Genomic DNA, 107,605 nt, shown 5'->3' on the forward strand with positions numbered 1-107,605 from the left:
GCATGATCAGATTAAAACATGACTTTTAACGATAACATTTAAAATGAAAAAAATCATAGTGATAAAATGTGAGGAGTGTGGGGGGATCAGGACACCTGTCTACGCGTTTTGAGCTCAAGGCTCTTAGTCCTGACAACAAGTGTCCAGGCTAGATGTATACATACAAAAAAGAACCAATCAAAAAAGATATTGGTAGAATCCTAGAAACAACCAAAAAACAACAAGGATCCCTAAAATATAACTTTTAATATTTATAAAAGCTAAAAACAGTTTGCTCCAATATGAGAGACAATAATATTCAGAAAATGTATCAAAGAATAAATCTAATTCGCCCTGTCAGGTATCCTATTACTACTCCCTACCTGACTGCGGAGGTTGACACCCTAAGTTTCTGCGGTAGGCGCCCCCGCTCCTCGACGACTGGCCCTAATAGCCCTAATTACACCCTATATTCCCTAAATGAGACCTACTAATTACCAAAAAAATGAAACAAATATAAAAAATCAAAAAAATGCAAAAATTAGAATAGAAAAAAGCAAAAAAATAAACTCGGCAAAAAAACACTATTATTTAGTACCAGACAAAAAGGGTCCCTAATAGGGTGCAACTAATCACACCTATTGGGTGAAAATATCAGTGTCTCGTTTATCCAAAAAATAAATCAACAGGCCACTCCATCCCACATTCCTATATATAGTCATGTGTATCCAAAATTTACAAGTGGTCAGATGACACCCACATATGTAGTGTCCTTAATAGGACTGCAGCCCACAAAAACACAAAGACATCCCCACAAGGGACCACCAGAGCAGTTTAAACAACCAATAGGACAACAGCCCATATTATAGTACTATGATATACGCTTCTACTCATCTGCATCCCAGAGGCGTTGTGGGTGATAATACAGTCATACTGCTCCGCTAGTCTCCTGCCGTAATATCCTCCCTACACTGCCCGACGCGTTTCCCCCCCGTGGGAATCCTGGGGGTTCATCAGGGGACATGGAGCAATGCCACAGAAAGATAAAGATGCAGGAAGGTTTGCTGTGTCTGTCAGCGTAGTGTCCAGAGGCTGGAGGCGCTATCAGGAGACAGGCCAGTACACCAAGAGATGTGGAGGTGTACCATAGAGCAACAACCCAGCAGCAGGACCGCTACCTCAGCCTATGTGCAAGGAGGAACAGGAGGAGCACTGACAGAGCCCTGCAAATTGACCTCCAGCAGGCCACAAAAGTGCATGTTTCTGCACAAACGGTTATAAATTGACTCCATGAGGTTGGTCTAAGTGCCCAACGTCCACAGATGGGGTTGTGCTCACAGCCCAACACCATGCAGGACGCTTGGCATTTGCCACAGAACACCGGGATTGGCAAATTCACCACTGGCGCCCTGTCCTCTAAACAGATAAAACCAGGTTCACACTGAGCACATGTGACTGACGTGACAGAGTCTGGACACACCGTGGAGAATGATCTGCTGCCTGCAACATCCTTCAGCATGACCGGTTTGGCAGTGGGTCAGTAATGGTGTGGGGTGGCATTTCTTTGGATGGCCACGCAGCCCTCCATGTGCTCGCCAGAGGTAGCCTGACTGCCATTAGGTACCGAGATGAGATCCTCAGACCCCTTGTGAGACCATATGCTGGTGCGGTTGGCCCTGGGTTCCTCCTAATGCAGGACCTCATGTGGCTGGAGTGTGTCAGCAGTTCCTGCAAGATGAAGGCATTGAAGCTATGGACTGGCCCGCCCGTTCCCCAGACCTGAATCTGATTGAACACATCTGGCACATCATGTCTCGCACCATCCACCAACATCACGTTGCACCACAGACTGTCCAGGAGTTAGTGGATGCTTTAGTCCAGGTCTGGGAGGAGATCCGTCAAGAGACCATCTGCCGCCTCATCAGGAGCATGCCCAGGTGTTGTAGGGCAGTCATACAGGCATGTGGAGGCCACACACACTACTGAGCATCATTTCCTTGTCTTCAGGTATTTCCACTGAAGTTGGATCAGCCTGTAACTTCATTTTTCACTTTGATTTTGAGCATCATTCCAACTCCAGACCTCCATGGGATATTAGTTGTGATTTACATTGATCATTTTTAGGTTTTATTGTTCTCAACACATTCCACTATGCAATGAATAAAGATTTACAACTGGAATATTTCCTGATATCTAGGATGTGGGATTTCAGTGTTCCCTTTATTTTTTTGAGCAGTGTATATACAGTATATATATATTTTTTATAGTGTTCTTCCTGTAGACGTTGTTATTTACTGTTTTCGCTTGTATGTAACTTAATGTTCTATATGTGGCTGATAATTTTTGCTCGTGCGCGAGACTCTGTACAACAAACTGTGGGTTTATTTATACTTCTAATGTTTTTACTTTATATTATTGACCCCACTTCGTTGTCATTATTCCAATATTCGTCCATCACTGCATAGTACTTGTGATTGGGCTACCTTCATTTTTTAATCCCTACTTTTAATCTGTTTTTTTCAGACACATTTTCAATCCTATATGACATACGTTGCTATTTACGAGTCAGTGGAGCCGTGTTCAGACCCGGCCTCCATACCAGTGTGTTGCCGTCATTTGTCCGTGCACATAGCGTAGAGACTTTATAGGATTTCACAGTCACAATCAGCTTTCATATTTGAAATTTGGTACAAATAACCTTATTACAACTATTTATATTATGCCCACATTTTTATACCGCTGTCATTGTCTGGCTTATAGTATATCGTATATTTTTTATTTTGTTCTATGTAGTTTTTCTGCTGAAGGTTTTTGTCTGCACAGATTCATTTATATGCAACCAACAGTCCGTTCAGGTCTCATTACACCATTTACTTCAGGTGTGTTTTTTGTTTCTTTTTTTTTCTTTTCCTGTTGGATATATATACATCTAGCCTGGACACTCATTGTCAGGACTAAGAGTCTTGAGCTCGAAACACGTAGACACATGTCCTAATCCCTCCACATTCCTCACATTTTATCATGATCTCAACATCGCGGATGGTGGAATCCCCTTTTTGAGAGATTTGTCTTGTACTGATGCCGCAATACGAAATCTGTATTTTATCTTTTTATTATTATTGTTATTATTATTATTATGTCTTTAACTGGGGTAATTCAAATTTTTATTTTTTTTTTTATATTTCTAAAAACGTTTCTTTATATCTTATGTTATTGTTTTCATAGGGACACTTGAATCTGCGTTAGCTTGTACTGTTGCGCCCAACGGTGGCGCACGTGGATTTGTGGACTCACTGTCTCACAGGACCGGGCCTGCCCAGGAACAGGTGCAGATAAGCAGCTACCAGGTGTTCACTGGAGCTCCTGATGGTGGAGACAGACGAGGCAGCAGTGTTGTGAATTCTGCTCTTGGGCTCCCTCCGGTGGTTGTTGATAGTAATGCAGTTGTCCCTGGGTTGCAATCCTGGGCAGGTGTCCCTGCTGATTGCAGCTCTGACTGGGATATTTAGGTGTGCAGGATTCATTAGCCCTTGCCAGTTGTCCATTGTTCTTGGAGGTTTTGCATCTCTGCCTGGTTCCTCCTGCCCTGCTGCCAAATCAGCAAAGATAAGTGTCTGGTTTTTGTTTCTGCAGCACACATGCTGTGTGCTTTACAATTCAGTGCTATTCATGTTTTTTTCTTGTCCAGCTTAGACTGTGTTTGGATATTTCAGTCATGTTGGATTCTCAGGAGATGCAGATATACATTCCATGTCTTTAGTTTGATGGTGGAATTTTTGTATTATCTGCTGTGGACATTTTTAGGGTTTTAATACTGACCGCTTAGTATTCTGTCCTATCCTTTCCTATTTAGCTAGCGTGGCCTCTTTTGCTAAATCCTGATTTCTGCCTGCGTGTGTCTTTTCCTCTAATACTCACAGTCAGTATTTGTGGGGGGCTGCCTATCCTTTGGGGTTCTGCTCTGAGGCAAGATAGAATTCCCATTTCCATCTATAGGGGTATTTAGTCCTCCGGCTGTGTCGAGGTGTCTAGAATGTGTTAGGTACACCCCACGGCTACTTCTAGTTGCGGTGACAGTTTAGGGTTTGCGGTCAGTACAGGTTCCACCTACTCCTGAGAAAGTCCCATGCGGCTCCAAGGTCACCGGATCATAACAGTACAACTGGCCAACTATGAGTTAAATGCATCTCAGAAGAAGGGAAGAAAGGTGTTGAGCCATTTTTTTTTCTGTAGCCTGTTTTGTCTTTCCTTCCCTCTTTTTTTCTGGGTGGCTGAGGAGTCTTGTGCTAGCATGGATGTTCAGGGATTAGCTTCTCGTGTAGACCAGCTTGCTGCTAGGGTACAGAGTATTTCTGATTATATTGTTCAGACTCCGGTTTTAGAGCCTAAGATTCCTACTCCTGATTTGTTTTTTGGTGACAGGTCCAAATTTTTGAGTTTTAAAAACAACTGTAAACTGTTTTTTGCTCTGAGACCTCGATCCTCTGGTGATTCCATTCAGCAGGTTAAAATTGTCATCTCCCTGCTGCGTGGCGATCCTCAGGATTGGGCATTTTCCCTGGAATCTGGCCTTGCTTAATGTAGATGCCTTTTTTCAGGCTTTAGGATTATTATATGATGAACCAAATTCTGTGGATCAAGCGGAGAAGACCTTGTTGGTCCTGTCTCAGGGTCAAGAAGCGGCAGAATTGTATTGTCAGAAATTTAGAAAATGGTCTGTGTTGACCAAATGGATGATGATGCTTTGGCGGCAATTTTCAGAAAGGGTCTTTCTGAATCCGTTAAAGATGTTATGGTGGGGTTTCCCACGCCTTTCGGTCTGAGTGATTCTATGTCTCTGGCCATTCAGATTGATCGGCGCTTGCGGGAGCGCAGAACTGTGCGCGCTGTGGCGTTGTCCTCAGAGCAGATGCCTGAGCCTATGCAGTGTGATAGGATTCTGTCTAGAACGGAACAACAGGGATTCAGACGTCAGAATAGGTTGTGTTTTTATTGTGGCGATGCTTCTCATGTCATTTCAGTCTGCCCTAAGCGTACCAAGAGGATCGCTAGTTCATTTACCATCAGTACTGTACAACCTAAATTTTTATTATCTGTGTCCTTGATTTGCTCATTGTCATCATTTTCTGTCATGGCGTTTGTGGATTCAGGCGCCACCTTGAACTTAATGGACTTTGAGTTTGCCAGGCGTTGTGGTTTTCCCTTACAGCCTTTGCAGAACCCTATTCCTTTAAGGGGGATTGATGCTACACCTTTGGCTAAAGATAAGCCCTAGTTTTGGACACAGGTGACCATGTGCATGGCGCCAGCCCATCAGGAAGATTGTCGATTTCTGGTGTTGCATAATTTACATGATGCTATCGTGCTGGGTTTTCCGCGGTTGCAGGCACATAATCCTGTGTTGCATTGGAAGTCTATGTCTGTGACTAGTTGGGGATGTCAGGGAGTTCATAATGACGTTCCTTTGATGTCAATCTCTTCTTCTTCCTCTTCTGAAATTCCAGAGTTTTTGTCTGATTTTCAGGATGTATTTGATGAGCCCAAGTCCAGTTCCCTTCCACCGCATAGGGACTGTGATTGTGCGATTGACTTGATTCCAGGCTGTAAGTTTCCTAAGGGCCGACTTTTCAACCTGTCTGTGCCTGAACATACCGCCATGAGGAGTTATGTTAAGGAGTCTTTGGAGAAAGGGCATATTCGGCCATCTTCTTCACCGTTGGGAGCAGGATTTGTTTTTGTTGCTAAGAAGGATGGTTCCTTGAGACCCTGTATTGATTATCGCCTCTTGAATAAGATCACGGTCAAGTTTCAATACCCTTTACCTCTGCTTTCCGATTTGTTTGCTAGGATTAAGGGGGCTAGTTGGTTTACGAAGATTGACCTTCGGGGGGTATATAATCTTGTTCGTATTAAGCAGGGTGATGAATGGAAAATTGCGTGTAATACGCCCGAAGGCCATTTTGAATACCTTGTGATGCCATTCGGGCTCTCTAATGCTCCATCTGTTTTTCAGTCCTTCATGCACGATATCTTCCGGACTTACCTTGATAAATTCATGATTGTATATTTGGATGACATTTTAATTTTTTCCGATGATTGGGAGTCTCATGTGAAACAGGTCAAGATGGTATTTCAAATCCTTCGTGATAATGCCTTGTTTGTGAAGGGGTCTAAGTGCCTCTTTGGGGTGCAGAAGGTTTCTTTTTTGGGGTTTATTTTTTCTCCCTCATCTATAGAAATGGATCCGGTTAAGGTTCAGGCCATTCATGATTGGATTCAACCCACATCCGTGAAGAGCCTTCAGAAATCTTTGGGCTTTGCTAATTTTTATCGCCGTTTCATTGCTAACTTCTCCAGTGTGGTTAAACCCTTGACCGATTTGACGAAGAAAGGCGCTGATGTGACGAATTGGTCCTCTGCGGCTGTCTCTGCCTTTCAGGAGCTTAAACGCCAATTTACTTCTGCCCCAGTGTTGCGTCAACCAGATGTTTCTCTCCGTTTCAGGTTGAGGTTGACGCTTCTGAGATTGGGGCAGGGGCCGTTTTGTCTCAGAGGAATTCTGATGGTTCCTTGATGAAACCGTGTGCCTTCTTTTCCCGTAAGTTGTCGCCTGCTGAACGCAATTATGATGTCGGCAATCGGGAGTTGTTGGCTATGAAGTGGGCGTTTGAGGAGTGACGACATTGGCTTGAGGGAGCTAAGCACCATATTGTGGTCTTGACCGATCATAAAAATCTGATTTACCTCGAGTCTGCAATCCTAGACAGGCTCGATGGTCCTTGTTTTTTTTCCCGTTTTGATTTCGTGGTCTCGTATCTTTCGGGTTCTAAGAATATTAAGGCTGATGCCCTCTCTAGGAGTTTTTTGCCTGATTCTCCTGAGGTCCTTGAACTGGTCGGCATTTTGAAAGAAGGGGTGGTCCTTTCTGCTATTGCCCCTGATTTACGGCGGGTTCTTCAGGAATTTTAGGCTGACAAACCTGACCGCTCTCCAGTGGGAAAACTGTTTGTTCCTGATAGATGGACTAGTAGAGTGATTTCTGAGGTTCATTGTTCTGTGTTGGCTGGCCATCCTGGTATTTTTGGTACCAGAGAAATGGTTGGTGTGTCCTTTTGGTGGCCTTCTTTGTCACGTGATGTGTGTTCTTTTGTGCAGTCCTGTGGGACTTGTGCGCGGGCCAAGCCTTGTTGTTCCCGTGCTAGTGGGTTGCTTTTGCCCTTGCCGGTCCCTGAGAGGCCCTGGACGCATATTTCTATGGATTTTATTTTGGATCTTCCGGTTTCCCAGAGGATGTCAGTTATCTGGGTGGTTTGTGACTAGTTTTCTAAGATGGTTAATTTGGTGCCTTTGCCTAAATTGCCTTCCTCTTCTGATTTGGTTCCGTTGTTTTTTCAGCATGTGGTTCGTTTGCATGGCATTCCGGAGAATATTGTGTCTGACAGAGGTTCCCAGTTTGTTTCTAGGTTTTGGCGGGCCTTTTGTGCTAGGCTGGGCATTGATTTGTCTTTTTCTTCCGCATTTCATCCTCAGACAAATGGCCAGACCGAGCGAACTAATCAGACTTTAGAAACTTATCTGAGATGCTTTGTGTCTGCTGATCAGGATGATTGGGTGGCTTTCTTGCCATTGGCCGAGTTTGCCCTTAATAATCGGGCTAGTTTGGCTACCTTGGTTTCGCCCTTCTTTTTGTAATTTTGGTTTTCATCCTCGTTTTTCTTCGGGGAAGGTTGAGCTTTCTGACTGTCCTGGTGTGGATTCTGTGGTTGACAGGTTGCAGCAAATTTGGGCTCGTGTGGTGGACAATTTGGTGTTGTCTCAGGAGGAGGCTCAACGTTTTGTTAACCGTCGTCGGTGTGTTGGTTCCCGGCTTCGGGTTGGGGATCTGGTCTGGTTGTCTTCCCGTCATGTTCCTATGAAGGTTTCTTCCCCTAAGTTTAAGCCTCGGTTTATTGGTCCTTATAGGATTTCTGAGATTATTAATCCGGTGTCTTTTCGATTGGCCCTTCCGGCTTCTTTTGCTATCCATAATGTCTTCCATAGATCTTTATTGCGGAAATATGTGGTGCCCGTTGTTCCCTCTGTTGATCCTCCGGCCCCTGTGTTGGTTGATGGGGAGTTGAAGTATGTGGTTGAGAAGATTTTGGATTCTCGCTTTTCGAGGCGGAGGCTTCAGTACCTTGTCAAATGGAAGGGTTATGGCCAGGAGGATAATTCTTGGGTTTTTGCCTCTGATGTCCATGCTGCTGATTTGGTCCGTGCCTTTCATCTGGCTCGTCCTGATCGGCCTGGGGGCTCTGGTGAGGGTTCGGTGACCCCTCCTCAAGAGGGGGGGTATTGTTGTGAATTCTGCTCTTGGGTTCCCTCTGGTGGTTGTTGATTGTAATGCAGTTGTCCCTGGGTTGCAATCCTGGGCAGGTGTCCCTGCTGATTGCAGCTCTGACTGGGATATTTAGGTGTGCAGGATTCATTAGCCCTTTCCAGTTGTCCATTGTTCTTGGAGGTTTTGCATCTCTGTCTGGTTCCTCCTGCCCTGCTGCCAAATCAGCAAAGATAAGTGTCTGTTTTTTGTTTCTACAGCACACATGCTGTGTGCTTTACAATTCAGTGCTATTCATGTTTTTTTCTTGTCCAGCTTAGACTGTGTTTGGATATTTTCAGTCAAGTTGGGTTCTCAGGAGAAGCAGATATACATTCCATGTCTTTTGTTAGATGTGGAATTTTTGTATTATCTGCTGTGGATATTTTTAGGGTTTTAATACTGACCGCTTAGTATTCTGTCCTATCCTTTCCTATTTAGCTAGCGTGGCCTCTTTTGCTAAATCCTGATTTCTGCCTGCGTGTGTCTTTTCCTCTAATACTCACAGTCAATATTTGTGGGGGGCTGCCTATCCTTTGGGGTTCTGCTCTGAGGCAAGATAGAATTCCCATTTCCATCTATAGGGGTATTTAGTCCTCCGGTTGTGTCGAGGTGTCTAGGATGTGTTAGGTACACCCCACAGCTACTTCTAGTTGCTGTGTCAGTTTAGGGTTTGCGGTCAGTACAGGTTCCACCTACTCCTGAGAAAGTCCCATGCGGCTCCAAGGTCACCAGATCATAACACAGCAGGTAGCCACCAGGTAGCTCTTCTGAGCAGAGTCGGTAGTGCAGGTTCGCTGACACTGACTAGGGTATGTTCAGACACACCAGTCTAGATTACTTTTATAATTATTATTATTGATTTATATAGCACCATTAATTCCATGGTGCTGTACATGAGAAGGGGTTACATCAAAATACAAAGATAACTTACAGTAAACAAAACTAACAATGACAGACTGGTACAGAGGGAAGAGGTCCCTGCCCTTGCGGGCTTACATTCTACAGGATTATGGGGAAGGAGACAGTAAGGATAAGGAAACTGGCCGAACACCGACCGGAGGACAATGTTCACATACTGGCTGCACTGAGACCAGGGGATATCGGGAACAGGACTGCTGCACTAGGATCAGGGAACTTCGGGAACTGGTCTGGCCGCATCGAGACCAAGGGACTTCGGGAACAGGACTGGCTGCATCGAGACCAGGAGACTTCGGGACAGGACTGGCTGCATCTAGACCAAGGGACTTCGGGAACAGGACTGGCTCCATCGAGACCAGGGGACTTCAGGAACGACTGGCTGCATCAAGACCAGGGGACTTCGGGAACAGGACTGGCTGCATCGAGACCAGGGGACTTCGGGAACAGGACTGGCTGCATCGAGACCAGAAGACTTCGGGAACAGGACTGGCTGCATTGAGACCAGGAGACTTCGGGACAGGACTGGCTGCATCGAGACCAAGGGACTTACGGAACAGGACTGGCTCCATCGAGACCAGGGGACTTCAGGAACGACTGGCTGCAATGAGACCAGGAGACTTCAGGAACAGGACTGGCTGCATCGAGACCAGGAGACTTCGGGAACAGGACTGGATGCATCGAGACCAGGAGACTTCGGGAACAGGACTGGCTGCATCGAGACCAGGAGGCTTTGGGAACAGGACTGGCTGGATCGAGACCAGGGGACTTCAGGAACAGGACTGGCTGCATCGGGACCAGGGGGAAGGGGAACCGATAGTACATGCACTACATATAGCAATGCTCCAGTACAGCTGTGTATGGTAAGAATAGCTACACATCACAATAGAGAATTGATGAACAAAAGTACCTACTGTTCATAGATTATTTATGCCAGTACAAAAGTAGTTTAACCCTTTTCTGACCTCGTACGGAATGGTACATCCGAAGTCAGATCCCCTGCTTTGATGTAGGCTCCGGCGGTGAGCCCGCATCAAAGCCGGGACACGTCAGCTGTTTTGTACAGCTGACGTGTGCCCGCAATAGCAGCGGGTGGAATCGCGATCCACCCGCCGCTATCAGCTACAGGTCCTTCTCAAAAAATTAGCATATAGTGTTAAATTTCATTATTTACCATAATGTAATGATTACAATTAAACTTTCATATATTATAGATTCATTATCCACCAACTGAAATTTGTCAGGTCTTTTATTGTTTTAATACTGATGATTTTGGCATACAACGCCTGATAACCCAAAAAACCTGTCTCAATAAATTAGCATATTTCACCCGTCCAATCAAATAAAAGTGTTTTTTAATAACAAACAAAAAAACCATCAAATAATAATGTTCAGTTATGCACTCAATACTTGGTCGGGAATCCTTTGGCAGAAATGACTGCTTCAATGCGGCGTGGCATGGAGGCAATCAGCCTGTGACACTGCTGAGATGTTATGGAGGCCCAGGATGCTTCAATAGCGGCCTTAAGCTCATCCAGAGTGTTGGGTCTTGCGTCTCTCAACTTTCTCTTCACAATATCCCACAGATTCTCTATGGGGTTCAGGTCAGGAGAGTTGGCAGGCCAATTGAGCACAGTAATACCATGGTCAGTAAACCATTTACCAGTGGTTTTGGCACTGTGAGCAGGTGCCAGGTCGTGCTGAAAAATGAAATCTTCATCTCCATAAAGCATTTCAGCCGATGGAAGCATGAAGTGCTCCAAAATCTCCTGATAGCTAGCTGCATTGACCCTGCCCTTGATGAAACACAGTGGACCAACACCAGCAGCTGACATGGCACCCCACACCATCACTGACTGTGGGTACTTGACACTGGACTTCAGGCATTTTGGCATTTCCTTCTCCCCAGTCTTCCTCCAGACTCTGGCACCTTGATTTCCGAATGACATGCAAACACTTAGCAACAGTCCAGTGCTGCTTCTCTGTAGCCCAGGTCAGGCGCTTCTGCCGCTGTTTACCTGGGGAATGCGGCACCTGTAGCCCATTTCCTGCACACGCCTGTGCACGGTGGCTCTGGATGTTTCCACACCAGACTCAGTCCACTGCTTCCTCAGGTTCCCCAAGGTCTGGAATCGGTCCTTCTCCACAATCTTCCTCAGGGTCCGGTCACCTCTTCTCGTTGTACAGCGTTTTCTGCCACATTGTTTCCTTCCAACAGACTTACCATTGAGGTGCCTTGATACAGCACTCTGGGAACAGCCTATTTGTTGAGAAATTTCTTTCCGGGTCTTACCCTCTTGCTTGAGGGTGTCAATGATGGCCTTCTTGACATCTGTCAGGTCGCTAGTCTTACCCATGATGGGGGTTTTGAGTAATGAACCAGGCAGGGAGTTTTTAAAAGCCTCAGGTATCTTTTGCATGTGTTTAGAGTTAATTAGTTGATTCAGAAGATTAGGGTAATAGGTCATTTAGAGAACCTTTTCTTGATATGCTAATTTATTGAGACAGGTTTTTTGGGTTATCAGGAGTTGTATGCCAAAATCATCAGTATTAAAACAATAAAAGACCTGACAAATTTCAGTTGGTGGATAATGAATCTATAATATATGAAAGTTTAATTGTAATCATTACATTATGGTAAATAATGAAATTTAACACTATATGCTAATTTTTTGAGAAGGACCTGTAGTTAAATGCCGCTGTCAAATGCTGACAGCGGCATGAATTGGTCTTGGAATTTGACTGTAAGGTAACGGAATATCAAACCACTACAATGTTTTGGTCTCTTTTCTCCTTCACACCTATACTACTTTATTTCTTCCTACAATCTCCTGTAATCCCCCCACCCAGTAAGGAACTAGTCATTTCTTCCTCCATCCTCCCCAGCCATCTCGCCTCCTCACAACTGTTCCTCCGCATACAATCCTCTTTCTCAGGACACACACGGCCACATCATGTCCTATCCTGCTCCCACCTTCTAATGCTCTGTCTGCTACTCCTCATCGCTGGTGACGTATCCCCAAATCTTGGCCCTCCTCAACACATCCCCACACTCATTTGGAACCCCCTACCTCGATCCTCCACACGTTTTCCCAACCATGACAACCTCATACCCATTCATCCAGCCCCCACTGCCCCGGTCCCCCTACCTGGAGCACTATGGAACGCACGCTCCATCAGCAACAAACTGCCATTTATCCATGACCTCTTCATCACCAACAAACTTTCCTTCCTCTGCATCACTGAAACCTGGCTCACCCCCTCTGACTCAGCCTCTCCAGCTGCACTTTCCTATGGCGGATTCCATCTCTCTCACACCCCTCGCTCCACCAACAAACGTGGTGGAGGGGTTGGCTCGCTCCTGTCCGACACCTGCTCCTTCACTCCTATCCCGCTATCACCCTTCGCTACTCTTCCTTCATTTGAGGTGCACTCCGTCCGCATCTATTCCCCCCTCCAACCGGCTGTCATCTACCGCCCCCCAGATCTAGCCATCTCCACCTTTCTTGACCACTTCACCGCCTGGCTACTTCATTTCCTCTCTGCTGACATCCCCACTATCATCATGGGCGACTTCAATATCCCCATTGACACTTCCACCTCAGCTGCCTCTAAATCTTTATCATTTACTGCCTCCTTCATCCTCACTCAATGGTCTTCTGCGGCCACTCACAAAGATGGTCACACACTAGACCTCATCTTTACCCAATTCTGTTCCCTTACTAATCTCACTAACTCACCCCTCCCCCTGACTGACCACATCCTACTGACATTCTCTTCTCTCCTAGTGTGCAACCCCCACTCCACAAACTCACTCTCGCAGAAATCTCAAACACCTCAATTTACAATCTGAGTCCCTTCTCCCTCTTACAGACATAGCTTCCCTTCATGACACAGATGCTGCTGCCACTTTTTATAACACCATAATAACAGCAACACTCGATTCGGCCGCCCCGCTCATGCATAGCAAAGCTTGTACAATCAACAGGCAGCCCTGGCTGACCAGCCTGACCAAAGAACTGAGACAGGCTTCCAGGGTCGCTGAGCGGAGATGGAAGAGATCCCACTCTGCTGAGCACTTCATCGCATACAAGCAGTCCCTCACCAGCTTCAAGTCTACGCTCACTGCCTGTCTCACTACCCTAAACAGCTTTTCAACACTTTCAATTCTCTACTCCGTCCCCCAGCACCTCCTCCCTCCCCTCTCATTTCTGCTGAAGACTTTGTATCGATCTTCTGTTCAAAGAAAGAGGCAATCAGACAAAGGTTTGGCCCTCAGCGCCCAATGCCCCTCTTAGCTGCTCAACCCTGTTCCTCCAAAACCAGATTCTCCACCATGACAGAAGATCAGCTCTCCACCCTCCTGTCTAGATCACATCTCACCACTTGCACGCTTGATCCGCTCCTGTCCCACCTCATCCCTAACCTCGCCACGGTTTTCCTCCCAACCCTAAAACACCTCTTCAATTTCTCACTCATATCTGGTGTCTTTCCCTCATCCTTCAAACATGCCAAGATCACGCCCATCCTCAAAAAGCCCTCCCTTGACCCATCCTCTGTGTCTAGCTATCGACCGATATCTCTTCTCCCTTATGCCTCAAAACTACTGGAACAGCATGTCCATCTTGAACTGTCCTCCCACCTCTCCTCCTGCTCCCTCTTTGACCGGTTAAAATCTGGCTTTCGAACCCATCACTCAACTGAAACTGCCCTAACTAAAGTCACCAATGACCTACTAACTGCCAAGAGCAAGTGACACTACTCTGTCCTCCTAATCCTGGACCTGCCTTCTGCCTTTGACACTGGACCACTACCTCCTGCTACAGATTCTATCCTCTCTTGGCATCACAGACTTGGCCCGATCCTGGATCTCGTCATATCTAACAGACCAAACTTTCAGTGTCTCCCTCCCCCACACCACCTCCTCACTCCGCCCCTTGTCAGTTCTAGGGCCCCTGCTCTTCTCCATCTACACCTTCGGCGTGGGACAGCTCATAGAATCCCACGGTATGCAGTACCATCTCTATGCTGACGACACGCAGATCTACCTATCCGGACCTGACCTCACCTCCTTACTCACCAAAATCCCGCACTTTCTGTCTGCTATCTCGGCCTTTTCTGCTCGCTTTCTCAAACTGAACATGGACAAAACAGAATTCATCATCTTTCTCCCATCTCACTCTACCCCTCCTCCAGACCTATGGCTCACCTTCCCCATTCCCGCATGCTCGGTGCCTCGGGGTGATACTCGACTCTGCCCTCTCTTTAAAGCCACATATCCAAGCCCTTGTCTCCTGCCATCTCAAACTCAAAAATATTTCCCGGATCCACGCAGTCCTCGACAACAAAACCACAAAAACACTAGTGCACGCCCTTATCATCTCCCGCCTTGACTACTGCAACCTCCTACTCTCTGGCCTTCCCTCTAGCACCCTGGCACCACTCCAATCCATCCTACACTCTGCTGGCTGAATAATCTACCTGTCTCCCCGCTACACTCCAGCCTCTTCCCTATGACAAGCCCAGGGCCGGACTGGCCATCGGGCAATTCTGGCAAATGCCAGAAGGGCCGGTGGCAGTAGCGGGCCGCTCGAGTGTGCCGCTGTCGGCACACTCCGGCCCCGCATTCAACTTCAAGGTACAGTTGAATGCAATGATGGAGGAGAGAGGGTCTGCTGACGCCCCCTCTCCCATCATTCCCCGCACTGCCTGGCGCTGACACTGCATGTGCACGATGATGTCATATCATTGCGCACCTGCTGTGTGACCGGGCGGGCAGACTGCAGCTGCTGAGACCGGAGCCAGGAGCAGCGCGGGGCACGAGGAAAGGTGAATAGAGTGTTTTGGTTTTTTTTAATTATTATTATACAGGTCCTTCTCAAAAAATTAGCATATAGTGTTAAATTTCATTATTTACCATAATGTAATGATTACAATTAAACTTTCATATACTATAGATTCATTATCCACCAACTGAAATTTGTCAGGTCTTTTATTGTTTTAATACTGATGATTTTGGCATACAACTCCTGATGACCCAAAAAACCTGTCTCAATAAATTAGCATATTTCACCCGTCCAATCAAATAAAAGTGTTTTTTAATACCAAACAAAAAAACCATCAAATAATAATGTTCAGTTATGCACTCAATACTTGGTCGGGAATCCTTTGGCAGAAATGACTGCTTCAATGCGGCGTGGCATGGAGGCAATCAGCCTGTGACACTGCTGAGATGTTACGGAGGCCCAGGATGCTTCAATAGCGGCCTTAAGCTCATCCAGAGTGTTGGGTCTGGCGTCTCTCAACTTTCTCTTCACAATATCCCACAGATTCTCTATGGGGTTCAGGTCAGGAGAGTTGGCAGGCCAATTGAGCACAGTAATACCATGGTCAGTAAACCATTTACCAGTGGTTTTGGCACTGTGAGCAGGTGCCTGGTCGTGCTGAAAAATGAAATCTTCATCTCCATAAAGCATTTCAGCCGATGGAAGCATGAAGTGCTCCAAAATCTCCTGATAGCTAGCTGCATTGACCCTGCCCTTGATGAAACACAGTGGACCAACACCAGCAGCTGACATGGCACCCCACACCATCACTGACTGTGGGTACTTGACACTGGACTTCAGGCATTTTGGCATTTCCTTCTCCCCAGTCTTCCTCCAGACTCTGGCACCTTGATTTCCGAATGACATGCAAAATTTGCTTTCATCAGAAAAAAGTACTTGGGACCACTTAGCAACAGTCCAGTGCTGCTTCTCTGTAGCCCAGGTCAGGCGCTTCTGCCGCTGTTTATGGTTCAAAAGTGGCTTGACCTGGGGAATGCGGCACCTGTAGCCCATTTCCTGCACACGCCTGTGCACGGTGGCTCTGGATGTTTCCACACCAGACTCAGTCCACTGCTTCCTCAGGTTCCCCAAGGTCTGGAATCGGTCCTTCTCCACAATCTTCCTCAGGGTCCGGTCACCTCTTCTCGTTGTACAGCGTTTTCTGCCACATTGTTTCCTTCCAACAGACTTACCATTGAGGTGCCTTGATACAGCACTCTGGGAACAGCCTATTTGTTGAGAAATTTCTTTCTGGGTCTTACCCTCTTGCTTGAGGGTGTCAATGATGGCCTTCTTGACATCTGTCAGGTCGCTAGTCTTACCCATGATGGGGGTTTTGAGTAATGAACCAGGCAGGGAGTTTTTAAAAGCCTCAGGTATCTTTTGCATGTGTTTAGAGTTAATTAGTTGATTCAGAAGAGTAGGGTAATAGGTCATTTAGAGAACCTTTTCTTGATATGCTAATTTATTGAGACAGGTTTTTTGGGTTATCAGGAGTTGTATGCCAAAATCATCAGTATTAAAACAATAAAAGACCTGACAAATTTCAGTTGGTGGATAATGAATCTATAATATATGAAAGTTTAATGGTAATCATTACATTATGGTAAATAATGAAATTTAACACTATATGCTAATTTTTTGAGAAGGACCTGTATATCAATGACTGACAAACTGGATTGTGGGGCTATGGGGGGGGGGGGCTGCATTACATTCTATGGGGCTGGGCTGCATTATATTGTATGGGGGCTGTGCTGCATTATATTGTATGGGGGCTGGCTGCATTACATTATATGGGGGCTGTGCTGCATTACATTCTATGGGGGCTTTGCTGCATTACATTCTATGGGGGCTGTGCTGCATTACAGTCTACGGGGACTGAGCTGCATTACATTCTATGGGGGCTGTGCTGCATTACATTCTATGGGGGCTTTGCTGCGTTACATTCTATGGGGGCTGTGCTGCGTTACATTCTACGGGGGCTGGCTGTGTTACATTCTACGGGGGCGGGCTGCGTTACATTCTACGGGGGCTGTGCTGCGTTACATTCTACGGGTCTGTGCTGCGTTACATTCTATGGGGGCTGTGCTGCATTAAATTCTACGGGGGCTGTGCTGCATTACATTATATGGGGGCTGTGCTGCGTTACATTCTATGGGATCAGGCTGTATTACATTCTACGGGGGCTGTGCTGCGTTACATTCTACGGGGGCTGTGCTGCGTTACATTCTACGGGGGCTGTGCTGCATTACATTCTATGGGGGCTGTGCTGCATTACATTCTATGGGGGGCTGTGCTGTATTACATTCTATGGGATCAGGCTGCATTACATTCTACGGGGGCTGTGCTGCGTTACATTCTATGGGATCAGGCTGTATTACATTCTATGGGGGCTGCGCTGCATTACATTCTATGGGGGCTGCGCTGTATTATATTCTATGGGGCTGTGCTGTATTACATTCTATGGGGGCTGTGCTGCTTTATTTTCTATGGGGGCTGTGCTGTATTACATTCTATGGGAGCTGTGCTGCATTACATTCTATGGGGGGCTGTGCTGTATTACATTCTATGGGGGCTGTGCTGCGTTACATTCTATGGGGGCTGTGCTGCGTTACATTCTATGGGGGCTGTGCTGCGTTACATTCTATGGAGGTTGCGTTGTGTTACATTTTATGGGGGCTGTGCTGCATTACATTCTATGGGGGTTGCGTTGTGTTACATTCTATGGGGGCTGTGCTGCATTACATTCTATGGGGGTTGTGTTGTATTATATTCTATGGGGGCTGTGCTCCATTAAATTCTATGGGGGCTGTGCTGTGTTACATTCTACGGGGGCTGTGCTGCATTACATTCTATGGGGGTTGTGTTGTATTATATTCTATGGGGGCTGTGCTCCATTAAATTCTATGGGGGCTGTGCTGCATTACATTCTATGGGGGTTGTGTTGTATTATATTCTATGGGGGCTGTGCTCCATTAAATTCTATGGGGGCTGTGCTGTGTTACATTCTATGGGGGCTGTGCTGCGTTACATTCTATGGAGGTTGCGTTGTGTTACATTCTACGGGGGCTGTGCTGCATTATATTGTATGGGGGCGGGCTGCATTACATTCTATGGTGGCTGCGCTGTATTACATTCTATGGGGGCTGCGCTGTGTTACATTCTATGGGGGCTGGCTGCATTACATTCTATGGGGGCTGTGCTGTATTACATTCTATGGGGGCTGGCTGCATTACATTCTATGGGGGCTGGCTGCATTACATTCTATGGGGGCTGCGCTGTTACATTCTATGGGGGCTGCGCTGTGTTACATTCTATGGGGGCTGCGCTGTGTTACATTCTATGGGGGCTGGCTGCATTACATTCTATGGGGGCTGTGCTGTATTACATTCTATGGGGGCTGTGCTGCATTACATTCTATGAGGGCTGTGCTGTATTACATTCTGTGGGGGCTGTGCTGTATTACATTCTATGGGGGCTGTGCTGCATTACATTCTATGGGGGCTGTGCTGCATTACATTCTATGGGGGCTGTGCTGTAATGCTGGATACAGCTGTAATTATATGTTATATAGTCGTGTTACACTCCCCTCACTTCTTGTAGCCTACAAGTGTACACAGATATTATACAAGTCACCATGTGACAGGTGGGCTGAAGTTTAATCCCAGTCCGGCCCTGGTGTGGGGGAGATCAGCGCCAGCCATCCCCACGTGTTTCATCAGGTAAGTAAAAAGTGAGAATGAAAATCACTGGGATATGTAGAAGCAGCAGAGCAAAGTGACACGTGCACTACAAGGCCCAGCATGTCCACCCTGTGAGATGGGATACGAGGACATTACAGGGAGGTTGCAGCACTACAACTCCCAGCATTCTCCGACACTACCACGCTCCATCACTTCTCCAGTCCTCACAGCACAAGCTCCTCCCCCTCAGGTCACATGGTCACCACAAAGGTCCTTCATCCACCGCTTACACTGTGCTCCGGGGAGCTCCGCCCCCTCACGTGACTGATCACATGGTGAAGACGTCATCACAGGTCCTTCATCCACATATAGATTCCCAGCCGGCGACAGGAGGAGACGGAGGAGGACGGAGGTGATTATCGCTGTGTATTACTCCTGTCAGGAGGAGGAGGACGGAGGTGATTATCGCTGTGTATTACTCCTGTCAGGAGGAGGACGGAGGTGATTATCGCTGTGTATTACTCCTGTCAGGAGGAGGAGGACGGAGGTGATTATCGCTGTGTATTACTCCTGTCAGGAGGAGGAGGATGGAGGTGATTATCGCTGTGTATTACTCCTGTCAGGAGGAGGACGGAGGTGATTATCACTGTGTATTACTCCTGTCAGGAGGAGGACGGAGGTGATTATCGCTGTGTATTACTCCTGTCAGGAGGAGGAGACGGAGGTGATTATCGCTGTGTATTACTCCTGTCAGGAGGAGACAGAGGTGATTATCGCTGTGTATTACTCCTGTCAGGAGGAGGACGGAGGTGATTATCACTGTGTATTACTCCTGTCAGGAGGAGGACGGAGGTGATTATCGCTGTGTATTACTCCTGTCAGGAGGAGGAGACGGAGGTGATTATCGCTGTGTATTACTCCTGTCAGGAGGAGGAGGACGGAGGTGATTATCGCTGTGTATTACTCCTGTCAGGAGGAGACGGAGGTGATTATCGCTGTGTATTACTCCTGTCAGGAGGAGGACGGAGGTGATTATCGCTGTGTATTACTCCTGTCAGGAGGAGGAGACGGAGGTGATTATCGCTGTGTATTACTCCTGTCAGGAGGAGACGGAGGTGATTATCGCTGTGTATTACTCCTGTCAGGAGGAGGACGGAGGTGATTATCGCTGTGTATTACTCCTGTCAGGAGGAGACGGAGGTGATTATCGCTGTGTATTACTCCTGTCAGGAGAAGGACGGAGGTGATTATCACTGCGTATTACTCCTGTCAGGAGGAGGACGGAGGTGATTATCGCTGTGTATTACTCCTGTCAGGAGGAGGACGGAGGTGATTATCGCTGTGTATTACTCCTGTCAGGAGGAGACGGAGGTGATTATCGCTGTGTATTACTCCTGTCAGGAGAAGGACGGAGGTGATTATCACTGCGTATTACTCCTGTCAGGAGGAGGACGGAGGTGATTATCGCTGTGTATTACTCCTGTCAGGAGGAGGACGGAGGTGATTATCGCTGTGTATTACTCCTGTCAGGAGGAGGACGGAGGTGATTATCGCTGTGTATTACTCCTGTCAGGAGGAGGAGACGGAGGTGATTATCGCTGTGTATTACTCCTGTCAGGAGGAGACGGAGGTGATTATCGCTGTGTATTACTCCTGTCAGGAGGAGACGGAGGTGATTATCGCTGTGTATTACTCCTGTCAGGAGAAGGACGGAGGTGATTATCACTGCGTATTACTCCTGTCAGGAGGAGGACGGAGGTGATTATCGCTGTGTATTACTCCTGTCAGGAGGAGGACGGAGGTGATTATCGCTGTGTATTACTCCTGTCAGGAGGAGACGGAGGTGATTATCGCTGTGTATTACTCCTGTCAGGAGGAGGAGGACGGAGGTGATTATCGCTGTGTATTACTCCTGTCAGGAGGAGGACGGAGGTGATTATCGCTGTGTATTACTCCTGTCAGGAGGAGGACGGAGGTGATTATCGCTGTGTATTACTCCTGTCAGGAGGAGACGGAGGTGATTATCGCTGTGTATTACTCCTGTCAGGAGGAGACGGAGGTGATTATCGCTGTGTATTACTCCTGTCAGGAGGAGGAGGACGGAGGTGATTATCGCTGTGTATTACTCCTGTCAGGAGGAGGAGGACGGAGGTGATTATCGCTGTGTATTACTCCTGTCAGGAGGAGGAGGACGGAGGTGATTATCGCTGTGTATTACTCCTGTCAGGAGGAGGACGGAGGTGATTATCGCTGTGTATTACTCCTGTCAGGAGGAGGAGGACGGAGGTGATTATCGCTGTGTATTACTCCTGTCAGGAGGAGGACGGAGGTGATTATCGCTGTGTATTACTCCTGTCAGGAGGAGGAGGACGGAGGTGATTATCGCTGTGTATTACTCCTGTCAGGAGGAGACGGAGGTGATTATCGCTGTGTATTACTCCTGTCAGGAGGAGGAGGACGGAGGTGATTATCGCTGTGTATTACTCCTGTCAGGAGGAGGAGGACGGAGGTGATTATCGCTGTGTATTACTCCTGTCAGGAGGAGGAGGACGGAGGTGATTATCGCTGTGTATTACTCCTGTCAGGAGGAGGAGACGGAGGTGATTATCGCTGTGTATTACTCCTGTCAGGATGAGGACGGAGGTGATTATCGCTGTGTATTACTCCTGTCAGGAGGAGGACGGAGGTGATTATCGCTGTGTATTACTCCTGTCAGGAGGAGACGGAGGTGATTATCGCTGTGTATTACTCCTGTCAGGAGGAGGACGGAGGTGATTATCGCTGTGTATTACTCCTGTCAGGAGGAGGACGGAGGTGATTATCGCTGTGTATTACTCCTGTCAGGAGGAGGAGGACGGAGGTGATTATCGCTGTGTATTACTCCTGTCAGGAGGAGACGGAGGTGATTATCGCTGTGTATTACTCCTGTCAGGAGGAGACGGAGGTGATTATCACTGTGTATTACTCCTGTCAGGAGGAGACGGAGGTGATTATCGCTGTGTATTACTCCTGTCAGGAGGAGACGGAGGTGATTATCGCTGTGTATTACTCCTGTCAGGAGGAGGAGGACGGAGGTGATTATCGCTGTGTATTACTCCTGTCAGGAGGAGGAGACGGAGGTGATTATCGCTGTGTATTACTCCTGTCAGGATGAGGACGGAGGTGATTATCGCTGTGTATTACTCCTGTCAGGAGGAGGACGGAGGTGATTATCGCTGTGTATTACTCCTGTCAGGAGGAGACGGAGGTGATTATCGCTGTGTATTACTCCTGTCAGGAGGAGGAGGACGGAGGTGATTATCGCTGTGTATTACTCCTGTCAGGAGGAGGACGGAGGTGATTATCGCTGTGTATTACTCCTGTCAGGAGGAGGACGGAGGTGATTATCGCTGTGTATTACTCCTGTCAGGAGGAGGAGGACGGAGGTGATTATCGCTGTGTATTACTCCTGTCAGGAGGAGGACGGAGGTGATTATCGCTGTGTATTACTCCTGTCAGGAGGAGGAGGACGGAGGTGATTATCGCTGTGTATTACTCCTGTCAGGAGGAGGAGGTCGGAGGTGATTATCGCTGTGTATTACTCCTGTCAGGAGGAGGACGGAGGTGATTATCGCTGTGTATTACTCCTGTCAGGAGGAGGAGACGGAGGTGATTATCGCTGTGTATTACTCCTGTCAGGAGGAGGACGGAGGTGATTATCGCTGTGTATTACTCCTGTCAGGAGGAGGAGGACGGAGGTGATTATCGCTGTGTATTACTCCTGTCAGGAGGAGGAGACGGAGGTGATTATCGCTGTGTATTACTCCTGTCAGGATGAGGACGGAAGTGATTATCGCTGTGTATTACTCCTGTCAGGAGGAGGACGGAGGTGATTATCGCTGTGTATTACTCCTGTCAGGAGGAGGAGGACGGAGGTGATTATCGCTGTGTATTACTCCTGTCAGGAGGAGGACGGAGGTGATTATCGCTGTGTATTACTCCTGTCAGGAGGAGACGGAGGTGATTATCGCTGTGTATTACTCCTGTCAGGAGGAGGAGGACGGAGGTGATTATCGCTGTGTATTACTCCTGTCAGGAGGAGGACGGAGGTGATTATCGCTGTGTATTACTCCTGTCAGGAGGAGGACGGAGGTGATTATCGCTGTGTATTACTCCTGTCAGGAGGAGGAGGACGGAGGTGATTATCGCTGTGTATTACTCCTGTCAGGAGGAGGACGGAGGTGATTATCGCTGTGTATTACTCCTGTCAGGAGGAGGAGGACGGAGGTGATTATCGCTGTGTATTACTCCTGTCAGGAGGAGGAGGTCGGAGGTGATTATCGCTGTGTATTACTCCTGTCAGGAGGAGGACGGAGGTGATTATCGCTGTGTATTACTCCTGTCAGGAGGAGGAGACGGAGGTGATTATCGCTGTGTATTACTCCTGTCAGGAGGAGGACGGAGGTGATTATCGCTGTGTATTACTCCTGTCAGGAGGAGGAGGACGGAGGTGATTATCGCTGTGTATTACTCCTGTCAGGAGGAGGAGACGGAGGTGATTATCGCTGTGTATTACTCCTGTCAGGATGAGGACGGAAGTGATTATCGCTGTGTATTACTCCTGTCAGGAGGAGGACGGAGGTGATTATCGCTGTGTATTACTCCTGTCAGGAGGAGACGGAGGTGATTATCGCTGTGTATTACTCCTGTCAGGAGGAGGAGGACGGAGGTGATTATCGCTGTGTATTACTCCTGTCAGGAGGAGGACGGAGGTGATTATCGCTGTGTATTACTCCTGTCAGGAGGAGACGGAGGTGATTATCGCTGTGTATTACTCCTGTCAGGAGGAGGAGGACGGAGGTGATTATCGCTGTGTATTACTCCTGTCAGGAGGAGGACGGAGGTGATTATCGCTGTGTATTACTCCTGTCAGGAGGAGGAGGACGGAGGTGATTATCGCTGTGTATTACTCCTGTCAGGAGGAGGAGGACGGAGGTGATTATCGCTGTGTATTACTCCTGTCAGGAGGAGGACGGAGGTGATTATCGCTGTGTATTACTCCTGTCAGGAGGAGGACGGAGGAGATTATCGCTGTGTATTACTCCTGTCAGGAGGAGACGGAGGTGATTATCGCTGTTTATTACTCCTGTCAGGAGGAGGACGGAGGTGATTATCGCTGTGTATTACTCCTGTCAGGAGGAGGAGGACGGAGGTGATTATCGCTGTGTATTACTCCTGTCAGGAGGAGGAGGACGGAGGTGATTATCGCTGTGTATTACTCCTGTCAGGAGGAGGAGGAGGAGGACGGAGGTGATTATCGCTGTGTATTACTCCTGTCAGGAGGAGGAGGACGGAGGTGATTATCGCTGTGTATTACTCCTGTCAGGAGGAGGACGGAGGTGATTATTGCTGTGTATTGCTCCTGTCAGGAGGAGGACGGAGGTGATTACCGCTGTGTATTACTCCTGTCAGGAGGAGGACGGAGGTGATTACCGCTGTGTATTACTCCTGTCAGGAGGAGGACGGAGGTGATTATCGCTGTGTATTACTCCTGTCAGGAGGAGACGGAGGTGATTATCGCTGTGTATTACTCCTGTCAGGAGGAGGAGGACGGAGGTGATTATCGCTGTGTATTACTCCTGTCAGGAGGAGGAGGACGGAGGTGATTATCGCTGTGTATTACTCCTGTCAGGAGGAGGAGGACGGAGGTGATTATCGCTGTGTATTACTCCTGTCAGGAGGAGGAGGACGGAGGTGATTATCACTGTGTATTACTCCTGTCAGGAGGAGGAGGACGGAGGTGATTATCGCTGTGTATTACTCCTGTCAGGAGGAGGAGGACGGAGGTGATTATCGCTGTGTATTACTCCTGTCAGGAGAAGGACGGAGGTGATTATCACTGTGTATTACTCCTGTCAGGAGGAGGACGGAGGTGATTATCGCTGTGTATTACTCCTGTCAGGAGGAGGACGGAGGTGATTATCGCTGTGTATTACTCCTGTCAGGAGGAGGACGGAGGTGATTATCGCTGTGTATTACTCCTGTCAGGAGGAGGACGGAGGTGATTATCGCTGTGTATTACTCCTGTCAGGAGGAGGACGGAGGTGATTATCACTGTGTATTACTCCTGTCAGGAGGAGGACGGAGGTGATTATCGCTGTGTATTACTCCTGTCAGGAGGAGGAGGACGGAGGTGATTATCGCTGTGTATTACTCCTGTCAGGAGGAGGACGGAGGTGATTATCGCTGTGTATTACTCCTGTCAGGAGGAGGAGGACGGAGGTGATTATCGCTGTGTATTACTCCTGTCAGGAGGAGGACGGAGGTGATTATCACTGTGTATTACTCCTGTCAGGAGGAGGAGGACGGAGGTGATTATCGCTGTGTATTACTCCTGTAAGGAGGAGGAGGACGGAGGTGATTATCGCTGTGTATTACTCCTGTCAGGAGGAGGACGGAGGTGATTATCGCTGTGTATTACTCCTGTCAGGAGGAGGACGGAGGTGATTATCGCTGTGTATTACTCCTGTCAGGAGGAGGACGGAGGTGATTATCGCTGTGTATTACTCCTGTCAGGAGGAGGAGGACGGAGGTGATTATCGCTGTGTATTACTCCTGTCAGGAGGAGGACGGAGGTGATTATCACTGTGTATTACTCCTGTCAGGAGGAGGACGGAGGTGATTATCGCTGTGTATTACTCCTGTCAGGAGGAGGAGACGGAGGTGATTATCGCTGTGTATTGCTCCTGTCAGGAGGAGGACGGAGGTGATTATCGCTGTGTATTCCTCCTGTCAGGAGGAGGAGGACGGAGCTGATTATCGCTGTGTATTACTCCTGTCAGGAGGAGGAGGACGGAGGTGATTATCACTGTGTATTACTCCTGTCAGGAGGAGGAGGACGGAGGTGATTATCGCTGTGTATTAATCCTGTCAGGAGGAGGACGGAGGTGATTATCGCTGTGTATTACTCCTGTCAGGAGGAGACGGAGGTGATTATCGCTGTGTATTACTCCTGTCAGGAGGAGGAGGACGGAGGTGATTATCGCTGTGTATTACTCCTGTCAGGAGGAGGAGGACGGAGGTGATTATCACTGTGTATTACTCCTGTCAGGAGGAGGAGGACGGAGGTGATTATCGCTGTGTATTACTCCTGTCAGGAGGAGGAGGACGGAGGTGATTATCGCTGTGTATTACTCCTGTCAGGAGGAGACGGAGGTGATTATCGCTGTGTATTACTCCTGTCAGGAGGAGGACGGAGGTGATTATCGCTGTGTATTACTCCTGTCAGGAGGAGGACGGAGGTGATTATCGCTGTGTATTACTCCTGTCAGGAGGAGGACGGAGGTGATTATCGCTGTGTATTACTCCTGTCAGGAGGAGGACGGAGGTGATTATTGCTGTGTATTACTCCTGTCAGGAGGAGGACGGAGGTGATTATCGCTGTGTATTACTCCTGTCAGGAGGAGGAGGACGGAGGTGATTATCGCTGTGTATTACTCCTGTCAGGAGGAGGACGGAGGTGATTATCGCTGTGTATTACTCCTGTCAGGAGAAGGACGGAGGTGATTATCGCTGTGTATTACTCCTGTTAGGAGGAGACGGAGGTGATTATCGCTGTGTATTACTCCTGTCAGGAGAAGGAGGACGGAGGTGGTTATCACTGTGTATTACTCCTGTCAGGAGAAGGACGGAGGTGATTATCACTGTGTATTACTCCTGTCAGGAGGAGACGGAGGTGGTTATCGCTGTGTATTACTCCTGTCAGGAGGAGACGGAGGTGATTATCGCTGTGTATTACTCCTGTCAGGAGGAGGAGGACGGAGGTGATTATCGCTGTGTATTACTCCTGTCAGGAGGACGGAGGTGATTATCGCTGTGTATTACTCCTGTCAGGAGGAGGACGGAGGTGATTATCGCTGTGTATTACTCCTGTCAGGAGAAGGACGGAGGTGATTATCGCTGTGTATTACTCCTGTCAGGAGGACGGAGGTGATTATCTCTGTGTATTACTCCTGTCAGGAGGAGACGGAGGTGATTATCGCTGTGTATTACTCCTGTCAGGAGAAGGAGGAAGGAGGTGATTATCTCTGTGTATTACTCCTGTCAGGAGGAGGAGGACGGAGGTGATTATCTCTGTGTATTACTCCTGTCAGGAGGACGGAGGTGATTATTGCTGTGTATTACTCCTGTCAGGAGGAGGACGGAGGTGATTATCGCTGTGTATTACTCCTGTCAGGAGAAGGACGGAGGTGATTATCGCTGTGTATTACTCCTGTCAGGAGAAGGACGGAGGTGATTATCACTGTGTATTACTCCTGTCAGGAGGAGACGGAGGTGATTATCGCTGTGTATTACTCCTGTCAGGAGGAGACGGAGGTGATTATCGCTGTGTATTACTCCTGTCAGGAGGAGGACGGAGGTGATTATCGCTGTGTATTACTCCTGTCAGGAGGAGACGGAGGTGGTTATCGCTGTGTATTACTCCAGTCAGGAGGAGACGGAGGTGATTATCGCTGTGTATTACTCCTGTCAGGAGGAGGAGGACGGAGGTGATTATCGCTGTGTATTACTCCTGTCAGGAGGAGGAGGACGGAGGTGATTATCGCTGTGTATTACTCCTGTCAGGAGGAGACGGAGGTGATTATCGCTGTGTATTACTCCTGTCAGGAGGAGGAGGACGGAGGTGATTATCGCTGTGTATTGCTCCTGTCAGGAGGAGGAGGACGGAGGTGATTATCGCTGTGTATTACTCCTGTCAGGAGGAGGACGGAGGTGATTATCTCTGTGTATTACTCCTGTCAGGAGGAGGACGGAGGTGATTATCGCTGTGTATTACTCCTGTCAGGAGGAGGACGGAGGTGATTATCGCTGTGTATTACTCCTGTCAGGAGGAGACGGAGGTGATTATCGCTGTGTATTGCTCCTGTCAGGAGGAGGACGGAGGTGATTATCGCTGTGTATTACTCCTGTCAGGAGGAGACAGAGGTGATTATCGCTGTGTATTACTCCTGTCAGGAGGAGGACGGAGGTGATTATCGCTGTGTATTACTCCTGTCAGGAGGAGGACGGAGGTGATTATCGCTGTGTATTCCTCCTGTCAGGAGGAGACGGAGGTGATTATCGCTGTGTATTACTCCTGTCAGGAGGAGACGGAGGTGATTATCGCTGTGTATTACTCCTGTCAGGAGGAGACGGAGGTGATTATCACTGCGTATTACTCCTGTCAGGAGAAGGAGGACGGAGGTGATTATCGCTGTGTATTACTCCTGTCAGGAGAAGGAGGACGGAGGTGATTATCGCTGTGTATTACTCCTGTCAGGAGGAGACGGAGGTGATTATCGCTGTGTATTACTCCTGTCAGGAGAAGGATGGAGTTGATTATCGCTGTGTATTACTCCTGTCAGGAGGAGACGGAGGTGATTATCGCTGTGTATTACTCCTGTCAGCAGGAGGACGGAGGTGATTATCGCTGTGTATTACTCCTGTCAGGAGGAGGACGGAGGTGATTATCGCTGTGTATTACTCCTGTCAGGAGGAGGACGGAGGTGATTATCGCTGTGTATTACTCCTGTCAGGAGGAGGACGGAGGTGATTATCGCTGTGTATTACTCCTGTCAGGAGGAGGAGGACGGAGGTGATTATCGCTGTGTATTACTCCTGTCATGAGGAGGACGGAGGTGATTATCACTGTGTATTACTACTGTCAGGAGGAGGACGGAGGTGATTATTGCTGTGTATTACTCCTGTCAGGAGGAGGACGGAGGTGATTATCGCTGTGTATTACTCCTGTCAGGAGGAGGATGGAGGTGATTATCGCTGTGTATTACTCCTGTCAGGAGGAGGAGGAGGACGGAGGTGATTATCGCTGTGTATTACTCCTGTCAGGAGGAGGACGGAGGTGATTATTGCTGTGTATTACTCCTGTCAGGTGGAGGAGGACGGACGTGATTATCACTGTGTATTACTCCTGTCAGGAGGAGGACGGAGGTGATTATCGCTGTGTATTACTCCTGTCAGGAGGACGGAGGTGATTATTGCTGTGTATTACTCCTGTCAGGAGGAGGAGGATGGAGGTGATTATCGCTGTGTATTACTCCTGTCAGGAGGAGGAGGACGGAGGTGATTATCGCTGTGTATTACTCCTGTCAGGAGGAGACGGAGGTGATTATCGCTGTGTATTACTCCTGTCAGGAGGAGGACGGAGGTGATTATCTCTGTGTATTACTCCTGTCAGGAGGAGGAGTACGGAGGTGATTATCGCTGTGTATTACTCTTGTCAGGAGGAGACGGAGGTGATTATCGCTGTGTATTACCTTTGTCAGGAGGACGGAGGTGATTATCGCTGTGTATTACTCCTGTCAGGAGGAGGACGGAGGTGATTATCGCTGTGTATTACTCCTGTCAGGAGAAGGACGGAGGTGATTATCGCTGTGTATTACTCCTGTCAGGAGGAGGAGGACGGAGGTGATTATTGCTGTGTATTGCTCCTGTCAGGAGGAGGACGGAGGTGATTATCGCTGTGTATTACTCCTGTCAGGAGGAGGAGGACGGAGGTGATTATCGCTGTGTATTACTCCTGTCAGGAGGAGACGGAGGTGATTATCGCTGTGTATTACTCCTGTCAGGAGGAGGACGGAGGTGATTATCGCTGTGTATTACTCCTGTCAGGAGGAGGAGGACGGAGGTGATTATTGCTGTGTATTACTCCTGTCAGGAGGAGACGGAGGTGATTATCGCTGTGTATTACTCCTGTCAGGAGGAGGACGGAGGAGATTATCGCTGTGTATTACTTCTGTCAGGAGGAGACGGAGGTGATTATCGCTGTGTATTACTCTTGTCAGGAGGAGGACGGAGGTGATTATCGCTGTGTATTACTCCTGTCAGGAGGAGGACGGAGGTGATTATCGCTGTGTATTACTCCTGTCAGGAGGAGGAGGAGACGGAGGTGATTATCGCTGTGTATTACTCCTGTCAGGAGGAGGAGGACGGAGGTGATTATCGCTGTGTATTACTCCTGTCAGGAGAAGGACGGAGGTGATTATCGCTGTATATTACTCCTGTCATGAGGAGACGGAGGTGATTATCGCTGTGTATTACTCCTGTCAGGAGAAGGACGGAGGTGATTATCGCTGTGTATTACTCCTGTCATGAGGAGACGGAGGTGATTATCGCTGTGTATTGCTCCTGTCAGGAGGAGGACGGAGGTGATTATCGCTGTGTATTACTCCTGTCAGGAGGAGGACGGAGGTGATTATCGCTGTGTATTACTCCTGTCAGGAGGAGGACGGAGGTGATTATCGCTGTGTATTACTCCTGTCAGGAGGAGGACGGAGGTGATTATCGCTGTGTATTACTCCTGTCAGGAGGAGGACGGAGGTGATTATCGCTGTGTATTACTCCTGTCAGGAGGAGACGGAGGTGATTATCGCTGTGTATTACTCCTGTCAGGAGGAGACGGAGATGATTATCGCTGTGTATTACTCCTGTCAGGAGAAGGACGGAGGTGATTATCGCTGTGTATTACTCCTGTCAGGAGGAGGACGGAGGTGATTATCGCTGTGTATTACTCCTGTCAGGAGGAGGAGACGGAGTTGATTATCGCTGTGTATTACTCCTGTCAGGAGGAGACGGAGGTGATTATCTCTGTGTATTACTCCTGTCAGGAGAAGGACGGAGGTGATTATCGCTGTGTATTACTCCTGTCAGGAGGAGGAGGACGGAGGTGATTATCGCTGTGTATTACTCCTGTCAGGAGGAGGACGGAGGTGATTATCGCTGTGTATTACTCCTGTCAGGAGGAGGACGGAGGTGATTATCTCTGTGTATTACTCCTGTCAGGAGGAGACGGAGGTGATTATCGCTGTGTATTACTCCTGTCAGGAGGAGACGGAGGTGATTATCGCTGTGTATTACTCCTGTCAGGAGGAGGACGGAGGTGATTATCACTGTGTATTACTCCTGTCAGGAGGAGGACGGAGGTGATTATCGCTGTGTATTACTCCTGTCAGGAGGAGGACGGAGGTGATTATCACTGTGTATTACTCCTGTCAGGAGGAGGACGGAGGTGATTATCGCTGTGTATTACTCATAGTAACATAGTAAGGCCGAAAAAAGCCATTTGTCCATCCAGTTCAGCCTATATTCCTATATTCCATCATAATAAATCCCCAGATCTACGTCCTTCTACAGAACCTAATAATTGTATGATACAATATTGTTCTGCTCCAGGAAGACATCCAGGCCTCTCTTGAACCCCTTGACTGAGTTCGCCATCACCACCTCCTCAGGCAAGCAATTCCAGATTCTCACTGCCCTAACAGTAAAGAATCCTCTTCTATGTTGGTGGTAAAACCTTCTCTCCTCCAGACGCAAAGAATGCCCCCTTGTGCCCGTCACCTTCCTTGGTATAAACAGATCCTCAGCGAGATATTTGTATTGTCCCCTTATATACTTATACATGGTTATTAGATCGCCCCTCAGTCGTCTTTTTTCTAGACTAAATAATCCTAATTTCGCTTATCTATCTGGGTATTGTAGTTCTCCCATCCCCTTTATTTATTTTGTTGCCCTCCTTTGTACTCTCTCTAGTTCCATTATATCCTTCCTGAGTACCGGTGCCCAAAACTGGACACAGTACTCCATGTGCGGTCTAACTAGGGATTTGTACAGAGGCAGTATAATGCTCTCATCATGTGTATCCAGACCTCTTTTAATGCACCCCATGATCCTGTTTGCCTTGGCAGCTGCTGCCTGGCACTGGCTGCTCCAGGTAAGTTTATCATTAACTAGGATCTCCAAGTCCTTCTCCCTGTCAGATTTACCCAGTGGTTTCCCGTTCAGTGTGTAATGGTGATATTGATTCCTTCTTCCCATGTGTATGACTCCTGACTCCTGTCAGGAGGAGGACGGAGGTGATTATCGCTGTGTATTACTCCTGTCAGGAGGAGGACGGAGGTGATTATCGCTGTGTATTACTCCTGTCAGGAGGAGGACGGAGGTGATTATCGCTGTGTATTACTCCTGTCAGGAGGAGGACGGAGGTGATTATCGCTGTGTATTACTCCTGTCAGGAGGACGGAGGTGATTATTGCTGTGTATTACTCCTGTCAGGAGGAGGACGGAGGTGATTATCGCTGTGTATTACTCCTGTCAGGAGGAGGACGGAGGTGATTATCGCTGTGTATTGCTCCTGTCAGGAGGAGGAGGACGGAGGTGATTATTGCTGTGTATTACTCCTGTCAGGAGGAGGACGGAGGTGATTATCGCTGTGTATTACTCCTGTCAGGAGGAGGAGGACGGAGGTGATTATCGCTGTGTATTACTCCTGTCAGGAGGAGGACGGAGGTGATTATCGCTGTGTATTACTCCTGTCAGGAGGAGGACGGAGGTGATTATCGCTGTGTATTACTCCTGTCAGGAGGAGGACGGAGGTGATTATCGCTGTGTATTACTCCTGTCAGGAGGACGGAGGTGATTATCGCTGTGTATTACTCCTGTCAGGAGGAGGACAGAGGTGATTATCGCTGTGTATTACTCCTGTCAGGAGGAGGAGACGGAGGTGATTATCGCTGTGTATTACTCCTGTAAGGAGGAGGACGGAGGTGATTATCTCTGTGTATTACTCCTGTCAGGAGGAGGACGGAGGTGATTATCGCTGTGTATTACTCCTGTCAGGAGGAGGACGGAGGTGATTATCGCTGTGTATTACTCCTGTCAGGAGGAGGACGGAGGTGATTATCGCTGTGTATTACTCCTGTCAGGAGGAGGACGGAGGTGATTATCGCTGTGTATTACTCCTGTCAGGAGGACGGAGGTGATTATCGCTGTGTATTACTCCTGTCAGGAGGACGGAGGTGATTATCGCTGTGTATTACTCCTGTCAGGAGGAGGACGGAGGTGATTATCGCTGTGTATTACTCCTGTCAGGAGGAGGACGGAGGTGATTATCGCTGTGTATTACTCCTGTCAGGAGGAGGACTGAGGTGATTATCGCTGTGTATTACTCCTGTCAGGAGGAGGAGACGGAGGTGATTATCGCTGTGTATTACTCCTGTAAGGAGGAGGACGGAGGTGATTATCTCTGTGTATTACTCCTGTCAGGAGGAGGACGGAGGTGATTATCGCTGTGTATTACTCCTGTCAGGAGGAGGACGGAGGTGATTATCGCTGTGTATTACTCCTGTCAGGAGGAGGACGGAGGTGATTATCGCTGTGTATTACTCCTGTCAGGAGGAGGACGGAGGTGATTATCGCTGTGTATTACTCCTGTCAGGAGGAGGACGGAGGTGATTATCGCTGTGTATTGCTCCTGTCAGGAGGAGGAGGACGGAGGTGATTATTGCTGTGTATTACTCCTGTCAGGAGGAGGACGGAGGTGATTATCGCTGTGTATTACTCCTGTCAGGAGGAGGAGGACGGAGGTGATTATCGCTGTGTATTACTCCTGTCAGGAGGAGGACGGAGGTGATTATCGCTGTGTATTACTCCTGTCAGGAGGAGGACGGAGGTGATTATCGCTGTGTATTACTCCTGTCAGGAGGAGGACGGAGGTGATTATCGCTGTGTATTACTCCTGTCAGGAGGACGGAGGTGATTATCGCTGTGTATTACTCCTGTCAGGAGGAGGAGGACGGAGGTGATTATCGCTGTGTATTACTCCTGTCAGGAGGAGACGGAGGTGATTATCGCTGTGTATTACTCCTGTCAGGAGGAGACGGAGGTGATTATCGCTGTGTATTACTCCTGTCAGGAGGAGGACGGAGGTGATTATCGCTGTGTATTACTCCTGTCAGGAGGAGACGGAGGTGATTATCGCTGTGTATTACTCCTGTCAGGAGGAGGACGGAGGTGATTATCGCTGTGTATTACTCCTGTCAGGAGGAGACGGAGGTGATTATCGCTGTGTATTACTCCTGTCAGGAGGAGGACGGAGGTGATTATCGCTGTGTATTACTCCTGTCAGGAGGAGGACGGAGGTGATTATCGCTGTGTATTACTCCTGTCAGGAGGAGGAGGACGGAGGTGATTATCGCTGTGTATTACTCCTGTCAGGAGGAGGACGGAGGTGATTATCGCTGTGTATTACTCCTGTCAGGAGGAGGACGGAGGTGATTATCGCTGTGTATTACTCCTGTCAGGAGGAGGACGGAGGTGATTATCGCTGTGTATTACTCCTGTCAGGAGGACGGAGGTGATTATCGCTGTGTATTATTCCTGTCAGGAGGAGGACGGAGGTGATTATCTACAGTATTGTCATTAAGAGCTGCCCGGTATTTAAAGTTCCTGATAAATATAGATCTAGTTGGGATGGTGGAGAGGTTTGCTTCGTATTGTAGGCAATCACACAGCGTTCTGCTGTTAACATATGTAAAAGCAGTCTAATGGATCTCTTGGATATGGATTCGGGGAAAATATTTGATAGAAAGCGCTAAGGACTTAATGGGAGATCAACTCCAAAAACTTGCATGGTGAGGAGTTGGACTTGGTCTATCACCCAGAATGGCTGAATCAGTGGGCAGTCCCAAATAATGTGAAATATAGAACCTCTAGACAGGATGCAGCGCCAGCAAAAGCAAGGAATAGATGTGTCCACTGTATGTAAAAATTCAGGCACATGGTACTAGAGATGGAGGATTTTGTACTGATTTTCTTTGTATGAAATGCAGTCTTTGCTGCTCTGGTCCAAACATTTCTCCATTTTTCCACAGTCTGGTCCTCCTAACTTTAATATTCAGCAAATGCAAAGGAGACAGCTGGGGACTGATTTTAGTAGACTGATGGTCAAGGATATTGGCCCCTTCCCAGCATAATAAGACCAGCTCATGACTGTCTGCTTTCCCTTGGCTGCTTATGAAAATAGGGGGACCGCATGACATTTTTAAAAATGTATTTATTAACAAGTACAGTAAACACACACAAGGCACTGCGCCACTCCTTCCCTTGGACCTCCGCCTCTTGGTTCAAGATTATTATTTTTATTCTGTGTTTTATGTATTTTAAGTCACGTTTGTTTGCATGGCAATTGTCCTCCTCTTACCCCATTTTGCTTCCTCTTGCAGTCCACTAGCTTTTACCATGACCATTTTAGTTTGGGTCTCCATTGACCTATATGGAGTTTGGGGTCAATTTCTGGTGCAAAAAAACAAAACTTTTGTCCATCTGTGTGGGTGGTGGAGGACCAATGCGTGAGACCAAAGGATGAAGCAAGTGCCAAGAGTTTGGAGGCTGCCGACTGGTGGGTGTCAATGGAGATGTTGAAATCGGCCATGATGATGGTGGGCAGCACAGTGGCTCAGTGGGTAGCAGTGCAGCACTGGAGTCCTGGGTTTAAGTTCCACCATGGACAACATTGCAAGGAGTTTGTATGTTCTTCCTCTGTTTGCGTGGGGACAGTGCCAATAATGTCTGTAAAGCGAGGTAGAGTTATTGGCACTATATAAGTGAGTAAAATAAATTAATAAACTGAAGTAGCCAGGTGGGGAAGTTGTCAATAAAGGGGGTGGCAGGGCCTGGGACAGGAGGTGGTAGAAGGAGGAGAGGTGGCAGAATGGAGAGTACCAGCATGTGACTCAAATATGAGTGTCTGAGCAAAGGGTCTGAATACTTATGACCAGGTGATATTTCAGTTTTTCTTTTTTAATAAATTTGCAAAAATTTCTATATTTCTGTTTTTTTTTTCAGTCAAGATGGGGTGCAGAGTGTACATTAATGAGGAAAAATGAACTTTTTGGAATTTACCAAATGGCTGCAATGAAACACTGTATCTCTGGAATAGGTGATCACTTGCCGATCGTTCTGTTTTCCACTGCTGGAACCGATACCGAGCTGCATGCTCTACCACCGCCCCATTGATAATGTATTGGGCTGTCAGTCATTGTGCTCTGCTTCTTTGGGCATCACCGTAGTGAATGAGTGAAGCGGCAGACAGGTGTTTGACTTGTAACCGGGATAAAGGTTCCCTGATCTGCCAAGTGGTGCGAGTCCCAGCGATCAGCAAGTCAACAGAACTCCTGCTGGTAGATGTAAACTTGTCTATGAGTAAAATACAAGTTTTGTGGCTAGAAATTAAGTAGAGACAATATGACCTGCTTTCTGGGAATTTTCCTCTAACCTTGTGGTAAAGGCTGAGAACCTGTTTCTCTCAATGCTCAGTGATGGCAGGTCTCCATCTCACTCATGACCTGGTCCGCTGAGTGATCAGGAGCCTCTTTTTTTTTAGCACTTTTGTGTCTGCAGGACTAGATCCCTCTTACTACCTGTAGTTTTTTCATGCTTTTCAAATAGGATGGACGAGGACGGGAGTGGAATTAGCAAAAGATTATTAAGCTTCACCCTGGAGATCATATACCTGCTGACCGGAGAGGTAAACAATCCTAAATTTCTATCATCTTTATTGCATTGTTAAAATATAATCATCACTCAGAAAGCCTTTCAGAATAATTGAAAAACCTACTTCTAGCTATTATATGAATTTTATTTTACAGTTATCACTGGTTTTCTCCTCTCTGGGCTCTATTGCTAACTGGTAATTGTCCTGAGGCCCAGCTCCAAAGATGGTGGAGATGATCCACTATCGTGTCCTGTACTGAGCACAGACAGAAAAGATCTCGCTTGATTCCTCTCTCTCGACCACTGTCCCTTAACCTCGCCTTCTCGTCCCCTCGCCTTCTCGTCCCCTCGCCCCGAGGACAGAGGCAATGTCTTATTGCTAAACATTTGAGTAGTTTGTTATCGCTATTAGACTGTGACTATAACAGACACGTCCTTCACATTTAGAGTAAAAAGGATTTATACACCGACATAGAAGGGGATTCTTCACTGTAAGATCCGTGAGCTCTCAACCGGAGTAAGCGGTCATGATGAATTTAGTTCAGTAGGGTCCTGGATGTCTTTGCTGGGTGCAGTAATATTACAAGTTCCGGTTCCTAGATTACTGCAGACCTGTTATAGATTTACAGTGTGGAAAAAAGTGTGTAGTCAGCCACCAATTGTGCAAGTCTCCCACTTACAAAGATGAGAGAGACCTGCAATTGACATCATGGGTAGAACACAACTATGATCGTCAAAATGAGAAAACAAATCCAGAAAATCACCTGGTCTGATTTGGAAGATTTATTTTGCAAATTGTGGAAAATAAGTATTTGGTCTGTTGTGAAATTGGATTCTGGGCTCCCCCGGTGGCCACTTGTGGAATTTAACTTGTGTGCATCATCCCCTCTGTTCACCTGCTCCTTTCAGGATGTGGGAGTCGCTATATAACCTTGCTCCTCTGTCAGTTTCTTGCCGGTCAACAATGTAATCAGAAGCCTTTCTTTGCATGTTCCTGCTACTAGACAACTCCCAGCTAAGTTGGACTTTTGTCCTTGTGTGTTTTTGCATTTTGTTCCTGTTCACAGCTGCTGTTTCGTTACTGTGTCTGGAAAGCTCTTGTGAGCGGAAATTGCCACTCTGGTGTTATGAGTTAATGCTAGAGTCTTAAAGTAATTTCTGGATGGTGTTTTGATAGGGTTTTCTGCTGACCATGAAAGTGCCCTTTCTGTCTTCATGCTATCTAGTAAGCGGACCTCGATTTTGCTAAACCTATTTTCATACTACGTTTGTCATTTCATCTTAAATCACCGCCAATATATGTGGGGGCCTCTGTCTGCCTTTTGGGAAAATTTCTCTAGAGGTGAGCCAGGACTGTCTTTTCCTCTGCAAGGATTAGGTAGTTCTCCGGCTGGCGCTGGGCATCTAGGGATAAAAAAACGTAGGCATGCTACCCGGCCACTTCTAGTTGTGCGGCAGGTTTAGTTCATGGTCAGTATAGTTTCCATCTTCCAAGAGCTAGTTCTCATATATGCTGGGCTATGTTCTCTCGCCATTGAGAATCATGACAGTTTGACCGGCCAAAAAAAGGGTTAAATTACTGGCTGAGAAAGGAGAGAAAAAAGAAGTCTGCTACAATTTTTATTTTTTTTTTTCCCTCTAGTTCTGAGTGTGCTCTTAATTGAATCACTTGCTAGTCTGCCTATACTGCAGCCTTCCTCTCTTCCTCTCCTTCTAATCCTTGAATGGCTCTGTGTTCACCTGTTTCAAATGGATCTTCAGAGTGTAGCTACAGGTTTGAATAATCTCGCCACAAAGGTACAAAATTTGCAAGATTTTGTTGTTCATGCACCTATGTCTGAGCCTAGAATTCCTTTGCCTGAATTCTTCTCGGGGAATAGATCTCACTTTCAAAATTTTAAAAATAATTGCAAATTGTTTTTGTCCCTGAAGTCTCGCTCTGCCGGAGACCCTGCACAGCAGGTCAGGATTGTAATTTCCTTGCTCCGGGGCGACCCTCAAGACTGGGCTTTTGCATTGGCACCAGGGGATCCTGCGTTGCTCAATGTGGATGCGTTTTTTCTGGCCTTGGGGTTGCTTTATGAGGAACCTCATTTAGAGCTTCAGGCGGAAAAGGCCTTGATGTCCTTGTCTCAGGGGCAAGATGAAGCTGAAATATACTGCCAAAAATTCCGCAAATGGTCTGTGCTTACTCAGTGGAATGAGTGCGCCCTGGCGGCGATTTTCAGAGAAGGTCTCTCTGATGCCATTAAGGATGTTATGGTGGGGTTCCCTGTGCCTGCGAGTCTGAATGAGTCCATGACGATGGCTATTCAGATCGATAGGCGTCTGCGGGAGCGCAAACCTGTGCACCATTTGGCGGTGTCTACTGAGAAAACGCCAGAAAATATGCAATGTGATAGAATTCTGTCCAGAAGCGAGCGGCAGAATTTTAGACGAAAAAATGGGTTGTGCTTCTATTGTGGTGATTCAACTCATGTTATATCAGCATGCTTTAAGCGTACTAAGAAGCCTGACAAGTCTGTTTCAATTAGCACTTTACAGTCTAAGTTTATTCTATCTGTGACCCTGATTTGTTCTTTGTCATCTATTACCGCGGACGCCTATGTCGACTGGCGCTGCTTTGAGTCTTATGGATTGGTCCTTTGCCAAACGCTGTGGGTATGATTTGGAGCCATTGGAGGCTCCGATACCTCTGAAAGGGATTGACTCCACCCCATTGGCTAGTAATAAACCACAATACTGGACACAAGTGACTATGCGTGTTAATCCGGATCAACAGGAGGTTATTCGCTTTCTGGTGCTGTATAATCTACATGATGTTTTGGTGCTGGGATTGCCATGGCTGCAATCTCATAACCCAGTCCTCGACTGGAGAGCTATGTCTGTGTTAAGCTGGGGATGTAAAGGAACTCATGGGGACGTACCTTTGGTTTCCATTTCATCATCTATTCCCTCTGAGATTCCTGAATTCTTGTCTGACTTTCGTGACGTTTTTGAAGAACCCAAGGTTGGTTCACTACCTCCGCACCGGGAGTGCGATTGTGCCATAGACTTGATCCCGGGTAGTAAATACCCTAAGGGTCGTTTATTTAATCTGTCTGTGCCTGAACACGCTGCTATGCGAGAATATATAAAGGAGTCCTTGGAAAAGGGACATATTCGTCCTTCGTCATCTCCCTTAGGAGCCGGTTTTTTCTTTGTGTCTAAGAAAGACGGCTCTTTGAGGCCGTGTATTGATTATCGACTTTTGAATAAAATCACGGTTAAATATCAATATCCGTTACCACTGCTTACTGATTTGTTTGCTCGTATAAAGGGGGCCAAGTGGTTCTCTAAGATTGATCTCCGTGGGGCGTATAATTTGGTGCGAATCAAGCAGGGGGATGAGTGGAAAACCGCATTTAATACGCCCGAGGGCCATTTTGAGTATTTGGTGATGCCTTTTGGTCTTTCAAATGCCCCTTCAGTCTTCCAGTCCTTTATGCATGACATTTTCCGCGATTATTTGGATAAATTTATGATTGTGTATCTGGATGATATTCTGATTTTTTCGGATGACTGGGACTCTCATGTCCAGCAGGTCAGGAGGGTTTTTCAGGTTTTGCGGTCTAATTCCTTGTGTGTGAAGGGTTCTAAGTGTGTTTTTGGGGTTCAGAAGATTTCCTTCTTGGGATACATTTTTTCCCCCTCTTCCATCGAGATGGATCCTGTCAAGGTTCAGGCTATTTGTGATTGGACGCAACCCTCTTCTCTTAAGAGTCTTCAGAAATTTTTGGGCTTTGCTAACTTTTATCGTCGATTTATTGCTGGTTTTTCTGATGTTGTAAAACCATTGACTGATTTGACTAAGAAGGGTGCTGATGTTGCTGATTGGTCCCCTGATGCTGTGGAGGCCTTTCGGGAGCTCAAGCGCCGCTTTTCTTCCGCCCCAGTGTTGCGTCAGCCTGATGTTGCTCTTCCTTTTCAGGTTGAGGTCGACGCTTCTGAAATCGGAGCTGGGGCGGTGTTGTCGCAGAGAAGTTCCGACTGCTCCGTGATGAGACCTTGTGCTTTTTTTTCCCGTAAATTTTCGCCCGCCGAGCGGAATTATGATATTGGGAATCGGGAGCTTTTGGCCATGAAGTGGGCTTTTGAGGAGTGGCGTCACTGGCTTGAGGGGGCCAGACATCAGGTGGTGGTATTGACTGACCACAAAAATTTAATTTACCTTGAGTCTGCCAGGCGCCTGAATCCTAGACAAGCGCGCTGGTCGTTGTTTTTCTCTCGGTTTAATTTTGTGGTGTCTTACCTACCGGGTTCTAAGAATGTTAAGGCGGATGCCCTTTCTAGGAGTTTTGAGCCTGACTCCCCTGGTGATTCTGAGCCCACAGGTATCCTTAAAGATGGAGTGATATTGTCTGCCGTTTCTCCAGACCTGCGGCGGGCCTTGCAGGAGTTTCAGGCGGATAGACCTGATCGTTGCCCACCTGGTAGACTGTTTGTTCCTGATGATTGGACCAGTAGAGTCATCTCTGAGGTTCATTCTTCTGCATTGGCAGGTCATCCTGGAATCTTTGGTACCAGGGATTTGGTGGCAAGGTCCTTCTGGTGGCCTTCCCTGTCACGAGATGTGCGAGGCTTTGTGCAGTCTTGTGACGTTTGTGCTCGGGCCAAGCCTTGTTGTTCTCGGGCTAGTGGATTGTTGTTACCCTTGCCTATCCCGAAGAGGCCTTGGACGCACATCTCGATGGATTTTATTTCGGATCTGCCTGTTTCTCAGAAGATGTCTGTCATCTGGGTGGTGTGTGACCGTTTCTCTAAGATGGTCCATCTGGTTCCCTTGCCTAAGTTGCCTTCTTCTTCCGAGTTGGTTCCTCTGTTTTTTCAAAATGTTGTTCGTTTGCATGGTATTCCGGAGAATATCGTTTCTGACAGAGGGACCCAATTCGTGTCTAGATTTTGGCGGGCATTCTGTGCTAGGATGGGCATAGATTTGTCTTTTTCGTCTGCTTTCCATCCTCAGACTAATGGCCAGACCGAGCGGACTAATCAGACCTTGGAGACATATTTGAGGTGTTTTGTGTCTGCGGATCAGGATGATTGGGTTGCTTTTTTGCCTTTGGCGGAGTTCGCCCTCAATAATCGGGCCAGCTCTGCCACCTTGGTGTCCCCGTTTTTCTGTAATTCGGGGTTTCATCCTCGATTTTCCTCCGGTCAAGTGGAATCTTCGGATTGTCCTGGAGTGGATGCTGTGGTGGAGAGGTTGCATCAGATTTGGGGGCAGGTGGTGGACAATTTGAAGTTGTCCCAGGAGAAGACTCAGCTTTTTGCCAACCGCCGTCGTCGTGTTGGTCCTCGGCTTTGTGTTGGGGACTTGGTGTGGTTGTCTTCTCGTTTTGTCCCTATGAGGGTTTCTTCTCCTAAGTTTAAGCCTCGGTTCATCGGCCCGTACAAGATATTGGAGATTCTTAACCCTGTGTCCTTCCGTTTGGACCTCCCTGCATCCTTTTCGATTCATAATGTTTTTCATCGGTCATTGTTGCGCAGGTATGAGGTACCAGCTGTGCCTTCCGTTGAGCCTCCTGCTCCGGTGTTGGTTGAGGGTGAGTTGGAATACGTTGTGGAAAAGATCTTGGACTCTCATGTTTCCAGACGGAAACTCCAGTATCTGGTCAAATGGAAGGGATACGGTCAGGAGGATAATTCTTGGGTCACTGCCTCTGATGTTCATGCCTCCGATCTTGTCCGTGCCTTTCATAGGGCTCATCCTGATCGCCCTGGTGGTTCTGGTGAGGGTTCGGTGCCCCCTCCTTGAGGGGGGGGGTACTGTTGTGAAATTGGATTCTGGGCTCCCCCGGTGGCCACTTGTGGAATTTAACTTGTGTGCATCATCCCCTCTGTTCACCTGCTCCTATCAGGATGTGGGAGTCGCTATATAACCTTGCTCCTCTGTCAGTTTCTTGCCGGTCAACAATGTAATCAGTAGCCTTTCTGTGCATGTTCCTGCTACTAGACAACTCCCAGCTAAGTTGGACTTTTGTCCTTGTGTGTTTTTGCATTTTGTTCCTGTTCACAGCTGCTGTTTCGTTACTGTGTCTGGAAAGCTCTTGTGAGCGGAAATTGCCACTCTGGTGTTATGAGTTAATGCTAGAGTCTTAAAGTAATTTCTGGATGGTGTTTTGATAGGGTTTTCTGCTGACCATGAAAGTGCCCTTTCTGTCTTCATGCTATCTAGTAAGCGGACCTCGATTTTGCTAAACCTATTTTCATACTACGTTTGTCATTTCATCTTAAATCACCGCCAATATATGTGGGGGCCTCTGTCTGCCTTTTGGGAAAATTTCTCTAGAGGTGAGCCAGGACTGTCTTTTCCTCTGCAAGGATTAGGTAGTTCTCCGGCTGGCGCTGGGCATCTAGGGATAAAAAAACGTAGGCATGCTACCCGGCCACTTCTAGTTGTGCGGCAGGTTTAGTTCATGGTCAGTATAGTTTCCATCTTCCAAGAGCTAGTTCTCATATATGCTGGGCTATGTTCTCTCGCCATTGAGAATCATGACATTGGTCTTTAACAAAAGTTCATCTCAATATTTTGTTATATATCCTTTGTTGGCAGTGACAGAGGTGAAACGTTTTCTGCAAGTCTTCACAAGGTTGCCACACACTGTTGTTGGTATGTTGGCCCATTCCTCCATGCAGATCTCCTCTAGAGCAGTGATGTTTTGGGCCTGTCGCTGGGCAACACGGACTTTCAACTCCCTCCAAAGGTTTTCTCTGGGGTTGAGATCTGGAGACTGGCTAGGCCACTCCAGGACCTTCATATGCTTCTTATGAAGCCACTCCTTCATTGCCCTGGTGCTGTGCTTGGGATCATTATCATGCTGAAAGACCCATCCACATTTCATCTTCAATGCCCTTGCTGATGGAAGGATGTTTGCACTCAAAATCTCATGATACATGGCCCCATTCATTCTTTCATGTACACAGATCAGTCGTTCTGGTCCCTTTGCAGAGAAACAGCCCCAAAGCATAATGTTGCCACCCCCATGCTTCACAGTAGGTATGGTGTTCTTTGGATTCAACTGAGCATTCTGTCTCCTCCCAAACACGACTAGTTTTGTTTCTACCAAACAGGTCTACTTTGGTTTCATCAGACCATAGGACATTCTCCAATACCCTTCTGGATAATCCAAATGCTCTCTAGCAAACTTCAGACGGGCCCGGACATGTATTGGCTTAAGCAGGGGGACACGTCTGGCACTGCAGGATCTGAGTCCCTGGTGGCGTAGTGTGTTACTGATGGTAGCCTTTGTTACAGTGGTCCCAGCTCTATGCAGGTCATTCACTAGATCCCCCCCGTGTGGTTCTGGGATTTTTGCTCACCGTTCTTGTGATCATTTTGACCCCACGGGTGAGATCTTGCGTTGAGCCCCAGATCAAGGGAGATTATCAGTGGTCTTGTATGTCTTCCATTTTCTAATTATTGCTCCCACTGTTGATTTCTTCACTCCAAGCTGGTTGGCTATTGCAGATTCAGTCTTCCCAGCCTGGTGCAGGGCTACAATTTTGTTTCTGGTGTCCTTTGTCAGCTCTTTGGTCTTCACCATAGTGGAGTTTGGAGTCAGACTGTTTGAGGGTGTGCACAGGTGTCTTTTTATACTGATAACAAGTTTAAACAGGTGCCATTACTACAGGTAATGAGTGGAGGAAAGAGGAGACTCTTAAAGAAGAAGTTACAGGTCTGTGAGAGCCAGAAATCTTGCATGTTTTAGGTGACCAAATACTTATTTTCCCACTATATTTTGCTAAATAAATCTTGACAAATCAGACAAGGTGATTTTCTGGATTTGTTTTCTCATTGTGACTCTCATAGTTGTGGTCTACCTATGATGTCGCTTACAGGCCTCTCTCATCTTTATAAGTGGGAGAACTTGCACAATTGGTCACTGACGATATACTTTTTTTCACCCACTGTAGATTTTTAATGCGAGTTGTTTTACCCAATGAAGATCAGATGATTGGGGGAAATATGACTAACGAGATTGGTCTGTAGGAGGGTCCGGACCATTTCACGATGCCAGTAAGGATAGTGGAGGAATCTCCAGACCTAGGTTGACAATTAATGTGGGAAATTTGGGTGAAAGGAGGAAGAATATAATCCTCTAGAAGTTTCATGTGATATTATATAGTGCAGATAATGATATTTATTAGCGTCTCTCCATACACAGGACTACACAATAGTGAAGAAGACGACAAGTGACTGTGTGACTCCCGGCAGCCATGAGTCAGGAGGGCGGGGCAGGAGGCGGAGCCTCATCACAGATCCTCCCCCACACTTCCCGATACGTGTGAGGAGCAAGAAGAAGATCCTAGAACTGACCAATAAGATCATTGAGCTGCTGACCAGAGAGGTGACTGCTGGGATATTATACGGGACCGACACTGGAGGATTCTGGGTAATGACGATATCATTGTCTGTCAGGTTCCTGTAAGGTGTCAGGACGTCACCCTCTATTTCTCCTTGGAGGAGTGGGAGTATCTAGAAGGACACAAGGATCTGTACGAGGACGTCATGATGGAGGACGCCCAGCCCCGCACATCAGCTGAGAGGAGACATAAACACGGTGAAAAGCCTTTGAGACCAGGTAAGGTGGTCTTCATGGACTGTGCACATTATATGCTGTGTTATGATCCTAGTGGCTGAGGATCACAAAACGGACTAGCTAAGTTTATGAACATAGACACGAGCTCTAGGGAGGTGGAAACTGGACTGACCGCAAACCTGATCCTAACCAAAACACTAAAGGTAGCCGGTGAACGTGCCTAAAATCCTGGACGTCTCGACGCAGCCTGAGAAACTATCTACTCCTGGAGGGAAAGTAAGACCTCACTTGCCTCAAGAGAAATCATCCCAAAGATATAGGAAGCCCCCAACAAATAATAACGGTGAGGTAAGGGGAAAACACAAACGTAGGAGTGAAAACAGATTCAGCAAATGAGGCCCGCTAATACTAGATAGCAGAAGACAGATAGGGAACTGTGCGGTCAGTAAAAAACCCTATGCAAAATATCCACGCTGAGAATACAAGAACCCCCACACCAACTAACGGTGTGAGGGGAGAAACTCAGCCCCCTAGAGCTACCAGCAAGCAAGGAAATCACATATTAGCAAGCTGGGCAAGAAACAAAAAATAAACCAAGAAACATATGACCACTGATGGTCAAAAAATGAACCAAGCAAAACTTAGCTTCTCTTGAAGAGACTGATAACGAAGGACTGCAGGAGAGCTCCAAAATAGCACTGAAGACATTGACAGCAGGCAACAACTGAGAGTCCAGGTGAACTAAATAGGAAACCAGCTAACAGATAACGAGACAGCTGATCAGCCTCAGACCTGCAGAATGACACAAAGAACCACCAGAGGGAGCCCAAAGACAGCACTCGCACAGTACCAGTTGTGACCACAAGAGGGAGCCCAAAAACAGAGTTCACAACAGTACCCCCCCTTGAGGAGGGGTCACCGAACCCTCATCAAAACCCCCAGGGCGATCAGGATGAGCCACATGGAAGGCATGAACCAAATCGGCCGCATGAACATCAGAGGCGACAACCCAGGAATTATCCTCCTGACCATAGCCCTTCCACTTAACCAAATACTGAAGCCTCCGTCTAGAAATACGAGAATCCAAGATCTTCTCCACCACGTACTCCAATTCGCCCTCAACCAGCACCGGAGCAGGGGGTTCAACAGAAGGAACCACAGGCACCACATACCTCCGCAACAAAGACCTATGGAACACATTATGAATGGCAAACGACGCTGGGAGATCCAAACGAAATGACACTGGGTTAAGGATTTCCAAAATCTTATAAGGACCGATGAAGCGAGGCTTGAATTTAGGAGAGGAAACCTTCATAGGAACATACCGAGAAGACAGCCATACCAAATCCCCAACAAGAAGTCGGGGACCCACACCGCGACGGCGGTTGGCAAAGCGCTGAGCCTTCTCCTGTGACAACTTCAAATTGTCCACCACATAGTTCCAAATCTGTTGCAACCTATCCACCACAGACAGGACAGGACAGTCAGAAGGCTCAACCTGACCCGAGGAAAAACGAGGATGAAAACCAGAATTGCAGAAAAAAGGCGAAACCAAAGTAGCAGAACTAGCCCGATTATTAAGGGCAAACTCGGCCAATGGCAAAAACGTCACCCAATCATCCTGATCAGCAGAAACAAAACATCTTAAATAAGTTTCCAAGGTCTGATTAGTTCGCTCGGTTTGGCCATTCGTCTGAGGATGGAAGGCCGACGAAAAAGACAAATCAATGCCCATCTTAGCACAAAAGATCCGCCAAAATCTGGACACAAACTGGGATCCTCTGTCAGACACAATATTTTCAGGGATGCCGTGCAAGAGAACCACATTCTGAAAAAATAGAGGAACCAAATCGGAGGAGGAAGGCAACTTAGGCAAGGGCACCAAATGGACCATTTTGGAAAAACGATCACACACCACCCAGATGACCGACATTCTCTGAGAGACTGGAAGATCCGAAATAAAATCCATGGAAATGTGCGTCCAAGGCCTTTTCGGGACAGGCAAAGGCAAAAGCAAACCGCTGGCACGAGAACAGCAAGGCTTAGCCCGAGCACAAATCCCACAGGACTGCACAAAGGAACGCACATCCCGCGACAAGGAAGGCCACCAGAAGGACCTAGCCACCAAATCTCTTGTACCAAAAATCCCAGGATGGCCTGCCAACACCGAAGAATGAACCTCGGAAATAACTCTGCTGGTCCATCTATCCGGGACAAACAGTCTCTCTGGTGGGCAACGGTCAGGTCTATCCGCCTGAAATTTCTGCAGCACTCGTCGCAAATCTGGGGAAATGGCAGACAAAATCACTCCCTCTCTGAGGATACCAGCCGGCTCTGAAACTCCCAGAGAGTCAGGCACAAAACTCCTAGAAAGAGCATCAGCTTTCACGTTCTTCGAACCAGGCAGGTACGAGACCACGAAATCGAAACGGGAGAAAAACAACGACCAACGAGCCTGTCTAGGATTCAGCCGCTTGGCAGACTCGAGATAAATCACATTTTTGTGATCAGTTAAGACCACTACACGATGCTTAGCTCCCTCGAGCCAATGTCGCCACTCCTCAAATGCCCACTTCATAGCCAACAACTCCCGATTACCAACATCATAATTCCGCTTGGCAGGTGAAAACTTTCTTGAAAAGAAAGCACAAGGCTTCATCACAGAGCAATCAGAGCCTCTCTGCGACAAAACAGCCCCTGCTCCAATCTCAGAAGCATCAACCTCGACCTGAAAAGGAAGAGAGACATCAGGCTGACACAAAACTGGAGCCGAAGAAAACCGGCGCTTCAGCTCCCGAAAGGCTTCCACGGCCGCAGGAGACCAATTAGTCACATCAGAACCCTTCTTGGTCAAATCCGTCAAGGGTTTAACCACGCCAGAAAAATTAGCAATGAAGCGACGGTAAAAATTAGCAAAACCCAAGAACTTCTGAAGACTCTTAACAGATGTAGGCTGAGTCCAGTCATGAATAGCCTGGACCTTGACTGGGTCCATCTCAATAGTAGAAGGAGAAAAAATAAAACCCAAAAAGGAGACCTTCTGTACTCCGAAGAGACATTTTGAGCCCTTCACAAATAAGGCATTAGCACGCAGGACCTGAAATACCATCCTGACCTGCTTCACATGGGACTCCCAGTCCTCAGAAAAGACCAAAATGTCATCCAGATACACAATCATAAATTTATCCAGATATTCTCGGAAGATGTCATGCATGAAGGACTGGAACACAGAAGGAGCATTAGAGAGTCCAAAAGGCATCACCAAGTACTCAAAATGGCCTTCGGGCGTATTAAATGCTGTTTTCCATTCATCCCCCTGCTTAATGCGCACAAGGTTATACGCACCACGAAGATCTTTCTTGGTGAACCAACTGGACCCCTTAATCCGAGCAAACAGATCAGACAACAATGGCAAAGGATACTGAAATTTGACCGTGATTTTATTTAGAAGACGATAATCTATACAAGGTCTCAGAGAACCATCCTTCTTGGCCACAAAAAAGAATCCTGCACCAAGAGGGGAGGAGGACGGGCGAATATGTCCCTTCTCTAAAGACTCCTTTATATAGCTCCGCATTGCGGCATGTTCTGGTACAGACAAATTAAAAAGTCGTCCCTTAGGGAACTTACTACCAGGAATCAAATTTATAGCACAATCACAATCCCTGGGAGGAGGCAGGGCACCGGATCTGGGCTCATCAAATACATCCTGGTAGTCCGACAAAAACTCAGGGACCTCAGAAGGAGTGGAAGAAGCAATTGATACCAAAGGAGCATCGCCATGAATCCCCTGGCAACCCCAACTTGACACAGACATAGCTTTCCAATCCAGAACTGGATTATGGGCCTGCAGCCATGGCAGACCCAACACGACAACATCATGCAAATTATGCAGCACAAGAAAGCGAATCACCTCCTGATGCACAGGAGTCATGCACATGGTCACTTGAGTCCAATATTGAGGCTTATTCTCAGCCAATGGTGTAGCATCAATTCCCCTCAGTGGAATAGGGAATTCCAAAGGCTCCAGGACAAAACCACAGCGCCTGGCAAACGACAAATCCATCAGATTCAGGGCAGCACCTGAATCCACAAAAGTCATAACCGAGTAGGATGACAAAGAACAAATTAAAGTAACAGACAAAATGAATTTAGGCTGTATAGTACCAATGGTGACAGGTTTAGCGATTTTTTTTTTTAACGCGCTTAGAGCATGCGGAGATAACATGAGTTGAATAACCACAGTAAAAGCACAACCCATTTTGACGTCTATGATTTTGCCGCTCAATTCTGGTCAGAACTCGGTCACATTGCATAGACTCAGGTCTCTGTTCAGAAAACACCGCCAGATGGTGCGCAGATTTGCACTCCCGCAAACGCCGATCAATCTGAATGGCCAAAGCCATTGAGTCATTCAGACTTGCAGGCGTGGGGAACCCCACCATAACATTCTTAATGGCTTCAGAAAGACCTTCTCTGAAATTTGCAGCCAGGGCACACTCATTCCATTGAGTAAGCACCGACCATTTCCGAAATTTTTGACAATACACCTCAGCTTCATCCTGGCCCTGAGAGAGAGCCAGCAAGGCCTTTTCTGCCTGGTTCTCAAGATTAGGTTCCTCATAAAGCAGTCCAAGCACCAGAAAAAACGCATCTACATTCAGCAATGCAGGATCTCCTGGCACCAGAGAGAAGGCCCAATCTTGAGGGTCGCCACGTAACAAGGAGATAACAATTTTAACTTGCTGAGCGGAATCACCAGAGGAACGAGGTCTCAAAGATAGAAATAATTTACAATTATTCTTAAAATTCAGAAACCTAGATCTATCTCCAGAAAACAACTCAGGAATAGGTATTTTTGGCTCTGACATAGGACTGTGAACAACAAAATCCTGAATGCTTTGCACCCTTGCAGCAAGATGATCCACACTAGAAGTCAGACTCTGAATATCCATGTCTGCAACTGAACACAAAACCACCCAGAGATTAAGGGGATGAGAGAAGCTGGACAGACTGCAGCAAAGATAGAGAGGAAAAAAAAAAAAAATTGTACTCAGGGCTTCTCTTATTCCACTTCTGCGATGCATTAAACACTTTTGGGCCTGCTGTACTGTTATGATCCTAGTGGCTGAGGATCACAAAATGGACTAGCTAAGTTTATGAACATAGACACGAGCTCTAGGGAGGTGGAAACTGGACTGACCGCAAACCTGATCCTAACCAAAACACTAAAGGTAGCCGGTGAACGTGCCTAAAATCCTGGACATCTCGACGCAGCCTGAGAAACTATCTACTCCTGGAGGGAAAGTAAGACCTCACTTGCCTCAAGAGAAATCACCCCAAAGATATAGGAAACCCCCAACAAATAATAACGGTGAGGTAAGGGGAAAACAAAAACGTAGAAATGAAAACAGATTCAGCAAATGAGGCCCGCTAATACTAGATAGCAGAAGACAGGGAACTGTGCGGTCAGTAAAAAACCCTATTCAAAATATCCGCGCTGAGAATACAAGAACCCCCCCACACCAACTAACGGTGCGAGGGGAGAAACTCAGCCCCCTAGAGCTACCAGCAAGCAAGGAAATCACATATTAGCAAGCTGGGCAAGAAACAAAAAATAAACCAAGAAACATATGACCACTGATGGTCAAAAAATGAACCAAGCAAAACTTAGCTTCTCTTGAAGAGACTGATAACGAAGGACTGCAGGAGAGCTCCAAAATAGCACTGAAGACATTGACAGCAGGCAACAACTGAGAGTCCAGGTGAACTAAATAGGAAACCAGCTAACCGATAACGAGACAGCTGATCCTGCCTCAGACCTGCAGAATGACACACAGAACCACCAGAGGGAGCCCAAAGACAGCACTCACACAGTACCAGTTGTGACCACAAGAGGGAGCCCAAAAACAGAGTTCACAACAATGCTGGGACTAAATGTCTGTAAAGCAAAATCCACATCACAGAAACATCTCACCAGACATTCAGTGGCCCACGCCTAAATCTGTGCAAGACGGGATAACGGAGATTATTATGCAACGTCTCCATCCATGGTGGGTTCTCATGAGGGATAGCTACAGATACATTATACATATACACAATCAGATACTATATACTCCTCATCATGATTGCGAGGTGACGCGCACACAACACTGTGCCGGACCAGGAAAAGATGCCGGCAGGTTGGTGGTTCATAGGACTGGTGCTTCCCATTGTTGCTTTACTTTACGAACAAACAATAAACTTGTTCATATTCCACCAATAGGTATAATTTGTCATTGCTAGAAGAAGCTAAGCCGCTGATTCCTTAGATTAAAGCTCCAAATGTCTTGGTATTTCTTACACGCTATGGCTCTTGTAGTATAAAATACATAGGTATAAGCTCCGGCACAGCAGGCATCTGCCCCCAAAAATGATAGTTCATGGAAATTTTTTTAAATTTGAAGTCCAACATTGTAGAGTTATAAAGAGTCTGTTAGTTACCGCTGGTTATCGTCTGTTTAGTCCGATACATGTATGTTAAGGTCACTTTGAAATCAGTAATGCTGTCTGCATTAAAGAAAGATGCTGGATACAGTCCTAGGAGACCTTCTCATCTTGAGTCACTATGTAATGCTCAACCTATCCTCAAGCCAAGGAACTGTAGTATGGAAGGCAGAAACACTAACAGTGAGCCACAGGCTGCATTGCTGGGGATGAGAGGATTTCCTCTGCCTAAAAACTTCACTAGTATTCTCCTTTACATGAACAGATCTATCTCTATACATAGAATATAAACTGATACGTCTCAGTGCTTTATATGTGAAAAACTGAAAAGAAGATGGACATGTTTCTATTATGACACAAATCATATTTTAATAACGCGCTTTTTCAATATTCTGTCATGCCTCAGGACTCGATGCGGCAGTTTTGAGGTTTTTTTGTCGGCGTATCTATCTACTGACCCACTGAGGATCCTGTCGCTGTCCGGGTGCTGATTTCCCTTTGCCTTTCGTCCACTCCTTTCTTACTGCAGGTGGTTTCCATTTCTTATCTGGCCCATCTCCTCACTTTGCGAGGGGCTTCTATTCAAACCCCACTGCTGTCTCTGTTCCCTGCTGGTGATCGTGTACAACTACCCAGTTAGGGGGTGAAGGAGTAGTCCTTATTTGTGACAGTTAGTTGGTGTTTTCTGTACGAGTTTTCTGCGTGGTTTTTGTAGCGTGTGTATTTCCTTATCTCCCATTTGGTTGGTATCTCCTATTATTCCCTTGTTTTCCGCTTTGTTGTTACTTGATCGATTTTGTAGGATTGCAGTTTCTTTTCATCGCAGTCTGTTTGCACTGCCTTTCTGGTTTGTGCTACCCATTTCTCTTCAGTCCCACACCTCCCTGGGGGTAATTACTTCTGTGTGCATTCAGGAGCATAGTAAGGTTGGAGACCCAGGCCTCTCTACCTTCAAGAGTACCCCTGGGATAGGAGTAGTGAGGACCCCAGCTGCAGTCCCCTCCCCCCTACTTCAGACCGGAACACTAACTTATTTCTGTAATACTAACTCGTAAATTACAGTGAGACTTTTATTTATGGTGATCAGTAAATGACACAAAACAGGTGCAATGGATTTCTTTTCGGCAGTAACCCTTAGTAATATGCAATAATACACAAATGCCTACATTTGTGTATAGCAAACGGTGCTTAGTAAAAATCCTTATATACAAAGATCACATAATAATAAATATATATATATATATATATATATATATATATATATATATATATATATATATATATATATATATATATATATCAGAAAAAATATATTTTCTACAACCAGCCAACCCATCTACCTGCATGTACGTCTGCAGAAAGAGTGAAAGCAGACTCTCTTTATGAGACAGCCGCTCGAGGCCGGGGTTCTAATGTTGGGGGGTTTAGAGACACAACATTTTGTTATGGAGACCCTGAAGGTGATGAGAGAAATGTACGGTATACAGACAGATCTCCAGCTGGTCATGGATTCCGTCACTGAGTGTTTCTGTATCCTACAGATGGATCCAGGAGGAGGAACCCACCAGAGAGATGTCCCCGTCCTCTGTATTCCCAGGACCGTCCAGAGGAAAATCACCACGTCCCGAAGAATCTTCAGGTAGATGGTGCTGATCCCTCACCGAAATATGACGAAAAAGACATGGAACAAAAGTTCACTTTAACTTTTCTTTTTTTCTCTTCTTTCTTTAGTGTGAAAATTTGATTGATATTAAGGTTGTGGTTATAGATGAAAAAGAGGAGACCGAGGACGATCTACAGTGTAAGACTAAAGGTACCTTCACACGAAACGACATTATAACGATATCGCTAGCAATCCGTGACGTTGCAGCGTCCTCGCTAGCGATATCGTTTCGTTTGACACGCAGCAGCGATCAGGATCCTGCTGTGATGTCGCTGGTCGCTGAATAAAGTCCAGAACTTTATTTGGTCGTCCGATCGCTGTGTATCGTTGTGTTTGAAAGCAAAAGCAACGATACCAGCGATATTTTACACTGGTAACCAGGGTAAACATCGGGTTACTAAGCGCAGGGCCGCGCTTAGTTACCCGATGTTTACCCTGGTTACTAGCGTAAAATGTAAAAAAAACAAACAGCACATACTCACATTGCGTCCCCTGCAGTCTGCTTCCTCCTCTGACTCAGCGCCGCAAAGTGAAAGTGAAAGCAGCACAGCGGTGACGTCACCGCTCTGCTCTCACTGTACGGCGCTCAGTCAGTCAGGAAGTGGACGCAGGGGGACGTGAATGTAAGTATGTGCTGTTTGTTTTTTTTAGATTTTACGCTGGTAACCAGGGTAAACATCGGGTTACTAAGCGCGGCCCTGCGCTTAGTTACCCGATGTTTACCCTGGTTACCAGGGGACCTCGGCATAGTTGATCGCTGGAGAGCGGTCTGTGTGACAGCTCTCCAGCGACCAAACAGCGACGCTGCAGCGATCGACATCGTTGTCGCTATCGCTGCAGCGTCGCTTCGTGTGAAGGTACCTTAGGAGATTATCACTGATTGTCATCTAGATACAACTCCATCTTATTTCCTCACTGTGTGTAAGCTGATTCTGATCTGATTCTATCCGAGCAGTCATGTCTACCTTGGATTCTCTGTAGGCAACTTCTTGCCAAGCTTCCATGTTTTCCACAGCTTCTTTCAATTGCTTCCAGTGCATTCTTGATGGCATCCAGCCTTTGGTCTCCCCTCTATCGATCCACCACTGACCATTCCAAGAATCCTACATAGAATTGGAGCATTGTGCCCCTAAAATACCCAATGAGATGAGAAACACAATGTGTAAACCTCAATATAGAAAGTTTATTAATTTCTCACTCACAGGAAATGCAACAAGTACAAACATAGTAAAAAGATGGGGTCAAATGATGAAGACCAGGCAAAACGCCCAATCAAAGATAGCTCATGACATAATAAAGGGAAAGTACAAGGGTGAAAAAATTGCACATATTTCCTGAAGATATGACAGGGAGAATGTAGGATTACAAAACAACCTGACAGGCCGAGTACTCATATAACAGAGGTTGTAGGATGGTCCTTTGTGTATGAGTTAGTAACACTATATTGGGATAGGTTAGATTGTGGTGTCCTACGTTACATTAAAAAGAAAGGACCATCCAACCAGAATTCTCCCACATAACCTCATATGGAATGTTTAACTAAAAAATAGTAATATGCATAAAGTGCCATTGACAGTGCTATTACAAAGTGCTTACCCATGTGGGATGATGAGCGTGTTTGCCACAGCCCCGACGCGCGTTTCGCTTGGTGGCTTCTTCGACCTATCCCAATACAGTGTTACTAATTCATACGATAGTAGATAGAGCCCAAACCATCTGAGGAGATATATACAAAGCAATTTTTTTCTGTCAGGCAGAAAGGGCAGAGCATATAAACCTCCATTATTCAGAAGGCACCTAGGTGACCTTCCACCCGCTCACATGTGTGTCTCCCACAGATGGACTCATCGAAAGAAATCCAGCAGACAGATGTCTCAATCTTCCATATTACCAGGAATGTGCAGAAGAAAATCACAACGTCCTGGAGAGTCGTCAGGTAGATGAAGCTGAGCCACATACAAAGTCTCTACAGGGTTGTGTGGGCCATGAAGGTCCTGTAGTCATAGATGAAAGAGCTTTTGGGTGGTTCCCTACAGTCAACTGGTTGTAACACTGTGGAAAGGCTTTGGCTTCTTTAGAGCAGACGAGAACAAACCTTTTAAGCTTTGATATAAAAGATGGAGAGTTTATAGAAAGAGACAAAATCGGCAACAAAAGCCAAACAAATGTTATAAAAAGAGCTGTCACGTCTCTTGTGTTTGAAGTGGAAAAAAGAAGAAGAGGTCCATAATTTAAATGTTGGATTTGGTCCCCAGGCGGTGATCCAAGTCTGTGTTATCCAAGTCCCATCTTTACCTCTTGTCTCGTGTTTGTAGAGCAGACCACAGGTTCTCATAATAAGACTTTTAGGGGCCTGATAGACATCCATACAAGATAGACCCCAAGGCCATTTTTAGTGGTACTTCATCGAGAATCCCGTCCCTTTATTGGTTGCAGTTGGCTCTTTGTGATGAGCAAAAGAAACATTAAACTTCTGAAACCAATAACAACTGCAACAAGGTGAACGCTGAATCTAAGGAAGACCAATGTCCGGAATTGTTCTGGTTAATCCTCCACATTAGAGCAGGAGCTCAGAAATCAAACACCTGACCTCCCGCTTCACCTGCGATTATGCGGGTTTATACCATGGCACCATGAAAATAGGGCAACCTTTCATAAGAGTTCTATAGCCACGGTAAAAAGAAATGTTTGCGTTGTTTGGGTAAACGGACGTCGTCTGTTTGATCCTCTATTGAATCCTGTCCAAAGCAAAAATGTCCAGTGTTTGTTAGAGTATGTGCAGACGTTAAGCATCTGCTGCAGACTTTCCTGCCACGAATACAGAAGCGTTGGCAGGAAATAACGCAGCACAAAATACACACAATTTTGTTGCTTTTTGTACATAATTGTCATGCGATACTCCCCCATGTTAAAGATCATAAAAATCAGTATAAATATAAAGGTCCGTATCGCCGGAGCCGAATAAAGCGGAATACTCAGCGGACCAGTGAGGAGGACATAAAAACATTAAGGGACCACTTTTGACCTGGTGACAGCTCCTCTTTAGAGGACCGCTTCTGTCGTCTTCACCGTGGGGTTTCTTTTTCCCGATTCCGTTCATTCACAGATCGCTATTGTTACTCTTCTGTTGAACAGTGAGGTTTTTCCATCTGACAGGGTGAAGATCTGACAATTTTTAAAGCGGACGTTAAAGCAGAAGAAGAAAAGATGTCGGGCGACGCACCGCGAGCGAGGAACGTGGAAGAGGAAAATCCAGTAGATGTTACTCCGGGTATGTAACAGTGAGTGTAGGACGTGACCGGGTCCTGCCAGAGGCCTGAACGATTCATATGTTCTTACGTTTCATTTTTGGGGCCATAAGAGAAGTTTATAGTGTAAACTACAATAACAAAGAATTAACCCAAAATGTTCACAAAAAAAAGGCTATTAAAAGGCTCTTCCTACACAAATGTTTTTTATTTATATACTGTAGCTGTATTGAGTCGAATTGAATAAATCGCCCCAAATTCTATTTGCGAACAATTGCTCGAATCGGGCCAGGAGATTCGATTCGCATCAAATAAATTTGGTGTCTCCAACCAAAAGGAAAGTGCGAGCACAATCCATATAATCATAGGGGAGATTTACTGTATATAACAGCACAAATCAACAATACGAAAGGACAGTGTGTATAAAGCAGAACTCACCCCGAAATATTAATATCTGGAGAAAATATTGTCACATCGTTATTCCAAAAAGATACATTAACAATAATACAGACACCGTATTATAAGGCCCTATCAGAGGGGTAAAGGAAGTGCAGTAAGGGTCATAATACAGCCTAATAAAAAAATAAAACACAATTCCAAATATAAACCCAGATCATCAGTAACATTGTAATACGATCATGGTTGAAAGTGTTGGCCCCCTTGACATTGTTCCAGAAAATTAAGTATTTCTCCCAGACAATTGTTACCGTTTCCCATGTTTTGTTATACACAGGCTTATTTCCTTTGTCAATACTGGAACAACACAAAAAAACAGAGAAAAAAGACATACTGGACATAATTTCACACAATACTTCAAAAAAGTTGTTGGAACTTTTGCATAATTGTGGGTAAACATATTTGTTTCCAGCATGTGATGCTCGTTCACACTCACCTGTGGCAAGTAACAGGTGTGGGCAATATGAAAATCACACCTGAAACCAGATAAAAAGGTGAGAAGTTGAGTCAATCTTTGCATTGTGTCTGTGTGTGTCGCACTAAGCATGGAGAACACAGAGGAGAAGAGAATTGTCTGAGGACTTGAGAACCAAAATTGTTGAACAATATCAACAATCTCAAGGTTACAAGTCCATCTCCAGAGATTTGGATGTTCATTTGTCCAGAGTGCACAACATAATCAAGAAGTTTACAACCCATGCCACTGTAGCAAATCTCCCTGTACGTGGGTGGCAGAGAAAAATTGATGACAGATTGTAACGCAGGATAGTCCGGATGGTAGATGAGCATCCCCAATCAAGTTTCAAACAAATTCAAGCTGTCCTGCAGGATCAGGGTGCATCAGTGTCAGGACAAACTATCCGTCCACATGTAAATGAAATGCTATGGCAGGAGACCCAGGAGGACCTCACTGCTGACACAGACACAGAGACATAAAAAGCTAGACTGCAGTTTGCCACAATATACATGAGTAAACCAAAATCCTTGTGGAAAAAATATCTTGTGGACAGATGAGACCAAGATTGAGTTTTTTGGTAAAGCACATCATTCATTTTTTTCCGACCAACAGAATGAGGCCTACAAAGAAAAGATTACAGTACCTACAGTCAAATATGGTGGAGGGTCAAAAATGTTTTGGGGTTTTCTGCCTCTGGCACTGGGTACCTTGACTGTGTGCAAGGCTTCATGAAATCTGAAGATTACCAAAGGATTTTAGGTGGCAATGTAGTCTCCAATGTCAGAAAGCTGGGTTTGCGTCCTAGGTCATGGGTCTTCCAGCAGGACAATAACTCCAAACATACTTCAAGAAGCCCTCAGAAATGGATGGAAATAAAGTGCTGGAGAGTTCTTAAGTGGCAGCAATGAGTCCGGATCTAAATCCCATTGATCACCTGTGGAGAAATGTTAAAATTTGCTGTTGGGAGAAGGCGCCTTCACATATGAGACCGGGAGCAGTTTGCAAAAGAAGAGTCGTCCAAAATTCCCTTTGAAAGTTGGAAGGTTGATGGTTATGGGAAGCGATTCATTGAAGTTATTTACTCCAATGGGTGTGCAACCAAATATTAAAGGGCCACTGTCACCCCCTCCAGCCGTTATAAACTAAAAGAGCCACCTTGTGCAGCAGTAATGCTGCATTCTAACAAGGTGGCTCTTTTAGTTTTAGGTTCAAGTATACCCCAAAAAACGCGATTTGATACTTAGCCATAATTGGTGTCTCTAGCCACGTAGGCTGCTCCTCCCTCCCCAGCTCGAAACGCTCCTCTGCCGTCACTCACATCTTCTTGGTCTTTCTGCGCCGCCCCCTCAGCGCTGTTTACGTTTTCAAACCGGCGCCTGCGCTGTATAGTACTGTTCTGCGCAGGCCCAGTAAGCTCTGGCCGTCTGCCGTCCAAGCCAGGCTTTCACACTGCGCCTGCGTGGGCAGTGCGGCCCCCACCTTTGGAATCCCCGCCCCGCACTGTGTTATGCATTATGCACAGTGCGGGGCTGGTATTCCTGGGCATGCGCACAACGTGTTGCATCCTGTCAGCCCGGTCCCCCGCCTTACTGCTTCTGGATACAATATACAGATCGTGCCTCCTCCTCCTCTAGCAATCACTGGGCAAGAAGCAACTTTGGAAACTTGCCTGCTAGGTGGTGTGTGTTGTGTCTAGGTGTGTTATTTATGGGTCTTGATCTGATAATAAATTGGGGGTGATCTTTACCCACCTAGCAGGCAAGTTTCCAAAGTTGCTTCTTGCCCAGCGATTGCTAGAGGAGGAGGAGGCACGATCTGTATATTGTATCCAGAAGCAGTAAGGCGGGGGACCGGGCTGACAGGATGCAACACGCTGTGCGCATGCCCAGGAATACCAGCCCCGCACTGTGCATAATGCATAACACAGTGCGGGGCGGGGATTCCAAAGGTGGGGGCCGCACTGCCCACGCAGGCGCAGTGTGCAAGCCTGGCTTGGACGGCAGACGGCCAGAGCTTACTGGGCCTGCGCAGAACAGTACTACACAGCGCAGGCGCCGGTTTGAAAACGTAAACAGCGCTGAGGGGGCGGCGCAGAAAGACCAAGAAGATGTGAGTGACGGCAGAGGAGCGTTTCGAGCTGGGGAGGGAGGAGCAGCCTACGTGGCTAGAGACACCAATTATGGCTAAGTATCAAATCGCGTTTTTTGGGGTATACTTGAACCTAAAACTAAAAGAGCCACCTTGTTAGAATGCAGCATTACTGCTGCACAAGGTGGCTCTTTTAGTTTATAACGGCTGGAGGGGGGTGACAGTGGCCCTTTAAGCTGAGGGTGCAATCAATTTAGTCCTGCCGTTTTTGGGGGTTTTGTGTGAAATGATGTTTAAGTTGCCGTTTTTTCAGGTGTTGTTCCAATACACACAAATAAATAACCTGTGTGTAGCACAATATGTGTAATTGCAATAATTTTCTGGGATAAATACTTCATTTTCTGGAACAATTTCAAGGGTGCCAACACTTTCAGCCTTGACTATATATTACACGGCAGGTCTCCTCACAAGTAGAAATCCATCACTGCTCACATTACATTTATAGAACTCAAGAAATAGGTGGTCTGCTGTATACAGAACATAGGATACACTGAGACTGCAGTATACGCATAGGACACACTGGAGCTAAAGCACATTCATGACATAGGAGACACCGGGCTCACGGACGTCACAGGAGACACCGGGCTCACGGATGTCACAGGAGACGATTGTGGTATATACATGAGATGATGGGGCACATACATCACACGAGGCATCGGGGGGCACATACATCACACGAGGCATCGGGGGGCACATACATCACACGAGGCATCGGGGGGCACATACATCACATGAGGCACATGTATTTTACAAAAGACGCTCGGGGCACATGCACATCACAGGAGATGTCAGCGGTACATATACATCACAGAAGACACCAGGGCACACATGAGATGCTAAGGGCACATGTACATTGCAGGGGGGCCTATATACATTACAAGATGAGCATGGGTCTCCGCTACTGTTGTTGTCTGTGGGACTATAAGGTACGCAGGACGTAATCCTTTATTCCACGTGCCACAGTGTTCACGAGCACGGACGTTCCTGGGAATATGCTCAGGGGTGAAAGAAAACAACGTTGTGGGCTGGCGATTCCCCACCACTGCCCTAAATAAATAGAGCAATCTGAACTATGATCATTAGAACAATGAACAATAAGAGCATAGCCTTGCACAATGAATAATATTGCTGAAGACAATAGAAAAGGAGAAAAACGGTAAATACTTAAGGATGCAATGGGATGAGAAGGGATATAGAAAATCCACAGCAAGTCACCAAGAAAGACACAAAGAATGAAATCACATAGTGTGATTCTAAATAAATAGAACAATGTAAAGTTTGACCAATAAATAAAGAATAGAGATGGGTGGACACCTGGATGTTCGGGTTCACTTGAATGGGGGGCCCGAACATCCAGTGTTTATGCATGACAGCGCGGCACACACTACTTCTGATCGACGGTGAAATCATCTCCGCTGGTCAGAGAGCCACGGTTCCCACGCTGTCAAAAGACTGCGTGAGTGCTCAGCTGTGATCGGAGGTGTAAAGTTTACCTCCAGTCACTTGTGTCAGCGGATGGGACTACAGCTCCTATCATCCGACACGTGCTGCTGCTAATAACAGCGAGAGCAGAAGCGGCGGATGGGAGTATTCATCAACCTCTCCTGCGCTGTGAAAACTGAGCGGCTGCTTGCGGGGATCTCACCGAGGTCACCGCCGTTCAGCCGGCCGGGATCGGAGCCTCAGTGACCGGAGGTAACCTCGATGACGTTATCACCGGTCACTGAGGTTGTGCTGGCAGCAGCTCATTCAGCAGTTTTTCTCAGCCTGGACGGTCGTATCTTGGCACCGTCCAACCAACCAAGGCTGGTTGTTAAAAATGGGGGACCCAACATCGTTTTTTTATTTAAATTATTTATTTAAAGAATTATAAAATATTTCTTGGGGACCCCTCTATTCTTGATAACCAGCCTTGCTGAAGCTGACAGCTGAGGATTGCAGCCCCCAGCTGTGAGTTTTGCCTGGCTGGTTATCAAACATACAGGGGAACCCACGCCGTGTTTTTTTTTTTATTTATTTACAGCACAGGAGCAGGCTAATGAATACTCCCATCAGCTGCTTCTGCTCTCGCTGTTATTAGCGTCAGCAGGCGTCGGATGATGGGAGCTGTAGTCCCTCCGATCACAGCTGAGCGCTCATGCTTTCTTTTGACAACGTGGGAACGGCAGCTCTCTGACCTGTGGGGATGTTTTAAGCGCTGCCCTGCACATGACAGCGTGTCAAACACTCGGTGTTCGGGCAGCCAGACCCAAACAGTAACTTCCTGGTGAAGTCCGTGTTCGGTGTCCATGCCCGAACAGTAAGTGTTCTGTACAGACTCCAAACTTTACTGTTCGGGTTCGCCCATCTCTATTAAGGAACAATAAGGGCGCATAACTGCACAATAAGTGATGATGTAATTAAATCTAGAAAAGGAAACGAGGTAAGTAGTTAGAGATGACACAGGGAGAGAAGGGGGAAAGAATCCCTCACGTTTCGCTGGTAAAAACACCAGGTTCCTCAGGGGCACTTCTAAGTCCATATTCAATTTTATATCAATCACAAATAATTGCCAATACCGGAGTATCCAGTGTTGAGCACCCATGAAGCAGAAAGTCTCATATAGATGACGAATTAGTTTTCTTTTAAACGCTCCATGAAGACAACGAACCAAAAACTCACGCGTGCTATAAAAGAGGAGGCAGCAGAACGAAAGCCACGTTCAGGACTCTTGGCGCCATCTTTCTTTTGGCCCAGCTGTGGCTTCTTTTAGTGTGCATGCACTTTTGTTGCTCCTACCCGTCAGCATCCCCCAGGTCCTCACTTGACCAGTTGGCCTGGTGTGATGTTTTCATTGTGGTGTGACACACACATGAATCTGACTTCTCAGAAGAGGAGCTGATGATACCGACAGGTAAAAGACAATTCGCAGAGTTTCATCTGGCAGTCAAGGAATAAAGATGTGGCCACTGGACCTCGGTCCTGAGAACTTTTTCACTCATTTCTAGCTTTTACTTCTCCTGCCAGATCGATTTTTTTGCTTTGACTCTAAAAATACATAAAAACCACAGTTGTCTTTCCAGAATAATATGAATGTTATATATTTGTCTACATTGAAGTTTAAAACATAAATCACAAAATCTATGTTTAATCCTAACAGATAATCCCAGTAAGATCTATGGTGAAAATATTATGTTATCACTCGACTATAAAGTAGAAGATCAAGATATCATGCAGCGCTCCTCAGGAGGAAACCTCATTACCCTTAATCTACATCCAGGACTTCACAGTACTGACCCATTGTATAACCTCCATCACGAAGAACCTTCTCTTGATCAATCACAGATTGGAAGGATTCACACAGTGGACAGGCCGTACCCCTGTTCAAAATGTGGGAAATGCTTTATAGTTAAATCGCATCTTGTTACACATGCGAGAACACACACAGGAGAGAAGCCGTTTTCATGTTCTGAATGCGGGAATTTTTTTACAAGAAAATCAAATCTTGTCGCACATCAGAGAATTCACACAGGAGAGAAGCCATATTCATGTTCAGAGTGTAAGAAATGTTTTGTAAGTAAATCGCATCTGGTTACTCATCAGAAAATACACACAGGAGAGAAGCCATATACGTGTTCAGAATGTGGGAAATGTTTTACAGAAAAAGCAAATCTTGCTTCACACGGGAGAATTCACACAGGAGAGAAACCGTATTCATGTATAGAATGTGGAAAGTGCTTTAAAGACAGAACAAGTCTCGTTAACCATGAGAGAAGTCACACAGGAGAGAAGCCATATTCATGTTCACTATGTGGCAAATGTTTTAAAGACAAATCAAATCTTGTTCGACATGAGAGAACACACACAGGAGAGAAGCCGTATTCATGTCCTGAATGTGGGAAATGCTTTACCGGTAAACCAAATCTTATTATTCATGAAAGAATTCACAGAGGAGAGAAGCCGTATTCATGTCCACAATGTGGGAAGTGCTTTACAGATAAATCAAGTGTTATTAAACATCAAAAGAGTCACATACGGGAGAAGCCATTTTGATTTTCAATATGTGGACATTTTTTACAAGTACCGTATTTTTCAGACTATAAGACACCTAGGTTTTAGAGGTTGAAAATAGGAAAAAAAATGTTTTTAAGCAACTAATGGGATAAAATATTTAATAACATAATATTTCACCAATGCAAATGTAAGCAGAACTCAGCAGCATCATTAACAACCATTACTGATTTAAGTACGAAAACTCCTCAGTCATCAGGGAACCCCAAGAGCTCCTTGTTACTACTGTCCATATTTATGAAGCTCGGTTCCTCAGAATCACTAGTATCACTGTCTTCGCTCTGTTCATAGAGGATGTCATCTTCAGAGCCATCTAAGGCATTGCTGATGCCACATTTTTTGAAGGACTTCACAATGGTTTCATCCTTAACGAACTGCCATGAGGTTTTCACCCACTCACAAACTTGGGTGCTAGTGGGCCTCTTCATTCATCCAGTTGGTGTCAGGTCATGATTTCCAGCAGCCATCCATATATTCCACTCTTCTCTCATGAAAACTTTAAATGGCTTGTTGATGGAAACGTCCAAAGGTTGCAACTGACTGGTAAGCCCCCCAGGAATTACGACAAGATGGGTTTTCTCTTCTTTAAATCTCCTTTTTGTAGCTTCAGTGATATGTGCCCTAAAATGGTCCAGCACTAACAGAGCAGGTTTTTTCAGAAGCACTCCAGGACGTTTGGACTACACTTTTTCTATCCATATCTCCATGCCATTTACATCCATCCATCCATCCCTTGTCATGAATATGAACAATGACTCCTCTTGGGACTGCCTCTTTTGGCATGGTTTTTCTCTTGAAAATCAGCAGTGGTGGCAATTTGGTGCCATCTGCACAGCAGGACAACACAACTGTTTTGGGTTTTCTCACGCCTTGAGGTCTTCACGCCTATAGTTTTAAATAGGATATTAAATATGCCGACATTTCCGCGCTCCTCCAAAATCAGGCAAGGGAACCACAGAATTCAGAAGAGTTGCATACTTTATTCAGGGCTATAAAAATATGCGTTTCGTGTACGTCCTGTCCACTTCCTCAGGTACATAGCCAAACTATAGTTTTGGAACCTTTCATATCAACAGTTTTGTTTGATTGAACATCGAAGGTCAACGGGACTTCATCCATCTTCCCAATCAGAGTCATTTCAAATCCATTTTTCTTTCATGCTTCCAGTACAAATTTGTGAAAAGACACAATCTTGGCTTCATATTCGATAGCAGGGGTGGGCAATTAATTTTCCCGAGGGGCCACATGAGAGACCGTGACTGTTGTGGAGGGCAGAATCAATAGTCCGAAATTAATTCTACTTAATACTAATATTGATATATTATAATTATTATATTCTTGATAATTATATTATTAATTGTATCTCTTAATATTGAGCAGAATTAAGTATGCTGACATCCCCCTATATATCATTTAAACCCGAGTACAGCCCCTTATGTATATCTTATAAGCCACCCCACAGCCCCTTATATATTGTAAAAGCTCCACAAAGCCTCCTCCATATGCGGCATGAGCCCCACACAGCCTCCCCCATATGCAGCATGAGCCCCACACAGCCTCCCCCATATGCAGCATGAGCCCCACACAGCCTCCCTATATACACTGCATGAAGCCCCCATAGCCTCCCCATATACAGCATGAGGCCCCATAGCCTCGCCAAGTGCAGCATGACACCGCCACAGCCTCCCCATGTGTAGCATGATGCCCCATAGCTGCCCATGTGTAGCATGATGCCCCATAGCCTCCCGATGTGCAGCATATCACCCCCATAGCCTCCCCATGTGCAGTATGTCACCCCCATAGCCTCCCCTTGTGCAGCATATCACTCCCATAGCCTCCTCTTGTGCAGTATGTCACCCCATAGCATCCCCATGTGCAGCATGTCACCCCCATAGCCTCCCCATGTGCAGTATGTCACCCCCATAGCCTCCCCTTGTGCAGTATGTCACCCCATAGCCTCCCCATGTGCAGCATGTCACCCCCATAGCCTCCCCTTGTGCAGCATGTCACTCCCATAGCCTCCTCTTGTGCAGTGTCACCCCATAGCATCCCCATGTGCAGCATGTCACCCCCATAGCCTCCCCATGTGCAGTATGTCACCCCCATAGCCTCCCCTTGTGCAGTATGTCACCCCATAGCCTCCCCATGTGCAGCATGTCACCCCCATAGCCTCCCCTTGTGCAGCATGTCACCCCCATAGCCTCCCCTTGTGCAGCATGTCACTCCCATAGCCTCCTCTTGTGCAGTAGGTCACCCCATAGCATCCCCATGTGCAGCATGTCACCCCCATAGCCTCCTCTTGTGCAGTATGTCACCCCCATAGCCTCCCCTTGTGCAGTATGTCACCCCATAGCCTCCCCTTGTGCAGTATGTCACCCCCATATGCAGCAGCATGTCACCCCCATAGCCTCCCCATGGCCCACCCAAATATCCCATACACATAAAAAAAAAAGAACACCACATACTCACCTCAGTCCCGTTCCCTGGCGCTCTGCTTCTGTTCCTGTCTCCTGTGCGCTCACTCTCCACAGTACACCGCTGTTTCACACGCTGATTGGTGGAGGAAGTGGCCGGAGGTCACTCCTCCACCAATGCAGTCAGCACCTATGGAGATATCAGGCGGGCTGGCATGGTGCGGACCGTGGACCTCTGGTTTCCAGCCCCACGGCTGTCTTGGTCTGCAGGCCTGACTGAGACAGGAAGAGGGATGGATGTGACCCGCGGGCCACACTTTGCCCAGGTCTGTTTTATAGGCATTTTTTGTGTAATCCTAGTTTTGTGCGCATAGCAAGGCCACGTCTCTTCATAAATCTATAGCACCATGATGGTGATCCTGTGAAGTCTTCAATGCCTTTCTCTGCAGCAAGACGTTTAGCTTCATAAATGATTATTTTTGTGGATACAGAATATCCATTGTTCCTGTGACGTATGATCCACTCTTTCACATCCACTTCTAAATGTGGCCACTTTACAGCATGCCCACGTAAACTTTTCTTCTCTTTGTCCATTTTTTGCAGCTGCTCCTCCTGTTTCCTCCATTCCCGTATAATTTTTTCAGTTGGAGGTGGCCCGAAGTGTCTCTTGCTGCTCTGGTCCCATGTTCTTTGGCGTATTTCACTACCTCCAGTTTAAAGGGGATTTTATATGAAATTCTTTTCTGCTTTGACATCTTTCCAGGAGAGTACGTTACACTATCATATCTTTCTGCAAGAAAATAACAAAATTATGGTATCAGTACGGTACTTTGTCCTGCTGCTGACACTGTTATGGTGGGGGATCTGCTGCCGGAGGGCCGCAGGTTGTGCAACACTGTTGTACGGAGCAACACCCCACCAAGGAGAACATCTGCCAGGAGTTTGTATGTTCTCCCTGTGTTTCAGGGGTTTCCTCCGGGTTCTCCGCGTTCCTCCCACACTCCAAACACATACAGATAGCGATATTGTAAGCCCCAATGGGGACAGTGATGATAATGTCTGTAATATGCTGCGGAATAGGATAGTCCAGTATACGGTACCGTAGGCAATGCATGATAAAAAATACAGTAATACCGGTACCATAACTGACCACTAACTCTGTGGTTATTTTTCTGTTTACCGTACATGTGAGTTTTTTTAATTAAACAACCTGGACTTTTCATTGGTACCAATTTGTGGTACAGTACTTATGATTATTCAATCACTATTTTATTATGCGGCGGGATGAAAAAAAAAAAAGCGTGTGCACAGATTGGTGAAGTCTTATATTTTTTGATGCGGTAAAATGTTTTCTCTGGAGTGGGAAGTGAGTAGTGCTGACATCCCACCATCAAAGCGAACCAACCAAGACACCGTAGTTGCCAATCATGCATCTGTCCACATGTGAATGCTGCTCGCCTCCCAATGCAGAAGTACCGTAAACACTATAAAGAGAACCGGACAGCTGATACATGCTACCGGAATCTACGGACGGCATGTATCCGACGCTGGCTCTATGATCTAAGCCAGGTACGGTATGCTTCACTCTGAAATGCTACGGTGTTTCTGAGAAAACACACCGTACCGTACCTTAGGCTTTTCCCCTCCTGCTGCCAATGACTGACAGGTCTCATCCTGTACGCGCACGCAGAAAGAAAATTGTCACTCAATGGGAGCGGATGGGGAGAGGACGCTGGGGACCCACGTGTCTGGCTAGTCTCCAGGTGGCTTTTACTGTAGGCATAGGCAGCGTGTATTAGCGTAACCGTGGGCTGTATGACTTTAGCCACTTATTTTTCTATGAAATGCTGTGTAATTTCAGACACAAAAAAGTGTCTAAAGTGATACAGCCCATTGCTACACTAATACAATGCCGAAAGGAAACTAGTATCCTTAATGGATGTGGAAAGAGATGATGAAAGGTTGTTTCAAGAAATCAAATTAGAGAGAAAAACCAACATCCAAAATACAGGACTAGATTAGATATATAGTTCAACGTTAATCAAATGAGAGCATATAGACAAAAAACGTATATTGAACAAAGTAGAAAATGTTATTAATCGCAAAAACAAAACATTATACATATTAAGAGTGTAGCCAATAGTGCCTGAAAAGAGCCAAAAAGGATCACTGTGGCACCACCCTGGGTAGACAGGCAAGCAGCTATTAAACTACTATACTGTTACTACAGCAAAAAAAATGGCCATATTGTATAACCATATGTGGACCAGCACATTATTTATCCATAACACTAGTTTAGGTCAAGTGACGTATACCAATAAAGATCCATATGTGACAAATAAGGAAACCTCAAAGGCGCCAAAGAAGATTAAGAAAACCTTAGATGATACGTATAGAAATGCCTTACCTGCACCCAGATGATGGAACCTAAACATGCCCCTTTTAAACTTAGGATGACCAATGGTACTGCTTGCCCAAAGTCATGTGACCGCAACTAACAGGAAACCAGTGCAAGGAATGCCGGTATTTGTAGTTCCCATAAATAACTTCCAGTCCCATGTAATAAAATCACATGATCATTAAGGACATAAAAATCAATAAAAAAGAACATAATCCGGACAAGAGGCTACAAGGACTGAAAGGCTAGAGGCTGAAAGTCGGCACATGTGAACGCCGATACTGCCAGATCAGATGAGGCGGACGAGGGCGCCGCGGCAGGAGGAGGCGCGCCAGGACCATCCCAAAGCACACGTATCAGCAGACATGTCACCTTTAAGATCTCAGAGGTGCCATTTATAGTATGTCAAGTGCTTTGGAGAACTATAACTCCCAACATGTCCTGCAGCTCCTGTAGCATGCTGGGAATTATAGTTCACCACAGTAGTGATAGTGCTTTAACTTTTTTACTTTTAATCCAAATTACTATACGTCACGTCTGTGGCCGCGCTAGACATGTAGTAGGCATTCTCCCATCCAGATCACGAGCCGCAGTGACTACAGTAAAGCTTCTTTTACACATACCATTTTTTTTGCGGGCCATATCGCCGCAATTTTCACGGTCTGCCGCAATAACGGACCTCAAAAAACTTGCGGATCGCCGCTTTTTGGGTTTCCAATACTATGGAAATGGTATTGGGAAAAAAACAGCGGTCCACAAAGCTGGAAGACACGGTGCACCGCAAAAACAAGCTTCTGTTGTTTTTGCGGCCCCTTTGATTTTCAATGGGCGCCGTGTCCGTAAGCTGTGAAGAAGATTGAGCAGTCTCTATCTTTTTTCACGACCATAAATAGAGCCCTCACGGCCATATGGCGCACCGTGAAATTATTGCGGCCCCATATAAATCTATTGGGGCCGCAAAACAACAGTATGTGTAAAAGAAGACTTAATGAACAGCCAGAGGAACTGCACGGTGAACAGTTCTGAGCTGCTCCTGCCGCTGTAATACGTCACTGCGGCGCATGACCAGATGGGAGAACGCCTAGTTCCTGTCTAGCCTGGCCGCGGTATATTCAGCAGTGGCGCTGACAGACCTGCTGCGATGCCACTCCGTGACTCCACCGCCGACGGCTCCCGCAGTGCCACTCCACCGCCAGCGGCTCCCGCAGTGCCACTCCACCGCCAGCGGCTCCCGCAGTGCCACTCCACCGCCAGCGGCTCCCGCAGTGCCACTCCACCGCCAGCTGCCCCCGCAGTGCCACTCCACCGCCAGCGGCCCCCGCAGTGCCACTCCACCGCCAGCGGCTCCCGCAGTGCCACTCCACCGCCAGCGGCTCCCGCAGTGCCACTCCACCGGCCGTGGCTCTCCAGCTCCTGCATTGCCACTTGACCGACGCCGGCTCCCTGCTCCAGTGATGCCGCATAACACCATCAACAGGTATATTCCAACTAGAAGACGCACCCTCATTTTCCTCCCGAATTTGGGGGGGGGGAAGAGCATCTTATAGTCCGAAAAATATGGTAAATAATATTTTATAACAGAGAATTCACATTGCATAGAAACCATAGTCTTGCTGGCATGTGTAAAATGCTATGATTTTAGTAGAATTAGCCTGGTTCTGGTAAGAAAAAATAAATACATTGCCCTGAACTCAGCTCTGACCAGGATTCTTGGAGAAAATTATTGTGCCATCGTAATTTTCTGTGCAGTGAAGCTGAATTGTCACCTCAAATGTTGCTTCTTGTTACTGTATACATCATTGCAGCTGCGCTGCTGGACAGAAAAACACAATTCAACATGTTCAAGTCTTTCCATTCTACTCTTCTTTGGTTATATTTCACATCGAGCTTTGGATTATAAATACTGATGCAATACAATCACAAAATACACAAGTGTGAATCAGGTCTGACTGCTGTCTGTTTCCTATGTAAGGAATATTGTTTCCATCAATGGAGAGTGCAGACTGACCTTTTTAAAGTCTTCCCATTATCTTGATGGGATTAGTCCGCTGCCTCGGAGTAACCTGAGCTCTGCCCTGTCCTTCAAACCACACATCCAAGCCCTCACAACCTCCTGTTGCCTCCAACACAAAAATATTTCCATAATCCATCTTTTTCTCAAACCTCAATCTACTAAAATGTCAGTGCATGCCCTCATCATCTCCCACCTCAACTACTGCAATATCCTCCCTGCTAACATTCTTGCATCTCTCAAGTCCATCTTCAACTTTGCTGCCCAACTAGTTCATCTCTCTCCTCACTACTCCACCACTTCTCCCCTCTGCCAATCCCTTCATTGGCTCACAATACTCCAACGTATCCAGTTCAAACTACTAACACTAAACTACAAAGTCGTCCATAATCTGTCTCCTCCTTAGAACTCAGAATAAATCTCCCGATATCTTCCCACATTTAATCTCCAGTCCTCTCAAGACCGCCTTCTCTCCTCCACACTTATATGTTCCTCACCCAATCGCCTCCAAAAAGTCTTCCAAGTATCCCTCATCCCCTGGAATTCTGTACCATAACACTTCAGATTATCCACTACATTCATGACTTTCAGATAGAACACATCTCTTCAAGAAAGGTTACAGCCTGAAATAACCCCCTGCCACCTCATTACCACTGGAGCTGCCACCTCACTATAGGCTGCAATTACCTTCTGCCACCTCACCACCACTGGAGCTGTGCCCTCATTACAGCCTGTAATAACTTCCTGCCACCTCACTACCACTGGAGCTTCCTCCTCACTACAGCCTTCAATAACCTGTCACCTCACCACCATTGGAGCTGCCCCCTCATTACAACCTTCAATAGCCTCCTGTCACATCACCATCACTGGAGCTGCCTCCTCACTACAGCCTTCAATAACCTGTCACCTGATCACCATTGGAGCTGCCCCCCTCATTATAGCCTGCAGTAGCCTCCTATCACTTCACCACCACTGGAGTTGCCACCTGACTACAACTTGCAATAACAACCTGAAACCTCACCACCACCAGAGCTGCCACCTCACCACCACCAGAGCTGCCACCTCACCACCACCAGAGCTGTTGCCTCACCACCATCGTAGCTGCCACCTCACCGCCACCTGAGGCTGCCGCCTCAACACCATCTGAGCTGCTGCCTCACCACCCCGAGCTGCCGCCTCCCCACCACCAGAGCTATAGCGTCACCACCGCCTGAGCTGCCGCCTCACCAACATCTGAGCTGCCGCCTTACCACCTCCAGAGCTGTCGCCTCACCTTCTCCAGAGTTGTTACCTCACCACCTCCAGAGCTCGCCTCACCACCAGAGCTGCCGCAATCTCCCTAACTTATGGTCTCCTTCCCCATTATCCTGTAGACTATAAGCTCCCAAAGGGTCGGGTCCTCTCCACTCTGTCATTCTTAGTTTGTTCACTGTAATTTTGTATGTAACCCCATCTGTACAGCAGCAGTATAAATGTCCATAGCAGGGCTCTGCTTTGCCAGGCCTGTGAGCACACAGGCTTGCGTAATGGCCAATACTCGGGCTCGGTCTGGAGCCAAACAGGAGGCCTTCTCCTTCCCAACACACAGACCATGTGCCCAACAACAGCCTCCACTATATATGCTGTAACCACACCCAGAGGTGAGGTATGATGGGTAGCCAGACCCGCCCATCTCTCATAGCTACCCGCAACCAGGACCCTGGTGCAACAAACAAAACTCTTAGTGCTTACGTGTACTTAAGAATATACTCCGGGTTACATCACAGAGAGCAGCCATCTCTGTGACACATATCTCCCATCGACTACGTGGCCATTAGCCTCCTTACAAGTGATATTGCAACAATGGTGGGAGGAATATTCTTACCACAATTCGACGGATGATCTGAAACCACAGACATACTGGGAAGCAGGAAAGGCGGTCTTGAGAGGGAAACTAATAGCATATGTGCATGCATTAAAAAACAAAGGCAAACACTAAATATGAGGAATTTAGTAGGAAATTAAGGGAGAAGCGCTTGTGCTTTCAACAACAAAAAACAACAAAAGCTAGGGAAGAATGGAGGGAGGCCAAAAGAGATTTTGAAATATGGGTGGAAAAAAACTATTATTTAGAAAGACGCAGATGAAAATTAAGTTGAGAAGATGTGGAGATAAGGCAGGAAAGCTATTAGCAAACTTGGCAAAGGGTAGGAAGGGAAAGAGTAATGTATTAAAGCTTAAGACTAGAGAGGGCTTAATGGTAGATAATCCCAGGAAAATAAACTCAACCCTGCGGGAGTTTTATGCTAATTTATATTTGGAGGAGGCCAAGGGCACAAACGGGTGGAGACTTTCTGAAAAAAAAAATAACATGCCTAATGACAGAGAGCCACAGTTAACTACACTGCTCAAAAAAATAAAGGGAACACTAAAATACCACATTCTATGTATATATCCTGAATGAAATATTTCAGTTGCAAATCTTTATTCATTACATAGTGGAATGTGTTAAGAACAATAAAACCCATAGAGGTCTGGATTTGGAATGATACTCAAAATCCAAGTGGAAAATGAAGTTACAGGCTGATCCAACTTCAGTGGAAATGCCTCAAGACAAGGAAATGATGCTCAGTAGTGTGTGTGGCCTCCACGTGCCTGTATGACCTCCCTACAACGCCTGGGTATGCTCCTGATGAGGCGGCGGATGGTCTCCTGAGGGATCTCCTCCCAGACCTGGACTAAAGCATCCACCAACTCCTGGACAGTCTGTAGTGCAACGTGACGTTGCTGGATGGTGCGAGACATGATGTCCCAGAGGTGTTCAATCGGATTCAGGTCTGGGGAATGGGTGGGTCAGTCCATAGATTCAATGCCTTCATCTTGCAGGAACTGCTGACACACTCCAGCTTCATGAGGTCTGGCATTGTCCTGCATTAGGAGGAACCCAGGGCCAACTGCACCAGCATATGGTCTCACAAGGTGTAAGAGGATCTCATCTCGGTACCTAATGGCAGTCAGGCTACCTCTGCTGAACACATGGAGGGCTGTGCGGCCTTCCAAAGAAATGCCACCCCACACCATTACCAATTGCAAAACCGGTCATGCTGAAGGATGTTGCTGGCAGTAGATCGCTCTCCACGGCGTCTCCAGACTCTGTGACATCTGTCACATGTGCTCAGTGTGAACCTGCTTTCATCTGTGAAGAGCACAGGGCGCCAGTGGCGAATTTGCCAATCCTGGCGTTCTGTGGCAAATGCCAAGAGTCCTGCACGGTGTTGGGCTCTGAGCACAACCCCCATCTGTGGACGTCGGGCACTCAGACCATCCTCATGGAGTCGGTTTCTAACTGTGCAGACACATGCACATTTGTGGCCTGCTGGAGGTCATTTTGCAGGGCTCTGGCAGTTCTCCTGTTCCTCCTTGCACAGAGGCTGAGGTAGCGGTCCTGCTGCTGGGTTGTTGCCCTCCTACGGCCCCCTCCACATCTCCTGGTGTACTGGCCTGTCTTCTGGTAGTGCCTCCAGCCTCTGGACACTACGCTGACAGACACAGCAAACCTTCTTGCCACAGCTCGCACTGATGTGTCATCCTGGATGAGCTCCACTACCTGAGCCACTTGTGTGGGTTGTAGACTCCGTCTCCTTCTACCACGAGTGTCAAAGCATAACCAACCTTCAAAAGTGACCAAAACATCAGCCAGAAAGCATTGGTACTGAGATGTGGTCTGTGGTCCCCACCTGCAGAACCTCTCCTTTATTGAGGATGTCTTGATAATTGCCAATAATTTCCATCTGTTGTCTATTCTATTTGCACAACAGCATGTGACATTGATTGTCAATCAGTGTTGCTTCCTAAGTGGACAGTTTGATTTACTTGGAGTTATATTCCGTTGTTTAAGTGTTCCCTTTATTTTTTGAGCAGTGTATGTTGAATGCTTCCATTACAGAGGAAGAAGTGAAGAGTACGATTGGGGGATTGCCGGCTGGAAAAGCACCTGGACCGGATGGGTTCACGGGTGATTTTTTAAAGCCATGACCCAACAAATAACCCCTACTTTGACTGTATGGTATAACGAATTGTTACGGAGACGATCTGTTGTTGGGCACTAATGTGGCTCATATTAGCCCAATACCAAAGGAAGGGGAAAATGTGGAGGACCCAGCGTCCTATAGACTTATATCCTTGATAAACCAGGATATTAAAATAATATCCAAACTCATGGTAAACAGACTAGCAGAGATACTCTCACCATTAGTAACGCCCGCACAGGTGGGCTTTGTGAAAGGTAGGCGTGCGGTCACAAGTGTAAGACGTACAGTGTTAGCCATAGATGTAATAAACAAAAGAGAAAACAGACGAAGTAAGCCGGCTCTGGTTACACATGATGCAGAGAAGGCTTTTGATAAGGTGAAGTGGAATTGGGCAGGACAATTCTTAGACAAAATTGGGCTGGTGGGAAATTTCTTAAATTTTATAAAAGCCCTGTATGCAAACCCCTGGTCATCTAGCGGCAAATTTCCCACTTGAAAAGGGAACACGCGAGGGATGTCCTTTTTCCCGGCTTATATTTAATCTGGCACTAGAACGCCTGGTGCAATAGATAGACCAACATGAAGTATTTGAAGGGATATCAATAGGGGACACGAGGCTTAGGGCCTCGGACTTTCCAGATGATAAAATACTCTACATGGCAAGAGATCTGTCAGGGGTCCTAGATCTTATGGAAAATTTTGGTAGGATTTCGGGATTCACTCTAAATAAAAGCAAACGTTAAATTCTCCACTTAACAGATAAAGGCAGAAGTAATACGGTAGAAAAGGAAACATGCGGTATTCCGAAATCCAAAACACATATAACATACTTGGGTAACAAGCTGGGTAGAAACCCGGAGTCAATATATAATTTAAACTTTCCTCCAGTCATCTCCAAAATCCAACAGAAATTAAAAAGGCGGAAAAATTTGTCTTTGAGTCTTTTGGGCAGGATTCACCTTTTAAAAATGATGAGTTTCTCAAAACGCATGTATCCAATACAGACCATCCCTGTGCTCCTAAAGCATGTGGATGTGAGAAAAGTAGACTCAGGAAATTTATCTGGAAAGGCTGAAGACTACGTATAAAACCGAGTACACTGATGGTATCCAAGGAAAAGTGGGGGGAAACTTGTCAAACATAAGCGGATATAATCTAGCGTGTATTTCACGTAATAGTAGATTGGTTTAAAGACACTAATGAGTTTTCTGATACGGCCCTGGAAAAATCGGATGCATACCTGTGGAACTTAGTCGCCTTATTACACATGCCACGAAGCCTAAAAAAATAAAAGTTCAATAGTGTACCGAGGCACAATAGCCGCATGGAAGGAACTTAGGAGGAAATTAAATTATCATGGAAAATCTCGAGAGATCTACTACTTTGAAGAGGTAAGTTCCGGACTGTACCAAGGGAGCCCAGTAGATGTAGTGTATATGGACTTTTCAAACGCTTTTGATACGGTGCCACACAAAAGGTTGATACACATATTTCCCTCTATCCCCATTATTCTCATTTTATGTAAGTGGGTTGAGAGCTGGGTCAGGGATAGGAAACAAAGGGTGGTTATTAATGGAGCACACTCGGACTGGGTCGCGGTTAGCAGTGGGGTACCACAGGGGTCAGTATTGGGCCCTCTTCTTTTTAACATATTTATTAATGACCTTGTAGGGGGCATACAGAGTGTAATTTCAATATTTGCAGATGACACTAAACTCTGCAGGGTAATCAATACAGGGGAGGACAATTTTATATTACAGGATGATTTATGTAAACTAGAAGCTTGGGCTGATAAATGGCAAATGAGCTTTAATGGGGATAAATGTAAGGTCATGCACTTGGGCAGAAGTAATAAGATGTATAACTATGTGCTTAATTCTAAATCTCTGGGCAAAACCGTCAATGAAAAGGACCTGGGTGTATGGGTGGATGACAAACTCATATTCAGTGGCCAGTGTCAGGCAGCTGCTACAAAGGCAAACAAAATAATGGGATGTATTAAAAGAGGCATAGATGCTCATGAGGAGAACATAATTTTACCTCTATACAAGTCACTAGTGCGACCACACTTAGAATACTGTGCACAGTTCTGGTCTCCGGTGTACAGGTCCTTCTCAAAAAATTAGCATATAGTGTTAAATTTCATTATTTACCATAATGTAATGATTACAATTAAACTTTCATATATTACACTGGTCAACAGCATTTTTGGTGCCAAAGATATTTTATCGAATTTAGGGTATTTTTGGGGTGCTGATTCTGAATATGTCATCAGTTTTGCCAGATTGGCTCAAGTTTTTGAGATTTTTGGTATCTTATTTATAGCACTTGTTGGTAAATGCGACGCATCATCTCATTAATTTCTTTGGATTAGTACTTGAACTGAGCAGTTCTCAATATAGTTTTGTGTTAATTAGTGTTCTAAAAGTTTGTTCATAGCTTGATTTTTGCACTAACTTTATGTTGTTGTCTGTTTTCCAGTGAAAAGCATGAACTCATCAAGAAGAAGTTGTCTTAACGATCCAGACTCATTCTGTTACATTTGTGGTGAATACACACTGCCAAAACATAGAAGAAACATAACAGACTTCGTAAAAAAAAGTGTATTTTGCCTATTTTGGGGTTATGCTTGGGGACCAAGACAAGTTTTGGGCACCACACATAGTGTGCAAAGCATGTATCGAATTATTACGAAAATGGAGCAAAGGACAAAGAAAAAGCTTCAAATTTGGTGTTCCAATGGTGTGGAGAGAGCCAAAAAATCATCATGATGACTGTTATTTCTGTGCAGTGCAAGGATTCAATAAGCATAAGAAACGAAAATGGGAGTAACATGGAATCTGCAAGAAGGCCTGTCCCTCATTGTGAAGATGTGCCTGTACCTGTGTTTACCATAAATAACAGTCATCATGATGATTTTTTGGCTCTCTCCACACCATTGGAACACCAAATTTGAAGCTTTTTCTTTGTCCTTTGCTCCATTTTTGTAATAATTCGATACATGCTTTGCACACTATGTGTGGTGCCCAAAACTTGTCTTGGTCCCCAAGCATAACCCCAAAATAGGCAAAATACACTTTTTTTACGAAGTCTGTTATGTTTCTTCTATGTTTTGGCAGTGTGTATTCACCACAAATGTAACAGAATGAGTCTGGATCGTTAAGACAACTTCTTCTTGATGAGTTCATGCTTTTCACTGGAAAACAGACAACAACATAAAGTTAGTGCAAAAATCAAGCTATGAACAAACTTTTAGAACACTAATTAACACAAAACTATATTGAGAACTGCTCAGTTCAAGTACTAATCCAAAGAAATTAATGAGATGATGCGTCGCATTTACCAACAAGTGCTATAAATAAGATACCAAAAATGTCAAAAACTTCAGCCAATCTGGCAAAACTGATGACATATTCAGAATCAGCACCCCAAAAATAAACTAAAAATTAATTAAAATATTTTGGACACCAGAAAAAAAATTTTTTTTTGTTGACCTGTGTTATAGATTCATTATCCACCAACTGAAATTTGTCAGGTCTTTTATTGTTTTAAGCACAAGATTTGGCCAAAAGTTGTGAGCCCATTCACCAAACGTCAAGGTAATCTCAGATCGAATGGGTAACTAACCTGTCTGCCTAGTGTGAACACTTACCTATGGCTAATAACATGATAAAGCCTGCATTTATAGAGGAGGTTAGAACCAACTGTGTTTGGATGTAATTAAAATCACAGCATGGTGAAGGGCGGGGCGTTCAAGTCAGAAAAAGCAATACATAGTAAATATAGAAAAACTGACTGAACAGCCATCTAGTCTGAACTGGTGCACCAGTGCACCTGTTCAGTCAGTTTTTCTATATTTACTATGTATTGCTTTTTCTGACTTTGGCCAAATCTTGTGCTAAAAATCTCATGTGTTTTTTCATAAATTTCACAAGCCATTATGCTGTTCACATTTCATGTATTGCACATTTCCTTGCTTTAGCACAATAAACTTGAGTGCAGCCATTATCTATTTGCTATGTAAGACTTTTTGGTTATGCACCAGTTCAGACTAGATGGCTGTTCAGTCAGTTTTTCTATATTTTTATTGTTTTAATACTGATGATTTTGGCATAAAACTCCTGATAACCCAAAAAACCTGTCTCAATAAATTAGCATATCAAGAAAAGGTTCTCTAAACGACCTATTACCCTAATCTTCTGAATCAACTAATTAACTCTAAACACATGCAAAAGATACCTGAGGCTTTTAAAAACTCCCTGCCTGGTTCATTACTCAAAACCCCCATCATGGGTAAGACTGGCGACCTGACAGATGTCAAGAAGGCCATCATTGACACCCTCAAGCAAGAGGGTAAGACCCAGACAGAAATTTCTCAACAAATAGGCTGTTCCCAGAGTGCTGTATCAAGGCACCTCAATGGTAAGTCTGTTGGAAGGAAACAATGTGGCAGAAAACGCTGTACAACGAGAAGAGGTGACCGGACCCTGAGGAAGATTGTGGAGAAGGACCGATTCCAGACCTTGGGGAACCTGAGGAAGCAGTGGACTGAGTCTGGTGTGGAAACATCCAGAGCCACCGTGCACAGGCGTGTGCAGGAAATGGGCTACAGGTGCCGCATTCCCCAGGTAAAGCCACTTTTGAACCATAAACAGCGGCAGAAGCGCCTGACCTGGGCTACAGAGAAGCAGCACTGGACTGTTGCCAAGTGGTCCCAAGTACTTTTTTCTGATGAAAGCAAATTTTGCATGTCATTCGGAAATCAAGGTGCCAGAGTCTGGAGGAAGACTGGGGAGAAGGAAATGCCAAAATGCCTGAAGTCCAGTGTCAAGTACCCAGTCAGTGATGGTGTGGGGTGCCATGTCAGCTGCTGGTGTTGGTCCACTGTGTTTCATCAAGGGCAGGGTCAATGCAGCTAGCTATCAGGAGATTTTGGAGCACTTCATGCTTCCATCGGCTGAAATGCTTTATGGAGATGAAGATTTCATTTTTCAGCACGACCTGGCACCTGCTCACAGTGCCAAAACCACTGGTAAATGGTTTACTGACCATGGTATTACTGGGCTCAATTGGCCTGCCAACTCTCCTGACCTGAACCCCATAGAGAATCTGTGGGATATTGTGAAGAGAAAGTTGAGAGACGCAAGACCCAACACTCTGGATGAGCTTAAGGCCGCTATTGAAGCATCCTGGGCCTCCATAACATCTCAGCAGTGTCACAGGCTGATTGCCTCCATGCCACGCCGCATTGAAGCAGTCATTTCTGCCAAAGGATTCCCGACCAAGTATTGAGTGCATAACTGAACATTATTATTGGATGGTTTTTTTGTTTGGTATTAAAAAACACTTTTATTTGATTGGTCGGGTGAAATATGCTAATTTATTGAGACAGGTTTTTTGGGTTATCAGGAGTTGTATGCCAAAATCATCAGTATTAAAACAATAAAAGACCTGACAAATTTCAGTTGGTGGATAATGAATCTATAATATATGAAAGTTTAATTGTAATCATTACATTATGGTAAATAATGAAATTTAACACTATATGCAACCAACCGCTGCACGATCAGCTCTATCCTCACCTACTGTATTCTCACCCATCCCTTGTAGATTGTGAGCCCTCGCGGGCAGGGTCCTCACTCCTCCTGTACCAGTTATGACTTGTATTGTTCAAGATTATTGTACTTGTTTTTATTATGTATACCCCTCCTCACTTGTAAAGCGCCATGGAATAAATGGCGCTATAACAATAAATAATAATAATAATAATAATAATAATATGCTAATTTTTTGAGAAGGACCTGTATAAGAAAGACATAGCTGAACTGGAGCGGGTGCAGAGAAGAGCGACCAAGGTTATTAGAGGACTGGGGGGTCTGCAATACCAAGATAGGTTATTACACTTGGGGCTATTTAGTCTGGAAAAACGAAGACTAAGGGGTGATCTTATGTTAATGTATAAATATATGAGGGGACAGTACAAAGACCTTTCTGGTGATCTTTTTAATCATAGACCGGTGACAGGGACAAGGGGGCATCCTCTACGTCTGGAGGAAAGAAGGTTTAAGCATAATAACAGACGCGGATTCTTTACTGTAAGAGCAGTGAGACTATGGAACTCTCTGCCGTATGATGTTGTAATGAGTGATTCATTACTTAAATTTCAGAGGGGACTGGATTTCTTTTCTTGAAAAGTATGATGTTACAGGGTATATACACTAGATTCCTTGATAGGGCGTTGATCCAGGGAACTAGTCTGACTGCCGTATGTGGAGTCGGGAAGGAATTTTTTTCCCCAAGGTGGAGCTTACTCTTACCACATGGGTTTTTTTTGCCTTCCTCTGGATCAACATGTTAGGGCATGTTAGGTTAGGCTATGGGCTGAACTAGATGGACTTACAGTCTTCCTTCAACCTTAATAACTATGTACTCATATGGGGAAACCCAACGAATAGCAGAGAACAAACTATTTCAGGAATGGAGGGGGAAAGGATCCACAAAATTACTAATCTACTGCACGAAGAAGAAAATAGGGGGTCGAGTAGGGAGGAGGTAATATCAAAATTCAAGCTAAGTGAGCAGCAATTCCTACAATTTGGACAAATAAAAGGAACGATTATGACACATCTGATAAATGTGAGGGAAGAAACGAGAAGGAATGCAATGGATAATCTACTATTTATCGGAGCAGGCGCATACAATATGTCCACAATATACAGAGGTTTAAAGACATCTTTGGGAAAATAGACAGAGCAAACATATAGATCATGGACTAAACAAATAGAGGGTGAGGAAATTGGGGGAAAAAATACCAGCAGGCAGTACGGAAAAATATTTTGAGTGAAGTTTGTAGAGACACAATTTAGGATTATGCATAGAGCTATACTGGCCTTCAGCATACCAGCATCTAGAACAATGAGAGATCGCCTGGTACATTGTCCAAAATGTAAACTCAGAGACTCCGATTTACTACACGGACTCTGGGGCTTCCCTAAAGTACAAGAATTCTGGAAAGACATAACGCAGATGATGGAAAATGTTGGCATTGAGAATATATCATTGCACCCGTTACCGTTCTTTTTTCATTACTGGAAGGGACATGGAGCCACACAACAAAAAGAGAAGGAAACATTAACTCCATTGTTCCACTTAATGTGTCTGATGGCCAAAAGAAGCTTATTAAAGGATTGGATGAGCGATTCCATTCCAAATCGGAATGCTATAATGGGTCAAATGAAGACTTTATTTCCCTTAGAATGGCTGGAAGCAGAATGTAACAAGGAACAGAGTATAAAATCGCTCGTGACCAAGTGGAAAAGATTTTTACTTAAACATTATAGAAAGAACTTCAGGGAATTGTGAAATCCTTTGAACAGACCAGTTGGTGCATACTGGAGGACATGGGTGGAACATTGGGGAAGTTGAATCTGAATGTTGATGGGATAGGTGGCAGGGACACTGGTTAAGAAGTAATATAACTTATGGATGCAAAGTAAATATTCTACACATTTAAGGGGTTAAGAAGATGTACAAAAAGAAAGGAGAGGAGCACACGAGAAACATACAAGTATTTCCTGCATGTCTGGGAAGAGAGGGGGTAGTAGGGAGTTTGTGTTGTTTATTCTGTATTTTGACCTTACAAGTGATAATCAAACACAGAAATTAAGAATCTGTAAGCCAAGAACATGCTTTTGAATATACATTTCCATATATATGTTAAAAATCAATAAAAAAATATTATGTAAAATGTGTTATTGAACATGTAGCGCAGATGCAGGACCAAGTCAAAAAGTTGTAACTATTATCAGAGTGCACATGCCGAGGACTAAAGAGATCCATAGCCGAGAGTATAATAGTGATGCCAAAATCAGGAACTTCATCCCAGGAGATAGAGTCTTGGTCTCAGTGCCGATAGTGGCAGGGTCCATGCATGGTGGTAGAGAAGGTTGAAGAAGTAGATTATAAGGTACATCAAGATGTAAACCTTACCAGCTTACCAGCTGTAAGCACAACGCCCAAACCCATAACCCCAAAGGGGAGTGGGCAACACTTCATATAACTGTTAAACCATATCAGGAACACAGATAAATGGAACTGTGGTCCAAGAAGTGCCACAAAGATAAATTAAAACAAACTATTTTTTATTTATAAATAATTTAAAATACAAACATACATATACAAACACGAAGGTGCCTCATTAAACAACGTATTGAGGTCAGCTTGAGCAGGTCACGATTTTGAATCAAGCAAAGAAAAGCACACTGGGAGTATGGCAGATTACACAAATGTCAAGTCATGCATATGATGTCCTAAATGCTGCCACTGCATAATATTGCATAAATTCCCAATTGAATTACACTAATGTGGGGCATTCAGACTTGTCAGCGATCGTGACACACTGCTCCAAGGGCTATTGAGGGTTAGGCTATAATCATGACCGCACACAGTGTGTGTTTCCTATTCGTACAACATGCTGTAACATTATAAGCGGTGCGCCCCGTCCCCCACACATATTACCTGCTCTGTGCCTCCTCCTAACGTGCTCAGCCTAATGGCGTGCTGTGTCCGCAAACCCCGATGCGCGTTTCGCGTAATGCTTCTTCCTGGGGGTGTGACACAGCTCAAGCTGACCGCAATAGGTCGTTTAATGAGGCACCTTCGTGTTTGTATATGTATGTTTGTATTTTAAATTATTTATAAATAAAAAATAGTTTGTTTTAATTTATCTTTGTGGCACTTCTTGGACCACAGTTCCATTTATCTGTGTTCCTGATATGGTTTAACAGCTTAATAGCTGTCTACAAATATCTGAAGAGCTGTCACAGTGTAGAGGGATCATCATTATTCTCATTTGCTCCTGGAAACATGAGAAACAGTGGAATGAAACAGAGAGAAGACACAGATTAGAGATTAGAAAAAACTTTTGGACAGTGAGTGTGATCAATGAGTAGAACAGGCTGCAAAGAGAGGGGGTGAGTTCTCCTTGAATGGAAGTCTTCAGAGGCTGGACAGACAGTAATAATGAGGGTCTGACGTCAGGAGACGATGTATAATTAGTGTCATCAGTATAGAGATGGGACTGAAAACCGAATCTGCTGATGGTTTGTCCAATAGAGGCAGTGTATAAGGAGAAGAGGAGGGGGCCTAGGACTGGGACCTGAGGACCCCCGACAGAAAGAAGAGGGAAACTAATACTGAACCTTGAGGAAGACAAAAGAGGGGTGTTGAGGGAGGATCTAAATTGATCCTTCACGGTTAACTCAGTGATTTCCAAATTAATCTACAGGGCGTTGCCGGCAACTGAAAATGACCAGACGGAGACGTGTGCCTCTGTATGGGGGATTGAGCAGATCTCTGGCCCCCGTTTTATTGTGTATTGCTTTTCATAATCATAGAAATTATACTTCAACCAATCAGCATAAGAACACGCTCATAGTTCTTAACCTATAAGAATGCAGGAAAAACTTAACCCATGAGTATACAGAAAAACCGGAAACTACATATATGGCCATATCTTCTTGGCATAGTATGTGTTTTTCTAACAGGTGCCTCAGTCTTGTATAGCGATACACCCCCAAATCTATTATCTGGCTCGAGTCAGAAGACTCAAGGTCTTTATACCAATTATAAACCATAGCCTAGTTGAATACCAGGCTTGTGAACAACAAGATAAAGTTATTTCATGGCAGCTGTAACCTTTTACCTAATTAAATAACAGAATTTATCTTTAAGCAACAAGAAAATGGAGTCAAAAACAAAATGGAGAATCTTTCTTAATTTGTCCCTTCACATTCCCCCCTAGATAAATTTTGTTAATTAATGTCCAGCATCAGAGGTACTATCCCAAGCTATAAGCTCGAAGGGTACTGGTCTTCACACGGCTGGTGCCATGTTACCAGCCATGGCTGTTGCGGCGTACCCGTCCCCCCTGTATACTAGAATTTACGAATAACAATTATTGATAACAGTAGTGGGGATCTTTTGAAGATAGCCATGCGCTTGGCTCCAACATCTTCATCAGGTAACTTTGTGAAATCGTAGAGAAGAGCAGGGGTGGCAACGCTTTTGGTTTCATCATTAGTTGTCTTAGTGCAGAATTTCCTAATACATACAGAAATACACCAAAGAACAAGTTTTAGTATTACACACATAACAAGGATAAAGGCAACAATATATAACAAACTTTGAAAGATTTCAGCTATCCAGCCCCCAAGTCCCTCAAACCAATTGGCTGGATTAAGAAAGGAGTAGGTGTCTGTCCACCAACTGTCCTTATTACGGTCATTGTCTTTATTATATTAATCTCTGAGTCTTTGAATATCTTCTAACTTTAACTTCATAGTGCTATTGGGATCTGTATAATGACAGCATGCGGGTCCAATAACCTGACACATACCACCCTATGCTGCTGTTAAGTAATCCAGTACTACAGTATATTAATTAGTGACTATGATAAGTTGGTTTTGGACAACAACAGTAGTATTAAGTATATCCAATATATCCCAAATTTGATCATCTAAATAATCTGTGGCCCTAAACAATTTATCCCACATTTGTATAATCATAGGGTAAATGAATATAGAACTGACAATTTTATTGGCTATACACATCTGTACCACACGTGGTCTCCCAAAGGGAAAAACCAAAACATGTCCCCTTATTTGCTTCTAGTCTGTTTGACCAGCTTGCAGTGCGATGCGTGGATCCACGTCGGCCTTCCTTCCAGCTCTACTGACGTAATGAGGAGGACTCGGTAGGGACCGTCATACAAGGGTTCTAGTCCGTGTTTTCTGACATGGCTTTTCACGACCACGAAACCACCAGACTTTAAGTTGTGACAAGTGTCGGTTTCTGCTGAATCTGGAAGGGAAGAAAAAAAACTAAAACATGGGTGTTAGCAAGATTTTTACTAAGCTGAATAACATATTAAACAGCACGGTCAGTTTCCTCTGATAACTACTGAGGCTGGAAATTTGCAACTGGGGGCCTAGCACCAAACAATATCTCATATGGGGACAGGCCATGTTTTGCCTTAGGGGTAGTACGAATGTGGTACAGTACAATGGGTAGGAGCTCTGGCCATGGAGCCGTAGTCTCCTGCATCATTTTGGTCAATTGTCCCTTCAGTGTGGCGTTCAGCCTCTCAACTTTCCCATTGGATTGTGGAGAGTATAGAGTATGGAGGGCTACAGTGGATCCAAACCTTGTCAAAACCTTCTGATACACATAAGAAGAAAAAGCCGGGCCTTGGTCACTTTCGACGACTTCTGGAACACCATATCTGCATATAACTTCCATCACCAGTTTCTTTGCTGTGGTCTTTGCAGTCATGTTAGTAACGGGAAATACTTTTGGCCAACAGGAGAACATGTCGACAACCACCAGACAATATTCATACCTTCCAGACTTATGCAACGTGATATAGTCCACTTGGAGCCTTTGGAAAGGATAGTCGGGCTTAGCAAGGTGCTTCGGGGGTACACATTGAAGTTGACCGGGATTGCAGGTCTGACAGATATTACATGCATGGTTGAGTGCTGTCAGGACTGTAGAAATACCTGGAGCCCAGTAGAATTTTTGTACATTTTTTTCCTCGATGTGTGGGCCCATGTGCCCACGTGGCAATAGCAGGGTACATCCGCTTAAGGAGACACACAAGTTGGTCCTTTTTCCAGAGACCATTGTCCATACATGCTCCATCAGCCTTCCACCGCTTCACTTCTTCCTTTGGAGACATTCTCTGCATCGTCATTAAGCGGTCTCGCGGGGTCCGACAGAAAACCTCAGTCTGGCGTAGATCATCAGGTTCCTGTAGAGTCAGTGTTTCTTGTAACTGTTTACGCTAAGAGCGTGTGGTCACCATAGTTGATATGGTCGGTTCAACCGGTAGGAAAGCAACAGCTTTTGCTTCCAAATCCGCAAAGGCGTTACCAACAGTGTGTGGACTGTTCCTAGAATCGTGCACCTTAACTTTGTTAATGGCCACCTGGGTAGGTAATTTGATTGAGTCCATGAGGGTTTTAACAGCTTCAGCATTCTTCACTGGAGTCCCAGCGGTGGTAATAAACCCTCGATTGGCCCATAGGGCTCCAAAATCATGAACAATACCAAATGCATGCTGTGAGTCCGTGTATATATTAGCCCGCCTGTCTTTGGCCAGAACACATGCAGTAGACAGAGCCTGAAGTTCTACTTCTTGTGCTGACAGTGAAGGGGGGGGTGGGGAGTGCAGCTCCGTGCACTACAGTATCTTCCGTAGTAACAGCGTGTGGAATCTGCCAAACTCATCAGCACATCTTAAACCGTCTTCCAGGGCATTGTAGAAAGGTTGCATTATGCGGGATGCGTCCGGTATCCACTGACGACAATAAGTACATAGTCCAAGAAAACGGTGGAGTTCAGTCTCATCTTTTGGAAAAGGAAGGGAGCTGACGGCTATTTTTCTTTCTTCTGTGAGGTGTCTGGCACCCTGGAGGAGACAGTGACCTAAAAATATCACTTGACCAAGGCAGAACCGAAGTTTTGAGGCCGAAACCCGACAGTTCAGATCTGCCAGATACTTGAGGAGACTAACAGTGGCAGCAATGGCTTCCTGCTCTGATCGTGCACACAACAAAACATCATACACATACTGAAGCAGCGTGATATAGGGGTGTTCTGCCAGGGTAAAAGACACTCGCCCATATTTTTTGCAAACTGATTGGGACTTTTTGGGCCCCTTGTGGCATAACTGTCCACGTCAATTGTCGTCCCTGATAAGTGAATGCAAACAGAACTGGCAATCTGGGTGTAATGGAATGCTGAAGAAGGCATTGGCAAGGTCGATGACTGTGAACCAAGCAGCATCCTGAGATATCTGGGACAAAAGAGTATGTGGATTAGGCACCGGAGTTTCTAGAACAGTAACTGCATTAACTGCCCGTAGATCATGTACCAGCCGGTACACAGGGGGTTGGCCGGGTGGAGTCTTTTTCTTAACGGGAAACAAGGGCGTGTTACATGGGGAAACACAGGGTACTAGGGCACCATTATCGAGTAACATTTGTATTTGCCCCTTGAGACCCCGCTCCTGATCATATTTCAAAGGGTATTGATAGACTTTGGGAAAAGGGGCACCAGGTTTGAAAAACATTTTTACTGGTTCTACAGGCATTATTGGGGGGTGGACCTGGGCCTATCAGGGCCATCATAACCGTGGGAAGGGCATGTAGGATACAGATCTCATTGTGTTCATCTGTATAGGGGTTATATAACGTAAGGACCATCTGACCATCATCTTGGAATTGTATTCTGGAGCGGAACTGTGATAATAAATCTGCCCCCAGTAAATTTACCGGACATGTGGGAGAGATTACGAACTGAGCTGTGACTTCAGGGAAGGGTCCCAATGGGATGGGTTTTATAAGAGTATATTTATTGGGTCTCCCATCTACACCGATTAAAACAAGCTCTTGGTCTGAGAATTGACATAACAGGGCTTGGGAGTGAGATTCCCAGACATAGGGTTAAAAAAAGATATTGGATTTGTGTAAGGTAGGGAGGGCAGGAGCTGAAGTCTGTTACATGGGCCACTGATAAGGAACGGAGTTGAGTCCTTGCAGCTGTGGGGGGCTGAGATTGGAGTAGGAATCACTGCGGCCACTGATTTAACCTTTAATTTCCCAGCTGATGCAGAACGGGGTAAGTTCTTTTGAAACCTTTTTTACTACTTTTAATGCATCATCCGGAGTGGAAGTCTCGATATGAGGTCTAACTGACATTATTGCCTCTTTCAATTCAGATTTGAGGTCAAACATCAAAGCTGCCACAAAAATGTGTGAATGGGCTTTATTATACAGTGAGAATCCCAGATCTTTAAATACTACCATAAGACGCCCATAGAACTTCTCGGCAGTCCAGGATATATTGGTGCCTTGGGGTTAAGGGGCACAGAGCTTACAGTCGGGAGAAGAGGCTTGATTTCCTGGGGAGGGACCATATTATCTAACAGGGAGACCCCTGTCCCAAATTTTTAATTGTTTGCTTTCCTGACACATTAATCTCAGTCACTTTCTCAGTTCCTTCTTGCACCACAAAACATCCAGTTTTTTGTCATAGTAACAGACAACTTTCCTTTTTCAACGTAATTCACTTCCTCTGTTGATCCTCAATTTGCTATATATCAACCATTCAACTTGAAGCAGGTGAATCTTTTTACCAATCTTTCAATTACACTGATAATCAAACAATCACTTACAAGTTTCCTTCTAAAATAGGCACAGTTCTATTGCTTTAAACACAAATCTCTCAGCATGTATTAAACCAAAGACAATATTTGAGCGCAGCTCTATGCCCCACTTCCTCTGGCACGCAGCACAGATAAGGAGAAGAGAGGAGAAATCACAAACAAGTCGCGCAGCGGTCCGCTTCCCTCCTCCCATCTGGTACACAGCACTGATAAGAGCTCAGTATCTTCTACACAGAAACGGATTGCAGCAGTTTTCAGACTTAATTTCTACGAAACCTTCATCACACAATTCACATACCAGAACACCCTAGAAAAACCAATGATTGAGAATATTTTCCCCGTCTTTGGGCTAACAATATCAAATTCATCACACAAATTCAAAGTCTTGTTTTCCTTCCACGGAAACTGATTCTCCTTTAGAGCTAAATATCCTTACTTTGTCGTGCATAGTACTAGAGCGGCCGTATAGTCTATTCCACTGGGTTTACCTGTCCCCCGCTGGGACAACCCAAAAACGCGGTACTCAGTGAAAGGAGGAGGGCTGTTGTGAATTCCGTTCTCGGACTCCCTCCTGTGGTCATGAATGGTACTTTGGTGAGTTCTGTTCTTGGACTCCCTCTGGTGGCTTTGAGTGGAACTGCTGGTCCTTGAGGTTGGCTTGCTCAGCTGCCCTCGTTTATTTCTATGCTGGCTTCCCTATTTAACTCCACTCAGATCGTTACTTCTTGCCAGCTGTCAATGTCTCAGTATTGGTTCAGATCTCTCTTGGACTTCTCTGATGACCTGTCTACTCCAGCAGAAGCTAAGTCCCTGCTAGTTCATTTGTTGTTCATTGCTTTCTGAATATATTTCTTAGTACATGCTAAGTTCTTATCCAGCTTGCTACCAAGATATTTCCTTGCTAGCTGGAAGCTCTGGGGGTGCAGAGTTGCACCTCCACACCGTGAGTCGGTGTGGAGGACTTTTTGCATACTCTGCGTGGTTTTTGTAGTTTTTTGTGCTGACCGCATAGTTCCCTTTTCTATCCTCTATTTAGTGAAGACTGGCCTCCTTTGCTAAAACCTGTTTCATTGCTGTGTTTGTGACTTTCCTCTTAACTCACAGTCAATATTTGTGGGGGGCTGCCTTTTCCTTTGGGGAATTTCTCTGAGGCAAGGTAAGGCTTTATTTTCTATCTTTAGGGGTAGTTAGCTCTTAGGCTGTGAAGAGGCGTCTAGGGAGAGTTAGGTACGCTCCACGGCTATTTCTAGGGTGTGTGATAGGATTAGGGTTTGCGGTCAGCAGAGTTCCCACTTCCCCAGAGCTTGTCCCGATTTCTAGTTTAACATCAGGTCATTCCGGGTGCTCCTAACCACCAGGTCCATAACAGTACAGCTGGCCCACAAAGTGTTAATGCATCGCAAAAGAGGGATAAGAGAAGTGCTGAACCCATTTTTTTTTCTTTGCAGTGTGTTTTGTCTCTCTTTTCCCCTTAACCTCTGGGTGGTTCAGGACTCAGGTGTAGATATGGATATTCAAGGTCTGTCCTCTTGTGTGGATCAACTCACTGCAAGGGTACAAAGCATTCAGGATTATGTTGTTCAGAATCCGATGTCAGAGCCTAGAATTCCAATTCCTGATTTGTTTTATGGGGATAGATCTAAATTTCTGAATTTCAAAAATAATTGTAGACTGTTTCTTGCTTTGAAACCCCGCTCCTCTGGTGACCCCATTCAGCAAGTAAAAATTGTTATTTCTTTGTTACGTGGCGACCCTCAAGACTGGGCATTCTCCGTTGCGCCAGGAGATCCTGCATTGCGTAATGTAGATGCATTTTTTCTGGCGCTTGGATTGCTTTATGACGAACCGAATTCAGTGGATCAGGCAGAGAAAATCTTGCTGGCTTTGTGTCAGGGTCAGGATGAAGCGGAGGTATATTGCCAGAAGTTTAGAAAATGGTCTGTGCTTACTCAATGGAATGAGTGTGCCCTGGCAGCAATTTTTAGAAAGGGTCTTTCTGAAGCCCTTAAGGATGTTATGGTGGGGTTCCCCACGCCTGCTGGTCTGAATGAATCAATGTCCTTGGCCATTCAAATTGATCGGCGTTTGCGTGAGCGCAAAGTTGTGCACCATTTGGCGGTGTCCTCTGAGCAGAGGCCTGAGCTTATGCAATGCGATAGGACTTTGACCAGAACTGAACGGCAAGAACACAGACATCAGAATGGGCTGTGTTTTTACTGTGGTGACTCCACTCATACTATCTCTGATTGTCCTAAGCGCACTAAGCGGTCCGCTAGGTCTGTCACCATTGGTACTGTACAGCCTAAATTTCTTTTGTCTGTTACTCTGATTTGCTCTTTGTCATCCTACTCTGTAATGGCATTTGTGGATTCGGGCGCTGCCCTGAATTTGATGGACTTGGAGTTTGCCAGGCGCTGTGGTTTTTCCTTGGAGCCTTTGCAGTATCCTATTCCATTAAGGGGAATTGATGCTACGCCTTTGGCCAAGAATAAGCCTCAGTACTGGGCTCAGTTGACCATGTGCATGGCTCCTGCACATCAAGAAGATATTCGCTTTTTGGTGTTGCATAATTTGCATGATGTGGTCGTGTTGGGTTTGCCATGGCTACAGGTTCATAATCCAGTATTGGATTGGAAATCAATGTCTGTGTCTAGTTGGGGTTGTCAAGGGGTACATGGCGATGTTCCGTTGATGTCAATTTCTTCTTCCACTCCTTCTGAAGTCCCTGAGTTTTTGTCGGATTACCGGGATGTATTTGATGAACCCAAATCCAGTGCCCTACCTCCTCATAGGGATTGTGATTGTGCTATTAATTTGATTCCTGGTAGTAAGTTTCCTAAGGGCCGACTTTTCAATTTATCTGTGCCAGAACACGCCGCTATGCGGAGTTATATAAAGGAGTCCTTGGAGAAAGGGCATATTCGCCCGTCTTCGTCACCATTGGGAGCAGGGTTCTTTTTTGTGGCCAAGAAGGATGGTTCTCTGAGACCCTGTATAGATTACCGCCTTCTCAATAAAATCACGGTCAAATTTCAGTACCCTTTGCCTCTGCTGTCTGATTTGTTTGCTCGGATTAAGGGGGCTAGTTGGTTCACCAAGATAGATCTTCGAGGGGCGTATAATCTTGTGCGTATTAAACAGGGCGATGAATGGAAAACAGCATTTAATACGCCCGAGGGCCATTTTGAGTACCTGGTGATGCCATTCGGGCTTTCTAATGCTCCATCTGTGTTTCAGTCCTTTATGCGTGACATCTTCCGAAAGTATCTGGATAGATTCATGATTGTATATTTGGATGATATTTTGGTCTTTTCGGATGATTGGGAGTCTCATGTGAAGCAGGTCAGAATGGTATTCCAGGTCCTTCGTGCTAATTCCTTGCTTGTGAAGGGGTCTAAATGTCTCTTCGGAGTTCAGAAGGTTTCCTTTTTGGGTTTCATTTTTTCCCCTTCTACTATTGAGATGGATCCTGTTAAAGTTCAGGCCATTTATGATTGGACTCAACCTACATCTGTAAAGAGCCTTCAGAAATTCCTGGGCTTTGCTAATTTTTACCGTCGCTTCATCGCTAATTTTTCTAGTGTGGTTAAACCTTTGACTGATTTGACAAAGAAAGGTGCTGATGTGGTGAATTGGTCCTCTGCGGCCGTTGAGGCTTTTCAGGAGCTGAAACGTCGTTTTTCTTCGTCCCCTGTCTTGCGTCAGCCAGATGTTTCGCTCCCTTTTCAGGTCGAGGTTGATGCTTCTGAGATTGGAGCAGGGGCTGTTTTGTCTCAAAGAAGTTCTGATGGCTCTGTGATGAAGCCATGTGCTTTCTTCTCTAGAAAGTTTTCGCCTGCTGAGTGTAATTATGATGTTGGCAATCGGGAGTTGCTGGCTATGAAGTGGGCATTCGAGGAGTGGCGACATTGGCTTGAGGGAGCCAAGCACCGTGTGGTGGTCTTGACGGATCACAAGAATCTGACTTATCTCGAGTCTGCCAAGCGGTTGAATCCTAGACAGGCTCGATGGTCGCTGTTTTTCTCCCGTTTCGATTTTGTGGTCTCATACCTTCCGGGTTCTAAGAATGTGAAGGCTGATGCCCTTTCTAGGAGTTTTGTGCCTGATTCTCTGGGAGTCCCTGAGCCGGCTGGTATTCTCAAAGAGGGGGTAATTCTGTCTGCCATCTCCCCTGATTTGCGGCGGGTGCTGCAGGAGTTTCAGGCTGATAGACCTGACCGTTGTCCAGCGGAGAAACTGTTTGTCCCTGATAGATGGACTAGTAGAGTTATTTCTGAGGTTCATTGTTCGGTGTTGGCTGGTCATCCTGGGATTTTTGGTACCAGAGATTTGGTGGCTAGGTCTTTTTGGTGGCCTTCCTTGTCACGGGATGTGCATTCTTTTATGCAGTCCTGTGGGACTTGTGCTCGGGCCAAGCCCAGCTGTTCTCGTGCCAGTGGGTTACTTTTGCCCTTGCCGGTCCCGAAAAGACCCTGGACGCATATTTCCATGGATTTTATTTCTGATCTTCCTGTCTCTCAAAGGATGTCTGTCATCTGGGTGGTTTGTGATCGCTTTTCTAAGATGGTCCATTTGGTACCCTTGCCTAAATTACCTTCCTCCTCTGATTTGGTCCCATTATTTTTTCAGCATGTGGTTCGTTTGCATGGCATTCCGGAGAACATTGTGTCGGACAGAGGTTCCCAGTTTGTCTCTAGGTTTTGGCGGTCCTTTTGTGCTAAGATGGGCATTGATTTGTCTTTTTCTTTGGCTTTCCATCCTCAGACAAATGGCCAAACCGAACGAACCAATCAGACTTTGGAAAGCTATCTGAGATGCTTTGTTTCTGCTGATCAGGATGATTGGGTGACCTTCTTGCCATTGGCTGAGTTCGCCCTTAATAATCAGGCTAGTTCGGCTACTTTGGTTTCGCCTTTTTTTTGCAATTCTGGTTTTCATCCTCGTTTTTCTTCAGGGCAGGTTGAGCCTTCTGACTGTCCTGGTGTGGATTCTGTGGTGGACAGGTTGCAGCAAATTTGGACTCACGTAGTGGACAATTTGATGTTGTCCCAGGAGAAGGCTCAATGTTTCGCTAACCGCCGTCGCTGTGTTGGTCCCCGACTTCGTGTTGGGGATTTGGTTTGGTTGTCTTCTCGTTATGTTCCTATGAAGGTTTCTTCTCCTAAGTTTAAGCCTCGTTTCGTTGGTCCTTATAAGATTTCTGAAATTCTCAATCCTGTGTCATTTCGTTTGGACCTTCCAGCCTCTTTTGCCATCCATAATGTGTTCCATAGGTCGTTGTTGCGGAGATATGTGGCGCCTATGGTTCCTTCCGTTGATCCCCCTGCTCCGGTGTTGGTCGAGGGGGAGTTGGAGTATGTGGTGGAAAAAATTTTGGATTCTCGTATTTCGAGACGGAAGCTTCAGTACCTGGTTAAGTGGAAGGGCTATGGTCAGGAGGATAATTCCTGGGTTGTTGCCTCCGATGTCCATGCTGCCGATTTAGTTCGTGCTTTTCATTTGGCTCGTCCTGATCGGCCTGGGGGCCCTGGTGAGGGTTCGGTGACCCCTCCTCAAGGGGGGGGTACTGTTGTGAATTCCGTTCTCGGACTCCCTCCTGTGGTCATGAATGGTACTTTGGTGAGTTCTGTTCTTGGACTCCCTCTGGTGGCTTTGAGTCGAACTGCTGGTCCTTGAGGTTGGCTTGCTCAGCTGCCCTCGTTTATTTCTATGCTAGCTTCCCTATTTAACTCCACTCAGATCGTTACTTCTTGCCAGCTGCCAATGTCTCATTATTGGTTCAGATCTCTCTTGGACTTCTCTGATGACCTGTCTACTCCAGCAGAAGCTAAGTCCCTGCTAGTTCATTTGTTGTTCATTGCTTTCTGAATATATTTCTTAGTACATGCTAAGTTCTTATCCAGCTTGCTACCAAGATATTTCCTTGCTAGCTGGAAGCTCTGGGGGTGCAGAGTTGCACCTCCACACCGTGAGTCGGTGTGGAGGTCTTTTTGCATACTCTGCGTGGTTTTTGTAGTTTTTTGTGCTGACCGCATAGTTCCCTTTTCTATCCTCTGACTATTTAGTGAAGACTGGCCTCCTTTGCTAAAACCTGTTTCATTCCTGTGTTTGTGACTTTCCTCTTAACTCAGTCAATATTTGTGGGGGGCTGCCTTTTCCTTTGGGGAATTTCTCTGAGGCAAGGTAAGGCTTTATTTTCTATCTTTAGGGGTAGTTAGCTCTTAGGCTGTGAAGAGGCGTCTAGGGAGAGTTAGGTACGCTCCACAGCTATTTCTAGGGTGTGTGATAGGATTAGGGTTTGCGGTCAGCAGAGTTCCCACTTCCCCAGAGCTTGTCCCGATTTCTAGTTTAACATCAGGTCATTCCGGGTGCTCCTAACCACCAGGTCCATAACAGAGGGCGTCTTAGACTTTCCCTCCGGACACCTCTGGATATATACTGTATACTTCTATATATTCCTGAGTTACGTATCCTACCCAATCTTCGATCACCTCACCGCGCCTGATTCTAACAGTGATCAGGAATTCAGGATATTTTGACTATAAAGAGAATTACATCACTGGTCAATCCGGGGTGTCCGTCCCTTATGAGGTACGGTTCGAGCACTGGGCTGCCAACGGAACTACACCTCTATATGATTCCACCCAAAAATCACCCCACCATCGGGGACAAACCTCAGATCCTCTTTGCAGCACAAACATTGGAAAACCACACCAAACGGTCAGTCTGAACAGTATAACTGCCAACTTACCGTGGTTGTTGTGGGGGATGATCAGTCCCAATTTTCCAGTGCCTGTGTCCGGTCCGAGGGTCCTTTGTCTTGTTGTCCTCCGGTGGGCAGAGGCGTTCCTCCTTGGGGCCCCACATTTTCGGGCGCCAACTGTTGAGGGAGGATCTAAATTGATCCTTCACGGTTAACTCAGTGATTTCCAAATTAATCTACAGGGCGTTGCCGGCAACTGAAAATGACCAGACGGAGACGTGTGCATCTGTATGGGGGATCGAGCAGATCTCTGGCCCCCGTTTTATTGTGTATTGCTTTTCATAATCATAGAAATTATACTTCAACCAATCAGCATTAGAACACGCTCACAGTTCTTAACCTATAAGAATGCAGGAAAAACTTAACCCATGAGTATACAGAAAAACCGGAAACTACATATATGGCCATATCTTCTTGGCATAGTATGTGTTTTTCTAACAGGTGCCTCAGTCTTGTATAGCGATACACCCCCGAATCTATTATCTGGCTCGAGTCAGAAGACTCAAGGTCTTTATACCAATTATAAACCATAGCCTAGTTGAATACCAGGCTTGTGAACAACAAGATAAAGTTATTTCATGGCAGCTGTAACCTTTTACCTAATTAAATAACAGAATTTATCTTTAAGCAACAAGAAAATGGAGTCAAAAACACAAAATGGAGAATCTTTCTTAATTTGTCCCTTCACATTCCCCCCTAGATAAATTTTGTTAATTAATGTCCAGCATCAGAGGTACTATCCCAAGCTATAAGCTCGAAGGGTACTGGTCTTCACATGGCTGGTGCCATGTTACCAGCCATGGCTGTTGCGGCGTACCCGTCCCCCCTGTATACTAGAATTTACGAATAACAATTATTGATAACAGTAGTGGGGATCTTTTGAAGATAGCCATGCGCTTGGCTCCAACATCTTCATCAGGTAACTTTGTGAAATCGTAGAGAAGAGCAGGGGTGGCAACGCTTTTGGTTTCATCATTAGTTGTCTTAGTGCAGAATTTCCTAATACATACAGAAATACACCAAAGAACAAGTTTTAGTATTACACACATAACAAGGATAAAGGCAACAATATATAACAAACTTTGAAAGATTTCAGCTATCCAGCCCCCAAGTCCCTCAAACCAATTGGCTGGATTAAGAAAGGAGTAGGTGTCTGTCCACCAACTGTCCTTATTACGGTCATTGTCTTTATTATATTAATCTCTGAGTCTTTGAATATCTTCTAACTTTAACTTCATAGTGCTATTGGGATCTGTATAATGACAGCATGCGGGTCCAATAACCTGACACATACCACCCTGTGCTGCTGTTAAGTAATCCAGTACTATAGTATATTAATTAGTGACTATGATAAGTTGGTTTTGGACAACAACAGTAGTATTAAGTATATCCAATATATCCCAAATTTGATCATCTAAATAATCTGTGGCCCTAAACAATTTATCCCACATTTGTATAATCATAGGGTAAATGAAAATAGAACTGACAATTTTATTGGCTATACACATCTGTACCACACGTGGTCTCCCAAAGGGAAAAACCAAAACATGTCCCCTTATTTGCTACTAGTCTGTTTGACCAGCTTGCAGTGCGATGCGTGGATCCACGTCGGCCTTCCTTCCAGCTCTACTGACGTAATGAGGAGGACTCGGTAGGGACCGTCATACAAGGGTTCTAGTCCGTGTTTTCTGACATGGCTTTTCACGACCACGAAACCACCAGACTTTAAGTTGTGACAAGTGTCGGTTTCTGCTGAATCTGGAAGGGAAGAAAAAAAACTAAAACATGGGTGTTAGCAAGATTTTTACTAAGCTGAATAACATATTAAACAGCACGGTCAGTTTCCTCTGATAACTACTGAGGCTGGAAATTTGCAACTGGGGGCCTAGCACCAAACAATATCTCATATGGGGACAGGCCATGTTTTGCCTTAGGGGTAGTACGAATGTGGTACAGTACAATGGGTAGGAGCTCTGGCCATGGAGCCGTAGTCTCCTGCATCATTTTGGTCAATTGTCCCTTCAGTGTGGCGTTCAGCCTCTCAACTTTCCCATTGGATTGTGGAGAGTATAGAGTATGGAGGGCTACAGTGGATCCAAACCTTGTCAAAACCTTCTGATACACATAAGAAGAAAAAGCCGGGCCTTGGTCACTTTCGACGACTTCTGGAACACCATATCTGCATATAACTTCCATCCCCAGTTTCTTTGCTGTGGTCTTTGCAGTCATGTTAGTAACGGGAAATACTTTTGGCCAACAGGAGAACATGTCGACAACCACCAGACAATATTCATACCTTCCAGACTTATGCAACGTGATATAGTCCACTTGGAGCCTTTGGAAAGGATAGTCGGGCTTAGCAAGGTGCTTCGGGGGTACACATTGAAGTTGACCGGGATTGCAGGTCTGACAGATATTACATGCATGGTTGAGTGCTGTCAGGACTAGGGTTGAGCGACTTTCATTTTTTTAAGATCGAGTCTGGTTTTGTGAAACCCGATTTAGTCCAGAGTCGAGTCGAGTGAAGTCGGCCGATTATCGCTAAAAGTCGGGGATCGACCGAAACACGAAACCCAATGCAAGTCAATGGGGAAGCATAGCCGGCAGTGAGTGGAGGCCAGGAAAACACCTACAGTGCACATTTTACTGCCAAAAACATCCATTCTTGTTTTCTGAAGCTTGTCAATCTTAATTAACTTTATAATAATAGTTGGGCACTGGAAATTGGGGGTCATTTGGCAAAAGTTGTGGGGGTAGGGCTGGTTCAAGGTTTTAGTGGGCCCAGGAAACATGGACTACGTCATGGCGGTGGAGCAGGGAGAGGTAAGTATTTCAACGTTGCAAGTGCTGTGATCCTGAGCAAGCAGGGGGGGCCCACTCGTTCGCATTGGCACTGGCACAGGGCCCCTCAAAGTACGGCGGTGTGTTTGCATGGCGGGGGCGCCTCCCACCAGCAGCGACACTTTTGCGTACTCTGAGTGGCCCTGTGCCAGTGACGTCGCCAACGAGTATGCCCCCCCACCTGATGAAGGAACCTGCACTTTCATCTGCACCTTCCTCTTTGTCCCTGTGTAAGGTGGTATAATATGCGGGAAGGGGAACCTTACTTTCAGCAGGGTCAGATTCTGGCTGTGTAGAGTACAAGGGGAATGTAGTGGTCTAGGTCAATGTACCAGCAGACTCATCTAGCAGTGGCTGGGCAATGGGCAGGATGATGAGGAAACAGATATAGGGCCAAAGAATAAAGTAGGCTAAATGCAGATCAAAATTGGTAACAGGACTAAACAGGCGGCATTGCTTTGTTCAGTGGAGTAGCAAACCCAAGAGCAGCAGACACTGTTTCAAGGGCCTAACCACACTAGTAGGCCAAATGCAGTTTAATATCTGATAGTATAGGCCGAAAGCCAGAATGTGGAAGCTCAGCTTTGTTCAGTTGAGGACAACACCAGGGAGGGGCAGACACCGTTAGTAGGCCCTAACCACCATTTTGTTTTTTAAAAAACACTTAATGAGAGCCAGAAGGTTGAAGCTCAGCTTTATTCAGTTGAGGGCAACACCAGGCAGGGGCAGACACCGTTAGTAGGCCGGAACCAGCAATGTGTTTAAAAACAGCAGTTAATCAGAGCCGGAAGGTAGAAGCTCAGCTTTATTCAGTTGAGGGCAACACCAGGGAGGGGCAGAAGCCGTTAGTAGGCCCTAACCACCATTTTGTTTTTTAAAAAACACTTAATGAGAGCCAGAAGGTTGAAGCTCAGCTTTATTCAGTTGAGGGCAACACCAGGCAGGGGCAGACACCGTTAGTAGGCCGGAACCAGCAATGTGTTTAAAAACAGCAGTTAATCAGAGCCGGAAGGTAGAAGCTCAGCTTTATTCAGTTGAGGGCAACACCAGGGAGGGGCAGAAGCCGTTAGTAGGCCCTAACCACCATTTTGTTTTTTAAAAAACACTTAATGAGAGCCAGAAGGTTGAAGCTCAGCTTTATTCAGTTGAGGGCAACACCAGGCAGGGGCAGACACCGTTAGTAGGCCGGAACCAGCAATGTGTTTAAAAACAGCAGTTAATCAGAGCCGGAAGGTAGAAGCTCAGCTTTATTCAGTTGAGGGCAACACCAGGGAGGGGCAGAAGCCGTTAGTAGGCCCTAACCACCATTTTGTTTTTTAAAAAACACTTAATGAGAGCCAGAAGGTTGAAGCTCAGCTTTATTCAGTTGAGGGCAACACCAGGCAGGGGCAGACACCGTTAGTAGGCCGGAACCAGCAATGTGTTTAAAAACAGCAGTTAATCAGAGCCGGAAGGTAGAAGCTCAGCTTTATTCAGTTGAGGGCAACACCAGGGAGGGGCAGAAGCCGTTAGTAGGCCCTAACCACCATTTTGTTTTTTAAAAAGCACTTAATGAGAGCCAGAAGGTTGAAGCTCAGCTTTATTCAGTTGAGGGCAACACCAGGCAGGGGCAGACACCGTTAGTAGGCCGGAACCAGCAATGTGTTTAAAAACAGCAGTTAATCAGAGCCGGAAGGTAGAAGCTCAGCTTTATTCAGTTGAGGGCAACACCAGGGAGGGGCAGAAGCCGTTAGTAGGCCCTAACCACCATTTTGTTTTTTAAAAAACACTTAATGAGAGCCAGAAGGTTGAAGCTCAGCTTTATTCAGTTGAGGGCAACACCAGGCAGGGGCAGACACCGTTAGTAGGCCGGAACCAGCAATGTGTTTAAAAACAGCAGTTAATCAGAGCCGGAAGGTAGAAGCTCAGCTTTATTCAGTTGAGGGCAACACCAGGGAGGGGCAGAAGCCGTTAGTAGGCCCTAACCACCATTTTGTTTTTTAAAAAACACTTAATGAGAGCCAGAAGGTTGAAGCTCAGCTTTATTCAGTTGAGGGCAACACCAGGGAGGGGCAGAAGCCGTTAGTAGGCCCTAACCACCATTTTGTTTTTAAAAAAACACTTAATGAGAGCCAGAAGGTTGAAGCTCAGCTTTATTCAGTTGAGGGCAACACCAGGCAGGGGCAGACACCGTTAGTAGGCCGGAACCAGCAATGTGTTTAAAAACAGCAGTTAATCAGAGCCGGAAGGTAGAAGCTCAGCTTTATTCAGTTGAGGGCAACACCAGGGAGGGGCAGAAGCCGTTAGTAGGCCCTAACCACCATTTTGTTTTTAAAAAAACACTTAATGAGAGCCAGAAGGTTGAAGCTCAGCTTTATTCAGTTGAGGGCAACACCAGGCAGGGGCAGACACCGTTAGTAGGCCGGAACCAGCAATGTGTTTAAAAACAGCAGTTAATCAGAGCCGGAAGGTAGAAGCTCAGCTTATTCAGTTGAGGGCAACACCAGGGAGGGGCAGAAGCCGTTAGTAGGCCCTAACCACCATTTTGTTTTTTAAAAAACACTTAATGAGAGCCAGAAGGTTGAAGCTCAGCTTTATTCAGTTGAGGGCAACACCAGGCAGGGGCAGACACCGTTAGTAGGCCGGAACCAGCAATGTGTTTAAAAACAGCAGTTAATCAGAGCCGGAAGGTAGAAGCTCAGCTTTATTCAGTTGAGGGCAACACCAGGGAGGGGCAGAAGCCGTTAGTAGGCCCTAACCACCATTTTGTTTTTTAAAAAACACTTAATGAGAGCCAGAAGGTTGAAGCTCAGCTTTATTCAGTTGAGGGCAACACCAGGCAGGGGCAGACACCGTTAGTAGGCCGGAACCAGCAATGTGTTTAAAAACAGCAGTTAATCAGAGCCGGAAGGTAGAAGCTCAGCTTTATTCAGTTGAGGGCAACACCAGGGAGGGGCAGAAGCCGTTAGTAGGCCCTAACCACCATTTTGTTTTTTAAAAAACACTTAATGAGAGCCAGAAGGTTGAAGCTCAGCTTTATTCAGTTGAGGGCAACACCAGGCAGGGGCAGACACCGTTAGTAGGCCGGAACCAGCAATGTGTTTAAAAACAGCAGTTAATCAGAGCCGGAAGGTAGAAGCTCAGCTTTATTCAGTTGAGGGCAACACCAGGGAGGGGCAGAAGCCGTTAGTAGGCCCTAACCACCATTTTGTTTTTTAAAAAACACTTAATGAGAGCCAGAAGGTTGAAGCTCAGCTTTATTCAGTTGAGGGCAACACCAGGCAGGGGCAGACACCGTTAGTAGGCCGGAACCAGCAATTTGTTTAAAAACAGCAGTTAATCAGAGCCGGAAGGTAGAAGCTCAGCTTTATTCAGTTGAGGGCAACACCAGGGAGGGGCAGAAGCCGTTAGTAGGCCCTAACCACCATTTTGTTTTTTAAAAAACACTTAATGAGAGCCAGAAGGTTGAAGCTCAGCTTTATTCAGTTGAGGGCAACACCAGGCAGGGGCAGACACCGTTAGTAGGCCGGAACCAGCAATGTGTTTAAAAACAGCAGTTAATCAGAGCCGGAAGGTAGAAGCTCAGCTTTATTCAGTTGAGGGCAACACCAGGGAGGGGCAGAAGCCGTTAGTAGGCCCTAACCACCATTTTGTTTTTTAAAAAACACTTAATGAGAGCCAGAAGGTTGAAGCTCAGCTTTATTCAGTTGAGGGCAACACCAGGCAGGGGCAGACACCGTTAGTAGGCCGGAACCAGCAATGTGTTTAAAAACAGCAGTTAATCAGAGCCGGAAGGTAGAAGCTCAGCTTTATTCAGTTGAGGGCAACACCAGGGAGGGGCAGAAGCCGTTAGTAGGCCCTAACCACCATTTTGTTTTTTAAAAAACACTTAATGAGAGCCAGAAGGTTGAAGCTCAGCTTTATTCAGTTGAGGGCAACACCAGGCAGGGGCAGACACCGTTAGTAGGCCGGAACCAGCAATGTGTTTAAAAACAGCAGTTAATCAGAGCCGGAAGGTAGAAGCTCAGCTTTATTCAGTTGAGGGCAACACCAGGGAGGGGCAGAAGCCGTTAGTAGGCCCTAACCACCATTTTGTTTTTTAAAAAACACTTAATGAGAGCCAGAAGGTTGAAGCTCAGCTTTATTCAGTTGAGGGCAACACCAGGCAGGGGCAGACACCGTTAGTAGGCCGGAACCAGCAATGTGTTTAAAAACAGCAGTTAATCAGAGCCGGAAGGTAGAAGCTCAGCTTTATTCAGTTGAGGGCAACACCAGGGAGGGGCAGAAGCCGTTAGTAGGCCCTAACCACCATTTTGTTTTTTAAAAAACACTTAATGAGAGCCAGAAGGTTGAAGCTCAGCTTTATTCAGTTGAGGGCAACACCAGGCAGGGGCAGACACCGTTAGTAGGCCGGAACCAGCAATGTGTTTAAAAACAGCAGTTAATCAGAGCCGGAAGGTAGAAGCTCAGCTTTATTCAGTTGAGGGCAACACCAGGGAGGGGCAGAAGCCGTTAGTAGGCCCTAACCACCATTTTGTTTTTTAAAAAACACTTAATGAGAGCCAGAAGGTTGAAGCTCAGCTTTATTCAGTTGAGGGCAACACCAGGCAGGGGCAGACACCGTTAGTAGGCCGGAACCAGCAATGTGTTTAAAAACAGCAGTTAATCAGAGCTGGAAGGTAGAAGCTCAGCTTTATTCAGTTGAGGGCAACACCAGGGAGGGGCAGAAGCCGTTAGTAGGCCCTAACCACCATTTTGTTTTTTAAAAAACACTTAATGAGAGCCAGAAGGTTGAAGCTCAGCTTTATTCAGTTGAGGGCAACACCAGGCAGGGGCAGACACCGTTAGTAGGCCGGAACCAGCAATGTGTTTAAAAACAGCAGTTAATCAGAGCCGGAAGGTAGAAGCTCAGCTTTATTCAGTTGAGGGCAACACCAGGGAGGGACAGAAGCCGTTAGTAGGCCCTAACCACCATTTTGTTTTTTAAAAAACACTTAATGAGAGCCAGAAGGTTGAAGCTCAGCTTTATTCAGTTGAGGGCAACACCAGGCAGGGGCAGACACCGTTAGTAGGCCGGAACCAGCAATGTGTTTAAAAACAGCAGTTAATCAGAGCCGGAAGGTAGAAGCTCAGCTTTATTCAGTTGAGGGCAACACCAGGGAGGGACAGAAGCCATTAGTAGGCCCTAACCACCATTTTGTTTTTTAAAAAACACTTAATGAGAGCCAGAAGGTTGAAGCTCAGCTTTATTCAGTTGAGGGCAACACCAGGCAGGGGCAGACACCGTTAGTAGGCCGGAACCACCATTTTGTTTAAAAACAGCAGTTAATCAGAGCCGGAAGGTAGAAGCTCAGCTTTATTCAGTTGAGGGCAACACCAGGGAGGGACAGAAGCCGTTAGTAGGCCCTAACCACCATTTTGTTTTTTAAAAAACACTTAATGAGAGCCAGAAGGTTGAAGCTCAGCTTTATTCAGTTGAGGGCAACACCAGGCAGGGGCAGACACCGTTAGTAGGCCGGAACCACCATTTTGTTTAAAAACAGCAGTTAATCAGAGCCGGAAGGTAGAAGCTCAGCTTTATTCAGTTGAGGGCAACACCAGGGAGGGGCAGAAGCCGTTAGTAGGCCCTAACCACCATTTTGTTTTTTAAAAAACACTTAATGAGAGCCAGAAGGTTGAAGCTCAGCTTTATTCAGTTGAGGGCAACACCAGGCAGGGGCAGACACCGTTAGTAGGCCGGAACCACCATTTTGTTTTTTAAAAAACACTTAATGAGAGCCAGAAGGTAGAAGCTCAGCTTTATTCAGTTGAGGACAACTTGAATTAGGGACTGCATACAGACTTAGCAGGCTGTCCCCTGTGTGGACCATGCATCCAATACATTAACCCATTGAGCCACAAAGGACACGTAACCTTCCGTGGCCATGCCTACAGGTCCATGTGTCTGTTGTCAGGTGTACCTTTGTCAGTGTAGGCCTATTGGAAGGAGGGACCGCAGACAGGCTTCAAAGGCCTAACACAATAAAATGGGCTGGCTGTAGGCACTTTAAAATTGGTTCCAGGGGTACACGGGCAGCAGTGGTCTGGTCAGTGGAGGCCTAGTGGAAGGAGGGACCGCAGACAGGCTTCGAAGGCCTAACACAATAAAATGGGCTGGCTGTAGGCACTTTAAAATTGGTTCCAGGGGTACACGGGCAGCAGTGGTCTGGTCAGTGGAGGCCTAGTGGAAGGAGGGACCGCAGACAGGCTTCGAAGGCCTAACACAATAAAATGGGCTGGCTGTAGGCACTTTAAAATTGGTTCCAGGGGTACACGGGCAGCAGTGGTCTGGTCAGTGGAGGCCTAGTGGAAGGAGGGACCGCAGACAGGCTATCAAAGGCCTAAAATAACAAACAATAGGCTCATGGCAGTTTTACAGCGGTTACATGGATACACGGGCAGGCAGCTGGTGATGAGTGGAGGAGTATTTAAAGTAGGGACCGCAGACAGGCTATCAAAGGCCTAAAATAACAAACAATAGGCTCATGGCAGTTTTACAGCGGTTACATGGATACACAGGCAGCTTGGTGGTGAGTGGAGGAGTATTTAAAGTAGGGACCGCAGACAGGCTATCAAAGGCCTAAAATAACAAACAATAGGCTCATGGCAGTTTTACAGCGGTTACATGGATACACGGGCAGGCAGCTGGTGATGAGTGGAGGAGTATTTAAAGTAGGGACCGCAGACAGGCTATCAAAGGCCTAAAATAACAAACAATAGGCTCATGGCAGTTTTACAGCGGTTACATGGATACACAGGCAGCTTGGTGGTGAGTGGAGGAGTATTTAAAGTAGGGACCGCAGACAGGCTATCAAAGGCCTAAAATAACAAACAATAGGCTCATGGCAGTTTTACAGCGGTTACATGGATACACGGGCAGGCAGCTGGTGATGAGTGGAGGAGTATTTAAAGTAGGGACCGCAGACAGGCTATCAAAGGCCTAAAATAACAAACAATAGGCTCATGGCAGTTTTACAGCGGTTACATGGATACACAGGCAGCTTGGTGGTGAGTGGAGGAGTATTTAAAGTAGGGACCGCAGACAGGCTATCAAAGGCCTAAAATAACAAACAATAGGCTCATGGCAGTTTTACAGCGGTTACATGGATACACAGGCAGGCAGCTTGGTGGTGAGTGGAGGAGTATTTAAAGTAGGGACCGCAGACAGGCTATCAAAGGCCTAAAATAACAAACAATAGGCTCATGGCAGTTTTACAGCGGTTACATGGATACACGGGCAGGCAGCTTGGTGGTCAGTGGAGGAGTATTTAAAGTAGGGACCGCAGACAGGCTATCAAGGGCCTAAAATAACAAACAATAGGCTCATGGCAGTTTTACAGCGGTTACATGGATACACGGGCAGGCAGCTGGTGATGAGTGGAGGAGTATTTAAAGTAGGGACCGCAGACAGGCTATCAAAGGCCTAAAATAACAAACAATAGGCTCATGGCAGTTTTACAGCGGTTACATGGATACACGGGCAGGCAACTTGGTGGTGGTGAGTGGAGGAGTATTTAAAGTAGGGACCGCAGACAGGCTATCAAAGGCCTAAAAAAACAAACAATAGGCTCATGGCAGCTTTACAGCGGTTACATGGATACACAGGCAGCTTGGTGGTGAGTGGAGGAGTAGTGCAAGGAGTGTCTGTCCCAGTACTCCCAAAATATAAATAGATGTTAATGTCTCGCAAAACAACCAAAACAAAAAAAAAGGTGGCATACTTAGGTACAGGGGTGGGCTCATCTACTGAGTTTCTGACATAGTAATTTGGCAGTAACTATGTAATGGTGCCAATATAGGACACAGACACAGACTACTTTAAGTTGCATCAAAGATGTCTACAAATTTGTATTGTCAGTGCCAGACATTGAATGATGTCAGCGAATAGACTAAAGATTGGTGGAGCTGTGCGACATAATTTTGCACGTGGTAGAGCACATTTTGAGCTGGGGTAGGGGGGAACTCTCTTGAGGCCGGCGGGACCGCCCCAGGGCCCCTCATGTTACAACGGTGTGTCTGACGTTGGGTGCGCACCGCCACCGCCAGAGACACTACATTGTACTATGAGGGACCCAGTAGCAATGCCGTCAACCAAAAGCGAGCACACCCACCTCTTCAGACAAACAGCAGTCTCACGGGTGCTTGCGCCAAGTCGCGATACCACGGCCCCGTGTGGGGAGTTTGGCCATTTAGGGAGGTGTAAACATGTCGTATGCTGTACAATCAGCTGCAGCAAATTAGACATTAGAAAAGTAATTCACAGGCAAGAGCTTTTCATAGGAAAGCTAGGTGTCGGCCGGGCAAGGTGGGGCAAAAGATTTCGAAATCCAGTTGTGGTTCATTTTAATGAATGTTAGATCGTCAACATTTTGGGTAGCCAGACGAGTCCTTTTTTCGGTTAATATTGAACCTGCAGCACTGAATACTCTTTCTGATAGGACACTTGCTGCCGGGCAAGCAAGCTCCTGCAATGCATATTCTGCCAATTCTGGCCAGGTGTCTAATTTGGAGGCCCAGTAATCAAATGGGAATGACGGTTGAGGGAGAACATCGATAAGGGATGAAAAATAGTTAGTAACCATACTGGACAAATGTTGTCTCCTGTCACTTTCAATTGATGCAGCAGTACCTGTCCTGTCTGCGGTCATAGCAAAATCACTCCACAACCTGGTCAGAAAACCCCTCTGTCCAACGCCACTTCTGATGTGTGCACCCCTAACACTCCTAGTCTGCTGCCCCCTGGAGCTCGTGTGAGAACGATCACGTGCGCTGTGTGCTGGGAATGCCTGAAGCAAACGGTCAACAAGAGTTGATTGTTTGGTTGCTAATATTAGTTCCAAGTTCTCATGTGGCATAATATTTTGCAATTTGCCTTTATAGCGTGGATCAAGGAGGCAGGCCAACCAGTAATCGTCATCGTTCATCATTTTCGTAATGCGTGTGTCCCTTTTTAGGATACGTAAGGCATAATCCGCCATGTGGGCCAAAGTTCCAGTTGTCAAATCTCCGGTTGTGATTGGTTGAGGGGCAGTTGCAGGCAAATCTACGTCACTTGTGTCCCTCAAAAAACCAGAACCCGGCCGTGACACGCAACCAATTTCCTGTGCCCCCGGGAAAGGTTCGGCATTAAAAATATACTCATCCCCATCATCCTCCTCGTCCTCCACCTCCTCTTCGCCCGCTACCTCGTCCTGTACACTGCCCTGACCAGACAATGGCTGACTGTCATCAAGGCTTTCCTCTTCCTCTGGTGCAGACGCCTGATCCTTTATGTGCGTCAAACTTTGCATCAGCAGACACATTAGGGGGATGCTCATGCTTATTACGGCGTTGTCTGCACTAACCAGCCGTGTGCATTCCTCAAAACACTGAAGGACTTGACACATGTCTTGTATCTTAGACCACTGCACACCTGACAACTCCATGTCTGCCATCCTACTGCCTGCCCGTGTATCCTCCCACAAATAAATAACAGCACGCCTCTGTTCGCACAGTCTCTGAAGCATGTGCAGTGTTGAGTTCCACCTTGTTGCAACGTCTATGATGAGGCGATGCTGGGGAAGGTTCAAAGACCGCTGATAGGTCTGCATACGGCTGGCGTGTACAGGCGAACGTCGGATATGTGAGCAAAGTGCACGCACTTTGAGGAGCAGGTCGGAGAACCCAGGATAAGTTTTCAATAAGCACTGCACCACCAGGTTTAAGGTGTGAGCCAGGCAAGGAATGTGTTTCAGTTGGGAAAGGGAGATGGCAGCCATGAAATTC

The 107,605-nt window shown here is 46.0% G+C and overlaps 1 protein-coding gene across 2 annotated transcripts; it reads left to right on the forward strand.

Annotated features, from left to right (window-relative positions):
• Nucleotides 1-19,091: 19,091 nt before the first annotated feature.
• LOC143783126 (uncharacterized) lies at nt 19,092-67,603 on the forward strand. 2 transcript variants are annotated; one of them, XM_077271415.1, is made up of 9 exons: nt 19,092-19,173; nt 36,024-36,102; nt 44,276-44,458; nt 44,530-44,692; nt 52,678-52,775; nt 52,868-52,937; nt 54,638-54,735; nt 55,956-56,070; nt 62,248-67,603. In XM_077271415.1, the coding sequence occupies exons 1-9, from the start codon at nt 19,094-19,096 to the stop codon at nt 63,138-63,140; spliced, it is 1,779 nt and encodes a 592-aa protein (XP_077127530.1). In that variant the 5' UTR covers nt 19,092-19,093; the 3' UTR covers nt 63,141-67,603. The 2 variants fall into 2 exon arrangements, with proteins under 2 accessions (XP_077127530.1, XP_077127531.1); XM_077271416.1 differs by lacking the exon at nt 19,092-19,173 and adding an exon at nt 21,874-21,923.
• Nucleotides 67,604-107,605: the final 40,002 nt, after the last annotated feature.

This window comes from Ranitomeya variabilis, chromosome 6 (genome assembly GCF_051348905.1).
Source record: "Ranitomeya variabilis isolate aRanVar5 chromosome 6, aRanVar5.hap1, whole genome shotgun sequence".
In the NCBI taxonomy this organism is placed as follows: Eukaryota; Metazoa; Chordata; class Amphibia; order Anura; family Dendrobatidae; genus Ranitomeya; species Ranitomeya variabilis.

Bases quoted from the DNA above. Each gene is read 5' to 3' on its own strand.
- LOC143783126 (XM_077271415.1), top strand. From the start codon at position 19,094: ATGGTGAAGACGTCATCACAGGTCCTTCATCCACATATAGATTCCCAG. The intron at 19,174-36,023 runs GTGATTATCGCT...CTTTTCAAATAG, and splicing joins GGAGACGGAGGAGGACGGAG to GATGGACGAGGACGGGAGTG. The intron at 52,776-52,867 runs GTAGATGGTGCT...TTCTTTCTTTAG, and splicing joins ACGTCCCGAAGAATCTTCAG to TGTGAAAATTTGATTGATAT.